At 43.4% G+C, this 142,182-nt stretch overlaps 3 protein-coding genes, 4 long non-coding RNA genes and 1 pseudogene across 22 annotated transcripts; 4 read left to right on the plus strand and 4 right to left on the minus strand.

The window, feature by feature from the left end:
- Positions 1–2,421: 2,421 nt before the first annotated feature.
- Positions 2,422–6,468, minus strand: LOC140700972 (uncharacterized). 2 transcript variants are annotated; one of them, XR_012079739.1, is made up of 2 exons: positions 6,379–6,468; positions 2,422–2,762 (listed from the first exon to the last, which is right to left on the minus strand). It is a non-coding gene; the product is annotated as an uncharacterized lncRNA (long non-coding RNA). The 2 variants fall into 2 exon arrangements; XR_012079738.1 differs by having other exon boundaries at positions 2,422–2,780.
- On the minus strand, positions 4,314–5,434 carry LOC140700844 (small ribosomal subunit protein eS1 pseudogene; annotated as a pseudogene).
- A 79-nt stretch (positions 6,469–6,547) lies between the features above and the next one.
- On the plus strand, positions 6,548–87,222 carry FBXO42 (F-box protein 42). Its single transcript, XM_006196689.4, has 10 exons — positions 6,548–6,750; positions 45,136–45,402; positions 47,593–47,709; positions 55,352–55,486; positions 81,206–81,359; positions 82,184–82,294; positions 83,631–83,727; positions 84,211–84,267; positions 84,867–84,983; positions 85,497–87,222. The coding sequence occupies exons 2-10, from the start codon at positions 45,153–45,155 to the stop codon at positions 86,610–86,612; spliced, it is 2,154 nt and encodes a 717-aa protein (XP_006196751.1). The 5' UTR covers positions 6,548–6,750; positions 45,136–45,152; the 3' UTR covers positions 86,613–87,222.
- Positions 87,223–99,310: 12,088 nt separating this feature from the next.
- CPLANE2 (ciliogenesis and planar polarity effector complex subunit 2) lies at positions 99,311–103,480 on the plus strand. 5 transcript variants are annotated; one of them, XM_072975307.1, is made up of 6 exons: positions 99,315–99,538; positions 99,867–99,980; positions 101,029–101,181; positions 101,783–101,907; positions 102,261–102,397; positions 102,682–103,480. In XM_072975307.1, the coding sequence occupies exons 2-6, from the start codon at positions 99,869–99,871 to the stop codon at positions 102,950–102,952; spliced, it is 798 nt and encodes a 265-aa protein (XP_072831408.1). In that variant the 5' UTR covers positions 99,315–99,538; positions 99,867–99,868; the 3' UTR covers positions 102,953–103,480. The 5 variants fall into 5 exon arrangements, with proteins under 5 accessions (XP_072831410.1, XP_072831408.1, XP_072831411.1 ...); XM_072975310.1 differs by having other exon boundaries at positions 99,320–99,497; positions 102,261–102,407; positions 102,645–103,480; XM_072975306.1 differs by having other exon boundaries at positions 99,320–99,497.
- Positions 101,889–107,122, minus strand: LOC140700794 (uncharacterized). 3 transcript variants are annotated; one of them, XR_012079482.1, is made up of 7 exons: positions 107,052–107,122; positions 106,749–106,822; positions 106,170–106,647; positions 105,810–105,885; positions 105,541–105,682; positions 102,511–102,542; positions 101,889–102,414 (listed from the first exon to the last, which is right to left on the minus strand). It is a non-coding gene; the product is annotated as an uncharacterized lncRNA (long non-coding RNA). The 3 variants fall into 3 exon arrangements; XR_012079483.1 differs by lacking the exon at positions 105,810–105,885; XR_012079481.1 differs by having other exon boundaries at positions 105,541–105,885.
- LOC140700796 (uncharacterized) lies at positions 107,075–108,955 on the plus strand. Its single transcript, XR_012079484.1, has 3 exons — positions 107,075–107,213; positions 108,306–108,402; positions 108,834–108,955. It is a non-coding gene; the product is annotated as an uncharacterized lncRNA (long non-coding RNA).
- Positions 107,508–110,246, minus strand: LOC140700797 (uncharacterized). The gene is made up of 3 exons (XR_012079485.1): positions 109,657–110,246; positions 108,852–108,949; positions 107,508–107,996 (listed from the first exon to the last, which is right to left on the minus strand). It is a non-coding gene; the product is annotated as an uncharacterized lncRNA (long non-coding RNA).
- A 150-nt stretch (positions 110,247–110,396) lies between these two features.
- ARHGEF19 (Rho guanine nucleotide exchange factor 19) lies at positions 110,397–126,809 on the plus strand. 9 transcript variants are annotated; one of them, XM_072975312.1, is made up of 20 exons: positions 110,397–110,638; positions 111,159–111,275; positions 111,559–113,434; positions 114,463–114,549; positions 115,774–115,846; positions 116,904–117,347; positions 117,774–118,055; positions 118,230–118,338; positions 118,415–118,491; positions 118,859–119,121; positions 119,892–120,052; positions 120,166–120,318; positions 120,582–120,711; positions 120,857–120,931; positions 121,113–121,202; positions 121,379–121,539; positions 123,539–123,697; positions 124,019–124,098; positions 125,711–125,815; positions 126,228–126,809. In XM_072975312.1, the coding sequence occupies exons 3-20, from the start codon at positions 113,333–113,335 to the stop codon at positions 126,383–126,385; spliced, it is 2,709 nt and encodes a 902-aa protein (XP_072831413.1). In that variant the 5' UTR covers positions 110,397–110,638; positions 111,159–111,275; positions 111,559–113,332; the 3' UTR covers positions 126,386–126,809. The 9 variants fall into 9 exon arrangements, with proteins under 9 accessions (XP_072831413.1, XP_072831412.1, XP_072831414.1 ...); XM_072975311.1 differs by having other exon boundaries at positions 111,159–113,434; XM_072975313.1 differs by lacking the exon at positions 111,159–111,275 and having other exon boundaries at positions 113,328–113,434.
- Positions 126,810–142,182: the final 15,373 nt, after the last annotated feature.

The raw sequence follows: 142,182 nt of genomic DNA on the forward strand, positions 1-142,182 counted from the left end.
GCCTCGACCAGCTACCTGGCTGATGACTCCCCACTTGTGTGTTTTCCTTTTTCCCTTCTGTCTCTGGGCAATAAGGCAGCTCTTTTTCTCACTTTGTCCCTCTGCCTCTGCTGAGAATTCTTTCTCAATCGGCAGGCAAGGACCTACATGTTTGAGGGGGACTTGCTCACCCATTTTGTGGATTTTCCAGTTTTGGGCCCCTCTATCTGCTAACATTAACTGACCTTAAATTACTTTTCAAATAGAAACAGGACATCTAAGACTCCACCTGTCCAGGAATAGAAGACAAGGACATCTCAAAAGATGACTTCCACCCAGAAGTCTGAAACAGGCCTATATAAATCCAAATTCAATCACTAAAAAAAGTTAAAAGTAACATATTTTCATGGATTCCCAAAGGAATAAGGTCTGTTTTTAGAGGACTGTTAAAATTAAGAATCTTAGTTCTCTGTATCTTAGGGTTAATCCTTTTACTCACCAATTTTTTTTTTTTTTTTTTTTTTACTTACTGTTTTATATATTTAAAAAGGCCTCCCCCACTCACATGATGATTGCCCAGGACTTTAGAGTTCGAGGTGGGACTTGGGAATCTTTACAATCAAGTGCAAATACAGTTTCATTCCTCTTGTAAAAATCCATGCCCCTAATCAACAGGAAGCAGCTAGAGTGGTTGTTGCCTATTTCCCTCAAAATTAAGGAATGTACAAAGAAAAAGGGGGGAATTGAAACAGCACATAAAACATTGACCTGCTTAAACTAGTTCTGTCTCCTTAACTGGGTCGTTAATTAATCAAACGTTGAGTTATTTTACAGAGACAGCACTGCACATGTGCAAGATAGGAACCCTTGTCTCCAGGATGACTCGGGAACCAAGAATCTTCAGTCTAGGGAATTCAAACCATTGGAGTGTTGCCACTGGAGCCCTTTACTAAGCAAGAAGTCCTTCAGTAAGGAAAATCCAGCTTCCAGCTGCCCGAGTAGCTTGATTCCAATCAACTTCTGACCTTCAAGACTAGCCAATCAGCTTCTGCCAAGTTTGAAATTCCCCCTAATCCCTTAAAATGTGCCCTGAACACTGGATGGGGAGACAGATTTGAGCCCTGCCTCCTGTTTCTGATGGTGTACCTCACAATAAAGCTCTTTTTTTTCCATCAAATGCTGGTGCCATAGTATTGGTTTTATGTGTCTCAGCAAGCCCTTGCTCAGTAACAAAAGGATGAAAAAGATCTGCTGTATAAAACATTTTATGATTTCTATCTGATAGCGTGAAAATGATACCTGTATTTCCTGCTCATAAAGTGGTATTCCAAGCATCTATCAACACTACTTTATATCATCTACTGTGAGGTGAAAACATTACTGTTAATTGATAAAATTGCACCACCAAATCTACTGAAGTTCTCCTGAGTCTTTAATGACAGATATATTAGCATTACCTTAGACTAACTATGTGTCTTTTCAAACAGTGCTCTGTTTTATTTTTCTACAATATAAAATTGAAGATCCTGGACTTTAAAGTTCAGCTTTGGACACTTCCAACTTGAACATGCTGTGTGATCTTATGGAAATTACTTAAGGTTTCTGTGCCTCGGTTTCCCCAAGTTAAAAAAAAAAGATAGTTATAATAGCTGCTTCAAAGGTAGATTGTAAGGATTAAATAAGTTAGTGTGCTGAAAAGCTTAGAAAAATGCTCGACCCATAGTAAGATTTCCAAAGGTTAGCTATTGTCATTACGGAGTGTCTTGCCAGCCTTAAGATTCATAAATCTCACTTCTTTAATCATACTGTCTTTCCCAAAACACAAAAGCAAACAGCATGTGTTTTTATTCTCACTGACATGTTCCTATAGGCCTCTATTAAAAATGTCATTCAGTAGTGCTGCATTTGGCTGCTGTAATCAAGCTATCTGACTTAGAATGTGTTCCTGCTCATGTTTTTAGCATGCCATTAATCTTTCTAAAGTGAGAACTTCTGTTGAGAAATTGTGCAATTTGTATTCCTAATAATTCTTGTAAATCACAGTCATGTATTAACTGTTACTAGTCTTTATTTAGAAGTTGAAGTAACATGCTTACTAATTCTCTGGTTTCATGATTTCCTGTCTGAAATGTCAGTTATTTCTGGATCTGTCCTCAGTCTAATGTTTTTAGGTGCTCGTGATGTAAGGCCACTCACTGTATGCTGAAGATTCCCAAAGCTGATCTCCAGCCCTGAATTGACCTGGTGTTTCCAATTCACATAGCTAGGCTTCTTACTGGCGTCTTCACAAGGGTATTCCACGAGCAGCTCAAACAGTCTACTCTGAAATGCAACTAATGTTGCCAAGAGATAGGCCCCCATCCCTCTATTCTAAAATACAACTAATGTTGCTGAAAGATCGGCCCCCATCCCTGACGAGCCGAATAACTCAGAGACAAGGTCTTGGAGTTTAGAGGCAGCTTTATTGTTGTCGGGCAAAGGAGACTCACAGCAGGCTAGTGCCTTAAAAACTATGAACCTGCCTTAGGGCTGGGGCTTAGTGATTATATAGTGAACAAATTGGGGTGTAAAAGGGAACGTTAATTAACAAAAGTCTCTGGTAAATCTTCCTCCGGAATCTTGGTGTGTCCGTCTGGTGTCATGGGGCTGTCCAGTGGTCTGGAGGGTCATCAGCCCATGACCTTCTCTATCTGGTCAGATTTATCAGGCGCCAGGAGGAACTTCGGAGGGTCTGGTCATTCTCCTGGGATTATCGTCCTGTGACTCCCTTCCTGGGAGAATGACTCAAAATCCAAACATGACTGTAAATTTCAATTATCAGAGTAATGGAATTTGACACAACATTGTAAAATTATTATAAATCAATAAAAACTGTTTTAAAAAATTCCCAGAGTAAGGTAAAACAAACAGGGAAACCAGTAGCTCTAACTCTAACAATGGGCCTGGGGCTGGGAGCAGTCCGATCAGTGAGATTTGCTGACCGCTCTAAAAGCAAACAGTAAGTATAAGGTCAAGAATAGTTAACCTAAGCATGGCCATTTTATTATTTCTCCTTCACTAATACTGTTAACTGTCTTAGTTACTGACCAGCTTCAAAGATAAAAGATTTTGTCTTGTTCACTCTCTGGAACTATGTTTACTTTGAATACATCCTCCTGTGAACCTATTCTTTTGAGTAAATTATACCAACTGAGACTTGGCAGCAGCAAGGTGGATGAGACAGACCATTGATTAGACATCACCTAAGTCTTACTTTTGAGGTGTAATTAGTTTTTCATAAATGCAACGGACTCCTAGTCATTTTAGGCTTTGTAATTACAGCATGTTACCAGCAGAAGGAGATAGTTTCTTACATATTTTGTTACATTCAGTAATGAGCCTTAAAGGAATTCATTGGGCATAGATAGTTTCTTACACATTTTGTTACATTCAGTAATGAGCCTTAAAGGAATTCATTGGGCATTCCCAAGGCTGAATCTCCTAGGAGACCAGAAAGATAGTGATCTTGGAGATCATTTGAGGATGCTGCAAAGGAAATAGCTTTTGTTTTAGCAAATGGGCAATCAGGAGGCCAGCCCTAGTAAAATTATAGGCCTCCTGTGATCTTGGGCAAGTACCTTCCTCATCTGTAAAATGAGGGGACAGAATCAAATGAGGTCTAAAATTGAGGAAGTGGTGGCAGTTTCTTCCTCCAGGGGGAAAGCCCCAAGATTTGAGGCCGTGGCATAAGCAGACACTGACAAGAGACTCTAAAGCATGAGTTTCTCTATCTTGTGAAATACATTCCTACCAACAATGTAGGAGGGTTTCTTTTTCTCCATACCTCTTCCATCATTTATTGTTTGTGGGCTTTTTAATGATGGCTATTCTGACCAGTGTGAGGTGATATCTCATTGTTTTGATTTGCATTTCTATGACAACTAGTGATATTGAGTATCTTTTCATGTGCCTATTGGCCATCTGTCTGTCTTCATTGGAGAAATGTCTGTTTAGATCTTCTGCCCATTTTTGGATTGGATTGCTTGTTTTTTTGTTATTGAGTTGTATGAGCTGTTTGTATATTCTGGAAATTAAGCCCCTGTCAGTCGCATTGTTTAAAGCTATTTTCTCCCATTCCGTAGGTTGTATTTTTGTTTTATTTTTGGTTTCCTTTGCTGTGCAAAAGCTTGTAAGTTTAATTAGGTCCCATTTGTTTATTTTTGCTTTTATTTCTATTGCCTCAGTAGACTGCCATAGGAGAACATTGCTAGGATTTATATCAGAGAATGTTTTGCCTATGTTCTCTTCTAGGAGGTTTATGGTGTCTTATGTTTAAGCCTTAAAGTCATTTTAAGTTAAACAGATTCTTGGACTGGTGGCTCATATTAATCGGCTCATTCAACTTTAGCACCTATCTCATCCCCAGTAGCTTTTCTGGAACTACTACCTTCACCATGAAACTCCATGAGTTTTCCCAATTCTAACTTGGACTTCTTCAGCATTTTAATTTTTCTAACAAAGAGATCGTGGAGTGGATAAATAGATTAGTAAGCCTTTTATGTCTTTTCCAATGCTCTCTGCAGTCAACTGATTGACTACTTCTATCTAGTCATTTGTTTGTACCTCTTGAGTCATGATTTCCATCAACTTCTTCCAGATTTGGCAGACCTGTTTGTGCTGAGCATAAGAGGTCTTTTGAATCTGACTGTTGGGTTTTTTTGTTTTTTTGTTTTTGTTTTTGTTTTTTTTTATGAAACCAACAGAGAATAGACAAGCAAATAACCTTAAGTAGTCTCGACATCAATATGAGCTTCAGTCACGGTCTGCCATTTTTGACTGTGGAGCACATTTTGTCACAGGTAAGATCCATGCCACGGCAATTAGTTATGCAATTTTTGCCCTGAACATCCTCAGTAATTAGCCTGAATTTTCTATATGCAACTTCATGATTCTGTAGATCAGCAAGGCTCACCTCCAAAACACAACCCTTGAGGCCTTCAGGTGTGCTTTTTAGTTCCTTGTGACTAGTGTTTTTCAATACTTCTCCCAGTTCTTTTTTTGGGGGGAGGGGGTAGTAATTAGGTTTATTCATTTATTCAAGTGGAGGTACTGGGGATTGAACCAGGACCTTGTGCATGTTAAGCACGCACTCTACCACTGAACTAAACCCTCCTCCTCTAATACTTCTTATATTGAACATAATTGGTGCTTTCCCATCATACCAATATTTCTTAGAAAACAGATCGACTACTCTCTCCTTGGCTCCCTTTTTGCCACCTTTCATAAGGTGCTTGTTCTTACCTCCATGGTGCTGCTCAGAGAGCCAAAAGGTAGAACCTGCATTTTTAAAAGGAAGCACTTCAAAAGCTGCTCCAGTATTTGTTTCTAACAGCTCTACAGGGTGTTTCAGCATGGGGGATGGGGTGTTGTTCACAAGTTCTATGACAATTTTTAAGCTTGGGATTTTTACTGACATGATTTTAATATTTATTTTACCAATTACAATTGCCAAATTTTTATTTTGCAGTGACATTTCCTAACTGAAAGACTTGATCAGTGTTTCTAATACTAGGATTCCATGAGTGTTTTCCCAGGGATCTTTGCATTATTCACGTTTGTAGGACACAGATCTAGTGCTTTCTAGAGTGAGGTTAAACCAAGTCTGTTCAATAGTGTTCTGCCTTCCCAGCTTCGGAGGAGACTTGGGCTTTGACCCACCCTATGTCCTAAGAGATATCCCAGAAGATCCATTTTATCCCAGGGTGGTAGGCTGGCAGCTCAAGGTTGCTACAATCTTAGGTGCAAGGGATGAAGACTGAGGCCTTGGCCTCTGTATCTCTGGCACTTCCTTAGACCACATGTAGTACAGATGGGTTCATGAAGGTTCTCACCTACAAACCAGGTTTCTTCCTTGGAAGGGGGAGTTTTCTGAAATCCACCACCTGGTGATAGTGATAGTGGAAAATACAAGAGCCTGGGAACCAGACTGAGTTCAAATCCTGCCTCCCCACCCCAACTCCCCGTATTTGTGGCTTTCGGAAAATGATACATCCTGTGCCTCAGTTTCCTCATCTAAAAATGGAGCTAGTAACAAGACATACAGTGGTTGTTACAGTTATGGGAAGCTCTGGTTGCATAACCAAGGCACTGAGTTTCTCTCCTTCAATTGACATCCAAGAGCACTTCCATCTGCCACAGCCTATCCCTGTGCTCATCAGTCCCCCAGGGGTACAAATGAATTAATTCCTGGCTTAATGTCTATCATAGTCTCAAGCCATTGGGGAAACTGCCCAGTTGGCCCAAGCAGTGCAAAGAAGGGTGAGTGCAGCTCTCAGGCCATTTGTTGGCACCTGAGGAAGGCAAGCGGGGAAGCGCGATGTTCACTTACTCCAGCTTCGCTCCCCTAGGCGCTGTTCCTACCTTGGAGAGCCTCGGAAGGTGGTGGGTGATGGGGAAACCAAAGACCTTCCCAACATGGCACCGCCCATAGGCCTCTTGCGCGGGCCCGCCGCGCTGACGTGTGTGGGGGCGCGCGCGCGTCCTCCGCGCCCGTCCCCGGCGCATGCGCGCTCCGCGCTGTCTTTTCCCGGCCAGAGCAGCAGCGGCGGCGGCGGCGTTTGAGTGGAGGAAGATGGCTGCTCCGACCGGCTCGGTATCCCGCCAGCTGTGAGGTGCCCCCTAGTGCGGCGGGCGCGGCCTGGGGCGGAGCACTTCTGCTCCAGTCTTATCCCCGGCTCCCTCACCGCCTTCGCCAGCGGAGCGTACCCGAGAGCGTGGCGCGGGCTGGGCCAGGTGAGGCCTCTCCCTCTCCCGGGGCCGCGGCGGGGAGCTGGCGCCTTCTGCCCTTTATGCCCAGGGTCCAGCGCAGGCCCTGCACCCCGCTCGGGGGTCCGTGCCGGCTGGCCTCAGGGCCTTGCCGTAGTCATCCTCGGCCTCCCTGCGTTAGACAGGGAGGAGGAGGAGGAGGTGAGCCCCTTTCCACCCAACCCTTGGGATGGGTGCGAACCCGGCCTCTCTCTAGCAGAGCGATTCTCATTCCCTCACCGGGGCCACGAAAGGGTGTGTGACCAGGGTAAGGGTCTCTGGGGTATCAGATTATCTTCCACCTCGACCTCAAATCATTAACGCCTTGCGAGAGAAGCTGGAGTTGGTGCCCTCCAGAATTAGGGCTGCGGCGAAGGGCAGCATCTCTGAAGCTGCAGCTGCAAAGGGAAGATTTTGTAATTGGCTTAAGACATAAAACACAAGCAGCCTTTCCTACTCCTTAGTTTTTTGAGCATTCCCCCAACGAAGTAGGAACTGCGGATCTCCTTGATTGAGACAGCAATCCATGTTGTGACTGGAATGCTTCTGGTGAGAATTATTTTTGCAGAGGGAACTGTGGAGGGTAGGAACCAATTTATAAACGAAGGAAGAACAATTGCAAGACCTTGATAGCCTCTGCAAAGTAACTTAGGTGCTAATGAAGTCCTCATTCCTTTAAAACCTTTGGATTGGTAGAATTCGGAATATCCAATTGTTTTTGTCTGTTAATCTCCGGAATTTTATTAGGAAAATAAAGGCTTCATTTCTTAATTGTCAGAGTCTTTGGACTTTTCTGTGGTGGGTTTCTGATTGCTCAGCATGAAGCTTCAGACACGTTACCAGTTCTCACTTGCTAGCAGGAACATTGTACTATACTTGTTACCCTTTTTGAGAACAACTTTTGTTATTGTTTGAATGCTAATTCAGAGACTTTGATTTGTTTCTCTCAGGTAGGGAAGCTGGATGAAGCTTTGTGGTCTCTTCCTTGAGGAATGATGGCTTCATTGGAATTGTACTGTGGGGAATTGTTGAGGCAATGGTTTTGACTTGGAAACACCAAATACCTTTTGTAACTTAAATTCGTTTTGCTTGTGCTTGATAATGATGACATCATGGGTTTAAAGGGACAAGGACAATTTGAGAGGAAATAGCATCATTTAGAATTGAACACTTAAGATTCAGTCTGTAGCTTTTACAGTGAATAGTGATGCTCTGTGTCTAATTCCTAATTTTGAGCATATTCATGTGTATAATCTGACTGAGGTTCCTTTCTATTGTATGTTGTCATTTTACACCTTGTAACTGTTTGCTTCTGACAAGCCCAGTACAAATATATTACTCAATCTACTTTGACCCATAAATGCTTTGTCTACTTCAAAAAGCTTTTGATTGTTAAAATGACAGCTGTTTAGTTTAATACTGTCTAAATCTTTGACCATTTTTTTTTCTTTTCTTAAAGCCTTTTACATTGATTTGTAGATTTTCTTAATGCCTTTGCTAAGGACATAAACCTAAACCAGCAACTTCTCCATTGTAGAAAATTGGAGAGCCACTCTGCACTTCAATTTGCTAATAAAGTCATGAAATTAATGCAGTAAAATATCCTGGTGGTTTGACATTATGTTTCTTGGCATAATGTGTTGCATTGTTGTGCTAAATCATCATCAGGTATTGATGCAACTTCGTGACATCCATGACATCATTCACTTTCCAGCATTTTGCCTTTTGCAATTTCTTAGCTTCTCACAGTCACAAAAAATTGGATCAGGAAAAATAGCTTGGATGCTACTTAAATGTCTGATTTCTAAGAGCACCTTCTCTAACACTGCTTTAAAACCTGTAGTTAAAATCCTTTTGTAAGATTCAGAGCTGTGTGATTCCTACCTATTGTGAGAATACTAGCAAAACCTCTGGGTTTTACAAGAATATTGAGGTCCCAAGGAGAAGTTATCTCAAAGATGAACAAATACATGATTATCTTCTTGATTTCAGGGTTGTTTTAGTCAGTCTCTTTATAAAACCAGAAACCATTGGTTAAATAATGCCCTTCCCCCTTCACAAGGTTGTTAAATGAAGCAAAAACGGGTAATGTTTGTGAAAGTGCTTTTGTAAAATAAAAGATAAATATAGGATTGATTATTCAGTAATCAATTTTATGAAAATACACTGAGGGCCCTCTATGCGCTGGACATTTTGGAAAGTAGGTACTAATGATTCTAAGATAAGACAGCTTTTGGTCTCAAGTTGCCTACAGTCTGGTTGGGGAGCCAGACTAGGAAACTAGTTAAATATATTGTAGTGTAAGAAATGCACTGAATCCAAGCAAGGAAGTCAAGGAAAGCTTCTCAGAGCCAGGATGGCTTTCCCCAACCTTTCCTGTTATTCTGCAGAGAAATCTACCTTTTATGAGTGAACCTGCTTTTTATAAACACTTAAAAAAATTCTGTCATAAATTCTTTTCCCCTTTTATTCATTCACCATCATGATACTTCCCACACAGTATGCCCCAGTTATGGTTTCTGCATTCTTAAAAATCCACCAGTCTTGGGAGAACCTTTCTGAGAGTGAGTCATATGCACAGGCAGTAAACACAAACACTGCAGCTGCAATTAAAATATTTCAGATTACTAAGTGGTGACAGCTTTAGAGTGATGATGCTTTTGTTTTTGTTTTGTAAACTGGCACAAGAAACACTATGATTTTAATTTGATCAGTACTGTCTCGTGCCTCCCAATAATAAGTAAAATGAGAAGGTCCTTTTCCTTTTGGGGTGATGTTGACAGTTTAAGCCAGAACTATATTAAACTATTTTATAGAATCTGTTTATGTGGATTGAGGCTACTTAGCATCTCTGATATTGAACTTCTATTCAATACAAGTTCCTCATCTTACTGCTCTGGTATTTTATAGTTAATTTAACATGTTATCACCTACACTGCAAAAATTTTATGAATTTTTGGATGGAATGGAATCTGTATGTGGTGCAGTATTGAACGCGTAACATCTGTATCTTAACTGAAAATGAGTGCTTTATGGTAGTGGTTGACAGAAGAGTGAAGGTAATGTGTTCATTCTTCTATATTGTGACAGTTTGTTCCATGTAGAAAGATATGGTAGACAGGTCATTTAAAAATAGCTCATAACACTACAGCTTATTTTTAAAATTGTTTCTTGTGACATTCTTCTAAATGTCTACAGTAGTTTTTCCTTACTTATACATGTATGGGGAAGCAAATTTGCTTTGAATTCTTATTCTTCCTGTATTAAATTTCTACTTCTCAATTTCTGAAGTTTTCTCCTAGATTTTTTATTCGATTTTTTTCCAGTGTTACTGTTCTGTTTTGCTTCAAAGATGGAAGTATTTTGTGATGTTTTGATACTTGTTTATATATGTGTGTGATAAATGTGCATATATTATATACAGCAATAGTTACTTGTCAAATTTTACTACTCTAGACAGTAACTTAGCTTCAACAGTAACTTACTTCTTCTCATCTCCTAGTAATAGATACATTTGAGGTATTTCATTTAATTTTTGTGAAGGCAGACAATTTTTAGTTTTAGCTACTAATTTTCCCTTAGAATATTTAATATTTAGGGTGCATTTATTTCACCTGTTTTAAAGAATTCACTAGTATGGCATACTCTTCCCAATTTGTGTTTCCTTTATTATTCTCATCTTGAGTGTTTGATTCCTGTTGCTATATGGAGAACAAGACTTATTTTTTCCAGAATGAAGTTCTTGGAGAAAGATTGATGTTAATTATGGATTGATCAGTACAGTTTTACTAATTGTTGCCTCTCCCATCTGCTGGTTTTTCAGATGGAAGTCAAGGGAAAATAGAATTTATCCTTCTATTTCAGTGTTTATTTTTAAAGCTTTTTTTCTAGTAATCTTGCTGTCTCTTGCCAAAAACACCAGTGCCTTGTCTTTTTTTGGTTGATACATCAGTATGATGTTTGCAGTCTGTTTTGCAGGACTGCTTTCTTAGCTTTTGCTTTGAAATACCAAATAACATCTTTCCAAATAGATCCTTTGGTCTAGTCAAAATCAAGCAAGCTGCTTTCTTATTACTGAATCTAAAGTTTTACTTTCCTGTGGACCCTTCAAATTTTGGTTTGTCCGTCTTCCTCATCTCTCCTCCTTTTTTTTTTTTTTCCTTCCAGTAAATGTAGCTCTCTCTTCCAAGTGTGTTTCATAAATCATAATGGAATTTTGGGGTATAATTTCCCATAGAGGTACATAATGATGTGTGGGTTAGAATTTCACATTTTATTTAACTTAAAAGGGACTTAATGGTAGTGAATCTTGATGACATTATGCTAGGTGAAATAAGCCACAAAAGAACAAGATACAAAAGAACAAATATTGTGTGATTACACTTATATGAGGTACCTAGAATAGTCTAATTCATAGAGACAGAAAATAAAATGGTAGTTGCCAGGGACTGAGGAGAGGAGGGAATGGGGAGTTACTGTTTAATGGGTATGGAGTTTTAGTTTGGGATGATGACAGAGTTCTGGAGTTGGATGGTGGTGATGGTTGCACAACAGTGTGAATGTACTTGATGCTACTGAACTGCATATTTTAAAATGCTTATTAAAATGGCAGTTTTTATTTTATGTATATATAATGCACACATACAGGAAGCTTAATGGTTTACAGTGCTCTGTGGACTGGCTTGATAATTATTTGTTTTAATATAGTAATTAAAATTAAGATCATAGGCTTTGGCCCCAGGTAGATCCAGGCTCATACCCTAGTTCTGCTACTTTCCTTGGATATGGACCTTAGGTTCTCTAAGCCTTAGTTTTTTCATCTACAAAATGAGGATAATGCCCACGTTATGGGACAATTAAATGTGGGAACGCATGTGAACTTCTTAGCACATTGCCTAGCACGTAGTAAACACTCAAATCTTAAAACATTATTATTACATTGTGTTATGGAACATTAAAACTGGGACAAGGGGAACTTATCTCCTTGCTTCCTCATAGTGTAGTTCTGGTGGCATACCTGTCCTGTCTGCAAACATACCTGTAGCAGAAATACATGATTTCTTTTTTCCTCTGTGCTTCTCTTTCTATCTTTGGAGAACTGGGCTTATTCATGTGTTCATTTGACACCACTGCCCTGATGTCTCTTAGATCCATCTATACATGTTCTTTCCCTTTTATACCTCTTGGTTTTCCAGGGGCTTTATAAAGCATATCCTCTAACTCAGCTGAGTCCATTATTTCATCTCTCTCCTCCCTTAAGATAACCTTCATTACCAAGTTCCCTTCACAATATCCCCATTTCTGTAGATAAAATAATTTTATTCTGGTCTGGTAAACCATAAAACTGGGAATCATTTGTTAATCCTCTTTTTTTTTTTTATTTAAATCTTTTGTATCCTGCTGTGTAGTTCTGTATTATCTTCAGTGTCCCTCAGGTTCTGCTGTTCCTTGTATTTGCTGACATGACTCTAGACCAGGCTTTCACGAGCTGAAGGTGGACTGACGTACTGCTATAGTTCTAAGCTGGTCTTTTTGCCAGGGCTTTGCTGTTTCCCAGTTGTATGATCTCAGTCTCCCTCATCTTCAGATGGGAGTTATACTTCCTCCCTCATGACATACCTGTAAATACTTAACTAAGTGTCAAACACATGGTAAACACTCCATAAAAAGCAGCTGCTGTTATTTGAGTTTTTCTTCTTGGTAATTTTTGTAAATGATTAAGATTGAAGTGACAGTATTATGACAGACCAATCTTAAAGGACTACGGTCTGAATATTTCTCCTCTGACCAGGAACGTATGATAACTCATTATTACCTAGCTTTCTTATCTTTGAAGCTCTCCGTATGGCCCTCTCTGTCCCTTTCCAGCCTTAGTTTCCATAATACCCATCATGCAGTCTGTTCAAGCCAGGCTAGTCTCACTGCCTCTCATATATATCATGTTCATTTTTATAACTGGAGCATTCATTTTCCTAGGTCAGAGGCATTTTTTCACTTAACTACTCTATCCAACTCTGTAGGGTATCTCCTGTGTGCTCCACCATTTAACCACTGTTGCCCTTGCACAACTAGGTTAGAGTTAATATCCAAAAAGAAAATTATTCTGCTAATTAATCCCAGCCAAATATCTTAAAAGAGATATATTATGCAGTATAATTCATGTGTAACATTTTTAGTATCTTATGGTCACATTTAGTACTTACATGTTAGGTACTCAAATGCTCATTCAGTGTATGCACTTGATTCTTAGAGGTGATGTTCCTTATGAGCTTCCTGAGCCATTGCATGATCCCAAGTGTCTGTTGAGTCTTTCTTGCCTTTTTCCTCATTGGTCCATTCATTCAGCAAACATTTATTGAATGCTACTGTATGCTAGGCATGATTCAAGATATTAGGGTCACAGTGGACAAAATAGGCCAGGTTTCTGATTTCCTGGATCTTACATATGAGAATGAAGAAAGCAATTGAGGAATGAATAAAATTTCAGGGCGTAATAAGTACTTCAAATAAATAAAAGAGGGTGATATGAGGTGGGGAGGATATAGCTCAGTGGTAAGAGTGCGTGCTTAGTATGCATTAGGTCCCGGGTTCAATCCCCACTACCTCTATTAAATAAATAAACCTAGTTACCTCCCCCACAACAAACAAACAAACAAATAAAACTTTAAAAAGTAAGAGGGTGATAGGATAATAACATGCGGCTGAAAAGGAAGACTAAAGGAGATTGATTGGTTTAGAGAAGGCCTCAGGGAAAAGGCAATGTTCAGGCTGTAAGACACAAAGCAGGACATTTAATGCTAAGTTTTGGGGACACAGGGAACAGCTAGTGCAAAGGTCTAAAGTAGGAAACAGAATCCAAATTGCGTTTGGCTGTTATTTAGTTCTTGCTTCATAATATAAAACAGCCTCCTCTCCTTTCCCCCATTTTTTTTCTTTCCGTCAGTGACATTGACTTTTGGAAGGGACCAGTCTGGTTCTCTGGCAGACTCTTCCACATTCATGAGTTGTCTTCCTATTTCCTTGTGTCAGTGATTTCCTTCCTTTATCCTCTTTTAAGACAAATCTAAAGGCTTGATTATATTCATATTTGCAGTCCTTTGTGATACTGTGTATTCATATGGTATCACACTTTATGTCAGCTTTTACCAGTCTAATAAAGATGCTAAATTTGATCACTTGGCTAATGTGGAAGTCCTCAATATTTCCGTTGTAAAGGTTTCCCTTTACATGGATCAAGTAGTCTTAGGGTAGCACTTTTAATGCAACGCAGTTACTCTATTCCATCTTTCACCTGTTGGTTTTAACGTCCATTAATGATCCTTGCGTGAATCAGTTGTTTCATTGGAGGTTGAATCGGTTTCATTGGAGGTTGTGAAAGGATGATTGTTGTTATTATTCCTTCCACATTTATTAACTGGCAAGACACCATCAACTGAGAATGAACTACTGTAAGTCTTCCCTGATAAGGCAAGGTGTTTTGGTTTATCTTTGCTCTTCACTGTAAATTCTCTTAGTAAAGAATTGGTCACCTCAGTGGTGGCAAATGAGTTTCTTTGCTATTTTCTGTACCACTGTAGGCAAGTGGGTTGGTTTTTATTTATTCATTGTTTTACACTTAGTTGTAGCCATTAGTCTCTTTGATGCTGAACTTTGGCCAGTATAAGCCTCTTCAAGCTGCTATCAGATCCTTTTGACATGTCCTGTTGGTCTTTGGGATGTTTTCTATCACAAAACAAAGATATCCCAGGTGCACCTTGTGTTCTCCCTGTTCTTGATCTGAAATCAGTCATTCTTCTAGGGAGACCTAGTTTCTTTTACAGAAAATGCCATTAGAAACCAAGATCTGAGGGCTAGGAATGCTCACTGCTATTGGGTCTTCATTATTTCTAGGTCCTTTCAATGGACAGAGATAGAAAATATGTTTTTAGAAATCAAAACTTTATAGTGATATTTCCAACTTAATTTGAACTGACTTTTTTCTTTAGCTTTAAATTTGTCTCTCTTTTCTTTAACTGAAAATCTTGGTTTTTAGTACTGTTCACATTTATTTGCTTTATTCTAAAGTACACATAAATTTTAAAAATATTCATAAAAAAGAAAAAAATAGAGTATTCATATTATTACTAACAAAATTACTGAGGTAAGTCTAAAATTTGTAATTCTTTTTACCCTTGGAATATTCTTTTAGGATCGAGTCAAGAAAATGGAAAACATATTAGATATTTCAAAGAGAGGAGACTTAGTATAGATTTCAAGACTGAGAGAGCCAAGAAGAGTAGGGTAGGGTAACTTAGAGATTAGTAACAGGGTAAAACTGTTATCTCAAGGGTTGGGGGAAGAAAAGGGATAGATGGTATTACCAAAATGTTTAAAGAATCTGGAGGAAGGTCACTCACCCCCTCAAGCACTGCTGCCATCTTCAGATCTGGGACCAAGAAGGGAAATTGCCAAGGTACACCACATGGCTGGTGCTCGGAACACCCTCCTCCTAATTTTTATTAGTTTCTGGTTTATCCTTTCAGTGTTTCTTTTTGAAAGAATAAGCAAATATCTCTATAAAAATATTCTTTTTCCTTTCTTACATAAAAGGTTGCCATATTATGTACACTTCAGCATTTCACTTAATATATCTTGGAGATCATGACTTATTGGAACAAAGGTAATCCCTAATCATTTTCCCAGCTTCGTTGTGTGGATGTGCCAGATTTGTTCAACTAGTCACTTTTTGGTGGTCATCACTAAGTAATGCTTTATTGCTGCTCTTTTAAAAATGGATTTTGGTGCGTGTGTTAGAAAGAGCATTGGGCTGATACAGGTTCTGTTTTGCCACTAATTACATGACCTTAAGGAAGTCACCTAAGTTTTCTTACTTCAGTTTCCTCATTTGTAAAAATGAGGGTTTAGTTGCTCCATAACTCTAAGATCTCCTACTATAATAGTTTCTATTTTTCTCTCCAGGTTTTATTAGCCATATTTTAAACCTATTGCTTGGTAAAGTATATAAGGCATAGGAAAACTGTCAATGAGAACATGAGATTAAGTTTTAGAAGTATGACTGAAGGTTTTCTGAACTTGAATCTGCTCTGGTGCTTGTTAAAAAAATTAAGATTCCTGGACCCATCCCTGTTTTCTGAAACAATCTCCAGGAAATGTACCTACTAGGTGATATATATATATTTTTTTAATGGCCAAGCAAGCTTGTGAAACAAAGATTTACTTCATTTGTATATGCCATTGTCTTTTAGGTTTCCTGAGGGTGGGGAGTGGTCAAGACATTATTTACCCTTCATGAATTCCTTTGCTCTGACCACCACCAGAAAAAAATATAAGTGGAAATGAAAATTTCCATTCTCTTACAGCATCTTGTCAAAATGCATTATGTTCTTTGCAGAATATTTTTGTGTTAGTGAGGTAGCTGGCTCTGTATGCAAACTGAGAGATTTGATAGGAGTGCTGTGCTATTGTAGAGTCCTTTGAATTCTGCTTCCTGAAGCACTATTTTCACCATGCTTCTCATTTGCTCACATTTAGTGAATTCTTTTCTTGGCACTTTGGAACATTTTGGGTTCATATTTTGGCTCCTTTTCTTTTTACAGAGCTGGCTAATCGTGGGCAAGTTAATTTATCTAGGCCTCACTATCCTCATCTGTAAAACATAACTGATAACTATGCCCCTTATAGAGTCGAGGTAGAGTTAAATGAGGTAAGGTGCTTGGCACATAGTCTCAGCACCTGTTGAATCCTTTTCCTTTTATCAGCTAGTCTTGATACCAGCTGCATTTTAATGGATTCTTAAGAAATTGGTACTCAGAGGCTATGGACTGGCAGCATTGGCTTCACTAGGGTTAGAATGCAGAATGTCAGGTCCCACTGCAGGCCTACTGAATCTGAATCTGTAGTTTGAGATCTGCATTAAAATGTGAGAAGCATTGGAACCTTAAGAATTTCCAGTGAGATCTCTTTGTTCTTTTTGTCTGAGTTCCTGATGATTTGGTTGTTCTTTTTACGTTTGGCAGGTTGTGCTGTGCCCTATTAGCTGAAACTTTTAGATGAAATATGTGAGCCATGTTCAGAATAAAAGTTCACCTGCAGAAATCTTTACATATTATTATTAAATAGTATTAAAAATTAGGTTTAGCTGGAGTTTTTATACTGTGAGAAGAATGCATAAAATGTGTGCTACTTAAGGGATAATAATAATAAGCAAACACCTGTGTAAACACCATCCAGGTCAAGGAATAGAATATTGCTAGTGCCCCAGAGGTGCTTCCAGTGTACCCCTCTTTGATTACAGCCATTTTCCTCTTAGAAGTAGTTACTTTTTTGTCTTTTGTAATAATTTCCTTGCTTTTCCTGATCGTTTTATCACCTATGTATATATCTCTAAACAGTAGTTTAGTTTTGCTTGTTTGTCAGCTTCACATAAATGGAGTCATACTTTGTGTATTCTTTTGTTGTTTTCTTTTGCTCAGTATTAGAGATGTGTCCATTTGTTGTATAGGTTTTCTTTTTACAGTAGTAAAGCTCAAAAAGTCTGGCAAGTTTTGAATAGTTTTAGCTATAGTATTAAATCTTGATGTTTTTGAAGAAAATGAAAACTCTAATTCAAAAAGTTATGTACTTCAGTGTTCATAGCAGCATTATTTACGAGAGCCAAGATATGGAAGCAACCTAAGTGTCTGTCAGCAGATGAATGGATAAAGAAGATGTGGGATATATGTGTGTATATACACACACACAATGGAATACTGTTCAGCTATTACAAAAGAATGAAATTTCGCCATTTGCACCATGGATGGACTTGAAGTGTATTATGCTTACTGAAATAAGTTAGACAGAGAAAGACAAATACTGTATGATGTCATTTATATGTGGAAAATAAAAAGTAGAGCAAACTAGTGAATGTAACGAAAAACAGACTCACAGATGTAGAGAACAAATTAGGGATTATACTAATGGGGAGAGGGAAGGGTGGAGGGACAAGATAGAGGTAGGGGATTAAGAACTACAAACTGCTATGTATTAAACAAATAAGCTACAAGGATATATTGAACAGCACAGGAAATATAGCCAGTATTTTATAATAACTATAGATGGAGTATAGTCTTTAAAGAATTGTGAATCACTATGTTGTGAACCTGAAGTTGTATATCAACTATACCTTAATTTAAAAAAAGAAGGAAAAAAACCTTTGATGTTTAATTCTCTTTGGAGAACACCCATTTATACAGTTTGTTTTTTCCCCTCTACTTAAAGATACGTAGTTGTAATATCTAAACCACTCAGCACTTTGTTTCTAAATATTACAGAATTGCTAGTTTTGTTACGTCTGTTTTTGGCAGGAATATTATGAACTCTACAGGGTGTCTTTTGTTAGACTATAGAATAATCTACTTTCAAGTATGTATCTTTACATTTTAAAATCAGAACCAAGTTGGATTTCCTGAATATTTGAGACATTTTAAAAAATTACAGAATAGGTGTTTGTTGTAATCAATTTACGTAAGTGAATCCTTTTTACAAACTACTATAGATAAGTACTTTTAACAGTCTGAAATGAAATTTTCTCTCTGGATACAAAAAAATTCACCTTCACAATTTTAAGCAGAAATGGCTTTTATGTGTATGTTTTTATTTATTTATTTATTTATTTGGAGGTAATGGGGATTGAACCCAGGACCTCATGCATGCTAAGCATTCACTCTGCCACTGAGCTCTTCCCTTCTCTCCCAGAAATGGCTTTTTAAGTTTCATAGTATGTTGTAGTGTATTCTTAGTACATATAAATCCATTTGCTTTTAATAGCTGCTTAAGATTATGATTGTATCATAATTTGTTTATCTACTCCCCTGTGAATGGATATTTAGTTTGTTTCTATTTATTTTTTAAATTTGCTGTTAAAACAGTGCTGCACAAATCCTTTCTGCAACTGTGTCAAGGTTCAGTTCAGACATATTCCTGGAAGTAGAATGTCTGGGTCATCTGGCATGTGCATTTAAAAAGTTGACAGCACTTTAAAAAAGATTTGAGCAGGTATGATTTAGTTTTCCTTGACAGCCCTCAGCTTGATTGGAAATTTTGAATTACTTTTATCTTAAAATTTATCTTTATTCCTTTATTGTTGATCCATTTTAATTCATTTAACCATTGTCAGGGAATGTTCTCAGCTTGAGCTGGCCTCGAAGTGTAGGTATATTTGCACATAGGAAATAGTATTCCAGGGAGCAGCAAGTTTAAAGGATTATAGAGGTAGGAAGGAAGAGGCTCTGTTGAGATTCAGTTTGACTGAATGGTAGAGGACTAGACTGCAGTGAGGAGAGGTGCACAGAAAGTGAGGTTAGACACAGATTGTGATGACTTTAAAATGATATGTCAGCTGGTAATTCTTCAAAAAACTAAACAAAGTTACCATGTGATCCAGCAATTCCACTTCTAGGTATATATCCAAAAGGGTTGAGAGCAGGAACTCAGACATATTTGTACATCAGTGTTTATAGTAGCATGTTCACAGTAGCCAAAAGGTAAAAGCCTAGATGTTCATCAATTGATGAATGAATTAAATAAAATATGGTGTATACATACAATGGAATATTATTCAGCCTCAAAAAGGAACGAAATTCTGACACATACTACAACATGGATGAAGTTTAAAGATGTTATGTTAGTAGTAAAATAAGCCAGAAATAGGGCACATATTTTATGATTCCACTTACGTGAGATCCCTAGAGAGTAGTCCAATTCTTAGAGACAGAAAGTAGAATAGTGGTTATCAGGGGCTCGCAGTAATGGGGAGTTAGTATTTAATGGGTATGGAGTTTGCATTTGGGATGATGAAAAAATTCTGGACATAAATAGTAGTCATTGTAGTATAATGTGAATGCACCTAATGCCATTGAAATATATACTAAAATGACTTAAATGTTATATATATTTTTACTACAATAAAAAATAAAAAAATAAACACAGAAACGCAATGCTAAAGACCTTGGGTGTTGCAGAATAGGCATTGGGGAATCAGTGAGGGGTTTTGATCTGTATTTGTGCCATGAAAATTCATTCTGAAGCAAAATAAAGAATAGATTGGAGAAGGAAGGAGCAAGCAGTAGGAAAACCAGCCAGTTCTCTTCATCTCAGTTTAGTTAAATGATTTTGGCCTTTAAGGCAGCAGTGGAGGTAATTGGAAAGAAGGGAGAATATGAGAGAAATTTGTCGATTAATTAAATGTGAGAGGAAAGAGAAAAAGAAAAATAAAAGATGACTCCTAAGCTTTGAGTCAGGTAGATGGAAAGAAGGAAGATAAGCGGGTAGCTGGGAGAATGTTCAGCATGAATTTGGTATCGCCTGTCCAGATGGCAATTGAAAATACGAAAAAGAGGAGATATAGTTCAGGAGAATCAGGCCGAGAATAAGTGTTGGAGTGATTCATTTGTCCATCCACCCATTTTTTTGAACAAATGTTTCATTGAATCTGCCTTTTGCCAGGCATATGAGATGAACACATCAGCCTGTAACCTCAAGGATCTCACGTCTAATGAGTCACTCTCTTACTGATGATATTTGAAATCACATGATGCCCTAAGGAGAAAATGTAGCAAGGACAAAGAAGGCAAAAATGGAATTTTTGGAGCTGCTTCCACATTTAGGGTATGAAAGCAGAAAGGAACTCAAAATGAGGGGTCAGAGAGGTAGTAGAAACCAAGGGGAACATACATAGTCATCAAGAATTAAACTGAAGTTGAGAAATCAAAAATGGTGCTAAGATTGCTAAGTTGGAAAATTTCAGAAATTTCTTTAAAATGAATTTAAGGTTTGCTATTTCACATTATTTTATACATACGAGTGATGACAATGTAACCTTAAATTTTCTTTTTCTTTTTGCCATTTTTCATATTTTGATTTATAACTAATGGATGTAGAATCACATTAGTGTGCCAGTCAGCTACACTTTTCAGCTTTGGATTTTTGCTGTTAATCAGCAGAAATTCCCACTTGGAACTTTTGTCCTTAGTTTTTATCTATAAATAAAATATTGTCTTCCTTCAATCTAAATTGGTCTGGCTCATAATATACTTCTGTTTTGTTATGGTAAAATATATATAACATTAACCACTTTAGCCATTTTAAGTATGCTTCAGCAGTATTAATATTCATATTTTTGTGTGTAATAATAATACCTTTCTTCATTTATATTGCTTTTTAAGTCAAACTTCTTTCCTAATAATTTTTCATCTTTCCCACATAGAAAATTGATTCTGTTTATTTAATTTCACTACAATAGTTAACTTATTTAATTTAAAGTACCTAGTAGATTGGATGGCCTTGGAGAGTATTATGCTTAGTGAAATAAGTCAGACAGAGAAAGACAAATATGGTATCACTTATATGTGGAATCTAAAAAATAGAGCAAACTAGTGAATATAACAAAGAAACAGACTCACAGATATAGAGAACAACCTAGTGGTTACCTCTGGGGAGAGGGAAGTGGGGAGGGGCAGTTAGGGGTAGGGGATTAAGAACTACAGGCTACCATGTATGAAATAAATAAGCTACAAGGATATATGGTACAGCACAGGAAGTATAGCTAGTATTTTATAATAACTGTAAATGAAGTATAGCCTTTAAAAATTGTGAATCACAATGTTGTACACCTGAAACATATAATATTGTACATCAACCATACCTCAATAAAAAAATTTTTTTAACAAGAATACTTCATATTCCTTGTTTCTTTAAAAAATAAAATGTTTTATATTTTATGCCACATTTTACAGAAAAATATTTTTAGGGGCAACAAAATTTTTTTAACCTTTCAGCTAGCATTATCAATTTTGTTCTTAGGCCATATTTGCTTCAGAATTTTTTTTTTTAAAGGAGAATATAAGGCACAAGTGGTAGTTGAAACCCTGTGTGTTTGCCATCCAATCCCACTGCCTTTGTCTCTCTCTAAAATAACCATAATGAAGTGGGTGTTTATCATTTCCATGCATGTTTGTATATTTTACTATATATTCATGTATAAATAACACTAGATAGTGGTTGTATCATGCAAGTATTAATATAAATGACAGTCAATTTTAATTTTTAAATGAGCAGTGTTGCACAAATTAGATTCTGTTTCATGAAGTAATTTTTGCAAATGTGAAAAATGAGTTGGAGCATCTTTACTAACATATGTAACTTTTTTTTTTAACTAACAACTTCCCTGACATTCTAGGTCTAAAGTTAATGCAACTTGGTTTAAACTGAAAGTGTGCATTCTATGAAATATATATTTAATGAAATACACATTGATTTATTTCATTAATTTAATGAAAGTGTGTTCATTATTACTTCAGCTAAATTTTGGATGACTGCTGCCGCCAAACCAACAGAGCGGTCTCAGCAATGTACAAAACTGCCAGTGTCAATTCTGACAGGAAAACTTTTAAAAATTTAGTTAAGAATAGAAGTAGGATAAATAGAAGAGTCTTTGTGAGTCCATGTCTGCATATAAATGACTGCATCGCAATTGTTACAAATTTGATACCAGTACCACTGCAAATGAATGTTCTTAATAATAAAATTCTAATATCTAAGTCTTTAACACTGTCCTCTCGCTCCCAAACCTCTGTGTGTGTGTAATTTTTAAAGTTTTATTTATTTATTTATTTATTTAATTTTATTTTTGGAGGGGGAGGTAGTTAGGTTTACTTATTTATTTACTTTGAGGCGGTACTGGGGATTGAACCCAGGACTTCGTGCATGCTTATGCACTCTACCACTTGAGCTACATCCTCCCCCACAGTGTGTGTAATTTTGCATTTCATTCTAAACTAGATTCTGGTTGGCAGTAAACATTTGCAGAATTTGGTGCAGTTATGTTTGAATTCTGAAAATTAATCTTTTCCTTCAATTCTTTTAAGTTTGCAGATAGCTTCTTTTTCTGGTCATAGCCCTATGTAAATAGGAAGTAATAATGAAGATAATTAATTATGCTAATCTGCTGTGTTAGTTAAGAAGGCTTTTCTTTATAAAATTAAAGTAATCCCTTAGAAGTATAGCCCTAGGCTTCCCTTAAGTACTGCTGTATTTTATAAAAATTGTTATAAACAGAACTTGTGGCTAAGCTGATTTTAAAGGAAAGTTTTCTTTAAAGGTATTGGGCCTCCGTAAATTGCAATACTTTAGTATAGAAGTCAACTATGGAGGGATATAAGAGAGAAGAATATTATTTCTTTTATAGTGTAATACAAGCAAATGACCATTAGTGTAAATTGCATAGGTTTAATTATTTTATCAGTAAATATAGTTTCTATACTAATTCTTTGTAGAAGATCATAATTAGAAAATTATTTGAAAGTGAAAGAAAATGTTTCTTTTTTATTTATATACAGAATGTTCTAGTCCACTCAGAAGGCAGAAATAGGAATATTTGTATAAAGTAACAGTAACAAACTCTTCTATCAAAATGAAACTAGAAATTATAAAATCATTTGGGAATCAAGAAATAGATACTGTTTACCTGATGAAAAATAGTTTCAGATTTTAAAGCCAGCAGTGTGAGATTTGTAATTGTGGGATGGTTACGTGACATTAAAAAGCTAAAAATACATATACTACATGCCATTATTTCTCTCTGTATGCCTTGTGTATACAGACATCTCCAGTGTTCCCTGACTAAAGGATTATGCTCATTAGAAGCTAAAATCAAGTAAAACTGACCTGAAGACTGTATTTTATTTCCCTTTGGACCTGTAGGCACTGTTTTCCAGTGGAAATTTCTTTGCTAAGCTTAGAGCTGTTGGTATTAGTGATTGTAAAATGCAAAATTATTTTGAATACATTTTGCCTCATTGTATTACAATATAGGGCACAGTGTTTTGCTAACCAGTTTGAAATAAGGCTGAATATGTTTAGATTTTTGTGCTTATTAAAGGCAATGATTCATCTAATTTATTATTTCAGAATATACTACTGCTTTTCTCAAAGGAAATTGTTTAGTAAACATCTCTTCTGGTGTAAAATTGGTATATATGGGTGAAACAAATTTATTTTCACTACTGGCTTGTTTAAATGTTCTACTTTAACTGTTAACTTCTGCAAATAGAGTGTAAAACAAAATGCAAATGTTCTTTAACATTTGAGTATTTACTATATGCCTTACACTTTTCCGAGAGTTTGCATGTATTAAAGCACTTAATCCCCACAAAGACTCTATGAGATAGGTATTATTATTATCCACATTTTACAGATAAAGAAACTAAGGCCTTTTAAAGAAACTCTAAAATAGAATTTTTAAATTTAAATGTAATTTCTTCAGGCAGTTGTGATTTCAGGATATATTGTATTTTCCAGTCTAATTTTATTCATAGTATTATACAAAAGTATTTCTGCACATTTTAACAACTAAAATGGTACCTTTGAGGATTCTTGTCGTAGAATCACAGTTTTGCCACTGTTTTCAGTAACCCCTCATCAGTAGTATCCTTTCAATTAGTGCACAGTAGTTCAATAAACTTTTCCTTTCTTCCTTCTTTTATTTTATGTAATGGAAAATTTCAAATACATGCATAAATACAGAGGATAGTATGGTGACTCTCTATACTCATCACTTAGCTTCAAAAATTACCAGCGTTTTAATTGTCTTATTTCATGTGTCTCCCCACTTTTGGGCAGAGGGATGGTCGATTATTTTAAAGCAAAGTCTAGATATCCTGTTACATCACTCATTAATACCTAGATACTCATCCATCTTTAACTGATTTTGGGGTCTTGGAGGTATTTTGTTTTGTTCATGTATTTTGCAGTTCTTATTGAGAGTGTACACATTTAGGATTGTCATTTCTTCTTGATGAATTGACCTCTTTATCATTGTGAAATATCCCTCTTTTTTCCCTGGTAATATTCCTTGTTTTGAAGTCTATAATGTCAAGTATTCATATAGACATTGTAGCTTTCTAATGATAAATATTTCCCTTATATCTTTCCTATACCTTGACTTCTTGCCTCTCTGCATCTTTATATTTAAAATTTCTTGTAGGCAGCATAGTTAGGCTTTCTTTTTTAACCAGTCTGATTGTCTCTATCTTTTGATTGGAGTGTTTAGACCATATGCTTAGTTTATTTCAATATATTTAGATTTTTATTTGCCGTCTTGCTATTTTTTTTCTTTTGTACCATCTGTGCTTTGTTCCTTTTTATCTTTTCCCCCCTTTTTTTGTATTGCGTAATTGAGTATTTTTTAGTATTCCATTTTATCTCTCCACTGTTGGCTTATTAGCTACACTTCTTTTGGGTGTGTGTGTGGTTCTAGGGTTTTCAGTATGCATTTTAAATTTATCATGGTCTACAATGTGTATTTTAAGTTTATCTACAGTCTGTTATACAGATAAAATGTTACACCTCTTCACATTGAAAACCCTATGCTTTCCTTGTTCCTTATCCTTTGTGCTGTTGTTGTCATGCATTTTATTTCTATGTATGTTGTAAACCACACAGTACATTAGCTTTGCTAGTTAGATACCTTCTAGGGAAGTTTTTAACGTGATAAAACAAAAAAGTCTTTCATGTTTACCCTATATCTATCATTTCCTGTGCTATCATTTCTAAGTGTATGTATATTCAAATTTCTAGCTGATATCATCCTTACACCTGAAAGATTTCCTTTAATATTTCTTGTCATGTAGATATACTAGTGTTATATTCTTTCTACTTGCCTGTCTGAAAATATTTTTATTTTATTTTTAAGGATATTATCATGCATATAGAATTCCAAAGTTGTTGTTTTTTCCTTTCATCACTTTGAAGATGTCATTTCATTGACTTCTGGCTTTCATAGTTTCTGACAGTCATTCTCTATCACTGGTTTTCAGCAATTATAATGTATTTTTGTGTGGTTTTGTCATTGTGTATTTTTTTTTCTGCTTGAGTTTAGATTTTTGGAACTCTGGGTTTATAGTTTTCATCAAATTTGGAAAAATTTTCACCATTATTTCTTAAAATATTTACCTGGCTCCCTTTCTCTTTTCTATCAAGACTCCAATTACATGTGTGTTAGACTGTCTGATATTGCCTCAGAGGTTACTAAGGCTGTGTTACATCTTTTTTGTCTTTTTTTCTCTTTGTTTCGTTTTGGATAGTTTCTGTTGCTATGTCTTAAGTTTCAGTTGATTCTTTTGTATGCTCTAATCTGCTGTTAATTACCTACAGTGACATTTTCTTGTCATATATTGTATTTACCATCTCTAGAAGTTTTTTTTTTCCTTTTAAGTATTTTCTGTCTTTCCCTCTGTTATAGTCATGTTTCTCTTTAATTCCTTGAGGATAATAATGGGGTGCTTCTTATAGCTGTTTTAATGTCCTTATCTTCTAGTTACATCTGTCAATTCTGGATTTTTCCTATTGACTGAACTTTCTCTTAATATGGGTCTTTTTTGGGGAGAGGGTCTCTTGGCACATCGAGTAATTTTTGCTTGGGTGTTGGATGAGTGTCTGGCTTTTGTTGTCTTTCTTTAAACAGTGTTTTGGCAGACAGTTAAGTTGCTTGCTGACCTGTTTCATCTTTTTGAGGTCTATTTTTAAGTCTTGCTAAGGTGGAATTAGAGTAGACTGCAATTCAGGGACAGTTTAAAGGTGAATCCGCTGTGTCTCCACTGAGTATCCCAGGTGATCAACAGGGTTCTCCACTCTGACTTGCTGGAACTAGAATGTTTTCCTGCTTGTGAGCTGTGGGAATAAATTGGCTTACAACTCCCTGTAGTTCTTTGCCTGATTTTGTGGAGTTTCATTATGCAGGTGTTGCCCAATACTAAGCATTCAAGAGGACAGTGCAGATTACTGGAGTTCTTCTCCTGTATGGCTTCCTTCTTTCTGGAATTCTGCCTCACAAGTTCCAGCCTCTTCAGCCTCCCTGAACTCTGTTATCTGTCTTCCCAACTCAGAGAGGTTACCATGGGCTCATTTGATTCCCTCTGATTTTATTGAGGTCCAAAACTTGCCTTCAGGCAGAAGACCTGGGCAGTCGATCTTTTTAGCTTGGTCTAGAGGCATGATGAAATAAAAAATCTAGAGCAAGAATCCTTCACAAGCAGTTGGGCATACTTCCCGTTGTATCACACATGAAGTATAATTTCTGGCGGTCTTACAGATGGACCTCTAGGTTCAGATGATATCAGCCTGATCTCTCATATTTTCCATCAGTCTTTCACATAATATTACCATCCTTTGTTGATTATAAATTATTAGAGTTTGCAAAATGGTGATTTTTTAAATTCTGTCTTCATCTAAATAGAATTCCTCACAAAGTTCTTTCCCATAGTAACTATTTTTTATAGTTACTGCTCTTTTAATTTTTTTCTTAAAATAAATTTTTTTTAAATTGAAGTACCATATTAACTTGGTTACTCTGGTTAGTATAGGAAAGGTAGAAAAGGACTTGATTCTTTCCCTTTATTTATTAAGTTTTAGTAATCACGATGTCCCTTAGCAGCCTCTTCTGGTGACCAGTGAATTTTCTTTGATATCATTTTGAACTTACAAATTTTTATGTATTTGATACGTTTGAATCCATAATCATTTTTTCAGGGTTTTGTGTTTTTTATGCTCAAATTGTTTCCTCCAGGCCCATGGGAGTGCCTTCAACTTGGGCCCCATGGCCTTTTATGACTACATTAGTCTTTAGCAGTCTCTTTGCTTTCAGACACAAAAAGATATTCCAGGCTCATCTTGTACATTTCCTTCCCTAGTGGTAGAAACAGCCATTTCTCAAAGGAAACCTACTGCTTTTTAGTGGAAAATAGAATATAAAGACCCCAATCTAGGTGCTAGGGGTACTCACAGCTACTGAGATGTTTCTGCTGTGAATCTTTTTCATTGGACAAGTCTAGGAAATACTTTCATTTAAGAGGAAAAAAAATGAGTTTCTACTGATAATTCTTATTTTTGTTTCTAATTACAGGGGTTTTATTTAATCTCTCTCATTTTATACTTGTATCTTTTTTCTTTTATGCTGTTTGCTGTTTTTTTGTGGGTTTGTTTTTTTTTTTTTTACTGGAGTTAACGTGTTTACTTACTAGCTTTACACTATACTTCTAGTAGTTTCAAAAAAATGATGACCAGGTTGTTACTACAAATAAGACTACTGAATACAGCTTTATTTATTTTTTAATGGATTTTTTCATACTTAAAATATAACTCACAAAAGATATGTAGTAAGATATATTACTTTTTAAAGCTACTTGAACTGATTCCTATCTCTGTGGTGTTATGCCACCAACTTGTTATATAATTAGGTAATTTTATTTTTTCAAATATTTTCTTTTCTTTGTGATAACAGCTCAGCATCACTGTTTACATTTCTGAAACCCCCTTTAATGAGTGTTTACTTTCATGCAGAGTATTTCATTGTACAAGAAAAGAAGAAGTTGAATGTTTCTGCGTACCTGTTTGCTGTTTGGTTCATCTTCGTGTACTCTCCACTTAACATTTCCCCCGTTTGAAGTTTTGATTGTGGTTTGCCACTTAAAAGAAGTAACAGAAGTACATAATTCCTAATAATCTTAGGTATTATCTTTCTTTTGTATGGTAATGCTATTGTGTGGGTGGGAATTCTATAAATGTATGTCAGTTTGATTTTAGAATTTGTAAACTGATAACGAAATAGTAAATATGAAACAATGAAATTAGGGGCATTTAATTTTATGTTCTAACCTATGTGTTTCTTTTAAAGAATATTGAAAAGTCAGCTGTTTAGGCCATACAACTGACCTTTGACCCTAAGTATAAAATTTTGCCATCACATATTTCTTTCTGTCTGGAACTTAATATTATAAGCTTTCTTTGAATGCATTTGTATTTTGCACAACCTTCACTTATTTTTATAAAACTGGTACAAAACACTGCATTTTGACATTTCCAGCTTTTTTTTCCAAACAGGACAATTGATACAGTATGCAGAATCAATTTCCCTGAGATTATAGTAAATTTAAAGAAGATCACAGATGGAAATTTGTTTCCCCAACACCATCCTTTTAAATGTGGATTCTCTAATTTGAATTAGGGTATTAAAGATTTTCAGCCATCACACTATCCATCTGAAGTACAGTGTGATACAGCACATATAAAAGGGCAGTTGGCATTGGCAATTTCCACATGTTCCTGGACACCTTGCCTTAAGGCATATTGTCTGCCTTAAAGCCCAACTCTGGCTGTGCATGTTGCATGTTGATTGTCTTTTCTGCTCTTGCCTTTGTCTGGACTTTATTAGAAACCTCAGCGATAAGAAGTAAAATATGGGTTTTAATTAGGCAAGTTATTAATGAACAGAATTGTAACTTGTGAAGTGGTGAAAAGTAGAAACTATCTGTATTACCTAATGTTGACCGAGGTCTTGTAGGCTGCCTAACTCAATAGATATTTATATAACACTGAAATAATGAAGATACTGTACAAAATGAATAGAAAGCGAGAGGCATGCATAATTGACTGGAGGGAATGGGTGAATCTCACAAAAGAAATAGCTCAAATAATGAGTAGGACTTTGCCATACTGGCAAGTAGGAGAAGGGTGTTTTAGGTAGAGGGGGTGTCCAGCAAGCACAGAGACCAGAGATGGGGAAAGAGTTTAGGTATTTCAGAAACAAATAGCCCAAAATGACTAAATTGAAATCTGTTAGAGTTGTTAATCATCTCATTCTTAAATCCTTGGCATGTTTTGGTAGCTATTGCCTAGTAATTTTACTCATTTTATTAAAATGTTCATTTTTTGATAGGAAGAATTGAACCAAATAAGATACATTTTCCAGGGTTCAGGAGGGTAACTTTATATACTTTTTGTCTAGGTGAAATTATATCAAAGCTTCTTCCATTAAATCTTTTCATCTATTCCATAAATGTTCTTTTTTTGGAGAGAAATATATTTGATCTTCCTTCATTCAATAATAGTAATAGTAACAATCTACCTTCCTGTTATGTAGGAGAAATTTTAAAGTGTTAACCTATAATTGCAATACCATTTTTAAGTATAAGCAAAGCTCTCAGTATGTGTGGTTAAATTTACTGAAGGTGGCAAAGGGACAGTGACATTTTTATTTAATTTGCCCCCCCATATCTGTTTGTTATCCCAGAATCAATCAATTTATCAGTAAATTTGGGGGCAGGGGAAGCAAAGGAGCACATATGAAACAGCATTCCTAAATCATTGGAGCTTTTCTAGGTAAAAAATATGCTAGATCAGAAGTGACCAAATATTAAAGATGAAGAAATATGACCAGTAACTGATACTCTTATGTCCTTTAAAATGTTAGTTTATTTATCATGCTATCAATGTGGTGTAACTTATTTCCTACATACTTATGTCGATGTTTTCTTTATGGGATGTTTTAGAAGGAGGGTGTCTTGGCTTGCACTGCCATAACAAAATGCCATAGGCTAGGTGGCTTAAACAACAGAAATTTATTTTTCACAGCTCTGGAGACTAGGAAGTCCGAGATAAGGTGCTAACAAAGTAGTTTCCTTTTGCGATTTCTTCTCTTGCTTTGCAGGTAGCTGCCATCTTCTTGTGTGCTCACATGACCACTTTGGGAAGAGAGAGTGGGAGTAAACTCTCTGGTATCTCTTCCTAATCCCATTATAACAGCCCCATCCTCATGACTTCATTTAACCCTAATTATCTCCCAAATGCTCCATTTCCAAATAACCATCTCATTGGAGGTTAGGACTTCAACATAAAAATTGGAAGGGGGCACAAACATTCAGCCTGTAACAGAGGGTAGTAAGAGTTCCTCATGTGTGTTTTATATTTTTACCATTTCATGAAAATTCCCAAAGGAAAAGAAGGTCTTAAGAGTTTTCTTAATAATGTGATCAAAACTAGGCTTCAGAAGATCCTCTCATGGGAGTCAGTTGAGGCCTTGCTTCTTTAATATTGATGTGCTTTTGTCATGTAGCTCTTTTGAGTTTTTATTTGCACAAAAGCTGAATATAAATAAATGTTGATAGCTCACTTCAGCTAAAGGGAAGAATAGATTGTAAGCAGGGGCTTTGTGATTTACTTAAAATGTCAGCTACTTAAACTAGCAGTCTGGTTCTGGGTGTGCAAATGTAAAGGAATGCTTTCAAGGGTAAACACAAGTGGGCAATCATATGATTGTGACAGTTGTAAGTGAGGTCTTGGGTGCTTTGGTGATGCTTTCTGATTGAAAGTAGTGGTTGGTTTTCAGTTCTTTATTTTTAACCTTCATTTCTCCATTGTGAATTTCCTGGCATAGGAAAACAAAAGTTTTGTTTGCCCAAGGTATGAAGGATGAAGTATTCCAGCTTCACCCTTCCAACCAGTATTCTGATTGAAATTATTTTCTAGCTCTCTTGGCCTTAGTGCCATCTTCTTAGAAACTTCAGCACCATGAGAGCCAAGTGAAGGAAGAAGCAAATGGGTCGACCAAAGCATAAAAGAAAAATGAGGCAGAGGTCCAGGTAAATCACTAGCCTGTGCACCATGGAAGCCGTGTGAGCAGAAACAAGAAAAACCAGAGGCCAGGGACGCTAGTACAAATTGTTAGATTGTGTGCCTACTGTCTAGAGCTCATCTCAATGAATGTAGACCATCCATAGCCATCTGATTGCCTCAGCCACATTTGAGAAACCTTTCTTGCTCATACCAAGTAAGTCCCTTTTGGTCCTTTGTCCCGGGCTTGTAACATTCTGGACTAGTTCTTTTCTCAGTGTGAATAAGTGTAACAGGTGTATGATAAATCATCTCTTTTGCTGTCTTAGCTGAAGGAAAAAAAGAAAAATTGTCTTCTGTCCATTGTAAAACTAGTTTAGTGTCTAGCTACATTATATGCTAATAGGAATTTTGCCTAGTTGGAGACAGATTGGGAAGAGAGAGAATCTATATGAATTATTTGGAAATTTGCAAGGGAGATTTGTTTCTCATCTTTTTTTTTTTCTTTTATTCAATCATTTATATTAGTATGAACTCATGGATATTTATTTTGTGCTCAAATTGCTTCAGCTTTGGCCATCAGGAGTTTTTTCATTTGTCTCCTATGCACTTTTGATATAATCCCATAAATGTTTTCTTTTTGGATCACATCCTCACTTTCTGGCACTACAGAATTATCCAGGCTCATCTTGTATAGTTCCTGTCCCAGTCCTAGTTTTGCCATTTCATCAAGGAGCCCTAGTTCCTTTTATTGGAAACTAATATTAGAAATCAAGATCTGAATACTAAGTATGCTTATTGCTACCAGGGTGTTGCTTCTAGACCCTCTCAGCTGAGAGTGCAAGGAGATATGTGTGTATCCTAACCCATTTAGATACATAAATTTTAAGTATTTCTGTATGTAACCATCTATATCTATATTGTATCTCCTCTCTCTTATCACATGATCATTTTACATTCCTCCCTTTGCTTATTTGTAAATTCGCACTCCAACCATGAGAAGCTTGGCTCCTGCCGTCCACCATTCATTTACTTAATTTTCAGTTCCAGTATGCACATATAACTATATTAGAGTTATTAACTATGCTTCTGTGGGAAATGAGTTCATCTAGTGTTTATGTGTGTTTCCTTTTGCATTTAATCTTACAGATGCCACTCATATGGTCAGCACCTTTTCATCCACCCATTACTGTTTTATATATTTGTAACACAGTTCGGTTTTTTTGTCATAGTCTCATTCCTTCCTAATACATTTTTTTTTAAATTTTCATACATTTCATACATTAAGACTCACTTTTTGTGCTGTGAAGTTTTGTGGGTTTTGGCAAATGTGGATTGGGATAGTAAGTTTTACTTGAATTTTAAAATGCTTTAAAAAATGATTTGGCCAGAATGACTCTTTTAACTCTAATGTTTATCTTTCCCATTTTGGCCACCCTTAATGTTTTTCTCCTGGACTTACACTGTTAAAAGTCGGTAGTTTGAGGCTGGCAGGGGAGATTGCTTATTTATTTGTTTTTTGTTTTATCAGCTAGGTTCCTGGCAACATGCAGATTTCCATAAAGGATTACTTATGTCTTCAGAGATTCCAGGTGCCTTAGAATCTGTTACTGAATGATGACAGTTACTCATAATCTGGCATGGAGTAGTATCCTGGCACTTTTCCCCCCGTGATCATTTTTGAGTTTTGCAGTTTTATACTTAGTTGACTTATCTGGTTAGCAAGGAGTTCAGGTGCAGCAAGTAGCTCAAGATTTATTTTTATTTCAGTAACTTCATCAGTGAAGGAAAACCTGTTTTATAGTGTACTCCCAGCGAAGGCAAACTGTCTACAGATGTGCTTTTGGTTACAAGGAGGGCCATGTGAAAGAATGGCCTGATACGAGTTCTTCAACACTAAATACTTCAAGAGTACACTTGGCAGCCCAGAAGTGAGTCAGTAACATTAACCTCTTCAGGAAGGGACCTTGTAATCTTTATTCATTAAAAAAGTACTTATATTGCTAAGGTAACTACTAATGTGCCAGATGTACAAAGATGAATATGACTTAGTCCCTGCTCTCAAGTAGTGTACAGTGTAGTGGGGAAGAAGCAGGTCATAGAGATGAGGGCTGTATAACTGAACAGACTGGTGACATCTGTTGGAGTTTAGAAGAGGTTAGCTGGCTCATCATAAATTGAAAGTTTCCAGAGAAGATAAAACTTGTTTAAGGACATTTACCCATTACTTACATGACATCTGTGTGGTTCATCTCTATGTTTATTCAGTAGTCTAAGTTTAAATTGTATGGGTAATGAAAGCTGTAGTTATTTCTGGCTAGTAAGACTAACTCAAGTCGTCCTGTTACAAAATAAATGGAATCAATGGATGGAAAAATTTCACAAAGAAAACTCCAGGCCTATATAGATTTGCAAAGCAGTTTCTGCCAGACACTTAAGAAACAGATAATTACAGTTTTATATAAATTCTTTTAGAGAATAGGGGAGTGGAGAAGAACAGTCCTCAAATCAATTTATGGAAACTAGCATGATTTTGATTCCAAAACCAGAAATGGACAAGAAAGAAATTATAGATTGTGTCTCTCATGAACAAAAATCCTAAACTAGACAGTAGCAAACTAAATCTAGCATTGTAAAACATGGCCTAGTTCATTTTATCTGAAGAATGCAACCTTGTTGTAACATTAGAAAATAATTAATATAATTTATTTCATCAACAAACAGGAAACATTTTAATAATTGCATCGAAAACACCTGATAAACTTTTAAAGCCCATTTATGATTTTAAAATCATATCAGATTAAAATCGCTGGCTACACTGTAGGTGGGAGCATAAATTGGAACAATCTCTTTGGAAGACAGTTTGACATTATCTTGTAAAGATGTACATATGCCTGTAACCTACACGCAGCAATTTCACTCCTAAACTGTTTTTCAACCTGTGGCCAGTAGAATGAAGACAATTTAATGGCATTTGATTAACAGTTCTCTTAAGTGGTAAATACAATAGAAAACATGAGTGCACTTAACTGTAAGGGTATTATTTTGTGAAACTCATTCCCAGTTATGTATCTGTGTATGTTTAAGTGGACTGCTTAGTGAGGGAAAATGTATTTTCTTATTGTAGTTGCTGTCAGGAAAATTTGAAAGACACTATGCTAGAGAAGCTAAAAAATGGTCATTATTTCATAAAAACAAAACATTGGGAACAACTGATTTCTTTCAACAGTAGAATGGATAAATTGTGACTGATTGATACAACGAGATCTTACACTGCAGTGAAAATGACCAAAAGCTACAGTCAGCAACAAAGCAGTATTTTGCTTAGGAGTATATATGTGATATCCTTATGTGGTGAAACGATAAAGAAAAGTAAGGGACTGATAAATAAGGTAGCATAGTGATTACTTCTGGTTGGATCAGAGGTAGGTGGTAATAAGAGAGACATACAGAAGCCTTCTAAACGTCCTGTGATATTCTGTTTCCTAATTTGGATGTGGATGCACAGTGGTGTATTTTATTATTTTAAAAATTGTACATCTGTGTTCTATGCAGTTTTTTTTAATTGTGATAAATTTACATAACGTAAAATTTACCATTTTAATCATTTTAAACTGTGCAGTAAAGTGGCATTGAGTACATTCACATTGTTGTATAACCAGTACCACTCTTCATCCTAGAATGTTCTCATCTTCCCTGGCTGAAACTATACCCATTAAACAACAATTCCCTTTTCTCCCCTCCCTTTAGCCCCCCTGGCAACTACCATTCTACTTTGCTGTATAAATTGACTACTCTAGGTACCTCATATAAGTGGAATCATATAGTATGTATCATTTTATGTCTGGCTTGTTTCACTTAGCATAATGTCTTCTGGCTTCTTCCTTGTAGCTTGTGTCGGAATTTCCTGCCTATTTAAGGCTAAATAATGTTCCGTTATGTATATATACTAAATTTTTTTTATCCACTTTCCACTGAGGGACATTTGAGTTGTTTCCATCTTTTTGCTATTGTGAACAGTGCTGCTGTGAACGTGGGTATACAGATACCTGTTTGAGTCCCTGCTTTCAGTTCTTTTGGGTATATACCCAGAAGTGGAATTGCTGGATCATATGGTAATTCTGACTAACTCGTTGAGGAACTGCCATACTGTTTCCCACTGTGGCTGCACCTCTATATTGTGTGTCTGTTATGTTTGGCTGTTAAAAAATTAATTTTAGAAAGGCAAAGCCTCCTTGTTTCCCTCCTCATAGGTGATGCTCTTAACTTTGATGTATGTCTTTCTAGATCATTTTTCTATGTATTTATATATATAGATACCTATATGGATATATAATTTTGATTTATCCCTTTGTTGTTGAACTGGCTATGAAAGAGTTGTTTGGGTGTTTCATTAAAAGTAATCCCCCAGAGAGTTTGATCTGGTTGGTTTGAGTGGACTTAGGAATCTGAATTTTAATAGTTCTAATAGTTTTAATAGTTTGATAGTTTAATGATTCTGATGGGCAGCCACTGATTTATTCTTTAATATAAATGGTATTAACCATATTTTCCCCATTTTTGGAGATCTCTTCATGCCAATATATTCTGACATACTCACATTTTAAATAACTAGTGCTTTAAATTCTATAGTTTAGAGATAGCAGAATTTATCTAGTCATTCTTCTATGTATAGACTTTTAGGTTGTTTCAACTTTTTGTCACTACAGAGAAGATGCAACAAACCTCCATTTGTGCACATGTATGGATGTTTGTGTTGGAAGGATATCTGAAAAGTAATTTGCCGAGTCAAACGGTTTGCATATATTAAATTGTTAAATATTGCAAAATCCAATACAGTATTGAAGTTTTCCTTCTTCTGTATAAACTTCTTCTTCTTCTAAAGAAGGAAATACTTACATAGTTGACCCTTGAACAACAGGATTGAACTGCATGGGTCCCCTTATACAGGGATTTTTTTCAGTAGTAAATACTACACTACTACATCATTTGGGTTGGATACAGAGGAACTGCATCTAGGGAGGGCTATAAGTTATATACAGATTTCAACTGAGTGGAGGGGGGTTGCCCCTAATTCCCACCTTGTTCAAGAGTACAAGTGCAATAGCAGAAATACTTGTATGAGATATGTTTATATTTAGAAGAAACTGAAAATCAATTGCCTTTAATTTTTTTTAATTATGAGGAAAATACTTACTTAATGATACAGAACTGGTTTTGCAAAGTAAAATGAATTTGATTTTTAAAAAAAAAAAACTTTCCATTGAAATAGTTCTGCAGTGGATGAATGAACTAGGAAGATGTTAGCCCTTCTTAGAGCTGAAGCCATGAAGTATTGATTACTTTTGTCTTTCTTAACCCAGAGGAGAGGCTTTTGTTTTCCTTTTTACATGAACTTTCCTTATCACAGATTTTCCTCTGGATCTTGAAGAGTTTTCTAACTTAAATCATTTTAGAATGAGGTTTGGACATGTTCCTTTTTTCTTTTCTTTTCTCTGTCTCTCTTTTTTTTTTTTTTTTTAATGTAGCATAAAATAGCATCTTATGTGAGAACCTGATGTTTTAAACTTCAGCTTCTGTGGAAAGTTTTGAAACTCTGTGGTTTGACTATTATACTCCTGTAACAGTAATAAAATTTGACTGATATAATCCATTGCAGTTTAAATGAAAAAAAAAGTGCTACAGTTAAGTCTTGTTGAAAATATAGACCTTAAGAATTTAGTAGGGGAAACACATGGGTGAAAAAGCATTAAAAATCTACCAGTCAATGAAACAAAAGAGCAGCAGCTAATCTATTTCTAAAAGAAATCAGGTTACATTCGTCTTTGGTGCATTCTTGCCAGTAGCCATCATTGTCTCTGCTTTTCTAGCACTAGGAAATGGTTTCCCAGCGTACTGGGAACAGCTAGTTTAAATTAGCCTTTAAAAAAATTCAGACTGTATAACTTGTTTTAATTGTCTGTGGGATTTTCTTTTCACAAAGCAAATAAGGAGTAAAATGAAATATCATGACACAGTAGTGAAATAGTAGTCCCCAAAATACCGGTTCAAGTTCATATTGTCTTGAAGATTTGTGCATATGTGTGTTTATAAGATTTCCTTTCTTGGGAAGGACAGCCTTCATTCAGAGATTATGGTATCCCAACTCATTTAGGTTTATAATTGTCCTTTTATGAAACTATGACAGTATTAAATTTGTGTGTGTGTATGTCTAGTTTTTTGGAGATTTTTCTTTTTCCCCTTGCCTTATCTAGGAATATAAAAAGTTGTTGACCCGATGTCAGTCCCCTTCTATGTCAGTCCAAGAAAACTTGCTGATCTGTGAAATTCAGAGGTCTGGGAACCACTGTGATAGAACCTTTCCCCAGAAGGCTAGAGAATCCCTGCATGCAATGGTTTTTGCACACTCCTCCTTTGCTTTCAGAGTGAGGGTACATCATGACAGAAAAATCTAAACATCTTAAAAGTAGTAATGATTTGCTTAGATACTGTACATTTTAAATTTAAGAATAAAAACTCCTGCTGCTTTATGCCCCATTTTTAACCCTCTAGTTTTGTCTTTAGGTAGTCTGAAATCTGTGATTTTATTATTTTTATTTAAATTTTTGATACGAAGTTTCTGTTGTTTTCATCAGAATATCTAGAAATTAACATTTAGGTTTTGTTATTGACCCCAAAATGAAATCATAAAGCTGTGTTTGCTTATTCATTCAGCGGTCTCTTGCTGAGTGCTTTTTGGATGCAAGAAATAGGATTGTTTTCTGTTGTGCCCTAAGGGGAGAGGAGGATGCAGACAGACAACAGCAGTGTAGTAATTACTAGTATGAGGGCAGGCAGGTACTTAGTATTGTGGAAGCATAGAGGGAGAGGTAGTTGTGCTTTGAGCGTTTCTGCAGCCTGGAACAGTCAACTTTCAGTTAATACACTTTACTGCTGTTACAGTATGGATATTTGCCTCTTTTTGCATTTTCTTATTTTCTTAAATAATTATTTTCTAGAGGGAAATAATTTCCAAGCCTAGGAAATTGCACCTTTTAATGCACCTTTTCTCTAACTCTCCTCTGATTCATACTATACTTAAAATGAAAGCCTTTTGTTTAAAATCATTCTTACAGTTAAATTATTATATTCAGAATTATTATATACTTTATATATTATTACTATCTTCTCTTAAAGTCTAAAAATTCAGTCTCTCACAAAATATAAATTTGAGTATTAAAGCTCTGTTATACTTTGTTCATTTTATGCCAAATGGAACATTTTACTGAACCTAGAATATATGTTCTCTGTGTGGAATTTTCAGAACTTAGAATATCTTTATTTTATTTATTTTTTTTTAGTTTTTTTTTAACATTTTTTATTGATTCATAATCATTTTACAGTGTTGTGTCAAATTCCAGTGTTCAGCACAATTTTTCAGTCATTCATGGACATATACACACTCATTGTCACATTTTTTTTCTCTGTGATTTATCATAACATTTTGTGTATATTTCCCTGTGCTATACAGTGTAATCTTGTTTATCTATTCTACAATTTTGAAACCCCAGTCTATCCCTTCCCACCCTCTACCTAGAATATCTTTATTGATGATTGAAAAACCAGTACATTTTTCTCAACCATTTATACTTAGTAAAATCCTTTGGGTGCTACATAAGAATATGGAGAATGGCCCTGAGAACTGGTCCATTTCTGCTGCTATTCTGTAACAGCCATTGCAGAGAATGATAAGAAAATACACTGATGGGTAGTTTGAGGAAATACTTTTTTTTCTGTTTCATTAAAGGGAATCTTAACTTGGATAACCCACTAATGTGTTAACCATTAAAAAAAACCCTCACTATAGCTGATATCTGTTATTTGGAATGCTTTCTAGAAACAGTTCTCTGAATTTACATGTCAAAATAGCTGACAGTTTGCTTAATAGCAACAGTAGTTATGCCAAATTATTCTATTTCTAGACTTTTTTTTGGTCAAAAAATCGACTGTCAGGAACTAAGGAGTCTCCAGATTATGGGCTTCTGTTAACATAGTATGTAAAATATTAAGTAGTATGTACATGTGGTAAAATACCCATTGAGTGAAAAATAGTTTTTGCCCTTTTGTCCTAAAGGTAATTCTGTAAGTGACAAAAAAGTATCAGTACAAGAGATGGTAACTTGAAAATCTTCTCTCCTCCGTCCCCAATTTCATTCTCTGAGATGCTACCTATTCTTCAAAGCCCAAGTGCTTGCTTCTGTATTACTTCCTTCTCATACTAGTTGAAGCCATCTCTTCCTTCCTGGAACTGCTAGAGCTTCTTGTGTGGTACCACAGTTTGTTCTATGTTAGTGTTCTTTATGTGTCTTTGGCTCTTAGCAGGTTAACCTTTTTGAGAGGAAATAGTGGCATAGCGTTTTTTTGTAACTCCCATGGGATCTAAGCACAGTATTTTCACATATAGCAAATCTTCCACTGATATTTATTGAGTGCATAAAGTAAGGTAGAAATTTATATTTTACTATTTTTTCACTTGTTACAACTTTTTCATTGACTTAGTATAATGATAATAATAATGGTGGTATATTAATAAGAAGGCTTATTATCATATTGGATTGGATCATATTGTGGTCTGTAAATATTCATTTGACAGCATTTTATATTTTCAATATAAAGAGTAGCATTTAATACTTGTCAGCTCACATTAGTGCTGCTGAGGTGAGTAACTTCATGAGTTCATAATGACATCTGTGCAGGATTGCTGCTTTGCTCCAGAAGCCTGAGAGGCCCTCATGCTGACCAATGACTGGGTGCTTTTCATTCAATCCAGCTACACATTCTTTAGTTAAGTCTCAGTGCTTTATTTAACTATCATCATTAAGAAGTTTCCTTAATTGCACTTTTTAAATTGAGTTATAGTCAGTTTACAATGTTGTGTCAACTTCTGGTGTACAGCACAGTTTTTCAGTCATACATGAATATACATATATTCGTTTTCATGTTCGTTTTCACCATGAGCTACTACAAGATCTTGAATATATTTCCCTGTGCTATACAGTATAAACTTGTTTATCTGTTCTATATATACCTGTCAGTATCTATAAATCTTAAACTCCCAGTCTGTCCCTTCCCACCCTCCTCCCCACTGGCAACCACAAGTTTGTATTCTATGTCTGTGAGTCTGTTTCTGTTTTATATTTAAGTTCATTTGTTTTCTTCTTCTTTTTTTTTTTAGATTCCACATATGAGTGATATCATATGGTATTTATTTTTCTCTTTCTGGATAACTTCACTTAGAATGACATTCTCCAGGGACATCCATGTTGCTGCAATTGGCACTATATTGTCATTTCTAATGGCTGAATAGTATTCCATTGTATAAATATACCACAGCTTCTTTATCCAGTCATCTGTCGATGGACATTTAGGTTGTTTCTATGTCTTGGCTATTGTAAATAGTACTGCTATGAACATTGGGGTGCAGGTGTCCTTTTGAATTAGGGTTCCTTCTGGATATATGCCCAGGAGTGGGATTGCTGGGTCATATGATAAGTCTATTCCTAGTCTTTTGAGGAATCTCCATACTGTTTTCCACAGTGGCTGCACCAAACTGCATTCCCACCAACAGTGTAGAAGGGTTCCCTTTTCTCCACACCCTCTCCAGCGTTTATCATCTGTGGACTTTTGAATGATGGCCATTCTGACTGGTATGAGGTGATACCTCATTGTAATTTTGATTTACATTTCTCTGATAATTAGTGATACTGAGCATTTTTTCATGTGCTTGTTGATCATTTGTATGTCTTCATTGGAGAATTGCTTGTTTAGATCTTCTGCCCATTTTTGGATTGGGTTGTTTGTTTTTTTCCTACTTAATTGCATTTTTTAATCTTTTAAAATTGTGGCTAAACTTGATTGCATTTTAAATGTTTGGTTTCCTTTTAGGTAAGTGATATACATTCTGATTTTCTTAAAGATGTGTTTACTCCAAGAGGATTGTCAGATGTCTAGTTGTGTAGAAATCAAAGGCACAATTAGTCAAATATTGTACTAGGATCTGGCACTGATTGTTATGTGCATAGCAGGGTAGTTTCATTCCCGTCTTGAATTTCTTTGAATTGATTTTAATTCTTCACAAATTAATTGATTTCTTCCAATGAGTTGAGAGTAGTTTGCTAATATCTGCTATCTTTCCAGAATAGGTGGGGAACTTTCATTACTTAGAGATAGAGAGGTTTTCCTGTCTTACTCTGTGTGGCTTACCCTGGGTCACACAGCCTTATAGCTAGACAGTAGCAAATCTAAAGTCTTAGCCTTAATTTATACTCCAGAAGGGCAAGGTATTTGGATTTTAAAAACTGGTTTGTATTTAGTTGGATATGGTATAATAGTTTTTCAAAGGAAAAGATTCTTCTGGGACAAATAAATAGTTTTGTCAGTACCAACCCTCTTGACCCAGCAAGGGGTTATTGGGGATGGCTCAGGAGTCTGGCAGCAGACTCTCAGACCAGTGTACACTTTAGTTTAGAAGGTCAAAATTCAAGGAATCAGAGAGGTATATTCATTCTGAGCAATAAGATACCTTGATAACATCCAGTGACGTATGAGGGTAGGGTCTGCTATTTCCTGGATGTACTGTAAAATAATGTAAAGGGTGTTATGAGTAGAAATGTCAGTAAACCTTGGCCTCATTTGGATGTCTAGTGCTCAGAAGACAAGATGCCTAGGCTAGTGGTCTCTGCTCTCAGAGAGCTCAGATTCTAGTAAGCTGAGTTCAGTTTGTGGTTTCTTCCAAAGACTTGATCACTTTGGGGAAACTGAGAAGGCCTAACACAAATATGAAGGGTGAGGAAGACTTTTTAAAAAGATTTTCAGGAAAACCACACTCATTGAGTTACTACACTTAGATGTGAAATGTTCTGTAGGGCTTCTTTTGGCATGAAAAAACAAAAAACTGTTTCAATATGCCTCTGCATCCCCTGGGAGTATGAGTGATGATTTCATTACCTAATCATGGACGTGAAGATGAAGAGCTGTGCAAATTGGTGCTGGACATGTAATTACAGAGGAATTGCATTTGAGCCCATCCCTATGTGTTCTCATTGGCATCTGTGCTCAGGGCCAAGTTAGCAAACATGCCCTCAGGGACATGGGGTTTGATGCTTTTGTAGACAGTGAAATGATTGATGAGAATTACTTAAAACTGGGTATTACAAAAGTATAAGTCCCTTTATTTAGGCTTGCTAACTGTACTCCCGAGAAGATTTGGGAAAAGAGTAAGAGGTTGTTTTATTGAGCCAAACAGATTTATTTTGCTTGGGAAAAAAATAGTGTTATGAATAACCTTTTGCAGCCTTCATCAATACAGTTTGTTCAGAAGCAGACCCTAGGCTCACAATCTGTCAAAATGTGTGAGGGAACAATTGTAATTGTGATGCTATATTTAATTCAAAAGTGAAAGATGCAGCCAAACTCAAGGAATTTGTTTTTCTGGACTCTTTTCCTTGGTGAATTTCAGAGTTGAGTGAAGGTTAAAAAAATATGAGGAAGTCAATAAATTCGAGAATATAGCCAATGGAGGATGAACAATGATAACTTGCAGGGGAAAGAGTAAGAGGGATTATGGGGAGTGATTTTTTTTTTTTGCAGTAGAAAAAGGTACTTTTGGAGGAGATGGGCCAGAAAAAAATTCTAATCATTGTTTTCTATTTTATGTAATTGTACTCTTTAGGGTAGGAGTTAGGGCTGGAAATGGAAGGGCCTTCCTCTGGCAGATTTAAGCATACGGACGAACAGTTCACCCAAAGTGGGCAGAGGTAACTAGGATCTTTTATCTAATACAGTTTATGGTAAACCTATCACAGTACTTCTCTGCTTTTGAGGAATGGAGGGAATTGGTGCTGCCCTTCCTCTGCCGGCACCCACCTCCCCCACCCAGGAGGATTTAGGCTACTCTTCTCCTTCTAATTAGCCACCAATTCTTCATCACCAAGATCCTAGCAGCCACTTTGCTAGGACACATTGCAGCATCATGGGCTAATTTGGTAAATAAATTATGTTGGAAGCAATTTCATGAGTTTTGACTCATGTTTTCCTTTTTTAATGTGATTATTCTTCCAGTTGTTAAGATGTTGTGCATAATTAGTATGTAAATTACAGGAGTGGTAGAGATGACGGGAGGATTCTGTTCTTGCTCTCTGTGCACCACCCTGACCCCTCACCTTTTGGAACATTTCAGATCTTTCTCAAGGCCTCAAGGTATATTTCAGGATCACTCTTCTCTTCCTATTATTTCTTATTCTTTTCATCAGTGCCAGAGGGAATGCTGAAAATTTGCAAGGTGGATGGCATAGAGAATGGTCAGGATAGGTGCATATGGTTAAGAGAATGGATGTATTAAAAGATTATAAAATGAACTCAGATGCTACTTCAAAAAATGACTTGCTGCCCATCTGTAAAGAGTATAGCTAAAGAAAGCTATTAGTCCTTTCAGGGTCTGTATCAGCATTGGAACCAAGGTCGTGCTCTTCTCCAAGCAGCCTCCAGCCAGTGGTGGCGAGCAGAGTAGTGATCTGAAAGCCTTCCCTTCTTGCCCAGCACTGGAGTCCTCTAACTGGCTGTCCTCGCTCCTGAGCTCTCTGTTGGACAGGCTTTTTGAGATCTGCATCATGGTCTGATGGCTCCTCCTGATCAGTCCTTCCCTTCTTCTCACAAAAGTTTTCCCCATTAAACCTTTTTCATTTCTTATCTTATTTTAACATCTGCTTCCTCTAGAATCTAATCTGTGACACATTTCTTACATAAATCACCTTGTTTCTTCTCTTTACTGTTTTTACCTCAGGCTTTGCATAGAACATCAGTGGCATGGTATAAATAAATTGCCTGCCTCTGTGTTTGTGTGTTTTAATTTGTACTCTTCCTAGAAAATTTAAGGAATACAGATAGCACAAAGATGTTTAAAAATTACCTATGATTTTTGAAAAATTAATTACCTCCACTAGAGGTAACTTAACAATGACTTACTTTGGTAAGCTTTAGAGAAATGCATTAAGTTACCAGCTTGGTAAATTTATCATAAACTGAACACACCATGTAACCATTACCCAATCAGAAAGCTACCAGTACCGCAGGAGTCACCCAGTGGTTACCTTGGTAACCACTACTCTCACTTGCAACAGCATAAATTAATTTTGCCTAGTTTTGAATTTGATATAAGCATGGTCATGTAGTGTGTATTATTCTGTCTTTTTTTCTTAGCATTTTGTTTGAGAGATTTATCCATGCATGTATCTATGGTTCCTTGCTGTATAGTATTCCATTGTGTGAATGTACCACTCTGTTCTGTTGGTAATGGATGTTTGTATTGTTTCCAGTTTTTTACTCCTTGGATCTGTTATGTTTTCTAGTATAAATATTGCCTTTCATTTGGTATTACAGCTAGTTAAGCCTATTACTGGGAAGTTTGTTATCCTCTTAAGTCACTTATGTAAAAGTGAAAAAAACCTGTCATTTCTTATTCCCACATCCTCAGAATGTTCTTATTGCTCTTTTTGGACCCACAGTTAGTTTTTCCTTGTAAGTTTGAGGTCTTGAATTTTGTTGTTAGCCAAGGGAAGCTAGTTGTTGTTTCCTTTGCTGTCTGCCAGTCAGATCCTTTAGTTACAGGGGTTGTTGTTAGAGACAAGTTTTTTGGTTTTACGGTTGTACCAGAACTTGGCTGTCATTCTGGTTTTCATTGGGCAGAAAAAATACCATCAGAAGCCTTTAGGGATTTGTTAGATACTTTGGGATGGGCTTGGTATTTGGGCTGTACCTGACAAATTAAGGTGGTTCATAACTAGTGTGGGAAAGTGCTAAACAACAGTTTCCATATTGAGGATCTAAAAGAAATCATAAACAGCTTGGATGTATGTGCCTGAGTTATTTCAGAACTCCTGACAGTGTATACTGGTGTTTGTTTGTTTCCCACTATAGGTGTCAAGTGGAATGTCATGGCCAGCTCCTCAGACAGTGAAGATGACAGTTTCATGGCTGTGGACCAAGAAGAAACTGTGCTGGAAGGGACAATGGAGCAAGATGAGGAGCCCCACCCAGTACTGGAGGTTGAGGAGACTAGACATAATAGGTCCATGTCTGAACTGCCAGAAGAGGTTTTGGAGTATATCCTGTCATTTCTTTCCCCATACCAAGAACACAAAACTGCAGCCCTTGTCTGCAAACAGTGGTATCGACTTATTAAAGGTACTGTGGAAAGTGAAAAGGTTTATTTATTTATTTAAAATTTGTTTGATTTATTTTTAGACTCTCAAGTTCATCTTCTTTTCTCCCTTAAATTTCTGTGGTTCTAAATTTAATGTTAGACAATTAACACTGTACATTTTCCTTTCCTCTTTATCCTGCCTAGTTTTATGAACAGCTTGAATACTGTAATCCAATCTGCAGTTTTAAAATGAGGACTCTGTGTGTGTGGGGGGGGGTAAGTTTTATTCATGGTCTTACCAAGGACTTTAGCTTGGGAGACAGCCTTTCAGCAGCTCTGAGAAACTGTTCCAAAGAGGTAAGGAGGAACTAGTATGTAAATAAACTTTTTGGCTAGCATGTAGTCAAGCATATATCTTGGTAAAAGATTACTGCTAATCACAAAGAAGTAATTAGAGTAGAGACAAACTATAATATACACTTTGAGAAAGATAAAATAGATCATCTGTGAAACAAGAATAGTAAGCAATTTTTAAAAAGAAAGATTCAGAGGCAGAGATAGAGCTCTTAGTTATTAAAAAAAAAAAAGTTAATAGAAGTAAGGATTTCAAAAGAAATATTTGAATTGAGATCATTTCCCAGAAAGTGAAAAACAAAACAATAAAGAGATTATTTTTATGGAGAGAAAAGATTTTTAAAATTTTAATGATTAGTCAGAGGGCCATTCTCTGATTGTTAGGAGTTCCAGAAAGAGAAAACAGTTTCTAAAAAGTGAAGAGGATGAAATTACCAAAAATAATACAATTTATCAGACATATGAGATAGGACTAAAGCACATGACTTTCCAGATTAAAAGTAATCACCAAGGTTTCCAGTGCAATTAAAAAAAAAACTACATCAAGGAAGAGTATCATGAAATTTCAGAATCACAGATGAGGGTGGTGATCTAATCAAGTATATGAATTTATTCTTAGGTTTTATTTGGCATTCTTACCATTTTGATCTTTTTTTTTTTTTTTTTTTTAAGAGAGAGGAGCCTTAACCTAGTACTCACAGTCTTAAATCTTCGGGGAAATCTCTGCCAATACAGTTTTTTTTCCCTGAGTCATTATGTATCTGTCTTTTATTCATTACTGCCTCACCTCATTTCAGCATTTGCAAATGTGTGTTGCTTCACCAGTGCATAGTCGCATTGTGGTCACACATTAAAAATGGCCATGTCTTTTTAATATTCCAGTTCCTAACTGTGAGTTCAAGCAAGGGGTAATGATCATCATTGGAATACATGTTCTGTGACCCTGCTTAAGGATCCACTAATGTAGTATTAATTCAAGAATGATATGTTCTTTCAAAATGTAAATAATTGGTTATACTTTTCATTCAAAATGTTTCTCTTTGAAAAATAAGATAGTAATTTCATGTGTTGGAAAAATAGATTGTTTCAGAAATATGAAGCTTTCACTTTTTTTTTAATAGATTTTTTTTTTTAGAGTAGTTTTAGGTTCACAGCAAAATTGAGCAGGTTCATAGATTTCCTGAATACCCACTGTCCCCTTACATATGCACAGCCTCCCCTGCTTTCAACATCCCCCACCAGAGAGGTGCATTTGTTACAATGATGAACGTACATTGATGCATCATCATCACCCAAAGTTTGTAGTTTACATTAGAGTTCACACTTGCTGTACATTCTGTGGGTTTGGACAAGTGTATAATGACATGCATCCACCATTACATTAAAAGCTCTCACTTTTTTAAAAACAGCCTTCCCTAGTTGTAAATTGATCTTTTCATAATGCACTGTCAGCTTATTATCTCCTTGTTTAAGATGGACAATACCTGGTTGCCACAGTCTAAATACTTACTGAGCAGCTGTTGTATTCCAGAGACTGTTTTACCAGCCCCTTTGCTCTGGAGTAAGTAGCACCAGTTATTTTGGTATGTTGCCTCCTGGTATGACATAAAGGGGAGCAGAGTTAAAGTGTGAGCTGATTTTGTAATCCTGAGGGAGTCACTTAACCATTCTGAACCTTGGTAAAGTGAAGGGATTTGATCTTCCAGTTTTGAAATTCTGTGATTCTATTTGTATCTTTGGATGAGAAGTCAAAGAAATTTGGAGTTCCTCAAAGAAACTTATGTCTAGTAAAAGTGATAAGACAATAAATGCAGTGTTAATAATTTGATTTACAAGTGAAGAGTCTAGGCTGAGGTATTTGTTATTTTTGTCTTTAGGTGTAGCCCACCAGTGTTATCATGGTTTCATAAAGGCTGTCCAGGAAGGAAACATTCAGTGGGAGAGTCGGACTTACCCTTATCCTGGAACCCCAATCACTCAACGGTTCTCACACAGTAAGTATTTACTGTGAAAATAGGTCCCATCCTGCCAGTAGTCATGTTTCCAAACACTTCTTTGGAGGCTTGGATTTTGTTTGACTTTTTAATGAAGAAAATGTAAAAGGAGGGTTTATATTAATTTTACAGTCAGAATTAGGGAAGAGCATAGCCTAAGTATATTGTAGGTACTGTTGTATAAGTTTATATTCTGCTTTTTCATTGGATTTTTCTAGTATCTCCTGCTCCAAAGAGGTCAAGGTGTTACGCTTAGACTTTTAACCGTTTGACATCATGTAGGAGGAAAACAAAAGGAAGGCATGTCTGCGGCTTTCTGAGATCCTGCTTAGGGAGTATCCAGAGTTTAGTACTGTGTCTTATATTAAACTCAACTTTAAAATAGTGCATGTTCAGCAAACACTAAGTTTGACTGAGGACACAAAGAAATTTTAAACATGAAGGGTGTTGATTATAAAACACAAATTTAAGTAGTAAAATTATAAATGTTCTGGCAAATAGACATAATTTAGGGTTTTTTACTTACTCTAAATTCTCCATCTTAGCTGATTTTTGTAGATACCGTTTTATTCTGTTAGTGATTTCTATGCCTCCATCAAAGTGAGATTGAGATGTGATATAACTTAAGCCAGTAAAGGTGTATTTATTAATAGTTTTGCATAAAGAAGTTTCATTGAGAGGAAAGGAAGCCTCTTAGAAAGTTCTCAGAGTTACTATTTTAGCTAATATTACTTCTCAAGAAACCTTCAATGTCTATTCAATGCTACAAGATAAAAGCTAAACTTAGTCTTATATGTAAGACCCTCTTTAAGTTGACTTTTGTCTAAATCTACCATTTCATCTCCCAACTTTTCCCAAGAGCTCTCCTCTTTCAAGTTGTCACTTGGCTATACTCGTTTCTTCCTCCCTGGAGTATTCCTGTCCACTTAGCTGAAGCCTGCTTCTCCTTGAAAACTCAGTTGAAGTTCTAGCTCCTTCAGGAAACCTTTTCTCCACTCTGCTAACCCACAGAAAAAATTTTCCTTCTCTGAGCTTACATTGTTGTCTAGAATACTAATTTGGTGTATAACTCACATTGTATTTCGTTGTTAGCTTATATGAACTTGTCTTTTTTTTTTTTTTTTTTTTAAGCCATGTTTTGAACTCCTGAGGGGAAGGAGAGTTACTGGCTATCCATGTTGCCTGGGAAGTCTGCTTCCAAGCTCACTCAGTAACCTTTGGCAGGAGACTCCATTCCTTACTACATGGATCTCTCCACAGAGCTGCTTATGACTTGGCAGCTGGCTTCCCACAAAATGAATGATCAGAGAGAGACAGAGACAGACACCAGGACAGCAGCCATGGAGTAATCTCTGGAGTGAATACCTTCTTTTCTGCTCTATTCTATTGGTTACACAGGGATTGACCAAGGGTGTGAGGATCATTGGAGGCCTCCTGGAGGTTGACTACCCCAGACCATATGCTATACTCTCATATCCAGAGGAGAACTCAGTAAATAATAATAACTCTTTGAACAGGATCTAAATAGAGCAAAGGAGCAGGCCAAAGTATTTGTTGTGTTTTTGGTTCTCTCAAAGAGCTGTTTTTACTCACAGGGGAGCTGTTGTGACTCCCCTGGAGTGTCGGATCTCAAAGTGAGATTCCTGCACTTTGAGGGAAGAAGGGCTTCTGTGAGACTCTTTGGGGTATCTGTGAAGTCAGAACTGGCTTCGTTTTAAGCTGTGGGTGTGTAGGAGTGACGAACACAGTGATCCCTAGAGTAGCTTAGCACCCTTACCTTGATTTTCCCAGCTTTCTTTATTAGTACAGATGTCAACACAGTGAAATAAACAATTAGTTACTACTATACTTTTTCTTCTCATTATTATTATTATAAAAATAGTTTTGAAAGAATCTCATGTTTTCAGGAGTCCACAGACCACACTTTGATAACTGCTGTGATAGACTAAATAATCTTTGCGGAAAATATTTAATGAAATTACAGGAGGATCCATATTAGGTCCAGTATTTATTGTTGAGGAAGGGGCAACTTCAGGTATCTACAGATAATTGGAATAGGAAGAAGAGACAAGGTTTCTAAGGACTAAAGACTTTTTTTTAGGATGGTGTTTGGAAACAAGTAGTTTTAGAACTAAAAGAGAGGGAAACCACATGAATTTGGGTAAAACAGAAACCAGACTAGGAAATGGGGTGAATAATTATCCGAGCAACAGTTCAGCTTTCTGATGAGAGAGGGAAAAAATATTTTTCAGTTAACTAGCTTTTGAAAAGAGTATTACCACAAAACAGTCAGTATTTTTTGAAAGGGAAATAGAAAGGGATGGTACTATGAGTAAGCTCACAGAATTCAGAGGTTGGTGGGTTTTGATACTTGTTTTTGCTTTAAAATTTTTTTCATGTCCTTACTTGAAATCCAATAAAGGGTGTCATAGTTTGTTTTTTTTTTTTTAATGATGTTTGTGTGTTTCATTGCCTTTCGTTGTCTCTTTCGGCCTGTCTCATTGTTTCCTCCTATCTGTCTGTACATGCTATCTAACTGGCAGGCTGAAGAGGATTGTTACAGGAATGGGTGGATTTCAAAATAGGTTGAAAACAAGGAATTCCTTTAATTTTTTCCTTAGCTCCTTCCTCTTCTAAGTCTGTATTTCTCCCTTGAGCTCTATTTTATTCCATGTACTCATGTTGAGTTTGAGATCCACATTTCCGATTCTTTGCTCATAGTGCCAAGAGATCCACAGATGTTTCTTATTTAGTCAGCTAAAAGTAAAATTCAGTAGTTCCCTCCCCCCTACCCCCGCCAAATTTTCTCCTCTCCCTAATTTAGTTAATGCCATTATCATTCTCTCAATTATACAAGCTTGAAATCTTGGATCCATCCTCAATTCCTCTTCCTTCCTCAGCAACAAAAGTCAAAACTTGTTGATTCTGTTCTGTCTCTGCGGTCTCTCTCATACCTTTCCCTTCCCCCACTTTTACGCACATTTCTGATTTAATCATTCCATCTTTCCTAAATCATTTCTAAATGGTCTTCTTGCCTTTCCTCTCTCTTCATGTGAACCTGGACTAGACACTGTTGGCAGCCATCTGTAAAACCGGGGACAGTGCCACCACCTAGGGCATTTGGAAATGTGTAAAGTCATTGTTTATTGTCTAGGCTGGAAAAGTACTATAAGCAGTTGGTAGGCAACGACCAGAGGTGCTAAGTGTCCTGCTGTGAATGGGATGATCCTACACACAGAGAATTGACCTGCCCGAAGTGACAGGAGCCCCTGTCAGAAAACACTGCAAGTCTGAAATATAAAACCAGCCTCTGCCAAAAAAGCCTTAGCCTTTCAGCACTGCGTGTAAAAGTTTCTACTCTACTGGTGTTCAAGGCCCCAGCTTATCTTTTCAGCCTGACTCACTGCTGCATCCTTACACAGCCAGGTTCCACCCACACAAGAATCCTTGTAGTCTTAAACTTCCCTACTTCATAGTTTTGCTTGTATTCCCTGATTTCATTCTCCCTTTCCCTCCCATTCCCTTTTCACCCTTAGACTCTTTCACTCCTTGTTAATTGACTGAAAATGTTCTGTTCTCTAAAACCCATTTAAGAGACAAAGCTGAAAGCCACCTTCTTTTACACCACTCTCAAATTCCCGACCTTGGAGATTAAGCTCTTTTCTTCCTCTGCTTAGACCCCCATTTTTTACTGTAAATATCTGTGTAAGAGAGGCTACATGCAAAGGAAGAACTTTAGATTGGGAAGAGAGTTCCTCTGCTCCTCTAACCCATAGTTTTTTCATCTGTAAAATGTGTGTGACAAATTCTGTGTATGCCACAGGGTTGCTAGGAAATTTAATTGAGGAAACACTTGTAAAAATATGTTTTAACCTGCAAAATGGTAGGATGATAATGATGTCTCCTCCACAATATTGTTATCTACTTGACGACAGTCAGGTTCCATGTCTCAGACATCCGTGCACCTTTAACAACACCTGGTTCATAGCTGATATTTATTAAATTCTGTGGAATTGTGTAACAAAGATAATGAGCAGTAGAGCTTTCCTATGTGAAAGTCTGGGACAAAAAATGTAGGGAAGAAAAACGAAGCCAGCTCTCCTAGTTTTTTGGTGAATATGTGTGTGGCCAATCATGCAACCCTTGATTAATGTAGGATGTCCCTTTCAGACTGACACAGGAGTCTTTTGAGTCCCCAGAATCACATTTTGAAAAATATTTTAGTGTTTAAGCTGAAAATACGGTCAGGTCATTCCATACAAGTGCTGATTGTGCTCCTGCAGTAGGCAGCAGGCCCAGACTGGATAACCAGCCTTTCTTATTCCATAGTTACGTAATTACAAGCCTTATCAAGTATGTCCTGGCTTGTATGTGTAAGACACATGACAGCATAGTTTCTTTAAGCATGGGATAAATGCCTTAGGACCTTTCCCTGGAGACACACGGAGAAACAAAAGAGAATTTAATGTCTGAAAGTGTAAAAATTACAGTTCAGTAAACATTAATTTAGTGACCACCAGGCACCATGGAAAATATGAAACAACTGGAAGACCTTGTACTTCAGAGAATTATAATATAGTAGGAAAGTATTCAGAACACTGAAGACCCATTTGCTGGTTGTGTGTGTAATTGTGAATATTTGACTTGTCTTTGAATAGGGATTATTAGATTTTAACCCGAGATATGTGACTTGCAGTAGGTGTTCATGGAGCAGTCAAGCACATTTCAGAAAATTTGAAGAGATTTAGCAATTGGGATAATCACATTCTTTATGTTAATTTCTTAGCAGAGTAGTCATACTGTACTGTGAACTGTAACTTTTGTATAGCACATTCCAATGGTCTAGATGTTCTGAAAAGAAAATATTCTTTTTGGGTGGAGAACTTTGGTAAAAGGAAATAACTACTTGAGCAGTGGTATTTGCTGAAATACTAAATTTTTTTCTAAAAGGCCCATTGAACTTGTTGGGTCTCCCCAACCCCCACCCAAAACAACATGTAGGCGTCTTAAATAAAAATAGACAAACATAGTTCTTAGGATGCTTAAAATATTTGAGTGCGTTATTGATGGCTATTTTCTCATTCCCATTATATCTGAGTTCTAAACATAGCTGCCTGAATTGACTCCCTTCCTCTCCAAGCTTTGTTGATAATGACTGCTGGATATTGAAAATACAGTGTGTGAAACATGTCATTTCAGTCCCTTAGCTTTGCGTAGAGTTTGGGCTGTGCCTTCCTCTTCCAGAAACCTTTGTTTGCTCAAAAAGAAGCAGGAAAATGCCGACTGCCTTATTTTAGTTTAGGATTAAAAAACATGTGGTAAGGACCTCGTGGGGCCCAGCTACTGGCTAGGTTTTCAATCCAAAGAGAGAAGAAGAATGTTTGCTACCTCTTTGAAAAGTAAAGGCACTGTGCTCTTTTGCTATGTGAAGGAAGCCATTGCTAAGGGTTGATCTTTGAGGAGCAGTGAGGCATAAATGAGCCCCTGACTCTTTTAGTTATGAAATCATGTATTTGTCTTGACATCAGTTAAGGTTTCAGAAGCCAGAGGACATTGCTAATTTCTGTTCTGGGGGTATATATTATCAAGACTAAGAGAATGTTCTTTTATACTGAGCATCAGTTGATTGGTTCAAAATTGTCCCATTTGTTGGAGTAGCTAGTTCAAAAAAGATATTGGTGGGAGGGTATAGGTCAGTGGTAGAGTGCATGCTTGGCATGCATGAGGTCCAGGGTTCAATCCCCAGTACCTCTGTAAAAGATGTGAGAAGACCAAGATATCTAAAGCTCAGCTCCTTTAGTGGAGATTAAAACGTGGCTTCAGGAATTACAGTTATTGTTTGTCTAATGTCATCTAACTTGATCCTTTGTTATTTGCAGTTCTTAGACCTGAAACATGAACAATGGAATTATGTAGGATTTTACTTCTTAATAGACCTTCTTGTTGGAATGTGGATTTAAAAACTGATTTAGATATGGACTAGAAGTTATTTTCAAAGGCAAAGAAAATCAGTGGAAAGTATAAGATCATTTAAACCTTCATATACCATTGTAGTGTGTCTGAGCTCTGGGAATAATTATTTTGCAGATGTGAGCCTATTGATGATTAACTGGTATTTCATTTCTTCACATCTCTAGTTTCTTTAATTTCTTTGTTAATTTGACAAGTCTGCAGCTCCATTATTGCACAATGTCTTATCAGATGTTTTGGATTTACTCCTTCTTCTGGCTAAGATTATTTGGGTGTAAGTGACTAAACACACTGCTTTTATTATCTCTTAACTTACCCAGTTTTCTGACTTGTCCTTCCTAGTGTAGAAGTCCTCAAAGCCCTGTCGGGTGGACTGAGTTAAGAAAAAAATAAAAAAGGAAAGTTATTCCCAGAGCTAGTATTTATCACAGGGGTAATTATAGTAGTGACGTTTCCTTTTTTCTTAACTTGAATAAGTGGTGCCAGAGTTCAGAAGAGATCTTAAAAACCGTGGTGTGCTAAACTGAACTAGACGTGTAGATAAACTGGATGTTCACTAAAACCATGCACTAGTGAATTGAATCTCTGAATTTCTTTTCCCTTTCCCATTTCTTTTATGTGACACGTAACTATTCTAGCCTAATTTCGCATGATCCTTGTGAGGTCTTTTTTCACCACTGGTATGCATGAAATGAGTGAAAAGTTTTGTTTGGCCCTTTTCCTGAAATCCAAGATGATAAATGCAGGACCGTAAGGAGCATGGTCATCTTTTCCAAAGAATAGAGACTAAATGAGCTTTCCAATGAGAAGCAAGGTGGCAGAGCTTAGCTTTTATGTCTTTTGTCTGGACTCTGGCTTTGGTCTTTCTGGTTTTAGGGGAATAGACCCTTTCATGGTCATTGCATCTTTTCTTCAGAATAGTCCCCATTTGTGAGGTGTATATAATCATCTAATTAAAAAGACTCTTCTTAAAGACCTGGTGCTTTTTTAATGTTACTTGCTGCATTGATTTTCTGTTCAGCACCAATCAGTCAGTTTTGGTGGCTTTTGGATACACTTAGGGGCTTAATGACTTTTATGTTTTTTTCTCTCAGTTGTTTTAGGACCATTCTACTTCTGAGATCCCCAAACTACATTGGTTCTTTATGTGTGGTTGCTTTTGACAGTTGTTTTCTGTCATTCTCTTTTGTATAAAGCCTTGTTTACTGGTTTGTGCTTGAAAGCAAAAACAATAAGAGGAGGACTGGTAGAGAGAAATGGGAGGACAGAATACATCTGTTAGCGCTGACTGTTTTTGCCTAGCCCTACAGGATAATGATGCAGATTTAGATTAATTATGCAGCTGTGCTGAAATTTCACTCATTGAGCACCCGTAATCTGGATTCTTGTGTGCTCATGCTAGAATTATACTGTCTTATTTAATGACATCATTGTCACTTTACTTAGTGTGCTCAGAAATAACATTTCCATAGCTTTTCTCTGGACCTTATTTTAAAGTTTATTGTGATATTGACCAATCTGAAGACAAGAGGCTGGTTATAGGAAAGTTGGTACCTATAACAGAATTTCAGTGTGTGAAATAATTGATCTTTGAAAATTATGGGCTATCATTAAGATGTTAGAGGGGCTTCAGAATTAGATATCAGTTGTTCATTTATTATTTTCTTTCTAGGTGCATGCTATTATGATGCTAATCAGTCTATGTATGTGTTTGGAGGCTGTACCCAGAGCAGCTGCAATGCTGCCTTCAATGACCTCTGGAGACTTGACCTAAATAGCAAAGAGTGGATCCGACCTTTGGCTTCAGGTAAGAGATAAAATGCTGATCTTTGCCTTCTTACCAGGTAGCTTCCTTTGCATGGAAACTCTACCTAATCCTTTTTGGTGTTGGCTTCAAAGACAGATTATTGGCCCGCGATCCTTTGTCAAATCTGCTAGTAAATGCTAAGAGTAATATGCTTGTGTAAGGTCTTTGAATTTTTTTTAAATTATGCTTTATCATTAGTATTGGTACCCTGCCAAAACTGCCGTACTGCTGTGTGAATTCATTTGCGTGGTTTTCTCAAGTGCTGGTACAGGTGTGATACACTGTTTGGTATGAAGTTGAAGTAAGAGTAGAAGCACGATCGTGAGAACTGTTGTTGAGTGACAGAGGCTGTTGTCCCAGGGCTAAGACCTCTGAATATCTTTTGTTGTTGCCAGCTCAGGTATTTGGGGAGTGTATGGAACATGCCTGTGCTGGTCACTCTTAACAACTCAGGAGTGTGGGAAGATTCCACAGTAGGTGCATTCCTGTACAGTCCCACTGTGCCAGAATTCTGACAGAAAGAAAGTAGACTATTTTCTCTCTTGACCTAACCTTTCTTGGGGGAAGAGACACACACAATTGTTTTCACGCTTATGAGGTGGGACAGTTTAAAGGGCACAGTTGAAAGATTGGAGGGGCTGGTGTGATGGAAAAATAGAGTCCGCTGAGTATCAAGTATTCTGCTAGATATGTTGACAAGCTTTTCTCAAACTTTCTTTATTTGGCTTTTCAAGGTTGGAATTCACTCCAGGACTAAGGAGACGTGGGTACGCCTTGGGCAGAGTCCCTACTTATTTAGGCCTTGATTTACTTTGATTGCTAAATGGAAGGCAACATGGTATATTAGAAAGGGCACTAGACTAAGAGTGAAGAGACATGAGGTTCATTTCCTGGCAAAATCGCCATTCTCCGTATAACTAAGAACGAGTTACTGTCTCTCTCTGAGAGAAATACAGAGGATGACCAGAAGATTCTGTTTTTAAGTGGGTTGGAGAGGCTGGTTTATGTTTCCCTTTATTGTGTAATGATTGCTATGAATGTCTAGGCCAGAGGCTTAAAACCTTTTTATGAAAGGAAACTATATTCTGCTTCCCCAAAGCTGTAAGCTCCTGTTCCTTCCCTCTGCAATAGGCAAATATAGGAGGGAGCAGCATATGGACAGTGGATACTCACAGGTGGGGCTGGGTTTTGTGCAGATGAAGTTGTTGGAAATTACTGGAAAGATGAGGAAGTGTTAATCTTTAAAATTTTTTGAAGATTAATACTATCTTAGAGCCCTCAAAGCTGTGTGTTTCCACCACCGTGTCCCTTACGGCACTTAGTGCAGTGTCGATTAGTGTTTGGAATCACATTCTAAAATGTAGAGATCTTTTCAGCTTGAGCATCCTGTTGCCCCTGTGCTTACTGTCCAGGCCCCATTTCAGAGCACATTTGATGTTCCACTCTCAATAATACTGCCCTCCTCTGCTTTGTAAACAAGCGTTTATGCCTTTGATAATTTGGATCGATGTTGCTCTTTCTTGTAGACGTGGAGCTCTGGACCTTCATAGCCTGTTGGCGACTACTTTTCCTGTTTTTCCTTATTTCTCCCTGTAAGATAGACATGGGTTTTTTTTTTTTTTAACTACTAAGTTTAAAGACTATGTTTTGAAATCCTCGAAGCAGGAGTACCAGAAAAATAACTGAGTTTATAATTCATATTCTACAAAGAATCTGAATTTTTAAAAATATGATGTTAGACTGTTCCCTTTTACAAAACATATAAGCTTCTGAATGTTTAAAAGTAAGTTTCTAACAAAGATTCTAGTTTCTGCTTTAATTTACAATTAGAGCCTTTTTGGAGGAGGGGAAACTGAGCTTTTTGAAATATCTGCTTGAAAAAAAACAAACAGTAGTTTAATAGAGTTCTGTGAGATTCTCATTTAGGCAGAAATCCCATGGGAAGATTGCCTGAGGAAATGTTTCTATATGCTGTCATGAATCCCAACCAAAATTACTTCCTAACTGAAACATCAATGAGTCTTTCTTTTTTTTTTAATGGAAGTATAGTCAATTTACAGTGTTGTGTTAATTTCTGGTGTACAGCGTAGTGATTCATTTATACACACATATATTCCTTTTCATATTCTTTTTCATTATAGGTCATTACAAGGTATTGGATATAGTTTCCTATGCTATACAGTAGGACTTTGTTGTTTATCTATTTTATATACAGTTGTTAGTATCTGCAAATCCTGAACTCCCACTTTATCCCTCCCTACTCTCCTTCTCCCTGGTATCCGTAAGTTTGTTTTCTGTGTCTGTGAGTCTCTGTATTGTAAATAAGTTCATTTGTGTCTTTTTTTTTTTTTAAGATTCCACATATACGTGATATCATATGATATTTTTCTTCCTCTTTCTGGCTTACTTCACTTAGTATGACAATCTTCAGGTCCATCCATGTTGCTGCAGATGGCATTATTTTATTCTTTTTTATGGCTGAGTAGTATTCTGTGATAGATAGATAGATAGACACACACACACACACATACACACACATATATACATACATACGTACACACCACAACTTCTTTATCTAGTCACTTGTCAATGGACATACAGGTTGCTTCCATATTTTGGCTATATTTTGTTAATGTTGTATCCTGCTACCTTGCTGAATTCGTTCATCAGCTCTAGGAGTGTTTGTGTGGAGTCTTTCTGAATAAAACACAGTTGTTGGTATGTCTTGGTGTGCCTGACACACCCCTTTTAGTGCATAGAGCTGGGTAAGTTGGATGGTGGCTGAGGGGAGGATGCTATCCACCTCCCTTTGGTACCAGAGGTGAAGTCTTCTTGTAGCATTTGAGTATTTGCAAGTTATGAGTGTCTTTATCACTGAAGAATGATAGCTTTAACAGGGCTCAGTCTTCAAAAGTGTAGCTCTTTGGAGAACATCAAACAGTGGAGCAGTTTGGGTTTACGAGCAGAGTTTTGAAAGAGAATGCCACTGTATCAGGTACCTTTTTACATATGTATTTGGTTATATTGCAGATGAGACTGGAGCATCTCACTTTGGTTGGTCTCTTAGCTCAGGCTGCCATAACAAAATACTGTAGTCCGGGCAGTTTTATCAACAGAAATTTATTTCTCACAAATCTAGAGGTGAGGAGTCCAAGATCAGGGTGCTGCAGAGAGCTCTCTTCCTGGCTTTCAGAGAGCTGCCTTCTTGCTCTGTGGCAGAGAGTGAGTACCTAAACCTAATTATCTCCCAAAGAGCCCATCTCCATATGCCATCACATTGAGGGTAGTGCTTCAACATAAGAATTTTGGCAGGCCACAGTTCAGTGCATAGCAATTGGAATTAATGTGATTTGCCAGCAAAAACTTGTCTTGCATTCCTTTTGAAATGATAGAAGGAGGGAGCATCTGGAGGGAGTATGGTGGCGATGAGCACTGGACTGACAGCTCTTACAGTTGAGAGAGACCTACCGTACTTCTCAGACATTTCCAGTGAGGTACCTTCTCCTCCCTTTTGTACCTACTGTTGTGATCCCTACCCTCACGGAGCTTATATTGTAATGGAGAAGAAACAAAGCACAATTATGAAGGAAACAAGGAATGAGGTATAGAATAAGAGGGGGAGAGCTACTTTAGACAGGAGGCCATCTTTCTTGCTGAGATATGAAAAGTGAAGCGTGGAGGAAATGAGAATGGCATGTACGAAGAATAGAACTTACTGGAGGGCCTGAAGGAAGACCTTTGTGGAAGTAGCTTAATGAGCAAGGGGTAGACTGGCGCATGGCACAGACGGAGTTGACATGTAGACAGAAGCCACATCATTCACAGAACAAGATCTGTGAGATTTTGAGATTTTAAGCAAAGGAGTATTATGATCCTATTTACATTTTAAAGAACACTTTTGCTGCTTTTAAGGAAATGGATTAAAGAAAGCAAGACAATAAAGCAGAGAGAACAGATAGGAGGCTATCAAAATAGTACATGTGAGAGATTGTGATGGGTTGGACTAGAGTCCTACCAGTGGAGATAAAGAGAAGTGAGTGGATTTGAGCTGAATTTTTATGGTAGAATTGATGGGACTTCTTGATGAATTAGATATGGGAGGGTGAGAGGGTCAGTCAAGGCTGACCTATGTTTCTGGTTTATATACTTAGGTAGATAGTGGGGCCATTTGCTGAATGAGGAATAAGTATTTGGAAAGTTATTTTTTTTATCTCCTTAAACATTTAAGTGGTGGTATCAAGTAATTAGTTATTATGGGGAGTTTGGCATTTAAAATAGAGGGCTTGACTTCCCTTAAGTGACAGTGTAGTCCTTCATTTTGTTCAGTTAATTCTTCTCTCATCCTTTGTTTATGCAGCAAATACTGATGGACTGCCTACTCTGTGCCTGGTATTGTTTTAGATTCTGGGGACACGTGAGTGAATAAAACAGACAAAAATCCTACTCCTAATGGAGATTAAAACGAGAAGACATACTTAAAATGACAAGTACATAATGGAGATGATTAGTGCTATTGAAGCAAAACTATAGCATTACTAGTCGGATCAGGAATAGGGGGATTTTAACGAGAGGGATCAGGGTAGACCTCATGGAGGTGTCATCAGAACAGACTTGATGGATACAAGAAATGAACTATGTGGATGTCTAAAGAAAGAACATTCCAAACAGAGAGAATAACCAGTGCAAAGGTTCATAGGTGGGAGTGTGCTTGAGACAGTCAAGGGATAATGAGGAATCCAGGTGACTGGAACAGAGTGAACAAAGAAGAGTGTACTAGGAGAGGCTGGACAAATAATGGAGGAGAGTATGTCATACATATAAAGCTTTCTGGCTATTGCAAGGACTTTGTCATATCCTTTGAGTGAAAATGGCATTTAGGTTGCCGAGAAGACTGTAAGAGGGCAAGTGTAACAATGAGATTGGTTAAGAAATGGTAGCAATAATCTAGGCAAGAGATGATGGGGATTTGGACTAGGGTGTTAGCAGAGAGACAGAAATTGTCTGGATCAGATAGAGCCCACAGTTTGGATGTGGAGTGTGAAAGAGAGGAGTCGAGGATGGCTGTAAAGATTTTTAGCTTGGGCATTTGAAGGAATAGAGTTGCCATTCACTGGGATTAGTAAAACTGTGGGTAGCCAGGGTTGGCAGAGTGCAGGAGAGATGAAATATTCAGTTTGAAATGCACATTAGGACATCCAGGTTGAACAAGGTATGTCTGGTATTCAGGGGAGACATACAGGCTAGAGATTTAATGTCTAGATAGCCAAATGGCAGTCATATAGATGGATTTAAAACTATGAGACTGGATGAGATTACCAAGGGGGTAAGTGAAGATAGAGGAGGCTGTCTGGAAGGCTCCAACATTTGGAGATCAGGGAGGAGAGTGGGGAATAGCAAAACACTAGAAAAAGAGCAAGGCGTAAGATATGAGAAAACCAGCAGAATGTGGCATCTTGGAAGCTACCATACTTCTAAGTGTTTCCAGGAAAGGAGGAAAGAACAATGTCATATGCAACTAAGTGGTCAAGTCATACAAGGACTGGGAATTGACCTTGAATTTAGTGAAGAGAGTATTTTTAAATGAGTGGTAAGACCGAAAGCCTATTTGGAATGGCTTTAAGAGAATGGGAAGAGAAGAGTTGAAGACAGTAAGTATGAACAGTACATTAATTTTTTTTGAAGAGTATTTCTGTAAAGGAGAGCAGAAAAGTGAGGTGCTAAGTGGAGATGAATGTAGAACTGAGAGTTGCTGTTTTTTTAAGATGGCAGATATAGCATGTTTATATATTGGTGGGAATGCTTTTCTAGAGGGAGGAATTGATTTGGGTAAAGAGGAAGAATTAATTGTCAGGACAGCATCTTCGAATAGTGACAAAGGCAGAATTTACTATACAAGTGGAGAAGTTGGCTGTGGGTAAGAGCACTGACCCTTTATCCAAAGGAGCAAAAAGGAGTATATGATTATAAATGTTGGTGAATGGGTAGATGTGGAAACTGGTGGAAGTTCTCTACCGATTTATCACTCAGATAAAATAATTAAGGGTGGAACAGAATAGAAGCCGTTGGAAATCCTGGCCAGTGATTATGAATGTACAATTGTATACATTGTAGTCTTTGCCAGGTAGTTCTAGGAAGTTGAATGTTTTACCTTCTGGTATTGTCCTAAGGTAACACCTTAATTCTTTTTTTTTTAATATATGTTTTTATTGAAATATAGTCGGTTTACAATGCTGTGTCAATTTCTGGTGTACAGCATAATGCTTCAGTCTTACATGAACATACATACATTTGTTTTCATATTCTTAATCAGTTTCGTTTGACTCAGCCTGTGTTCAGTTCCCAAAGCAAATGAGCAGTTCTTGGACTTAATGTTTAAACCATCGTTTCTAAAATACCCTCTATTCAAACTGAGGCTAATTTTGGCATCTGTTTAATATGTCATATCATAAGTCATAGCCTATTTTGGTTACTTTAAGTCAGGATAGAAATTTTCAAGTAGGAATTTTTACAATTAATATCGGAGTGTTCTGATTTTCAAAACTTATTAAACATTAGTCCACACCCATTTACAAAAGGGAAACAAATTTCAGTTTTAAAACTACATGGTTATGAGAGTCTGTAAATATTGGGAGAGTCTATAGATGTGTTAGGTAAAGATTTAAAGCTCAGCCTGTTAACTCTAGTCCTGGAACACAGTTGATTTTCCCACCACATTCTCCCTGTAGAATCTTCTTTCCCAAGGATTTTTTTCCCCTTTCCAGTTTCTTCCCTTTCAGTCACACATGTAGTTCCAAGTGATGGCTTATGGTTCGGGCCCTTTGTTTTAAAAAAGCATACTCAAGGTCAGAGATATACAAACTAGATGCCTGTTCTAATCTTGGCCTTGCTTCTTGTGAGCTACTTGCTTTTGAATGTAATCATTTCTGCATTCTCTGGGTTTCCCTTTCCTTCCCTGTGTAAGGAGGAAAAGATAAGACCACAGTTCCTAAAACCACATGGCAGATCATCTTTAACCAAATCACCTGGGAAACTTACCAAAAATATACATTCCTCAGCCTCATAACACTCACCTAATCTCAAAGGATTAGGGATAGAGTGGTGGGATCTGCATTTTTTAAAAAGGGAAAATGTCCTAGTTGATTCTAAACCTGGCTAAATTTGGAAATCCTGGATCTCTACGAAATCTTACTGTGCAAATTGTGGCCTCACTTTGTTGTCACAGTCTATCGGGTGTGTGTGTGTAATGTACCAAAGTGGACTCCCTAACTGTCGTTAAGGAAGAAGAAGAAAAATGACTGCTCTGTGCTCATTTAGCTGCTGCTTTATAGAAATAGCTAGTTACCCTAATTAGCCGAGTAGCCTACTTTCTTTCTTTTTTTTTTTTTTTTAATTGAAGTATAGCCAGTTACAGTGTGTCAATTTCTGGTGTACAGCATAATGTCCCAGTCAAGCATATATATGTGTATTTGTTTTCATATTCTTTTTCTTAAAGGTTATTACAAGATATTGAATATAGTTCCCTGTGCTGCTATACAGAAGAAATTTGTTTTTTATCTATTTTTATATATAGTGCTTAACCTTTGCAAATCTCAAACTCCCAAATTTATCCCTTCCCACACACCCTTTTCCCTGTAACCATAAAATTGTTTACTGTGTCTTTTTAAAATCTTTTTTATTGAGTCATAGTCTTGTTTACTGTGTCTGAGTCTGTTTCTGTTTTGTAGATGAGTTCATTTGTGTTCTTTTTTTCTTTTTTTTGGGTTCCACATATGAGTGATATCATATAGTAATTTTCTTTCTCTTTCTGGCTTACTTCACTTAGAATGACGATCTCCAGGTCCTTTCATGGTGCTGCAGATGGCATTATTTTATTCTTTTTTTATCACTGAGTAGTATTCCATTGTATAAATACACCACAACTTTTTTATCCAGTCATCTGTCGATGGACATTTAGGTTGCTTCCATGTCTTGGCTATTGAGGTGCATGTATCTTTTTAAATTAGAGTTCCCTTCAGATATATGCCCAGGGGTGGAATTGCTGTATCATATGGTAAGTCTATTTTTAGTTTTCTGAAGAAGGAGTAGCCTACTTTCCGAGGAAAATGTTTATGAAGAAGGGTTTGAGGTAGGGTTCTGGTTGCCCCAGATTCTTCATATATACTATCTGACTTTCAGATCAACTCAACTAGATTGACAGTACTGTTACCCGCATTTTACAGATGAGGAACTGAAGCTCAGAGAATCACCTGATAATTTACCTAAGATCACATAGCCAATAAGTGATGGAGCAGTGATTGAAATGCAAGATTTTGTTTCTGAATTTTGTGTATTTTTCTACTATACCATACTGAGTAGGTTTTTTTTTTTCTATCGTTTACTGGTTTTACATTGTCAATTTTTTTAACTTTTTAAATGGACTTTTAAATTTTAGAATAGAACAGAGTTCCCACACCTAATTTTCCCTATTGTTAATATCTATTTGTAATAGTACATTAAAACAATGAATGAACCAATATTGATACATTATCATTAACTAAAGTGCATACTTCATTCAGATTTCCTTATTTTTTTATTCTAATGTCCTTTTTCTTTTCCAAGATCTCATTTAGGATACATTACATTTAGTCTTCGTGTCTCCTTAGGTTCGTCTTGGCTGTGACAGTTTCCTAGGTTTTCTTTTTGATGATCTTGACAGTTTTGAGGACTACTGTCAGATGCTTTGTGGACTGTCGTTCAGTTTCAGTTTGATGTCTTTCTTATGGTTAGGCTAGAGTTATGGATTTGGGGGAGGAAGACCATGGTGGTATAGTGCCCTTTGCATCACATCCCATCAAGGGTACTTACTGTCAGCATGATTTATCACTGTTGATGTTAACCTTATTCACCTGCATGAGATAGTGTTTATTGGATTTCTCTGCTATAATAATTATTCTTTTCTCCCTCTTTTAAAAATTATTTTTTATAGTTTATTTTCCTGTGATTCTCTTTTCTTTATTCATAGTTGCCTTTGTCCTTGACATACCATGCAGTTTTGGTGAAATAACTAAGCTATCTGACCATTATGTCTGTCATCAGAGTCAGGAAAGGATAATAGCAGAGGGTATGTCATTTGAAGAAATCTTTTCACAGCTTAGAGACTTTTAAAATATCAACAAGATTTGTCTTTTTAAATTTTTTGGTGGGGAGCAGGAGGATACTGAAGACAGAAGTCTCTTTTATTATGCCCTAACACAATCAAGATCTTTCTAGCTATCCAGAGTCAGAAGCTCTACTGGAAATCATTTTGTTCCTTTGGGACCATTCCCTAAAAGAAAAAGTATGTTTTAAAAATTACTGAATAATCCTGCAGAAAAGCTTGTTTACTTTTGAAGTCAAGTGCAGGAAAAAGAAAGAGTACTAGCCATATCAGATGTCTATAGGAAGGCCAGAATATCCTTAGAAGCTGGAAAGTGCTGGAACTGCCCAGAAATAACTGCCCCGAGTGTCATTGTTTCTCTTGCTGTGTAAATGATACCTTAAAAATGATACGCATAGGGCCCTTGGATTCATCGGTGAAGCTTTCTGTTCTGTGTCTAGTAGAATAGCTTAGTCTCAGGTTTTCTACTGTCGTTTCCTGAGCCTGTGGTAATGTCGCCAGGAAATGTCAAAACAAAATAAAGGAGTCTGGGACTGATACCTGGCACCAGGTGTAAACAGAGCAGCTGACAGAAGACTGTGTTCTGGAGTAGATCACCCAGTCCTTCCCTTGGCGTAGATCCCAGGTGTCAGTGCTGACATTGAGATGGCTAGATGTTGAATTTTTTAGAGTAAAGTGTATTAGTGACTCATAGTCATGAGATTCTCCTTTTTAGCATCGTTTTGCATCTAAACACTTGATGCATTTTTTAAAAATCACCATTATATGCAGATGTCTTCTGAGAATATGGAGATGGGGGAGAAGTGGATGCTTATCAACTGGTAAATATCAGACCATGTAGCGAGAGGACACTGTTCATGCCTTTCAAATATACTCCAAGCTTCTGTTCTCTGTCTTAAAAACAAATCATTGATCTCATTGTTTTTGTTTGTTTGTTTGTTTTGAAGTACAGTTGATTTACAGTATTGTGTTAATTTCAGGTGTACAGCAAAGTGATTCATTTATACATAAATATATGTGTGTGTATGTATATATATATATTCTTTTTCAGATTCTTTTCCATTATAATTTTACAAAATATTGAATAAAGTTCCCTATGCTATACAGTAGGTTCTTGATCTCCCTGTTTGAAATATTTTCTTTGTGAATGAGAAGCCCTAATTAATTCTACCTTTTCTTCATTACCAAAACGTATTAAAATCTGTCCTTAGTTTTTCTCTTTATTTTGCAGATTCTACATCCTTTAACTTTATTCATTTGGTACAACTCATGAGCCTTTTCTATCTTTTCTTAAAACCCTCTAAATGTTTTCTTATTTTAGATAGAAGTCCGGAGTGTCATTGAGAATAAGCAATGACTTTCCTTAGAATTCTGAGCTTCCATATCTACACATTGTGATCCTCTCTGCTTACCATATTGACAGGCGATTTTTGGTTGCTCTTGGTTCCTTGTGTAGTAAGACTCTCAGACCATCTCATGTTTCTGTTTATTCTCAGGTATCCACATAATTCCTCCCCCTCAACAGCAACTCATGTTTTATGACCACAATAAACCTCATCTTGTATGATTTATTAGCTTTATGCCCTGAATCAAATTGTAGAAGGCTAATCCTGTATGGGGGAACACAGAAGGTATTATCCTTGAGTCTTTTTTAACTTCTCCTTCCCTGTGAATGACCCAGTTGGTTTCCAGGACACTCAGCAATACAGTGTACCAACTTATGCCCAGTGCACATTGTTTGGCTGTTTATTCTCTATACAATCCAAGATCAGGCCAGTTTCTGAAATTTTCCAACAATTTAACCTTGAGGAGATTTTGTGAAGTGTCTACAGGGTACTCTTATAGATGGGTGAAGGTTGTGTTTGGTCATTCATTAACTTAAAAATATTGGGTTGAATTCTGGGAGACTATCCTTTCAAAGCTCAGAAGCTACCTCTCATCTCTTCTTTGGGAGATGAACTCTTTTTTTGGGAGGGGGTGATAATTAGGTTTATTTTAGTTATTTTGATGAAGGTACTGGGGTTGGAGCCCAGGAACTCATGCATGCTAAGCATGTACTGTAACTACTGAGCTGTACCCTCCCCACCTTGGGAGATGAACTCTTGAACTGTGCTTTAATTGATTCTACTTTTCAAACAAGTAGTTCCTCTGATAATTTTCTCTTTTCCATAGTTCTCTCTGGAAGTGATTATGGGCTATGGATTTTATATTTAATTTGTTGGCTTTTTACACGATGTTCCTTTTTTGCTTTTCCTTCCCTTTTTAGTAAGCTTTCTGAAATCCCTTTTCCCAGTCTTAAAATGTTTCTTGCTATTACAGGTGGCAACATATTATGTGAGAAATGTGTTCTTGAAGACCTCACATAATGAATCTTAATCCTGACAGTGGATTGCTAGTGTTTTTGTTTACTGGTGAAAGTAATGGGTGATGCCATGTGACAGCAGTGCAACATGCTTTGACATGAGCCATTCTTTCTCAACAGTACTTTATCAAGACATAATTTACAATAGGAAAAGTGAACAAATCTTAGGTGCCCAACTCAAAGACTTTTTTATATATGTATACAGCCATGTGATCATCACCTAGATCAAGGTATAAAGTACTTCTGTCACTTCAGAAAGTTCCCTGGTGCCCCTTTCTTGTCAGTACCATTCCTCACAGAGGTGATCACTATTCTGACTTCTAACAGATTTGGGGGGATTCATCTTGATTTTTTTTTTAGATTCATCCATGTAGTTGCATCTGTCAGTGGTTTATTCCTTTTCTCTGCTGTGACTATTCCATAATGTGAATATACCGCTTTCTTTAAAACCCATTCTGCTGTTGATGGATTCTTGGGTTATTTCCACTTTGAATATAGCTACAGTCAACGTTCTTATGTAAGTTTATTTGTGGACATATGCACTCATTTTTTACTTAGGATCTACTTGTCAACTTTAAGGAATATTCTAGACACAGAAAGTACCCAGAGAGTTCTCTGTTCACTTAGTCTCACATTAGGTAGGAAGATACAGTGATGTAACTAAATATTATAGAGGTTTGGGGGGGAAAGACCACTCAGCTAGTAATTAAAGGTATACTCATTATTAGGGCCTCATGACCTAAAGTGATGGGAGGAATGTGTTGTGGGAGGGAAGGAGGTAGCTGGTAGTATCATTAAGAGCATTGTTTTTGTGCCACGCAAACACAGGTTTGCATCTGATCTCTTCAGACTAAGTTGCTTAGTAACTGGGTGACCTTAGACAGATTAACATCTCATTTGCCTCACCTTTAGGGTAGATAGGGTGATATCTACCTTTCCTAGTTTTTGTTCAGATTATATATAGAACACTCAGATGGAGAGGGTATGTGGAAACTCATTGAGGTGATACCTCTATATATACTGAAGTACTAGGCTAAGGAGTAGAGAGTGGGCATAAGTTTTCCTCTAGTTCCCAAAGCTTGAAGAGTGACTGTGTTCATTCCTTTATTCATTTTCATGCCTTTATTTATCGTTTATGCCCAATGCTATTCTTGGTGCTGCAGATACAGATGTAAGCAACCAGGCCTCCAAGACAAAAAAACAAATCAATACAAAGACCATATAAAGAACTAAGAAGAAAATAACGTGATGCTAAAGAGTAGATGGAGATGTTTAAATAAGTTACAAAATGTATATAGAGCCAGAACTTGTGTGGATGGATAGGTTTTTAAAGGAAATCCGATTTATGAGACGTAAAGTAGTAAACTAATGAAACAGGATTCTGTTTCTTCACAATTTGTTACAGTTTATTTTTGATGCCAGTTGTTTTTTATTAGGATTATGTGCTTTTGCTTAAAATGACTCTGAAGTATTTGAATCTACATCTACATTTTTTTGTTTTCGTAGAAGAAAGGTAATGAGGGTCCGGACACCACTTAGATGTGCTAATCTCTGTGAAGAAGGCGTGGGATGTCACCTAAGTGACTACTACTGCTTTAAATTCTTTGTTGTATTAGCTCCTTCCCAATTCGTGGACCCATTCCTGGTTAATCTTTATGAGTTGGTGATTTCTCCTTGTCTCCTCTAGCCCTATGCAATCCTGGAACAACTTGGATTTTGGTGGTCTCGGGAGATGTGAATGAGAGCAGAGCCAGTGGGTTCCCCTAGGAAAGGAAGGAATCCTTTGTGTTTATTTATAAAGTTCAGATCCTGGGACTTTCCAGAATACATGCTTTTCTAAGGTGGGTACACATTCTCTCCTGCTGGAGAGAAGAGTGGGGCAATTTGCATAGCACATATCTGGGTAAACTTTGGTCCTGCAGGGGAGAGAATAAATAGGATTATACCATATTTCAGTTTGGCTCTTTCCCACCTAACTATGACTTTCCTGTTTTGACACCAGGCCAGAAACTTTATGACTAGCAGCATTGTTTTGGCTTCTGAACAGAGCCGCTTAAAAGGGCATCCCCACTCCCCCTGCACTGTTAGAACTGCAGTTAACAAATTACCAGATTAAGCTGATACTCTGGACCTCATCTCCTTCCCCAGAAATTGAATCAAAAGGCAACTTGAAATGATCACAAGGGACTGTTACTGGTTTTCGTGTTGTTAATTTTTAACTGATAAGTGCTGCCCTGTTCATCAGTGGTCTTTCATGTGGGTTTGTTTAGAAGTGAAAACAATGCCAACAGGGAATTTTTGTTGTTGTTCATGCCTGTGGCCTGTATAGTTATACAGGATCTAAAAGTTTCTCATGCCCATTACAAAAATTCCACTTGTTTTAGATGTTCTGTAAATGACCCAAGGAATGATGTTTTTAAAGACATGGGTATAATTGTAATAATAAAAATGTATGCCCTGAAGCCTAAGATCCAGACAAGCTTTGTCTAACATTAGTGAGTTGTTTTGACATCTATCAGTAACTTTCTGGTCATGTTGCAACTGAGGAATAAAATAGGGCAAGACAAAAAATAAAATAAAATTGGAGTGTGAGGGGGACACACCCAAAGAAGTGTTTGACCTTTCCCCTGCTGAAAGGCCTACTGATGCCTCCCGGGTAGATTGTGGTTAACTGGAGCCAGCTCTCACCCCAACCCATGAGGGATCCGTGGATGGGTTCAGTTTTGGAAACAGTTTTATAAGAAATAGTTCTGTCTTCTAGGATAATATAATAATATAATCTTATTGGGAGGCTATTTTATTGGCATCTTGTTGCTCACAGTAGTCTCTTACTATCCTTTGTATTTCTGTGGTGGTGTCTGTAACTTCTCCTTTTTCATTTCTGATTTTATTGATTTGAGCCCTCTCCCTTTTTTTCTTGATGAGTCTGGTTAAGGTTTATCAATTTCGTTTATCTTCAAAGAACCAGCTTTTAGTTTCATTGAATTTTTTTCTATTGGTTTTTTAGTCTCCATTTATTTCTGCTCTGATCTTTATGATTTCTTCCCTTCTACTATCTTCAGGTTTTGTTTGTTTTCCTTTCTTTACTTGGTTTAGGTGTAAAGTTAGGTTGTTTATTTGAGATTTTTCTTGTTTCATGAGATAAGCTTGTATCACTATAAACTTACCTCTTAGAACTGCTTTTGCTGCATCCCTTGGGTTTTGGATCATTGTGTTTTCATTTGCCTCTAGGTGTTTTTTTATTTCCTCTGATTTCTTCAGTGATCCATTGGTTGCTTAGTAGCATATTGTTTTGTCTTCCTCTGTTAATGTTTTTTGCAGTTTTTTCTTGTAGTTGATTTCTAGCCTCATTGGATTGTGGCTGGAAAAGATGTTTGATATGATTTCAGTTTTCTTAAATTTACTGAGGCTTGCTTTGTGGCCCAGCTTGTGATCTGTCCTGGAGAATGTTCCACATGCACTTGAAAAGAATGTGTGTTCTGCTGCTTTCAGATGGAATGCTCTATAAATATCAGTTAAGTCCATCTGGTCTAATATGTCATTTAAGGCCTGATTTTCTGTCTGGACAATCTGTCCATTGATCTAAGTGGGGTGTTAAAGTCCCCCGCTGTTACTGTGTCATGTAAATTTCTTCTTTCATGTCTGTTAACATTTGCCTTAGATATTGAGGTCCTCCTATGTTGAGTGCATACGTATTTACAATTGTTATATCTTCTTGGATTGAGAGAGACCCCTAATGGATAATTTAAACACTGTAGTAAATGCTCAGATAGATACAGGATGTCCCCTCTCCATTCAGCCCTCCTTCCCCTTGGAGGGTCTTTAGCCCAACATGGGAAGGGATGTGCTGGCAGAGGTCCTGCAGAAAGCCATGTCTAGGAGAATTTAGTTCTTTTGCATCCAGTACCATGTCCTTGGTAACTAACTTAAATTCCTATTTTAGACCGAGTTAAACAGCACAGTTGACTAGAACCAAGTCATGGAAAGCAGTTTAGGGGTTCTGTAGTGACTTTGCCAAGGAGTAACTTTATTATTTACCTCCTACCTTTGTTCTTTAAAATAAGGAATTACAGTTTTGTATCTTCCATGAGCATCTATATAAGTGCAAAGACATCATAATTATTATTGGCCACAATGATATTAAATTGGAAATGTTTTCATCAGCAGAAGAGAAATTAGTATCTGTTCCAGATAGAACCTCTGGATACTTTGGAGTCCTGGTTGCATACTTTGGAGATCATTCTGAATAGTTATTACTCCTCAAGGTGTTTACAGACCAAGGCAGACTTTATACTCATGAGTTGTGAAGTGTTGTTCTCGATTTTTCTTTTGTCTCCCACTTTATGAAACCATAATATCATGAAATATGCTTTTCTTGTACCTGTTACAAAGTATTACCTATAAAATCAAAACAGTTTAACCAGTTATTGGGGTGCTACCAGTTATAGGGTTACCAGAGGCACCTGGGCATGAAGGGGTCTCGTGTTACCATACAGAGAAACCCTAACTAATAAAGGAAATGCCCTCCCCCGACAAAAAATAGTTTAGAGATGTAAGCAGTTAAATTATTATAATGCCAGTAGTTTTTCTTTAAAGGGTCTCTTGCTTCCTAAGTTATAAGTTCCAGCCTCTCCCTCGTGCCCTGTAGGTTTTCTGATTCAGATGCTAATGTGGTGTTCTGGGAAATGCCTCTCCAATTTATTCTCCTCTTGACCTCTGACTCTTGTTATCAAGGTCAGTCACTTCACACACTACCATAATGACAGCTCTATCAAGCCAAAGGCTTGGTCTGCTTCCAAAGGCCCAGCTTGGGTCCTGTCAGCAAAATTCATCTCTCCCGCCCCTTATATAAACACCAAATCAAGGCTCCTCACTGCCACAGAAGAGTCCCCACACTAAAGAAACTGTGAGGTAGGTAAGGCTGTTGGTTAATTCTATCTAGTCTATCTGGTCTTATTTTGCCCTCAAGACCAGTTTTGTGTAGAAAGCACTAGGATACCTCATATCAAGCTGCAAGTGCATGCCTCTCGTTGGCCCTACCCTGGGAAAGTGTGTGTGTGAAGAGTTGTTAACGTGAAATGGAAAGTATGACTTGAATCCTCAGTACCATTATTCATTCTTTAATGTCCCCTTTGGCATCATTACTATAAAATAAAATTATTTGAAAGCATCCAGGGAAGTTTTTGATTGACAGTTAAGAAGCAGTTTAGACCATGCCCCTTTTAAAAAGCAGATCACATACCAAAACATTCTGTAATTCCATGAGCAAATTGGAGATTTTTTTTTTTTGTCCAGTTCTTTTCTTCTGGATTCACTGACATACTGTTGAGTCTCCTATGGTTAAATTTTTCATGTTCATAGTTTTCTTGTTTTCAAACTTTACCTCTTATAAGTACGTAATTCCTAATATTAGATCTTTCTTTTTTCAGAATCATGGAAAACTATTAGCAAGTCTCTTATGTTGCTGTAAATAAATCTTAAAGTGATTTGCCTGAAAGCCAGTAGAGGGAACAGTTTTGTTTGTTTATTAATTTTGCAGAGTGTAGTTCAGTAACATGTGGTTGAGGATGACCAAGGAAATGTTTATATATTGAAAATATTAAAGTAGTTCCTTTCAGCACCCCTTTAGTCAAAGCATTTGGCAGGCAAAACCCACTTTGGACCCTTGTTAATGTAGTCATACTCAGAGTGTACATGCAGAAAAAAGTCTGGATAGGTTCAGTGTTAAGGAAAATCATCTAAACTGGGAAGAAAGGCAAAAGGGTGACCACATGCCCTTGTAACGTCATACTGGAGCATTGTCTGACAGATTCACCCAAGGATTATTTAACTCTCTGCCACATAGTTCTCAAAGTCTAGTCCCCAAACATCAGCATCACCTGGGAACATGTTAGAAATGCAACTTCACGGATCCCACCCCAGACGTACTAAATAGGAATCTCAGCCTGTGTTACAAGTCCTTCAGCTCCTTCTGATACAACTGAAGTTTGAGAACTACAGCTCTAGGGGCATAGTAACTAGAAGACCTTAATAATGAACTAATAATAGCAATAAATAATGATCACAGTGTGGAGATACAAGAGTAACTTTTTAGTTATGCATAAAATACAGGAACCCCCAGTTAAACCAGGCGCTTGTTCTATCTTGTATCAAACAGGTGAGCTTCTCTTTTGTGCTGGGTTCTATGTGAGTAGCAACTACAGTTGTGGGAAAGTGGCGAAACAGAATTTGGAGTTGCTTCACTGTTTTCCAATCTTCTTTGCAAAAGTAAACAAGAATGCCTTGTAGTTCTACCACTGTCTTTTCATGTGTGAAATTTTCTTCTGATTTCATAGGAACCTTGGGAGACATCTGAACCAATTAGCAGTTTCAGGGAAGGTTAGTTCTGTGGATAGAGAGCCTATCTGATTATCCAGTTTCCCACAGCTGCCTTTTTGACTTGTGCCTTGTTTTGAAATTTCTGCCGTGGGATTTGAGGCCTTTGGTGTTTGGGGAGAGAAGCCTATGAGGATAACCATCAGCTCTGGGAGGAAGAGGCTTAAGTACCGTGTCTGTCCAAGTTTGATGTGGACATATTTGGTCCTGTGGTGCTTGATGAAAATCTGCGTGGGAGTGATACCCTTTCTTTTTCCACTTTTGTAATACAATGATATTTAGACTGTCTAGAGGCCGAGTGACTTCATACTTTGAAGGCAGGCCAGGAAATGTCCTAATGAGTACAAAACCTTCATTTGTAAGTTTTCTTGAGGGGAGGGTATTTATTTCATCATATGTCACCATGATGATGATGGACCTTTTAACCATGGAGGATCTTCTTTTGTCACCTACCCTATATTGTACAAGATTTCCAGTGACTCATTCAGTCTCTAATGTCATCGGCAGGTGTGTTTTCATAAAAATATATTAAACAACTGTGTGGTATCATTTTAGCTACTGTATGGAGTGGATTGCTTGCACATAGGTGCAATTCTTCAAAGTTTAGGACCTGGTATTTTATCTAGGGCTAGTCCATATAAAAGTTAGTTACTTTCCTTGCCTAATAATGCATGGTCATGTGTTTGTTTTTTAAAATAAAATTCATAAATACTACTCTTTAAATAGTGTGCTTTTCTTGGAACTTTAAAACAATGAATTGAAAGTATGTAATTTGAAAATGAGTTTTCTTGTTTTTCTCAAAAATCTGGTAAAGACCTTGTTTGCTTTCCAGAACTCAGATAAAGAGATGGTCTATTCTTTAAGATACAGAAATTGCCAAAATTCATTGATCTCTGCAGTCTCTGACCTCAGCATAAATTCATTTCATTTCATTTGTAGACCTTGTATCAAGATAATTGGGAGGGGAATTGAAGACCCTCTGCTTTAAACAAATTCAAAATAGGAGATAGGCAAATTTTAGGAATGATTTAGTTAAGGACTCTTGGTAAAGACTTTACAATATTGATTCTTCAAGTAACAAGAACTTAGAAGTATCCAATTTGTGAAAAATACTATAAACATTACATGCATAATTGGGTCACAGAAAATTTGACAGACCAATATCTTTGACCTCTCGTTGCTGAACTAACTTTTTAGAGATGGTATGTTGAATTCTTTGCCCTCCCTCCCCCTACTTCATTTGTTTCTGTGGGGTAATTTTTCCCCCACTTTCCTTATAAATTGAGGTGGAGGAGCACAAGTTAACTTTCAGTATGACTCTATGTAGCTGTCAAGATTAAGTAAAATGCTAAAATTAAAGCTTCTATTTGTGACCTAAAACAGACCTTAGAACTGCTGGATGGTGGGGTTCTCCCACTCCTTTGAATAAGAAGTAGAAGGAAGTTTTGGGGCTTTCTTGAAATGAAAGTCCAGATATTTGAGAAGTCACTTTGGAAATCTCTTACCAAAGGTAATCCTTAAGGACTGATTTATCATTGTCATTGGTCCCAGTTTACCTTTCCTTGGAGAATCTGGAGAACAAATAAAGGGAGGTAGATTGTGACCCAGAGCCTTATGGAGAAAAAGAGGTCTTAAGAATAGCCTTCTGTTCAATTTGCTTATCTTTATGCCTAATTAGTGGCTTACCTAATAAGTTAAGATTTAGGTTTTGTAAATCAACTATATTTCAATAAAAAATAAAATACAAAGGAACTTCTAAAAAAAAAGATTTAGGAAAGAGCTTTTGCAGCTTTGAAACACTGAGACATTTTGAAGTACCTGACTTGTTTGTGGTAACTACTCAGGAATGTATCTGTGTGCATGGATAACAATCTAGAGAATGAGTTTTACATCCAAACTAAATGGATTGGAATCCTGGTTCCCTCACTTATTAGTTCTGTGACCTTGTGCAAGTTTATTTAAATGAGCATTGTCTCAATATTCTCATCTGTAAAATGGAAATAAAACTAGGAGTTTTGGAAGAAGTAAATTAGTTAATACATGCAGAGCACTTAGAAAGATGCTTAGCATATAATAAATGCTTGATAAATATTGATCACTATCATTTGTAATTATAAGTAGCAGAAATTATAATTTCTCTTAAAAGTCAGTCAAGTCACCCAACCATCCCTCCCACCTTCCCGATATGATGTGAACATAGGCACATGGTTTATAAAGTCAAATTCTTTATCTAAAGAAGTACTGTCCAATAGAACTTTCTCTAATGATGGAAATGTTCTGTATCTGTACTTTCCAATTCAGTAGTCACTGGCACGTGTGGCTAAATGGTGACTGTGTTGGGCAGTGCAGGTCTAAAGTGTAGTCTTTACTTGGGTTTGATTTTATATGTTACTATGTTTTACAAACATTCTTTTTAATTCTATGGCTAGTTTTTCCCCTTAAGAAGTATGTATTCTGTATAGCACAGGGAACTATATTCAATATCTTGCAGTAACTTATGGTTAAAAAGAATATGAAAATGAATATATGTATTTCCTATATGACTGAAGTATTGTGTTGTACACCAGAAATTGATACAACATTGTAAACTGACTATAATTCAGTAAAAATATATTTTTAAAGAGGCTGAGCATTAAAAAAAATATATGTATTCTTATACTGCGTTTGTAATATCTCTGCATCCAGCAGTTGGTAAACATTGGTTTGCCTTGCCTCTTAAAGTATTGGTAATATTTCAAAAGATGTTACAGGAGACGCATAGTACACATGAAGGAGCAAACCCAAACTAGTCTTCCCGTGTTAACCACTGTTTTTTGTTTCCAAATCATAATTCAGTACATTTGATTGACCTTCCTGGGACTTGGGATGATCTCCCTTTTACATCATCTAGAATCAGTTACAGTTTTATTCTATTGTACTTTCTTGAGCTAAATAGTACTCTGCCAGGAATATTCTAACCATATAGTAGCAGTTAAATATGCCCACCAGTTCAGTTCTGTTCTCATAAACTTGTGCCATGTAGAAAGCAATACTGTCAGAAGTCTGTGGCTAATTGACCTGGTATTAACTTCAAATTAATTTGCTTTAGCAATAATAATAACAATACCAGGCACTGCCCTAAATGTATTATATGATTTAACTCATTTAATTTTCCTTTTTTTCATTTTTCAGTTTTATTAGGTGAAATTGTTACAATTTGACTGCACATATACAATATATTGCATGTAAATACATATACACAATATAATGCACATATTTCTTTAATTTACATGTATGTACTATACATTGTTTCTAAGAATGTTTAGAGCTTTAGCTTTTTAAACTTACATAGTTATCAAGGAATAAAGCCAACTACAAAATAAGAATTAATTTAAAAAGATACATACACCCTGCTATTAACAGCCACATTCTTTATAATTGCCAAGATATGGAAGCATCCTAAGTGCACATCAATAGATGAATGGATAAAGAAGATGCAGCATATATATGTAATGGAATACAACTCACCCATAAGAAAGAAGGATATTTTGCCATTTGTGGCCCTTCGTTCACTTTACTTTTTTTTTCTTTTCACTTCAAAACCCAGAATTTTATAACTGGCATAAACATTTCCATTGCATCAAAAACAACAAAATACCTAGAAGTAAACTTAATCAAAGAGGTTACCTATACTCTGAAAACTGTAAAACATTGATGAAGGAAATTGAAGGTGATACAAAGGAATGGAAAGATATCTTGTGCTCTTGGATTGGAAGAATCAACATTATCAAAATGATCATACCTACCCAAAGCAATCTACAGATCCAGTGCAACCCCTGTCAAAATACTCACAACATTTTTCACAGAACTAGAACAAACAATTCCAAAATTTATATGGGGCCCTAAAAGACCCCGAACTGCCAGAGCAATCTTTTGCAGGTCTTTTTTTTCTCTCTTTCTCTCTTCTTTTTGTTCTCTTTTCTTACGGTTTGATGATAACTAGAGAAGTTCCTTTAACATTTGTTGTAAAGCTGGTTTGGTGTTGCTGAAATCTTTTTGCTTTGTTTATCTGTGAACCTTTTGATTTCTCTATCAAATCTGAACGAGAGCCTTGCTGGATAGAGCATTCTTGGTTGTAAGTTTTTCCCTTTCATCACTTTAAATATATTATGCCACCCACTTCTGGCCTGTAGAGTTTCTGCTGAAAAATCAGTTGATAACCTTATGGGATTTCCCTTGTTGTATGTTATTTATTGTTTTTCTCTTGCTAATTTTAATATTTTCTTCTTACCCTTAATTTTTGTCAATTTGATTTCTATGTGCCTCAGTGTGTTCCTCTTTGGGTTGATCCTGTGTGGAACTTTCTGCGCCTCCTGGACTTGGGTGACTGTTTCCTTTCCCAAGCTGGGGAAGTTTCCAATTATTATCTCTCCAAAAATTTGCTCAGGTTCCTTCTCTCTCTCTTCTCTTTCTGGTACCCCTATAATGTGAGTATCAGTGTGCTTCATGTCCCAGAGTTCTCTTAAACTATCCTCATTTCTTTTCATTCTTTTATCTTTTTTCTGTTCTGCAGTAGTGATTTCCACTAATCTGTCTTCTAGCTCATTGATCCGTTCTACCTCATTTAGTCTATTCTTGGTTCCTTCTAGTGTGTTTTTCATTTCAGTGATTTTATTCTTCAACTCTGTTTTGGTTTTCTTTATATTTTCCAACTCTTTGCTAAACACTTCACTCTGTGCATCTATACTCCTCTTGAGTTCTCTGAATATCTTCGCCATCATTACTTTAAACTCTTCCTCAGATAAATTGCCTATCTCCTCATCACTTATTTCTTCAGGGATTTTATCTTGTGTCTTGGCCTGAGAGATATTCCTCTGCCGCCTCATATTGTCTGTCTTTCTATTTGTATTTTTAGGTAGGTTAGTTACATTTCTCGAACTTGGAGAGGTAGCCTTCTGAGGGAGACGTCCTACGGGTCCCAGTAGTACACTCCTCTCTTGTCACCCAAGGGCCAGAGTCCAGCAGGTCCTAATGTAGAGTCTGGTCTGTGTTTGTGAATTCCTTCCATGGGCTTTGGGATTGTTGTTTTCTTTCTTTTTTTCTTTTTCTTTTTTTTTTTTTTTGCCAGAAACAACATATTTTATTTTATCTTTTTAAACTTTTTTTTAATTGAGTTATAGTCATTTTACAATGTTGTGTGAAATTCTAGTGTAGAGCGCAATTTTTCAGTTATACATGAACATACATACATTCATTGTCACATTTTTTTTCTCTCTGTGAGCTACCGCAAGATCTTGTATGTATTTCCCTGTGCTATACGGTATAATCTTGTTTGGGTTTGTTGTTTTCTTACTTCTGGTGTCTGCCCCCTAGTGGATGAGGCTGGACTAGAGGCTTATGTAGGTTTCCTGGCAGGAGTCGCTGGTGCGTGTCCACTGCTGGGTGAAGCTTGATCCTGGACCTCTGGTGGGCAAGGCTGTGTCTAGAGACGTTTGTGGCTTGGGGAGTCTGCTGATGGGTGGGGCTAGGTCTTGGTGCTAATGATCCAGTCAAGATGTCAGCCTCCAGGAAAGCTCATGTAGATGAACACTCCCAGAATGTCCACCATCAGCTTTTATGTCCCCTGGGTGAGCCGCAGCCATCCCCTATGTCCCCAGGAGACCTCCCAAAACCAGCAGGCAGGCCTGGTCCAGGTTCCTATGAAATCACTGCCTCTGCCCTTGGACCTGGCACACTCAAGATGTATGCTGTATATGCTTCCCAAGAGAATGAAGTTTCTGTTTCCCCCAGTCCCTTGGGGCTTCTGGAGCTAAGCCCCACTGGCTTTCAAAACCAGATGTCCTGGGGTCTCCTCCTCCTCCCAATGCTGGAACCTTGGCTGGGGAGCCTGACGTGGGGCTTAGATCTCTCACTCCTGTGGGAGACCCTCTGCGACTTAATTAGCCTTCAGCTTGTGGGCCGCCGCACCCCTGGAGGGATATGGGGCCCGATTATATCATAAGCACACCTCCCTCCCCTGTTCCATTGTGGTTCCCTCTTTATGTTTCCAGTTGAAGAAGATCTTTTTTTCGATGATTATTTAGCAGTAGTTGTGGTTTCATTGCAGTCGTGGAGAGGAGCTCGTGGTCCTCCTACTCCACCACCTTGACTGGAAAATCCTTAACTCATTTAATTTTCACAGTCACTCTTTTACATGGGTATTCCTCGATCTGTTTCAACACTGGAGATGAGCATCCTTGTATATTCTCTTTTTTCACTTGGCCCGCTATCTCATTAGACAATAGATTAATCCCTGGAAATGAAATTGCTGATTCAAAGCATACGCATTTAAACTTTTTAGATACAAGTTGCTCAATTTACATTAAAAATTCTGTTTTTGTTTGTTTCCATGTTTTGCTATTTGTGGGACCCTTGATCTGCTGCTTCACTTTGTACGCTTGATTTAAAAGCCAGAATTTCCAGTATCTCAAATTCAAATCCAAATTTCAGTCTGGAAAGACAAGTTTTTAAGTTACTACCCTGCCAAAGTCTGTTACATATTTTATTAGCTTTTTCCAACCTTTTCACAGTACTTATGGGTTCCAAGGTAGGAGCAAGAACTTGAAGCTTTGGTTGATATTTCACATGTTCTATTAGGAGTTTATGCTAAATATCTGATGCCACTAAGTGTTCTTAGATGCTTACTGCATATTCTGAGGCCTGGTACTTTCTGGTAAATCATGTCGTTACTCTTAAGTTGGATCCCAAGGAGGACAGACCTCTGCTCTACGTTCTCAACCTCAAGACTGTGTAATCAACACCATTAAAGCAGTCTGAGCAGGGGTTTTCAAACCGTGTTCCCATAACTCCTTGCTGAAGGGGGAGGCCAACTTGCCCACTTAAATTGGAGCACCTAAACTGCTATCAGGTTGATATACTGCTGGGATTCCTTCTTAAGATTTCCTTTGAAAAATAGGTCCTATAGCTTTAACAACAACAACAATTCTTTTTAATATTCCAGTATTTACTGACACCTGGATGAGATGGGTTACTTTGGTCTTGAGCAAACTAAGGTGACGTAGAGTAAGGGATTGAGAGAAATGTCAATTGTTTCAGAGATAAAAAAATGAAAAATTATGCTCCTGTGGAACATTTGTTATTCTTAGTTTTCCAGCATAAGCCACATTTCTGTTGTTTTGACATTTGGTCAACATAGCCCAGAGGTCCAGCCTGGAGGGCCTTAGTAACCGCTCTTGGCATAAGGCCTGCAGTTGCATTGGAATGCTTTCATGTCCAGCCTTGAATGTCTACTTACATTTGTGCTAGTGAGGCCCATAGCTAAGGGCCTAGAGTTCCCTATGTTAACATTTGACTTACAGGACAAACGAGAACTGCATTTTTTTTACCTGTTTTTAAGTTGCATCTGGGTATCTAGCAACTCTGTGTATCCTCCTCCCTGGGTCCCTTACATGCTTTCCATTGTGACCTCTGTTAAGCTCATTGAAGGGATGGACAGGAGAATCAACATTTACTGAGTACCTGCTATGTGCCTGGCACTGTGCTAGGTGCTTTGAGTATACTGTTTAAAACTCAGAACAACTTTATGAGATAGGTACTCTCATCCTTAATTTCAGATGAACAAACTGAGCCTGAGAGAGGCTAAGTAACTTTCTTCTAACTCAGGTTTCTCTGTTTCAATTATAAAAGACGTATAAATTGGTGATTTTCTGTCAGACCTGCAAATCCAGTTTTGTCTCCTCCTCTCCCTTATGCTTTGTAGTATTGGTTCCTGTTTTGTCACTCTTCCAGAAAGGTGATCTATAGACAGCCTACTGTGGCTTGTTGTGAGGCCCCAAATCCTAACCTTGCTATTATTGACTTCTCCCAGGGTCCTATCCTTCCCCCAAAGCTGGAGCGACTCTGGTTGTATACAAGGACCTGCTGGTGCTGTTTGGTGGCTGGACGCGGCCAAGCCCTTATCCCCTACACCAACCAGAGAGATTCTTTGATGAAATACATACTTACTCACCCTCTAAAAACTGGTAAGCCACAAGGAAAAGATCTTTTCAGTCTGGAGTAGAAGATTTCAAATGACTGGATTTCTCATCTTATTTATGTGTATCCAGGAACCGCTTTGAGAATTTGATGAAAACTTTGGACTCTTTTCCCAGAAAAATAATTTTACATATGCACAGATTTTGCCTACAGTTTCAGAGGGTGTACAGGACCCCCTTAAAACTTGAAGTTAAAGTCCCTTATTCCAAAGAGAAAAGATAGAATAAAAAAAGATTTATTTCTCTTGCAAGAATAATGAATGAGCCAGTTAAGGAATAGGGAGCTCTTCAACTTTGGCTACTGACTCCCCAGGAGTGCTGTGGATCCAGATGATTCTTTATTCCCTGTTGTGTGCCCAAGACTGACTCTCAATTGTTTTTCAAACTTGTCTTTTTTTAATGACAGTAACCCCTGTTCCTTTTAATAGACTGCTTATTACAGGGCTCGTGGCAACTGCTACTGATCAGATCAGGACTGCAGAAAGAAGTAGCAGGTGGTACTTCTTCAGTCAACGAGGCTGAAGCAGGCAAGGAACCAGAATGGAGTTCCTTGTCATTGTTTTCTCATCTCTCCACTCTACCTCCAAGCCATACAACCTTGAGAAGTTGAAAGTGAATATAACTGTAGCAGATTTGTAGAAAAGGCATAAATGCCTTACGCCATCCTCATTTATTACCCTAACAGTATCTCTTCTGAAGGTGATAGGTTTGTTATTTTAAATGGATGCCTCCTTACCATTTTGCACCTTAAACACATAAGACCAGAAGTGGAGGAGCTGACTTCTTGGCTTCCTCCTGTCTTTTTATATTAGGTGGAACTGCATTGTGACGACCCATGGCCCACCTCCCATGGCCGGCCATTCCTCCTGTGTGATAGAAGATAAAATGATTGTCTTTGGTGGCTCCTTAGGATCCCGGCAAATGTAAGTATATTTGGTTTGTGCCCTATCAATCTGAAGGTAAATTCTCCTGGAATAAATAACAGGTCAGAAGAGTAAACTAGGCAGGGTCAGTATCCCTGAACATGGTTCTAATTAATCTAATTAGTTATCTCACCCTAGTATTCCATTGTTTGATTCCAATTATAGACCAATAAGTTGAAAAATAAATAAAATCCATAAAATCAGGGCTGTGTTATGTAGGATCTTTTTTGTTTGGTATGTAGTTCAGTTGAGTGAGATCAAATTCTTATGGGGCCTCCACCTTGTTTCTACCTACTTGTGCCTACAGAAGGCCCCCTTCCAAGAAGCAGAGCACTTCTATTTGCTCTCCTTTGTGGCGCAGCCATTCTCAAGAAGAGAGGTGGATTGACAGGACAAGTGGCAATGGTTCACTCTCCAAATGGGTTGGGTTGAGGGAGAGGGTAGGAGCAAGAAAACTGTGTCAGGCCTGACACACCTCTGTGAGGTGGTTCTCCCTATCCACTGTCCTCCCTCTCTGGTCATGGCTGGCCAGCTCGGGTCAGGGCTAAAGCCAGAGCAGCCTGTTGGAACCACTGCTTGTCTGCTGGGCATAGCAGCAGCAGCAGTCGTTTCCCCTGTGCTGTGAGGTGGAAGTTGTTGAGCTGTCAGCAGTAAAACCATTCCAGACCCCACCCTGTTCTCTCTCAGGATACTCTCCATCTTCTTATTTTAAAACAGTTGTGCAGGAGACTGTGTAAGCTCTGCCCTCCAAACGAGAGGATTTAGGGCTTAAGGTATTGGTGCTCTTACTCCTGTGTTCCTTTATGTGAATAAATGACCTTAGAGAGAGGACCGTAGACTAGAGACTGCCATTTAGGAGTCTGTCCTTCCCACACTGGCCCCTCGAGGGTTGGAGATGTCACTTTGTCCTTGATAAAACTGCAACTTTCATTAGCCATGGTAAAATTACTTTTTGTAGGCAAAATCTATAGATATCTCCTGGACGATGATAGAACTGCCTTTTGAATAGTTTTTTTCTCTTCCTTGTGGGTTTTGCCTTTGAAAGAGTGTATTTTGACTAGTAGTTATTTCCTGCTACCACCAGTTAATTAACTCTTACTTGAGGTATTCATGTTTGGCTACATACATGACTCAAATGTGGCCTTATAGGTCAGTGGAAAAGCAGAGGTTTGAATGTCTCCTTTCAGGAAAAAGAGGGGGAGAAAAATATAATCTGAATGCTAACTATGAACATGACACTTTTAAGGGCATCCTTATAAATGTAACCTCATTTATATCAGTTCTTGTGATCCCTGAGAGCTCCCAACTCCTTCATTCTTATGTCCTTATCTTATAGGAGCAACGATGTCTGGGTCCTTGACCTCGAGCAGTGGGCGTGGTCCAAGCCAAACATCTCCGGCCCTAGTCCTCATCCTCGAGGTGGCCAATCTCAGGTGCTCAGGAATTAAAAATAACTATTCAGCAAACACTGTAGCATCTTTCAGTTAGGACAGGAGAGGGAGGAGGGAGTCAGGTAAGATGCCAACATACGTAAGCCCAAGAGAATTTATCATCCCTTTTTGCTGGTATTTATTTTTCAACTTCTAATGCGTTGTAATTATTTTTGGTGGCTTTATATTATGCCTCTCTCGAAAGCACTTACTTTACTTTTTTATTTTTCAAGAGAAACCTGCATTTAATGTGGTTGGCACTCTCATGTTAATAATATTTGATCAACAAAGAGTCCATTCAGGTGAATCATCAGTAATTTGTTTACAGGGATCAGAACTGACTTGGTTTGGGGGAATGGAGAACCTATGGTAAATAGAATACTCTCAGTTGGGAGCTAAGTAGACTATTTTTATATACCGCTGAAGTATAAGAAGTAAGATGCCTGTGTCTTTGTAGGTTTATTTTAAATTTCTTCCTCTCCCCAGATTGTCATAGATGATGCAACTATCTTAATCCTCGGAGGGTGTGGCGGTCCCAATGCTGTGAGTACTGCTGGTGTGGCTTTCTCATGCACATGCTGCTATGTTCAAAACTTGCTTCCCCTGTCTCATCTTGTAAGAGTGTAAAAGATGGCCATTTCTGTGGTATTTTCTGGCCTTTCTCTCCACTCTTTTTTGTAGGGAGGAGGAGGGAAGCTTTTCATCAGAAACATTCATCTCTTGAACATGCATGTCTATAGTCTTTCTACTCCAGTTAGTCTTTAGGCTATGAAGTTTACTGCTGTCATTCTTTCAAGGAGGGGTAGGACAACAAAGCAGGTTGATAACAGCCAGAGTTCACATGGAATTTATTTCAGAACACAGATTCAGACATTTGTGTATGTATTATCTACCCTGTCCATCAACACACACACACAAAACCGCAGGCAAATTCACTTAAAACTCTTTCATGGGGTCACAAGTACAATTTTATGTGCTAGGCCAGTGGTAATAAGTGAATGAATGGCCAAAGATTTTGCTGTTCTTTCTGAAGAGCCCACACATTCTGTTTACCAGATAGTGCAAATTTGAGATTCCAGCTTTGTGTGTGTGTGTACTTTGTAACATGTACCTGACTCCTGTTGTTGGTCCTTCTCTTACAGCTGTTCAAGGATGCTTGGTTGTTGCACATACACTCAGGTCCCTGGGCCTGGCAGCCACTCAAGGTAGAAAATGAAGATCATGGGGCTCCGGAACTGTGGTGCCATCCAGCTTGCCGGGTAAGCAGAGAGCTGGCAGGCCAGCAGAAGGAGAGGCCCATAACTGGGAAGCCAGAGTAACTCGTCAGATTCCCAAGCAGCTTTGTATGGAAATTGAAAACACCCTTGATGTCCCAAAAGAGGTAGACATTAACCATAGCTACGTGGGCATTTCTGACATACATCAGCCGTTAGATGGAAAAACTTATGTGGGTCCTGCTCATCCTTTAGGCCCCAGCTTTAAGCATCTCTTTGTCTGTAAAACTTGCCGTAGGGTCCCCCAAACAAAAACCTGTTCCTCCCTCCACTCTACCCTATTCTGTAGACATAATTCGAATGATAGCACATGTCACACTATAGCAACAAATTGTTCCCATGTCTACACCTACTTCTAGCCTAAAGGGCAGGCTACATTATTTTCATCTCTATATCTCAGGTACCTACAGAATGCCTGGCACATTGCAGATGCTCATCATAAAATGTTTGATGGTTAAATGAATGATCAGAACTGAGCACAAATCTTCTGTCTTCCAGGTGGGGCAGTGTGTGGTGGTCTTCAGTCAGGCTCCTAGTGGGAGAGCCCCACTCAGCCCCAGTTTGAACTCTCGCCCTTCACCTATCAGTGCCACTCCCCCAGCCCTGGTTCCCGAAACCCGAGAATATCGCTCTCAGTCTCCAGTAAGAAGTATGGATGAAGCTCCTTGTGTTAATGGCCGCTGGGGAACACTGAGGCCCAGAGCTCAAAGGCAGACTCCCTCAAGTTCTCGAGAAGGAAGCCTTTCCCCAGCCAGAGGAGATGGCTCTCCCATCCTCAATGGTGGGAGTTTATCTCCAGGATCAGCAGCTGTAGGTGGCTCTTCCTTGGACAGCCCTGTACAGGCTATCTCTCCTAGCACACCATCTACCACTGAAGGATATGACCTAAAAATGGGACTTTCTTTGGCCCCCCGAAGAGGGTCACTACCAGATCAGAAAGATCTAAGATTAGGATCAATAGATCTGAATTGGGATCTGAAACCTACTTCCAGTAGCAATCATATGGATGGCGTGGACAGCAGGACAGTTGGGGGAAGTATGAGACACTCTTCTGAACAGACGAATGGTGTGCATACACCACCGCATGTGGCCAGTGCCCTTGCAGGAGCCGTTTCCCCAGGTGCCCTGCGTCGGAGCCTAGAAGCCATCAAAGCAATGTCATCCAAAGGCCCCCCGGCCTCTGCAGCACTGAGTCCTCCTCTGGGGTCTTCTCCAGGCTCCCCTGGGGGCCAGAACCTGAGTAGCGGAGAAACAGTGCCCGTTCCCCGTCCAGGGCCTGCCCAAGGAGATGGACATTCCTTACCTCCCATTGCCCGCCGCCTGGGCCACCACCCTCCACAGTCCCTAAATGTTGGCAAACCTTTGTACCAGAGTATGAACTGCAAACCCATGCAGATGTACGTGCTGGACATTAAAGACACCAAGGAGAAGGGGCGGGTCAAATGGAAAGTATTTAATAGCAGTTCTGTGGTTGGACCTCCAGAAACCAGCCTGCATACAGTAGTACAGGGCAGGGGTGAACTCATCATATTTGGAGGACTCATGGACAAGAAACAGAATGTGAAGTACTATCCAAAAACAAACGCCTTGTACTTTGTGCGAGCAAAGAGATAATGTGTTCTAAATCCCTTTCCCTTCCTGTGGCTTTTAATTTGGAATTTTCCAGCGTGCAAGCATTTGGACTGAGAATTGAGAAAACAGAGGAAAAATTACTCTCATAAACCAAAACGCCAATTCCCAGCCTCACTCACTCCAGGCTGGGATCAAATCTCCATTAAGAAAAAAAATTATATAAATATATAAATATATATTATAGAGCCAACTCTGTTTACAAAGAGGGGGAGATCTCCGTCCTGGTTCAGATAAAATTGTTGCTGTGTTTTAGCAGAGGCTGTGCTGCCTTTTTCTACTTTGCTGGTAACTAGACCAAGAATTTAGGGAACAGACTAATACCAGAACTCTCCTAAAGACACTGAAGAGCCACCTGTAAATCTTATTTGGCCTTCTCGGAGTTAGAAAAAGAAAGGGTATGTGTAAGATGCACAGTGGAGGTTTCAGGTTCACATGCTTCAGATGCTGGCAGGGTACAGTAGCCTATAGAAAACTCCGCTCCCCCCGCCCCCCAGCGAGGACCTGTGGAAAGCTCTCTCTGCTGGGATGCCCAGTGCCAGGCCCCATCCTGCCCTTTGTGACTGAGGAGAGTTACCCACCAAGGGCTTTTTTTTCCACATTTGTGTGCCAGGGTCATCATGAAACAATGTTTATGGAGCAGCAGCTGTCCATCTAGTGTCCATTGGTCTTTGAGTGCTCCCTCCATGTCTCAGAAAACATTCTGGTGTCTGTGGAATTTTCTGACAATTGTATTTGGTTGCAGTTGCCAAAACCCACATTTGTTCTCTTTCCTTCCCTTAAATCCTGATCCTCAGAGGCTGCCTTTTCCATTTATAGGCTGCTTTCCTTCCTGCCTGCCTTCCATCCTTCCTTCTGTCCCTCTGCCCCTCCACTCTCCTCCCCTCCCTCCCATCTTTTATGTGGGTTTTTTTAAGCCCTAAAAGCTTTTTCACTTTCTTGCCTTTTACAAAGCTTGGGTACCCAGAGAAACCTCTTAGAAATATTTCTGGAACCCTGTTTCTGGTGTCACTAGGGGACCAGTAAGGGATTCTGAGATGCCAGTATCATGAGAGATCCTTAAAGCATCAAAAGATACTGTTTTACCTTATGGACTTCTTTTTATTTGCAAAGCACATTGGACACACCCATCCATGTTTATAGAACGTGGAAATTGATCTTGGAAGAGAATCCCAGGAAACAATTCCTTCTAGAAGTGATTTTTGCCCTTGTTTGTGACATGCATTTTTCTGTCTGGCTGTTGACTGGTGATTGGATTGGGTATCACATGTTTGGCCTCTTTGATGCACGACTGACCTTGGGAGCAGCTCCTTTTTTTGTGATTGTGGTGTTCACCTGTCACCCAGACAAGGCCTGGGTTTTTACTTTCATGTTATTTCTGAGATAAGGTGTAATCAGCTAGAACATTCCTTTGGTTGATACAGGAAATTACAAGAAACCAGTCTCTAAACCATGGCCTGGACATAGGAGATATTGGCACCACTTAAATGTGGACTTTTGAGTTATTTCCTATCAATGGAAAGAGGATTTTTATTTTGCCTTTAGGATTTAAATTTCAAAACACTGCATTTCTCATCCCCACACTCCCCTTTTTCATGTTAGCATTTCCCAAGCACAAGCCTGCTACAGCTGGCCCTGAGTCCTGGCTTTCAGCCAGCTCTCAGCAGTCCGTCTGATAAGTATGTTTTCTCCTGTTACATCATGTTGAATCCTTTCCCCTAGCTATTCCCTTTTACAATGCGGTCTTGGTGGGAAAGCCCCCCTGGTGCCAAGCCCAAGAAAGGGCCAGCTCACAGCGAGTGTGGTATGTGTTCCAGAAACTGCTCTGTGTGTTCCCTAAGATGAGGAAACAACCATGTGCCTACTTACTATGGTGTCCAACTGCTTGTAGCTCAGCACTTAGCCTTCCAGACTCTCTGCTCTGGGCCTGTTGCCAGTCCTTCTTTGGCAAAGACTGTTAGATCAGGCAGGGGTCCTTATTCACAAGAGAAAACTAGCCTAGAAGATTAGCAGTTTTGGCATTATTGCTGTGGCTGAACCTTGTTTATGACATTGCATTTGTGCATGGACGGTGCCTCCAAGCTCAGTTCCTGTTTAAATATAAAGTTTTTGGAAGCCTGAAAGTTAAGAATCTCAACTTTGTAATCTTCCCCTTTGTCCTGTGGCCTTCCTAAGCTAGCTGTTAACTTGTTGATTCCTTCTACTTTCCCCAAGTAGGCAGGCAACAGAGATGATGATTCTCTTAGAAAGTAACCTGGCTCCTTGGAACTCTGTGGCATCCCAGTATTACCTGTACCATTTGGAACTAGACCGTCTGTTTACAGCGCTTTAAGAACAGTTTGCCTCTTCTGCAGGTGGTGGTGTTGGTCTTGGTGGCTCCTGGGCATTGTGGGCACACACCTTGGAGAGCGACTCAGCACAATCAAGGTGATTGTCTCCTTAGGCCCTTGTGAAGCCACACGTGCTGTGGAGCTTCAGGCATCTCAGCTGAAGTGACTGTTTCCACAGCACCTTGGATGCTTCAGTCAGATCAGATATAACCACAACTCGGGTTTGACGTGATGCCAATTTTGTCTTAAAATTCACTGAGGAAATTGAGACAAAATATTTTTTTAAACCCTCAGGAGCACCTAAAGTAAATATTTATCAGTATTTAAGTATTTAAAATACATTTTGTTTCTACTTGAAGCTTTAACCCCTTCCATTCCTGCAAGTGTGCCTTTGAGAGCCCCCATGTGAGATTGACTTCACCGGCCACCTCACTGACCTCCTGAGAATTTTAATCTCTTCCTACCCTCTTGAACAGAGCTTCCTGTTTCCTCACTTTGCAGGCTGTACAACAGAGAGGGTTCTGTATTTTTGCTCATATTTCTACCCTGCTTCTACACTTGGGTGGGGGCCTCTGGAACCCCCGACCCCCACCCCACATTTGGGAGCACAAATTTGGTGTCAAAACAAGCTTAAATTTAGTTGTAAGGGCTTACTCTCCTCCCAGCCCTCTGCGGATTGATTTGATTTTAATGTTTGAGGTTGGTATCAAGAGCTGAAACCATGAACTATCCTAGGAACTGTGTTGAAACTCTTTAAAGTAAAAGAAGATGAGGAAGAAAGAAAACCAACTTAAGAAATCTTGACTTTGGAGGACAGAAAGCCACCAGCTGATGGAGAACAAAGGGATGCTTCCCTTTCACTTTAATCTCCTGGGTTTCCTTCTGCTTTTGCTGCTTTCCTTCCCCTTAAAAGTGATATTCCTGGTTGGTTTGTTCGTCTGTCCTTGTCCTTTCGGTGACCCTGGCACGGTGATGTGCTCTGCTTTGCATTATCTGTGGTTTTTGCCAGCGCACAAGTCGGTGGGGAGGATCTGAACACATACAGGGGCAAGGAAGCTGAAGTTCAAGGCCTGCTCCGCCTGCAGCCTCCCCATGAACTGCAGAAGGCATGATCTGCATGGTCGCCAGTAAGTGGCTCCCTCTCACCACGTTCCTTGTCAAATGCGAGCAACCCTTAGGCATTGGCTCCACTGTACTCTTTCCTCGCTCTGCTCCCCTCCCACCAACCAGGGTTCATGTCAGTGCACACCAGTCGTGCCCTGGCGAAGCCGGTGCTGTGAGTGATGTTTCCCATACAACTCAGGGGTCCTGGGTGGCTTACCCTGAGATGATCATTTTAGGCACATAACAGTGTAGGAATGAAAAGTGGATTTGATTTCATTGGTATTTAAATCTCTGTCGATTTTATTTTTTGTTAATGTTTTCCCCCGATGACTTTTTAGCAGTTTAACAAATAAAAAGAAATGGACAGAATTGTCTTAACTGTTTCATTAGCATAAAAGAAAGAAAACAAGCTGCGATGGAAAGCAATTGGAGATTAATGTTGGAAGCAAAGTCGTTGGAAAGATACTCTTTCCTCCTCTAGGAGGGTTGCCTGTCCCTGAGGACAACGGCATTTAATAATAAAGCAGCTCTGTCCATCATACTTGAAGGACTCTGTTTCAGAGCCTCAGTTACCATCCTGCAGTGGAGATCCAAGAGAGGTGATGAGCTTGGACCAGAGGCCTGGGGGCCAGGATGACATCTACGCCTTTACTGGCCTCCTAAGCAAAGATGAGGACACAGAGCGTCAGGGTCTTGAAACAGCATAGCAAGTGGGGGTTAGGAACACAGGCCTGAAGCCCAGAGGCCTGTGGCTAATCCTGCCCTCCCCTGTTTACTCCTTAGCCTTGGATACGAGTCTCGTCATCTGTGAATGTAGTTGTTTCTACTTTATAGGATCATGAGGATTAACTGAAGTTGTACATGAGAAGCATTAGCACAGTGCCCGGCACACAGTAAGTGCTTAATAAATGGTGGCTATTATTTATAGTTAGCCCTTGGAGAAAATACATGATCTTGAAGGAAAGTGCTGGGGTCAGTGTGCAAATTGTTAGGTGCGTGCCCATACTTAAGGATTACGCGCGTCCACAGTTGTCTGGGTCATCTTTGAGATGTCACCACACAAACCTTTGAGGCTTTTGCCTCGAGAGCGGTACATCACAGCTGCTGCCGTAAGTCAGGCCAGAACGGTCTAGTTGTTTCATCTCCCTTTGGACTTTATTCTTGATTTGCCAGTTGAATTTGGCCTCTAGCACAAAGAATATTCTGCCTGGATTGAAGGCACACTTAGTTGGCTCCCAGTCTGGAAGTGTGGTTTGGGGGCTGATGATATGAGTCTGCCCACCCACGTGGGGACCTGGGAGGAACCCGGCACCATGAGGGTAGGGGCTACAGCCCCTGGATCTTTTCACCAAGCACCAATACGGTTTTTTTTTTTTTCATTTAATGTGTGCTGATCGTTGACATTGTCCCAGGCTCAAGTGCTATGAGCCTGCAGCTCTCATCCTGTCTGCACATTTGTGTTTCCCAAGCTGCAAGATGAAACTTTTCCATTTCTAACAACATGTGGTCTGATGCTATCTGTTCTGTTTACTGAGGCATGTAGCAGACTAGACCGTGATATGAGGAAGGATCTCAGTACAGGGGGCCCAGCACTGTGTGCTAGCAGCTACTGCTTTGATTTGGTGGTGGTAGGGGTAGAGTGATCCTTTTGAATGCTTCCACAGTTGTCCCTGTAGAAAGGTTGGGCTAGCAAGTCCTTGTGACTCTGTTGGGCTAAGCAAGCTTTTAGTCGGTAGAAGCTGTAGGGAAGAGATTTCAGGGTCACTGGGGAGAACTCTGTATGGTCAGAGCTCTGTGTAATGAGTGGAACCAGTGTGGCATCACTGGAGGACCTCAAGCGTTGCCTGGATAGTCAGCCTGTGGGATGTTGTAGAGGAGGTGATGTTCAGTGGGTTACGGTGCCAGTGGTGATTGGTGGCCCTAGGGAAGACCCCACATGCCCAGCCTTCAGGCCAGGCCAGTCTCACAAGGCTCCTTGACAGCTTCCTAACTCCGTCTGTCCATGCCAGGAGCTGTGCTCCTGACTACTGATGAGCAGGCTCCCGCTCTGGAGGGGATCAGAATGTGAAGACAGTGATGTGATTGGCCCCAGGTCAGAGGATGTGTGGGGGCAGAGACGAGGGGACTTGCCAATTTGGGGAGAAAGCTTAATGTCAAGAACACAGCTCAGAATGGAGCTGTGACTCATCCCAGGCCTTGCAGTAGCTGGCAGCCTCTGCCTTCCCCTGCAGTCCTAGCACAGCGCTCCCTGGCCACTCCCCTGGGGACTGAAGGGCCTCAATGACCAATCCCAGCCAACAAAAGGGCAACGCCACACTGTCCTTTCTGCTTCCCTGGTTTCTACAGCTCTTCTCCAGTAGGCCCTGTGGGGAAGCACTGCAGGATTCACTCAAGCGAGGAGATCAAGGCCTTGCACGTGTTACTACTATCTTGAGCTAGCTCCTCAGCCCACAACTTTGCCTCCCATCACCCTAATCCGGGGAACCTGGCAAAGACCAGACCGTGAGCACCCTTGGGTCCAGGTAGGACAGGAGACATCACTTTGGAATCCTGCAGGCTGATTTGTTTGTAGTGTTGCCACAAGGACTGGGGTTTACCCTTCTCAGCACCTCCAGGCAGAGGGGAGCATCCCCAGCTAAAGTCAGCCTTCTGGTCTCAGTGGTCATAACTATCACCTCCTCCCTGCAATATACCATTGAAGAAAGCAATCCAGCATCCTTGTGGATTTTTTGGTGAGGTAATGAGTTCACTGTTGCTGGAAGTATTCACAGAGAGACTGATAGCTTGCATGGCAGGGGATGGCAGAGCTGATTTATAATGCATCAGATCAGTAATGGGACCAAAGGACCTCTGTGTGCCCTGTCAATTCTTAGAGATGTTCTGTGGACTGAGAAAGGACTTCCCAGAGAGGCTGTGGGACAGGGACATAGGCACAGACTTTGAACTGGGAAAGACCTTGTTTCAAAAGCTGGTCCTGTCACATTAAGCTGGGGCGAGTCATCTCACCTCTCTGAACCTCAGCTAAAATGGCAATGATGCTGCCAGTCTCACCGGTTAGCGGCTTAGCTGGAGCCAGCAATAACTTGCTAGTCTGTGGCATGGCTGTGATTCCTTAAAAGACCATCTGGGGGCACCCTATGAAAGGCTTTGAGTCCTAGGCACTATCAGAGGCAGTCTTGAGAAGGAAATTGAATGGGCTACCTCTGTTGGTAAAGCCTGATGAGGACCCCTTCTCTGGCCTCGCACTTCTGAGCACCATCCCCAGGCTGGCCCTCTCTGCTCCAGCCCCCAGCTGTGGGAAAGCCAGTGTTTTCCCCATGGGGCTAGGCTCTGGACCCAGACCCCGTCCACATGCACAAAGCTGAGCTGATGTTTTAAGTAAATGCCAAAGAGGCCTGGCAACGTGTGCCATGCCCCCACCAGGGAGCCTGTCTGCCCACCCGCTGCAGGGAAGAGGGCTGCAGGGCCAGGACTTACCAGGCAGACGCCTGGGAGGAAGAAGGAAGCTTCCGCCCGGTGGGGAGGCCAGGGGACTTGGGCTGCCGCCTACTCACTGCGGGGGTGGGAGGATCGCTCATTCTCAGCACACGATCCCTGAACATGGACTGACCCCAGATGCACCAGACAGATGAATCAGAAGAGCTCACAACCTCATCACAAACCAGGGAGGTGTCACTTTGGGCTGAACAAAGATGACAAATCCTGAGCTTCTGAAGCCAAAAAACAGTCTAGGTATGTCATACTAAAAAAATAAGGTGGAGTCAGTAGAACAGCCCACACACCCAGCGGGGGCAGGACATCTGAGAAGAAGCCAGACAACTAGGAAGCTCTTGTCCTGGCCTCACCCTGCTAGACTGAGGCAGGGGCCCGTGAAGATAGAGCCTTCCTAGGGTCCCTGGTAGGTGGGGTCCAGGCCTGGCCTCAGACTGGAAAGACAGACTCCCTCTGCTCCAGGACGGATGCAAAAGGGCTGGGGGGTGGGTGCTACCATATCCAGAGCAGCCGTATTCAGGGCTGAGGACAATGCAGAGTGACCAGAGGTCATCCTCTCAGGTGTTGCAGGGACGGAAGCTCATAACCAGAATCCATGATGGGAGGAGAGAACACCTCTGAACAGAGGCCAGCACAGATGAGGCCATGGCAAAGGTGTAGAGCGGAAGGCCCACCCCCGACCTCTACTCCACCATGGTTCCCTGGCATTTGGGTAAGCGCCTCCCACCAACCCCACTGAACATGAGCCCCAGGGCCAGAGCAGGGGGAGATTAAACAACACTGAAGTCTGAGTGTTTAAGCTGTAGAGAATGAGGAAATCACTGAATTTAAGTTTACCAGGAAATCGCTGGATTAAAATGTGCATGGCAGAGACAGATTAAATTGAATCAGAGGAAACAAAGCTCTATTTCTTAAATACCTGAGTCAGTGAAGGTAAAAACTTGTACTTGCTCCAGTTAGAAGGAGAGGAGTCAGGTGAAGTGCTTGGGAGTCACAAGAAAAAGATGAGAGGGGTTATGGCAAGTGCTGGACAAAGGAAAGAAAAGGGTCTTCCAGTAGAGGAAACAGCCTGTGCAAAGGCACAGAGCTCTGGGTGTGACTGGAGTGGACAGGGCAGAACTGGAGAATGAGTTGGAGATGGGGGACAAGAGGCAGAGCCCAGGAATGAGTGTCCTAACCCAGTAGTGGCAATGAAGAGAAGATATAGAAACATAGGGAGAAAAATCAGCCTCTGGTGGCCGGCTAGTTCTGGAGGTGGAGGAGGAGGCGTCTAGCCAGCACAGATTCCTGCATTAAGCAAACAGATGGTACCCACTGTCAGGGTTACTGCCAAGGCACTGTCTGCCCTGTGGAGTTTGCATTTCAGTGGAGCATGGGGAGAAGGGATGACATATAGGTGAACAACTAAGCAAGATTATTCCAGGTGAATACCATGAAGAAAATAAAAATGCGATGTGACAAAGTGTAATGGGGTTGGATCATCAGAGCAGCCTTTTGGAGGAGGCAGCTGGGACCTGAATGTAAGAAACAGTAGCCGTGGAAAGATGGCAAGGAAGAGCATTCCCTGCAGAGAGAACAGCAGGAACAAAGGCCCTGAGGTCAGTGTGAGCTCGACAAGTTCAAGGAGGAGAGAAAAGCAGGGCGCACAGGTGGGCCTTGCAGGCCATGGTGAGGGAGGGGTGTGGACACTGGTGCAGTGGGAAGCTGTTAGAGGGTTTTAACAGGGGAGTGACACATGAAGCTGTCTGGGTCAAGGACATTAGACTTGCCAGCAACCCCAGACTCGAAAGAACTTCCTGGGGATGATTTGGCAGCTCCAGCCCCAAATCCTGTATGTATGTATGTATGTATGTATGAGGGGGCAGTAATTAGGTTTATTTATTTTAATGGAGGTACTAGGGATTGAACCCAGGACCTCATGCATGCTAAGCGCACACTCTACCACTGAGCTATACCTTTCCCGGCAAATCCTATATTTAAAGAGAATCTGGACACATTATATCTGCCAACTAGAGTCCTCTCTACCCTACTGCCCTGCTTATTAATCTCCACCAGAGTGTGGAATACACAGGGCGAGGTTTGTATCTCTTATTGTTGTCTTCCCAGTGCCTGGCTTGGCACCAAGATAGCTCATAAATATTTGACAAATACATGTCCTCATCCCCTCGTGCCTGGAATGTTCGCCTTGCTTCCTAACTGGTCCTTCTTCCAGGCTCACCCTCTTCGGGCCATGCTCCATGCTGTAGCTGTAGCCAGTCAATCAGTCAACACATTTTTATTAGGTTTTTACTACATGTCAGACATATTTTAGGTATTGGGATTATTATGGGCTGAATTATGTCTCCCCACCCTGAAAAAAAATGCATATGTTGAAGACCTAACCCCCCAGTAACTCAGAATGTGGTATTTGGAGAGAAGATCTTTACTAGGATGAGTAAAGTAAAATGAGGTCATTAGGGTGGGCCCTAAACCAATATGACTGGTGTCATTATTAAGGAGAGGAAACTGGACAAGGACTCACACAGAGGGAAGGTGATGTGAAGACACAGGGAGAAGACAGTCACCTACAAGTCAAAGAGAGGGACCTAGAGCAGATCTTTCCTTCTCAGCCCTCAAAGGCATTAACCCTACAACACTTTGATCTCAGGTTTCTAACCTCCGGAGCTGAGAAAATACATTTCTGTTGTTTAAGCCACCCAGTCTGTGGTACTCTGTGGTACTGCAGCCCTAGGGAACTAACACAGGGATGGATATAACAGAACAAGAAGACAGGGCCCCTATCCTAGCTTATGTCCTAGATGAGGGGGACAGGCTGCATTTGAAAATTCCCAGGATGATGGGAAAGAGTGAGCCTAGGGCGTGGGGACACATCCTTGAGTGGTAGAGGAAGAAGGCTTCTCTGCAGGAGACATTCACTCAGAGACCTGAGGGGAAGCAGCCATCCAGGTGAGGCACTGGGGATAATGCAGAGAGCCCCAGGTGGTGGGGAATGCAACTCAGAGGCCCTAAGTGGGAACAGAAAAAGGCCAGGGTCACTGGAGTGCTGCAGGCCAGGGGAAGAGGGTGACAGTTGAAAGCAAGAGGTGATCAGGGGGTCACAGAAGGCCTTGGAGGCATGGAATTTGGATTTTATTCTGAGCTCAGTGAAAACTACTGAAAGAGTGTCATCATGAGTGCCCTGGATTTATGTTGCAAAAAGATCATTCTATAAAGCTATTTAAAAAAAAAAAATCAGTCTGGTCCCTGTGTGGCATCCCAGAGGGAAAGCAGAGAAACCCTGAAGCAGCTGCAGCATCCTGGCGAGAGATGGAACCTCGAATTTGATAGTGTCCCTTCTCCACTTAGGCTCCCTAGGCGTCCCACCTGCCCCTGCCTCTGCCCTCCAGGTCCTCGGGTCTCTGTATGTGTCTGCCCACCTGGGCCATGTACTTCTCAAGGCTGGGGACTGTTTCTCTGCCTTGACAAATCTTCCTCTTGAGGCCTTCAACCAGGAGGTGCTCAAACTGAGGGGAAGACCAAACAATGAAGAAGTAAGTACATTAATCAGAAGGTTCTACACTAGAAAGGTCTTTAGGTAGATGATCCGCCTGTTTCACCTGAGACCCAAAGAGGAGACCCTTATAGGGATACACAATTTAGTGGTCAAAGGGGCACATGAGAGAGGAACTCACTAGACCATGTTCACAGCATCATTCTGAAACGCAATTCCAACCACCCTACTCCCTGGTTTCAACTGTTGACTGGCTTCCTGTCCCCAGCAGTGGTGATTATGTAAGTGAGGTCTTCGGGCATCATTCAGGACTGAATTGTTTCGCCCTCACCCCCACGCTCCAAATCAGTGTGTTACAGCCCTAACTCCCAGTGTAACTTATTTGGAGATAGGGTCTTTAAGGAGATAATTAAGGTTAAATGAGGTCATGAGGGTGGGGCCTTAATCCAGTATTACTAGTGTCTTTATAAAAAGAGGAAGACACACCAGGGTGTGTGTGTACAGAGAAAAGGCAGTGTGAGGACTCAGAAGGCAGCTGCCTACAAACCAGGAGGGAAGTCTTCACCAGAAACCAACCCTGTTCCATCTTGATTTTGGACTTCTAGCTGCCAGAACTGTGAGAAAAATTTTTTTGCTATTTAAGCCACCCAGTCTGTAATGTTCTGATGGCAGCCCAAGCAGCCTGACACAGAGCCCAGGTTCAGAATTGCCCTGTGCTCTTGTTAAACGGACAGGCTCGCAGACCCAACCAACCCCCCGAAGTAGAATCTCTGGGGGTTGGGGCCCAAGAATCCATGTTTTGAACAGGTTCCTAATGCTCACTGAAGTGTCCTCTCCGCAGGCTCCAGAAGGCAGTGAATACTGATTCCCCTAATCCTCTGGCCACTAGCTCCTCTGATCACCAGTCTCCCTCTCTGTGCCCAGGAGGACTTCACATCTTATCCGGCCGCCAGGTTAACTAGCACACTCATTCTGCCGAGTTGCTCCATTTGCTCACACTCTCCCTGAGCCCTCCACAAGCCAAGCCAGGGCAAGGCTGGCTGTGAAGTCTGGAAACCTAGGGATAAATCAGATCTGAGCCCTGCCGCTGAGGCACTCCTGGGCCACGGCAAGAGCTCCACACAGCTGTGGATAACCTGACTGTGGTGAGATGCAGCAGCAACTGCAGGGAGGGGAGCAGAATGACCTGGGAGTATGGGCAATGGTATCAAGCTGCAGAATCCTGCTGAAACGGTTATTAATTGGTTGTATTCCTGCCTAGCGGGGAAGCAAGTTGCAGGCAAGCGCCCTGTCACATCCTCGTCCCTTCTACTCCCTAGGGGCCTCATAATGGGCCTCAATGATTTGTGGGTTCATGGCCCTCTGGCTGCCTTCTATTTTACTAGAATGGCCCTCCTAGTGGCTGGGGACAACGTTTTGAAAACACAAGACCCAGTGTGGCAGAAAAGAGACGTACTTCAGAGTCCAGGAGCCCTGGGTTCTGAGTCTAGTTTTCCTACTGATCACCGGTATGACTTCAGACAATCACATTATCTCTGAGTTTCCTCATCTACAAAACAGGGATAATACTTTCTACACAGGTTTGTTTGTAGAATTAAATGAGCTAAGCTCTGAAAGCCCCACTCTCTGGGACTTAGTTGACTTTCAGTAAAGGTTAACTCTTAGATTATTCCTTACAAAACAGTGATTTGCCCTTTTTGAAGGCATGGCAAGAAGACACTAGTAAAAATGACGAATAGTGGACAACCTCTCAGTAATGATCCACCTGCATCTTGTCCAACTATGGGGCGTTTACTGAGCAGGCATCTTCTGGGTAACGGGCCTGGTGCCCAGTGTTGGAACAGTGGAGAGGGGCTCATGGCTCAGTACTGGAACATCAGCTCCAGGAAGGCAGGGACTTATTGTTGCCAGTGCATTCCCAGCAGCTGGAACGGGCCGGGCACATCGTAGGCGCTTAGTAATTATTTGTTGAATGAGTGGCATAAATCAATCAATTAATAAATGACTGACTGGAAGGCCTCTGACTCATAAGAACTTGAGCAAATCTCTTGACTTCTCTCATCTGCGAAGCCAGAGGCGTTTAATTATTCATCTCGAGTTAATTAATCTTGAGCTGCCGAGCAGGATTAATAATAATAAATTATTAATTATTAATTATCTGCGCGGTGGTAGCTGCTGAGGTGGGAGAGACCGATCCTGCCAGGAACAAGGCAGTTCCGCCCCGCCCCCAACATCTCCATGACAACAGCCTCCGCACATGCGCCTCAAGCACCGGCGCCTGAGCAGGCGGCGTGAGCCGAAGCCGGACGCAGGCAGGGCGGAAGCAGGCCGGGACGGCTGGGTGGCGGGAGCGCCGGGCGGGCTTTTAAAGGGACAGTCTCCACCCGGGCCTTTTCTCCCGCGGGGACTGCTGATGGTGACGGCTGGGTGGCCCTGGAGGTCGGGATCGAGGAGGTAAAGAAGAAGCAGGGATGTATGACCGCCCCGTCCCGGAGGTGACAAGGGAGTGAGGGGCTGTGTAAATGCCCTCTGGGGCATTTATCGGATGGCTGTCCCCCAGGGAGCAATACAGAGGAGAAAGGACTATGGAATTCCGCCTTCTGGGTAGTAAGAGGGAGACAGAGCTTTGTAACTCCTCAGGATATTGAAAGGGAGCTTGGATTACAAATTTGTTAATGGGGATAATAAAAAGGGTGGGCCCCATAACTACTTCAACCCCCAAGGAGGGGCTGGGGCTCCAAGGGAGAGTTCGAGGGCTGGTTAAAAGGGATCACAGGTACAGCTTGGGACAGTTAACCTCTCCCCTCCGTGTCGCTTGCCCAGCCATGGCCAGACCAGCCGCTCCGGGCTCAGTGATAGTCCCAGACTGGCACGAGAACGCCGAGGGCAAGGAGTACCTGGCCTGCATCCTGCGCAAGAACCGCCGGAGGGTGTTTGGTGAGTGCCCCCCTCCCCCAGCCTGTCAGTTGCCACTCCCTGGGGAGAAAAGTGTCACCTGTCCCTCCCTGTTGGGAGGGTGGGGAGCAGAGAAGCGGGGCAGTGAGACCCTGCTCCACTGCACTCTTCAGCCTTGGGAACCCCAGAAACCCTATCCCGGGGGGCCCACCCCCAAATCTCCTTAGAGTTAATTCCATCATCAGAGCCAGGAACATGGAAACAGCCGAAATACTGCCAGGAACCACTATCACCAGAGAGGCTGTTGATTGAGCCATCACCCGGTGCCAGGCCCTCTGCTGGGCACTTTATACAATGGACCCCAGTTTAACCTCAACAGCACACTGCAGACGTGTCCAAGATCCCCTAGTGAGTAGAGACCAGCCGCTTCCAGATCCTGCTGTCTCCAGGATAAGACACTCATGTTCCCCAGGATGAAGCTAACTCATCCAGGCAGGGCCAGCTGACAGGCCGGCAGAGGGGCCTGGCATCGGTTGCAAGAGTCCAGCTCTAGCCAAGAGAGACAAAGCACCAGAAGGCTTAAGACCAGAGAGTGAGAGGGCAACCCACAATTTAGGACTTCCAGGCATTACACCTGTAGGTGTATGGCTTAGACTTTTTGGGGGCAAATTTTAAATTAAAAACATTGATAAAGATCTTGATATATTGATTCTAAGGAGTTTATTTATAACTAAGAATACTTTTGCTGATATTTCTCCACTGAGGAAATAATTCTGAAAAGCCTTGCTTTTACATGTGGGAAGTCTAGGATATGTGATAAAGTTATCAATAAAAGCCATCTTGTGCATCAAACTTAAAAAAAAAACAGTGTTATTTGGAGTAGGTGCTGGCCCACTTCACAGAGCACAGGTGTTTCCAGCAGAACTTCTCCTCCCGGGATGTTGTTTGTATCCCAGGCCTCTGTCACAAGTGTAGAGAATGGTTTGCTGGCACTGAAAAAACCCTGAGAGATGAGGTTGTACAAGCCAGGGTCTGATGGGGCAAGCGCAAGTTGACCCCCTGACCCCACCTGGCTCCCGCCTTGCCCCAGGGCTGCTCGAGCGACCAGTTCTGCCCCCACCTGTGGCCATCGACACTGCCAGCTACAAGATCTTTGTGTCTGGGAAGAGTGGTGTGGGCAAGACAGCGCTGGTGGCCAAGCTGGCTGGCCTGGAGGTGCCCGTGGTGCACCATGAGACCACTGGTGAGTCCCTCCTCGGAGACCTTCCCTGGGACGGAGAAAAGACTCACCTGGAGCACATAAGCTGGGATTTGTAACCAGCCCCACCATTTACTCTGCAACCTTGGAAAGTCACTGCACCTCTCTGAGCTTACATTGGCTCCTCTGTCCAGCAGGGATAATAGTACCAACTGCTTGGTGTTGTTGTGGGGTTAGGACTAGAGATAGTGGTGGTAACATGCCTAGCAATGAGCTGGCACTCAGTAGGTGCTCAGAAAACACTAATCTTCCTTTCTTGTTTCCTTCCACTGGTTGCTAATTGACCATCATGTTGCAGCATATGACAGTATTCTGGGACCTTTGGATCTCCATGTTCACAAGAGTTAAACTAGTTTGTCGTGGCTTGGGCTAGGGCTGCATCTCCCTGGTAGACTGGAGGCTCCTCCCAGGCAGGGCAGTTCCCCCATCAACTAAGAATTCACCCACATCAGGAACTAGGCCTTCCCCATCAAACTGAGGACCCACCAAGGCAGGGACATATCTCCTCCCCCTATTCCCTCCTGGCCCCCTACTCCTCTCCACCTCTGCCTCTCCCATGCTGAGTGGCTGACCCCGACCTCCCCAGGCATCCAGACCACCGTGGTATTTTGGCCAGCCAAGCTGCAGGCCAGCGACCGTGTCGTCATGTTCCGCTTTGAGTTCTGGGACTGTGGGGAATCTGCGCTCAAAAAGTTCGACCACATGTTGCCGGTGAGCAGGCAGGTGGGCCTGGGTGGGTCCAGGAAGGGCTGGTTATCTGAGGTGGGCTTCTGAATACAGGTGGCTAAGCCTGGCCTGCCTGGTCTGCGGGAGCCAGAATTGGGCATGACTGGACTGAGGATGCTGCCATCCTGGCCTGGGAGTGCTCGGAGCTGGCACTGGGGACTGGGTCCCAGCCCGAGCTCTGCCCTGGGACCAGCCACTCCCTGCTCTGGGCCTCAGTTTCCCAGGCTGCAAAAGGAAGGATGGCGCTGAGACTTCTCAGGGCCTGAAGCTGATAGGTGCATTCTGGTCCTGAGGTTGTGAGCCTTGCATCAGCCTCTCATCAGCCTCTCCATCCCCAGGCTTGCAAGGATAAAACGGATGCTTTCCTCTTCCTCTTCTCCTTCACTGACCGTGCCTCCTTTGAAGACCTCCCTGGACAGCTGGCCCGAGTAGCAGGCGAGGCCCCTGGTGTGGTCAGGATGGTCATTGGCTCCAAGTATCCTTTGGTGGCCCCTACGATTGTCAGAGGCTACATTTGGAAAGGCCAGAGCAAGGGGGTCAGTGACCCTGCCTCTGCCCAGCCATGGGGTCCAGCCCCATGTACTTTACCTTAAAGGCTGCAGCTGAGCATCCCATAGACCCTGGATGTGGATGGTGAGGGAGGAAAGAAAAAGCTGGGTTTGATGAGGTGGTAAGCAGAGGTCCCCGGACAGGCTCCTTGACCCTCCTCCATATTTGACCAGTACATGCACACAGATGTGCCTGAGCGTGACCTCACAGCCTTCCGGCAAGCCTGGGAGCTGCCCCTCCTGCGGGTGAAGAGTGTGCCAGGGCGGCGGCTGGCAGATGGACACACGCTGGATGGACGAGCTGGGCTGGCCGACATGGCCCACGTGCTCAACAGCCTGGCAGAGCAGCTGTGGCACCAGGACCAGGTGGCAGCTGGCCTGCTCCCCACCTCCCCAGAAGACATCCCCAGCTGAGAGGTGATGGCATTGTGAGTGGGCACTCCAAACCCTCAGGTGACCTAAGGCTGGGGCAGGAATGTTGATCTCACCCCGAGGACTGGCCAGAAGAGCCTGGTCAGGGAGGATGGGGTCCTGAAGGCTCCTGCCCCAGCAGCACTTACCTTGCGGAATTCAAGCAGGGGGCACAAGGCATCTGACCTAGATGTCCTCTGGCTTTCTCCCTCTGCCCTACAAATCTGGGCTCTTGGAAAATGAGGAACTGAATGGGCAGGGCCTGAGGGCTCAAATGTCTCCCCCAACCTCCCGCTGCCCTCCCGCTTTTGCAGCATCTGTGGAGGAAGAGGTGATGCCTCAGCTGGGCCCTAGACATTAAGTGACTTCAATCAACAGTTTGTGTATTGGAGGGAGGGTATAGCTCAGTGGTGGAGTGCATGCCTAGCATGCACGAAGTCCTGGGTTCAATTCCCGGTACCTCCTTTCAAAAAAATAAGCAAATAAATAAACCTCATTCCCTTAAGGAAAAAAAAAAAAAGAAAAAAGAAACAAAAAAACAGCCTGTATTAGTTGAGGAACACCATCTGCTGCTCCAGATAAATCCTAAACTCTCAATAGCTTAACCTTGTAGTCTTTTCTTCCTTATGTCTCACCTCAGGTGGAGGTTAAGGTGGGTATGGGGGCTCTGCGCCAACCACTCATTCAGAGACCCAGGCTCTGAGATCTTCAACACATGGATTCACCCTGGGGCATCAATATCCAGTCAGCAAACTGGGAATGAGTACAGGTCACTCTGCAGGATTCTGTGGACCTGGTGTAGGGTGCTTTGCCTCATTGCTGCCCACATTCCATTGGCCAGCACCTAGTCACATGATCACACAGCTGCAGGCGATGCTGGGAAATGTAGTCTATTTGTGTCCAGTGGGTGAACCCCTCAGTCTGTAGTGCCTTTCTTGACTATGAAGCTGTCAGACTAGGCTTAAGACAGGGGCCCTGCTAGCCTGGGGGTATCAGAAAGCATCACTGGGCAGGGCCAGGGACTGGGCCAGGTTGGGGTCAGGGCGTGAGTTGGCCTGACAGGCAGCTCTGCCCTGCAGGAGGCCAGCAAGAACAGGAGCAGGCGGGTGAGTCAACTTGTGTCCCTGTCCCATTAGCCAGACACTGGTGAAGGCAGGCTAATGGGGGTGGGGGGAGACACGGGGTATAAAGAGGGCATTTATACTTTCACTCCCCAATGACACAGTATCCAGTTCCATAGATGGATCCCTGGGTAGAGGGCTGGCCTGAGTCTGGCCCACCTGGAAGGGCCCTGGATGCCAAGGTCAGCCATCCGATCCTCAGAACCCCCTCTTGAGAAAGCAGCTCCCGTAGCTCTGCACACTCCACACTCACAAGCATGATCATGTGTCCACACACACCAGCACTTATCCTAAAATGCTGCCCCACTCCTCCGTCCTGGCACGCATGGGAGGTTCCCCGTGCCATCCCTGGCTCACGCTCCTGAGTGTGCTGATGGCCTACATGGCACTTCATGCCAGTCTGTCCACGCTGGGCACTTCTCGCAGGCTTATGAACCCTTCTAGGGCCTAAAGGATTGATTAAAACCTTCTTACCTCCAGCTCAGGTTCAGAGCTGAGGCCTGAGCTTACCCCATACCCCAGAGAAGGAATATCGCTAGGCAAGACCCCAAGCCTCACAGCTTGCACAGCCCATAGGCTGGCTCCCACTCTCAGGGCACAGAGTGTCCCACTGCTGCCTTCAGCTCTGCTTTGGCCCATTTTCCTCTGTTCTTAGCTCTAGTAATCCTTCCCCACCAGGCAGAGCAAGGTGGGACCCAGCGAAGGTATCCTCTGGGCCTGAATGTGACCTTTCAGCTATCAACACCTGTGTTGTGGGCACCAGCTGGGGCACTAGTTACCCCACATCCTAGTCAGTTATCTCTGGCCTTAAAGCTTCAGCATCCTTCTTGGGCACTGGCTTAGCCAAGAGCCAGAGGTTGCTCTGGGGAGATAACCCAGATCCTCCCCAAGGCAGAGCAGGGCAGTTTTCTCCCAGTTAGCACTGCTCCAGTCCAAGAACCAACCCCTTACCCACCTTCACTCCAGACCAAGAGGGGAACGATTCCCTTCTCCCCGAGTAAGAACAAAGTGGGGACCACACTGACGATGGGCCTTGGAGCCAGCCACCTGCCACCCCAGCACTGCTTTCTCAGCCCCTCCACGCCCAGGCCCAGTGCCACTTTCTTTTTCTTTCTTTTTTTTTTTTAATTGAAGTATAGTTGATTTACAATGTTGTGTTTTTTTCAGGTGTACAGTCCAGAACTGGACTGTGCTGGTGCCCTAATCTTGGACTTCCCAGCCTCCAGAGCTGTGTGAAAGAAATTTCTGTTGTTTATAAATCTACCCAGGTTGTGGTATTTTGTTATAGCAGTCCTATGGACTAAGGTAGGGAGACTGAAGCCCAGAGAAGGTCAAGAATTTCTCCATGGAGCAACTCTGATGCTCTTAGCCCTCTGCACCACTTTCCCCTGGGCTGTTCTTCCTCCTCATCCCCTAATGCTGTCTTCTGCGTCTAGCCCCTCACAGGTTCCCACTTGGTCCTGCTTTTCCAACCAGAAGCCTGGGGCTGCCTGTAGGAGGGGAAATACATATCATGCTGGTGCCTCCCCCCACCTTACCGTCTTCCTGGCAGTCACTGCAGTCCCAGTGGTAGGCCAAGGTGATGCTCTTGTGCTTTCAGTGCTCCCGGAAGGCCATGGCCCAGAAGGACATAAAGATGTTGAGGAACACAGTTCCCAGATGGTCAAAGAGCTAGCCCAGCTGCGAGGGAGGGAGAGAGGGCACACTGCAGGGCCTGGCCCAGCACTGCCTTCCCAGTAGCCAGGCCCAGGTACTGGGTCCCAAACACCTATCCACTCCCTTGCGCTCTCTCTCTTCCCTGGCTCACCTTGGCCATGGGGCAGATCTTGGAAATATGCCATGTGGCACAAGTATTGCAGAGTGGGCACATGAGGAAGGCACACCTGCTGGCACAGATCTCCTATGAGCAAAGGGTACCCATCCTGGCAGGGTCTATCCTCAACCAGACAGCTGACTCTGCCCACCCAGCTCCCCTTTCCCGCTCCCAATCACTCAGGCCGGTATGTCGGTGCCCGTGGTGACTAGGCCAGAAATAAAGACCAGGGTGCCCACAAGAGAAGCAGGCAGCAGGCTATGTAGAAACCTGCAGGGGTGACAGCACGCTCGTGAGCCCCCATCTCTGTGCTCAACCCCAGCTCTCAGCCCTCACCCCCAGCACCAGACTCACCTAACCAGGCAGAGTAGATAGCCACCTTCTCCTCAGAGTACTCTCATATGTGGTCCAGGGGCTGGTACTTATACCAGCATCCCCAGTGCACCCACTATGAATACAGTTAATTGTTAAGGGTTGAGGTCTGCACCAGGCACGTGGTACCCCAGCAGTTCAAAGGAGCCCTAAAGGGCTGCAACGAAGCCCCAGAATTCTCTCCTTATGCCTCCACAGTGGGAGATGGCTAGGCTTGCCTCATCTCTCCCTCATGCAGTGGGGAAGGCTGCAGCATAGACTCCCTCGGCCAGCAGATGAGCAATGCCCATCTCTGCACGTTTCTGTTTCCTGTATCTCTGCCACCTGCCAGAAAGTATTCTGGCATCAATTCTGCCCCCTTAAGGTTCCAGCTGGACCTTCCTCCACAGGCAGTCTTCTCACCACTTGGTGCCTCTGTGTGTTAGAGAAGTCGGAGTCGTGGGAATCGCTGCCCAGGAATCTGTGGGCAGAGCAGGGGTCAGAAGCTGAACTCTCTGTCAAATCCGGGGCCCAGTACAACGGGAGTGCAGTCTCTAGGCTGAAGACAGGGATAAAACTTACCAGTTGCTAAAACCAGAGAGTCCTTCTACCTACAAACTCAGCCTAAGCTGGGTGCGTTCCAGCCAGCTGAGCACCTGAGGGGGATTGAACGAGTGGGAATCAGGGACGGGGAGCTGCTAGGGCATGGCCTGGACCCCAGGCTGCGGAAAGGGCAGGCCTGAGACCTAAAGTGAGTTAAGCAGGAGTTGCCTCCCTGGCAAACCAAGGGGGAGCAAAGGAGCCTTGATTTGACTAAGACTGCGGCTGGCGTCCCTCCCCTCTATCGGAGGCCCCGCCCACCCGGGGGCCACCCGTCAGCCTCACTTGTCTAGCTTGGCGCCGCGGAAGGTGCACGTGTAGAAGTCCAGCGGCTTATTGGACAAGCGTTGCTGCAGAGCTTTGCACAGGCGCAGGCGCCGCAGCAGCTCTGCCGACCCGTCCGAGTCCGGGTTAGGTCGCGCCTGGAAGACAAGTGCAGAGTCACAGGTAATTGGGAAGACCCCGCCCCCCGGGCTGACCCCGCCCTGGCCCTCTGCTCCCACCTGCAGCTGCGCGCGCAGGCTGAGTGCCTCCGAGTAGAACAAAAGCAGCTCCCAGGGCGCGCTCAGTTGGGCGAAGTGCCCCGTGCCGGCGCGGCTTTCGGCGGTGGAACTGCGCTTCTTGGGAGGCCAGGGTCTCTGAGTGTGCCAGAGCCCGGGGCCTCTTCCCTCGCGATCCGCCCAGGCGTGACAGATACGGTTCTGCGCGCGCGGGCGCTTGCCGCCTTCAGAAGAGCTTTGAACTAGCGCACCCTCATTTTACAAACGTGGAGATAGACCCTGAGTAGGCCGGCGTCATACAGTAGTGGCTGCTGTTTCCCATTTATCGGGCACCGCCAGTGTGCAGGCCCTGGGCCGAGCGCTTTACATTTAATCAATACAGCTCCTTTATGGGGCTGACACTACACTACAGTAAAGCCCATTTTACAGATGAAGTGCTGAAGTCGCTTGCACAAGTCAAAGATTCATCTGCCCAGAGATGCACAGAACCCAGACCCTCCAGGAAGATACCTTCACTTTCAAAGTCTTCATCTTTCAGTTTGCCAATTTCTACTCTTCTCCCTTCTATGTGGCATTCTTCAAAGACAAATGAGGACCTCCCCCTCCCCACAAGGCTATTGCGTCCCAGTGAAATGATCCAGCAGAATGGCAGCATCCTTGATCCTCTACCAAGGCCTTACTGTTGACCTTGAAGTTGGTCCTTGATTGCCCTGGGCCTCAATTTTCTTAACTGTAATATACCAACACAACACTGGGTAAATGTGAAACTCTTAACACCTGAATTCATTCATTCACTCAACCCTCATTGATGGCCCAGGCCTGACACCCACCTCCCACTGCTGACATTTGGGTTCATTGCCATCTTTATGGTGGCCTTTCCATAGCACCCTGGACTGGATGCTAGGGACACAGGAATGAACCAGATCTGGGCCTTCCCTTCAGGAGCTTCCAGTTTTTAATAAGGATGGGTCAAGGATCCTCATGAGCTAGGCTCCCAGGAGGTTGTGTTAACTGTTTAATTGTCATTGTCATTTGGCAGGAATCAGAGGGAGAAGCACCAAAAGAACCCATCCCCTAGCAGCATGACTCCCTGTTCCTGGGCCGGAAATAACTATTGGCTTCTCATGGGTTGAGCGGTAGGTATAAGCCATGGTCCCAACAGGCCTTCGGAACATAGCTTATCTGGGGGTGGTGAAACAAGGCCTCCCAGCATCTAGGTCACCAGGGTTATCTCTCAGTGGGTGGGAGGCCAGAGGATCAGGAGTACAGTGGAGAGAGGGGTCAGCCTCAGCATGGAGTTTAGCTGTGGCCTGGCTCCAGAGGGAGAGAGCACGTTGCAACAGAAGCAGTGGGCCTACAGTTTTGTGGGATATCCTGTTCAGTATGGCACACTGTTTGGCCCACAAAACAAGGATATGAGTACCCCTAGAAGGTCCAGCTTTTGAGGGAGGTTTTGGGCATCCCTCCCTCAGGTCTGGCAAGGGTAGGATCTGCCTCTGGGGCCTCCAAGGAGGAAGGGGCAAGACCCTAAACCCTGAGTAAGGTGCCTTGTGTCTGCCAACCACAGTGTGGCCCTGAAACCTGCCTTCTCAAGCTCGCTTAGCAGCTCTTCATCATCATGGTGGGCAAACAGCTGATCAGCAACGTGGAGAAGTTTGTCGTGCAGTGAGCACAAGGACTGACCTGGGGGCACAGAGGTGGGTCTAATCAGGTGGGAGTTGGGGGAGGCCTTTTTATGAGAACAAAACAGAAACCCTCCCTGACCAGAGATCAGGACACAGACAAAAGTCCTAGTTCTGTCTCCTGTAAGCTCTGGCATTGCTTCTCTCTAAGCTTCAGTTTCCTCACCTGTACAAAGAGGGTGATACTACCTCTCCAAGAGAGTTGAGTCGATTAAGTGATATGCTGAACAGGAAAGAGGAGGGCTTTCTGTTAGTATTTTAGAGGGGGCAGGGGATTCCAGAGACAGAGAATGGCCATGTAGGAAGCACAGAGTTGAGAGCCCTGGACTCCAAGACTGGATTTGAGCCCTGGACCCACCATTTACAACTTGGGGAGCCGTGGGCAAAGTCTCTGACTCTCCATTTCCTCATCTGTAAAGTGGGAGTGATCATGGTACCTATCTCAAAGGGATATGGGAAGGATAGAATGGCATTAGCTGGTCTCCCTGCACCCTGCACCAGGAAGCTTAAGGCCTGATGGCAGAAGAGTCAGGGAGGGGGGAGACCCAGATCGGGCAGGAGGACTATAAGCTCATTGAGTGTGAAGGCCTATTTGACGAATACCAGGAGACGGGTGAACAGTGGCCCCGCAGTACCAAGCCCAGCAAGGTCTCTGGGGGCCTAGCCCAGCAGAGGAGGTGACCCCAGGCCTGACACTCCCCAACTCACAGAGCTGCAGTTTGGGTTCATCACCATCTTCGTGGCGCCCTTCCCACTGGCACCCCTGTTTGCTCTGCTCAACAACTGGATGGAGATCCAACTGGATGCCCACACGTTCGTGAGCATAGGCAGCCGGTGGCTGAGTGGGCACAGGGCATTGGGATCTGGCTGCTCCTGCTTGAAGCCAAGGCCCACTTTTCCATTATTGTGAATGTGAGCCCAGGACAAAGAAGGGGAATACAGGGTCGGGGGAAATGAAGATCAGAGACTAGGAAGAGGGAAACGGGGGCTGAGGCTGGAAATCAGGGTCAGAGATTGGGAAATAGAGGCAGAGAGCTAGAATCCTGGGGTGCAGGCTCATTCTGTCTGTGGGAGTGGGTTTGGACTCAGGTTGGGATGAGTTAGGAGTTTAGGCCCTGGAGCCCCTCTGCAGGTTTTCCTCATTCCTTTCACCTCGGACTTCCCGCCTCGTCCCCTGTACCAGTACGAACACCACAGCCAGCTGCGTGGCCACATCAGCTTCGCACTGGCGCCGGCACCTCCCGCTTACCTCGCCCAGGGCAACCACACACCCTGCAGGCGGGAGCACCAGCGGGCGCGGGGCGGAGCGCGGATGGGCGGGGCCTGCCTGGGAGGGGCGGGGCCCTGAGCCTTTGGACCCGCTGGCCTGGCTGGGGGCGGGGTGCTGAATCTAGAGGAGGGGCGGGACCCTGTGGGAGGGGTGGGGCGGGGCCTAAGTGGGAGGGCAGGAAGCTGAGTCTGAGGGGCTGACTAGAGGGTAGAGCTAGTTCAGGATATGTGCTAACCGGGCAGGGCCAGGCTCTAGGGCGAGGAGGCGCGAGAGTGCCAGACGCGGAGTCGAGAGCCTCGCGGCACCCCACGCCCTTTGCTCCCAGGCACAAGGCCTTTCGCGACACGCAAGGGAATCTCACCCTCTTCTACTGGAAGGAAGCTGCTGGCTGTGCGTCTGGGCTTCATCATCGCCTTCGAGGTAGGCTCAGCCAACTGTGCGTTGAACAGACCAGGGTCCAAGTTCAGGCTGTGCCGCCGAATGGCTGTAAATGGGGTATATTACAGAATAGGATCTACTTCATTGGGTCGCTAGGAAGATTCAGTGGCAAGCATCTGCACAGCATAGTAGGTGCTCAGTGAATTAATGTCATGACTATACTAATGTTATCTCTTGGCAGCAGTCCTGGAGGAAGGAGAGGAAGCATGCCCCTTCCAGCTTTGCTTAAGGTTCTCTTTCTCTAGCCCTGACTCTAACAGGGTCCCTAGGGTTAAGGGGTTCGAACTATACCTCTGTGTCTTTCGGCAAATGACAACCTCTTTATGCTTCAGTTTCTTTACAGGTAGAACAGGAGAAGTAATCTACTCACCTCCTAGAGTTATTGTGAGGATTAAGTGAATGAATACCCGAAAATCCTCAGAATAGTGTCTTGCATTTAGTAAACGCTCCATAATTTAAGATTGTTAAGGCAATCGTTCTCTTTGGCCTCCCTTCTCCCCAGCACGTGGTGTTCTTCCTGAGCCTCGTCGTCTGGCTCGTGCCCGACGTGCCAGCCATCCTGGCTACCAAGATCAAGCGCGGGCGCTACCTGGCCAAGCTGGCACTGGCAGACAACCGGGTGGCACTGCTTTCTGTCAGCGCTGCCCGCGGACCCTGGCCCCACCCCCTATGACCACGCCCCTCTACCCGCCCCCAGGGCTAAGCTCAGCTTTCTTGCTCCGCCCTTCGTTTGGCCTCGCCCAGAGAGAGGATTGGCCAGATGCCCTCTAATTTCCACTTGGCCCCGCCCTTCACCCATCCTTGTCACGCCCCTTCTCTTAAATTATTTCCACCAGAGTAGTTTCTGCTCTGGAGGGTCCTCCTGCTCTGCTTAACCTAGCCATGCTTTCTGTTTGCTGCAGCAGGGGCGCTGTCCCTGGAGCCCAGGACGTAGAGGCGAGTGAGGAGAGACTGCCCTTCCACGACGCTAGTTCCCCCAAGATGCTTCCTTCATTGGGGTCCTCTGCTTCCAGCCAGGGGTCTGGGCAGTACCTTGGCCAGCCGCCTCAAGGTTGCCTGGGAGCTGGGATGAGAGGGTTAGGGTTCTCTGAAGACCCCTAGTCCTGCCTTGCCTCTCCATGTTCCCAGTCTCCTGCTCTATGTGCAGTACTGACAATAAACCTCTCTTTGTGCCCCATTGTGACATCTCTCCATGGACACCTGGTCCCTACTCACTCTGTGCAGTGTCTTCTCATTACATGATGATGCTCTGAGGGGCCAAAGTAGACATGAAGGAGTGAAGGGACCTAACCACTCTGAACCGAGTGGTCACCATTTGGTAGGGGAGAGTTCATTAGTGTCTGGGTGTGGACCTCTTATCCCATGCGCTAATCAAAGCCTATAATGTGTAAATAACAATAAAAGAGCTTAGCTAGATCAGCTGAAATACTTCCCAATGGATTTTCACACACTTTTCACCAGATCCTTCCTAAAGCCCAGTGAAGCAGTACTGGGCAGTGGTTAAGGACACACATTGGTGGTGGAGTCAGACAGACCTGGGTTTGAATATTAGTTTTGACTTTTATTTGCTGTGTGACCTTGGACAAGTTCAGTCATTATCTGTGAGATAGGGATTTCATAGAGCCGATGGGAGATTTAAATGGGATAATGTGCTTAACCTGTGCAAGCCTCCTTTCCTCATTTGATTAAGTGGGAGAAATAACAGTATCTATCTTCTAAGGTTGCGGTGGAGATTAAATGAATAAATAGATGTGAAGTGCTCAGAAGGGTGGCCGGCACACAGTCAGTGTACAATTAGAATTATTAGCAACATGAGTATTAGTATTTGTATACATAATTGTATTAAGTGCCTGGCAATTACCAAGTGCTCAGATAAATGGCAGGTAGTATTAGGGAGAAAACAACTTCCCAACTTTCTCAGGTTTGTGAAGATTGCATGCCAGGTACAGAGTAGGCCCTCCTTACTAAAGGCTGGTTCTACTTGGGCTATTTGAATTGGTTTTTTGAGGGTTCATTCAGTGTGGGCTAGAGCTTGGGAAGTCTGGTGGAGGAGGCTGCTGGAGGTGGTGAGGTGGGTCATTATAGGCAGCAAGGGAGGATGGATGGTTCATGAGGAACTGGGATGCTGCAAGGCCAGGATGGTGCCAGATGGTGCCAGGATGGTGCCAGATGGTCACATCACAGACTTTTCACAATTTTCGTCTCCCAACCATAGAGACGAGTGTTCCCATTTTATAGATGCTGTAGCCCGCTCTGAGAGAGTCAGTACACTGCAGAGTCCTCAGGGTCCCTGAGAAGTCTAAGGCGTGGGAGTTTCTCTGCAAAGGTCCCAGGATGCTCCCCAGCCCCAAGAAGCCCCCTGCAGACGTTTCACATTTGGGAAGCTCCAGAAGATGGGTGACCTGTCCCCTGGGAGGAAAAGCAGTGCCTCTTCCATCTTTAAGATGTTAGTCTGGGGTCCTTCAGAGCCTCTCCTGGGCATAGGACTCCCATTGTTCCAGCCCCCCTCTTGTACCTCAGACTGGCCAAACCGGTTCTGGGGAAGGGGGGCGGGGAGCAGGCACGTTGAGACAGCCGCCTGCCCGCCTGCCCGCCTGCGAGGTTCCCTCCGCCCTTGCCTCCCCCCTCCCTGCCCCACACAATACCTGGGATCTTGCATTGCCTGGCTCAGGGGCCATGCTGACATCGCCCCCTGAGGACCTGGCTGCAACCCCAGAGCCCCCAGGGTGGCCTGGAGCCCTGGACGTGCTGGAGGCTGGACGGAGCTCCCTGGCTGAGGTAGGGCCCACCTGGCTGCCAGCAACCCCATCCTCCTCCCGCCAGTTTTCCCAAATGAGTCCTTTGTGCTGCCTGCCCGGCCTCTTATCCTGGTCCCCACACACTTACGGCCTCTTGGGGCTCCACAACCTTCTTGGCCTGGATCCCCTTTCCAGCCAATCTCCCACTTGGCCTTGTTGGTTATGGAGAAGAGGGGCCCTGCCCGGGCCCTACTCCTCTGAGCAGCAGGACAAGGGGTACCAGGGAGGGGGCAGGGAAAAGCTGGGTATAGGAGGCCAGAGCCTCTTTCCCCAGACTGTGGTAGTGGCCAGGACTCTCTCTGCCATCCTTGCCAAATGGGCCCATTGTCCATGTGATTAACAGTGCCCACTGGATGGGACCCTCCTTGGCCCTGCCCATCCTTCTCAGCCTGCAGAGGCACTTGTGATGACACAGGTTTCCTAGATGGGGTGGCTGGGGTCCTACAGATGGGGACACTCAGGCCCAGGCATAGGCTATGATTTGCCTAAGACCACACAGCTGATCAGTGTCAACACAGGGCCTTGAATGTTGGCAGGGGTTTTCCCCTGGGGGCTCCAGAATGACCCTTGCCTAGTGGGCACTATAGTATCTCGTGTTCATATCTTGGGCAGGTAATGTCCCTGTTACCTGGGGCTAGTCTCTTCTGGAAATTCTTTTTCTTCTTATTTTTCGCCTAGCAGAGATAAGCTATAAACACTATGAACATAGTTCTGCCCTCTCCTTGGTCCCCAGCATTGAGGTTGAGTGGATCACATCCATGGAAGGCCACAGAGCTGGCATCCCAGCTAGATGGGTCATTCCCATTGCCCCTTGGCCAGGACAGAGGTGGAGGCTGACTCCCTCCTGACTTCCTCCCTAGGGACTAGCCTCCAGCCTGTCTCTCCCCACCCCCCACCCCCACCAGAAGCCTTACACCCCCCCATTTACATAGCCTTCTCCTCTGAGACTTTAACAGTGGGTGCTCCTGCCCCAAGGGTCCCATGTTTTTTGCTCATTTCTCCCTGCAGTTGACAAGGGTGAGGGGTTCTTCCTCGCCCTCCAGGGGCTTCCAGAACCCAAGTGGAGAGAATCTCCCAGAATACAAAGGAGCAGAGGTATGTGTATATTCTGCCACATGTGGACCCACAGATGCAAGGGGGACTTCTGTGTTAAGGACTTGATTCTGGCAGAGAAAGAGACCTGTCTGCTGGGCAGTGGTCCCCTGTGTCTCCTGCCACATGCTTCTGCAAAATAGGGTGTGTCTCACCATCACTGCCTCAGTTTCCCTATCCATGTGATGGCCCAAGCCATCCCTCGACAACAGAAAGACTAATAATCCTCAAAAGAATGATTATCAACTACAAAGCTCCCACTATGTGCTAGGTGCTTTATATGCGTTATTGTTAATTTTCATATTAGTGTTGGCATAAGTATCCTATTTACCAGATGAGGAAACTGAGAGACTTGCTTCCTGTGGGGAGGGCCTGGAGGAGGAACTGTTCCTTAGGAACAGCCACCCCACCCTCACTCCAGGCAGGGGATGAAGAGGACTGGGGGAAAGCAGGTTGAGGGGCTGTGCACAGTGGGGCCCAGTCACAGATCCAGTTGTCCCCTACTGGGTCCTCCCCTCCTTCCCACTCTCCCAGGGTCATTGACACTGTTACTATTTCTCTCATGCCAAAGTTTTCTCTCTCTCTCTGTGCACTGAGTCCCTGGGTTTTCAGCCAGAACAGTTAGCTATTACTTCCTCCACGAAGCTTTCCTGGAATGCCTGGATCAAGATGAGCCCAGAACCCTACTCTGAAGTTTCCTCTGGGTTGGCTCTTGCCAACCTGAATTGTAACTGTTTTCATTTTTGGCTTCCACACGAGACTGGAAACCCCCCAGGGCATGAAACATTTGCCCATCTGTCTCCCCGAGTTTTTCTGGGCTTCACATCTGTCTCTGAGTATCTAGTCTGTCTGAAATTTTCATTGTCTCTGTCTCTCTGTCTCCATCTCTGGATCCCTGAATGTCTCAGCATCTGTGGTTTTCTGGTTTTGAGTGTTTTAGGGTCTCCGTTTCTGGGTTGCTGTCTAAAAGGTCTGAGTTCTCCAAGTCCCAATCCCTCAGTCTCTCAGTCTCTGTCTCCTGGGTATCCTGGCCCTGCCAGGCTGGGCATTACCCCTTTGGCCTGAGGGGGCCTCTGGGGGGGTCCTTGCTGCCCAGCCTGCCCACAGCGAGGCCAGGCTAGGGTAGGCCCCCGCCCAGCCCGCTCCCTGTTCCCTCCCTCCCTCCCTGCTTGCCTCACCACAGGGTTTGATGAATCAAACTCTTTGTCTGGGTGGGATCTCCCCCAGCCAGCTGGGCAGAGAGAGGGCTTCCCCTGCCGGAGCAGCCGAACAACATCAGCAGCAGGCCTTGGCTGGAGAGGTGAGGGGCTGCGGGAGGGCAGCCTGCGAAGGGCCACGGGGCAAGGGCTGGAGGGCTCAGACCACTGATCATTAGGTCTGTCCTGAGGCTCCAGCAGCCTCCCTGGGGATGACTTACTGCCCAGAGAAGGCCCGTTCAGCCTGGCCCAATCCTGGGGCTGGGAGCTGGGGTAGGGAAGAACCCCTCTCTCACCCCAAGCTGGGGGGCTGGGGCACTTTCCTGCCCTTCTCCTGGGATGACCCAGTCTGATCTGGGTGGTGGCCCGCCCGCTAGTCTGTGACTCTCCCAGCCAACTTGGCATGGGTGTGGGCACCACTCAGGGCTGAAGGCTGCAACTCCGGGCCTGGGAGGGGAAGTTGGATAACACCAAAGCAAGGACTTCTGGGTCTGTGTGTTTGTATCTGCAGCAGGGTGTGTGAGTGTGAATGGAACAGCAGTGTGAGAAAGCTTGAGTGGGTAGGTGACTATCTGGTGGGTCAGCATGTGTGTGTGAAATCCGAGTGAATATATGGACTTCTGTAAAAAAGTGTGTGTAAATGTATGAGCCTATGAATTTGAAATGTCTGAGTGTATCAGTGAAAGTGTGTGTGTCAATGTGTGTGCTCGGGAGAAAATGTGTGTGCATGAGTGTGGACAGACGGGAGTTTGTGTGACAGTTTGTGTCTGATCCCATGCCCCAGTGAGAGTTAGGAAATGTGCAAGGTGCCTAAAAGCACCGATTCAGAAGCTAGACTGCCTGGGTTTGAATCCTGGCTCCACCATTTACCAAATAACAATTGCTGTGCCTCATTTTCCTCACCATAAAATGAGGCTAGTAATAGTATCAGCTCAGGGTTATTGTGAGGATTAAATGAAATAATATATGGAAAGTACTTGGCCTGTCATTCAGTAAATGCCAAGTAAGCCTTAGCTTTTACTATATAGTTAGGTGTGAGAGTGCTTATACAGATGTGTGTACACATGTGTACACAAGGGTTTGTCCAGGCCTCCAGGACATGGTGGCTTGCTGGCCCGCCCTGTTACCCTGTGTCTTGCTCTGATGCCTTCTCCTCTGCAGGCCCAGGTGGGTGGCAGAGCAACAGAGGAATGGACTGTGGGCCACCTGCCACCCTCCAGTCCCATCTGGCTGGGCCACCTGGCACTGCCCACCACCCAGTAGCTGTGTGCCAGCAGGAAAGTCTGTCCTTTGTACAGTTGCCCACCCTGCAGCCCCCAAGCCCTGTGTGTCTGGATCTCTTCCTCGTCGCTCCAGAGGAGCTGCAGGCGCCTGGCAGCCGCTGGTCCCTGGGGACCCCTGCTCCTCTCCAAGGGCTGCTATGGCCATCATCCCCAGGAGGCCCAGACACTGAGATCTCTGCCAGTGCGGGAATGCGGCCCAGCAGGGCTGGCAGCTGGCCACACTGTCCTAGTGCCCAGGCTCCAGCTCCAGAGGGACCCTGGAGTTCCCAGCACCCACAGCCACAGCGCCGGGCCAGCCATGGCTCAGAGAAGAAGTCAGCCTGTGAGTTACTCTGGGTGGGGGAGTGGTAGCCTAGTGGGGCAGATAGGAGAGAGCCTGGGTGGCTCTTTTAGGACTTTTAAGCCCCAGAGTTCCCCAAATAGGCAGGACAAGTGATAGATTTTAGCAATAAGGGAGCTGGGGCTCAGGGAAGGCAAGTGATTTGTCTGAGGTTACAAAGTGAGTGGCTATCCTGGGCTCCTTGGCCCTTTGCCCACCCTTTGCCCACTGCAGTCAGGCAGTCAGGCACAGTGCTTTCTCTCTACCCCTCTTGTTGATCCCATTACACTGGAGAAAGATCCTGGCAAAAACATTGGCCATTCTCTTGGGCATGTCCCCCAGATGCTCAGGGCCACAGAGCAGCTGCAGGGAGAAGGTGGGGAGAGACCCAGTGGATGCCAGCCTCTGCTCTCACCCCGCCGCTTGCAGGGCGCAAGATGCGGGTGTACCAGCGTGAAGAGGCCCTTGGGAGCCCCGAGGCCCATCCTGTCTTCCTGGAGCCTAGCCGGGTGACAGAGCAGGCACTGAGCACAGAGGAGCCTGGGCCGCTGGAAATGCCTGGGTCCACCCGAGTGGGCCTCGAGGGGCCTGAGCGGAGGCGCTTCTCAGCCTCTGAGCTGATGACTCGGCTGCACTCTTCCCTGCGCCTGGGGCGGAATTCTGCAGCCAAGGCACTGACTCCAGGGTCAGGCACTGGAGTTGCCCAGGAAGGTACCAGCTCCTCCTCCCCTGGGCCCTAAGAGCAGCCCAAGAGCCAGATGTGGGGTGGGGCACAGCTCACATTCACTGGATACCTGAGATTGGGGGCTGGTTAACTGGAGTGTGGTGCCCCAGTGCCCAGCACCACTCCTGGGGCCACCCTCTCTCAGCTCTTGCCCTCTCCAGGGAAAGCGTCTGCAATGGAGTCGCGCAGTATAGAGATGAGGGTGGACGCTATGGCGATGTCAGCCCCTGTTGACCTGAGCAGGGGCCATGGCAGCTGGCCCGAGCCCAGGTACTACTTCCCACTCCGGGCTCGGGTCCAAGGCGGGGGTACCGGCGAAGAAGGGCTCCGACACTTCCTTTCCTAGGCTGGATGCGCAAGAAGAGCCGGCTCTGGGTTCCAGGAGCGCCAGCGAGCGGCGCCAGTCACGGTTCCTCCTTAACTGTACGTGGGATGTGATCACGGAGGAAGGGGTTGGGGGCTTGGGGGTCCTGGGAAGCTGGGATTTGGAGAGTTGAGAGGTAGGGATTTTGTGAGAGGGAGAGAACTGAACTCTCAGTATCCAGCACAGGGGCTAGCATACAGTTGGTACTCAAGCAGTGTTTGTAGAATGAGTGAGTGAATGAATGAATTCACTGTGTCCCGCTATCCGAACCGTTGAAATGGCTAGTTAAGTGAGGCGGGCCCTTGGGGGAGACGGGGTGGGAGGGGTAAGCCAGGGGGGAGGCGGGGTGGGAGGGGGCAGCCAGGGAGGAGCCGGGCCAGGCCGGCAGGAGCCCCACGGTCCTCCTTCGCCCCTCTCCCCACCCAGCCGTCCTCTACCAGGAATACAGCGACGTGGCCAGCGCCCGCGAACTGCGGCGGCAGCAGCGCGAGGAGGAGGGCCCGGGGGACGAGGCGGAGGGCGCGGAGGAGGGGCCCGGGCCGCCGCGTGTCAACCTCTCCCCGAGCAGCTCCTTCCGGGCGCAGCGTTCGGCGCGAGGCTCCACCTTCTCGCTGTGGCAGGACATCCCCGACGTGCGCGGCAGCGGCGTCCTGGCTACGCTGAGTCTGCGCGACTGCAAACTGCAGGAGGTGGGCGCGGGACCCCGCGGGGTGGGGCCGGCGGGGCTGCTCGCGGTGCGAGGTGGTCCTGGGGCCCACAGTGGGAGGTGCATAGAAGCGGCGGGGTCAGCAGTAGGTGGCTGGCAAAGTCCAGCAGTAGATGGACTTTGAGGAACGCGGGCCACGGGGGTACCCAGCCAGCTGGCTTGCAAACTGCAGGTGGGCATGAAACCCAGCGGGGAAAGCGGGGCCATAAAAGAGGAACTGTCAATGAGGAAGGTGAGTCTAGGACCTGACAAGGTGGGGCTGGCCTCGTGCTAGGACGCAGGAGCCGTGGAGCCAAAGGCGAGAGGGGAAGCTCGGTTGAGGGGCGGTGTCAGGGGCGGGGCCAACGGCCGAGGCCTACCATAGGGCAGGGACCGAGAGGGGAGCCACCCAGAGCGCAAAACGTAAGGTGTGCCCGGGACTAGGTGGGGCCAAGGGCAGAGGCGGAGTCGGCAGGGGTCGGGACTAATGGAAGGACACGCCACTGAAGGGGCAGGGTCTTCAGAAGACTAGGGCTCGACCAGATAGGCGGAGCTGGGGGCGCAAACTGGGTTTGACAATTACAAGCAGCAGGAGGCGGGTCCCAGATCCCTGCCTGGCACCAGATTAGGGGAGGGGCTAGAGAAGGGGAGGAGACACGGGAATGCAGCTGTGTCAAAGGAGGTGGTGTCCAGGGCGTGGGATGCGCGTGGTGAGCGAGGCAAGGGGGTTCAGGCTGGTGTGGGCTTTTCAACCCTGCGTCCGCCCTCGCTCAGGCCAAGTTTGAGCTGATCACGTCGGAGGCCTCATACATTCACAGCCTGTCGGTGGCCGTGGGCCACTTCTTAGGCTCAGCTGAGCTGAATGAGTGTCTGGGGGCCCAGGACAAGCAGTGGCTGTTCTCCAAACTGCCCGAGGTCAAGAGCACCAGTGAGAGGTGAGAGAGTGGTCTGTCCTCGCCGGGGTCAGGGACCGAGCCTGCAATTGACTGGGCCCCCAGGTCTGAGGTCTCATCCGGGTCCTGGCCCTGACCCCCTGCTGACCTTTCAGGTTCCTACAGGACCTGGAGCAGCGGCTGGAGGCAGATGTCCTGCGCTTCAGTGTGTGCGATGTTGTGTTGTACCACTGCCCGGACTTCCGTCGCGTCTACCTGCCCTATGTCACCAACCAGGCCTATCAGGAGCGCACCTACCAGCGCCTGCTGTAGGGCTGGGGGCTCTGAAAGGGGAGGTGGGGGAGGATAGAGAGTCTCAGGCAGCAATAGGTACAGAGGATTGGGTGAGGAGGGGTGACCCAGGAGGGGAGGGGTACTGGAAAAGGGCTCTGTGACCAGGATGAGGCTAGACTCAACCCCAAAGGACAGGAAGGGTGTGCTGAGAAGGCATCTGAAGAACCAATGGGTGGCTGGAGTCATGGATCCCAGGGGTCAGGTTTACCTGTGATCGCAGACCCTCCCCATTCTCCAGCCTGGAGAACCCCAAGTTCCCCGGCATCCTGGCTCGCCTGGAGGAATCCCCCGTGTGCCAACGCCTGCCCCTTACCTCCTTCCTCATCCTGCCATTTCAGAGGATCACCCGCCTCAAGATGCTGGTGGAGGTACCCGGAGGGCACCAGGCTGTGATGAGGGCTGGGTGGGGGAAATGCTGATGTGCCCCCCACAGCCCTTTCTGGGCACCCAGGGCTGGGCAGTGTCACTGGGGGAGGTCACAGACTGCCTCATTGCACTGACCCCACCCTCCAGAACATCCTGAAGCGGACAACACAGGGCTCTGAAGATGAACACATGGCCACCAAGGCTTTCAATGCACTCAAGGAGGTGAGCTCGGTGGGGCAGGGGGTGTCTGGCTCCCAAGGGCCTCCCCAAACCCCTGAGTGTCTCTAGAGGAGCTCCAGCCTTCGGCGTCTCTGGTCCCTAGGTGGGAGCCTGAGGCTGGGCCAGGGGAGCCAGGGTTGGGGGCTACGGGGGCGCTGCAGGTGTCCACCTATGGCCTCCCCAGCTGGTGCAGGAGTGCAACGCTAGTGTGCAGTCCATGAAGAGGACAGAGGAGCTCATCCACCTTAGCAAGAAGATCCACTTTGAGGGCAAGGTGCATACCCTGAGCTGGGAGATGGGGTGCACGAAGGGGCATCTCTTGTCACCTCCTTCCCTGGGGGCTGCAGGCCAGTTCATCAGTGTCCACACCCTCCCATCCCTTGCCCTGTGCTCCCTTCCCTGCTGCCCTGGCCTGATGTGTACTCCCCCTTGCCTCCTCCATCCTCCCAGATCTTCCCGCTGATCTCTCAGGCCCGCTGGCTGGTTCGGCACGGGGAGCTGGTGGAGCTGGCACCGCTGCCTGCAGCACCCCCTGCCAAGCTGAAGCTGTCCAGCAAGGCGGTCTACCTGCACCTCTTCAACGACTGCCTGCTGCTCTCTCGGAGGAAGGAGTGAGTTGGGGTGTGGGGCGGGAGGTAGATTGAGGTGGGGGTTCCCTTCTTCCCCACCACTGGGCTCACAACCAGTCTATCACTGGGCCCAGGAGCCCTCGCCTGTGTCAGGCTGTGCTGCCAGGGTGCCCTGAGCCTTGGAGGCTCCCCCAAGAAAGGCAAAGATCAGGCAAGTTCATCTTCTGAACCTGAATCCAGGGTTGGACTATGTGAAGAGGACTTGAAGCTGCTGTGAGCTGAAGCCAGTTGGAGCAGAGATTAGGAGCATAGCCCTAGAGTTCCAGCTCTTCCCTGAGTCATAATGATAATCACCAACATTTACTGAGAACCTGTTCTGTGCCAGGAATGCTATGTGGGTTGTTCCCTTTAGTCCTCTAAACATCTTCCTGGGAAGTAGGCTCCCTTGTTATTCTCAACATCATGGAGCTAGTAAGTGCAGGAGCTGGGAGGAGGCCAGGTCTGTCAGATGCCACATCCCAGGCTCTTAACTACTGTACTATCCTGTCTTCCATCTAGGAAATAGAGACTACCATGTAGGGAGATTCAATGTGATAATAACACATGAAGAGTTTAGCACAGTGCCTGGCACATACTGATACTCACTCAGTATTAGCTGTGCTTATTATAAGTTTAGAATGAGGGAGAAGTCTTCTTAAATGAAGTAAGACTTAAGGCTGGATGGGATGAAGGATGGACATCTTATGCTATGGAAGGAGCTCATTTCTGATTTATTTGTTCATTCAAAAAAGCATCACTGAGTCTTTGTTCTATCCTGGGCTGTCCAAAGGGTGCTGGTGACATAGATGAATGAGACTTGTCCTCTGTTCACAGGAGCTCTCAGATCAATGAAAATACATCCTAGTAACCATCTGTTCAAAGTTTTGATGGAAGGGTATACTGTACTGTAATATCCCCTGATATGGGATGAGAATCAGTAAAGCTTCACAGAGGAAGGGACATTTGATTTGGGTTTTGAAGAATAAGTAGGAGTTTTCCAGGTAGAGGAGTTTGAAGGGATATAGCTAAGTCACAGAAGAATATAAGAGCAGGATGTGTTTGAGAGATGATGAAGCCTGATATGGCTGGATTTGTAGAGGGGAAGGGCAGGAGAGGGAAGCTGGGATATTGAAAGTCATGGCAGAGAGGTTGCACTTTGTGAGGGCAGTAGGGAGCATGGAGAGTAAAGCAGAGGAGTGACACTTTACTCCTGGCCGATTTGGAGAATGGTCTGGAAGGGGGACAGGAAGAGACAGGAAGCCCTGGTAATTGCTCAGATGAGAGTAGATGCTCCAGAAGTGGTAGGGGGCTTGGGAACAAGTGAATCCTGGGGACAATAAGGAGACAGACAGATAGGATCTAGCTGCTGGATGGGTGTGAGGGAGAGGGAGGATAGAGCTGAGAACGAGGACTGAGTTTCCTCTTGGGCAACTTGCTGGCATCCTTCACTGAATTGGAGACAATGAAGGGACTTGGTTTGAAGTGGGAGATAATGGTTTTATTTAGATGGGTTGAGATGAAGGAACCTATGGAACATCCTCTCCCCACCCACCCATCCTTCCCATAAGGACTTACCAGACCCAAACAGCGGGCCTGGCCATGTTGGGCACTGGGATACAGTGGCAAATAAGAGACAAAATTCAGCTTCTATACCAGTCAGAGTCAGACATGAAACAGCCCATACAACTCATTAAAGGAACAGCCCAATTGGCTCTTTGAAACAGGGGCTCTGGGGAGAAATTCAGAGAGAAGTAGAAAGCGTGCCTGGGGGTCAGGGACTGGTCTCCAATACCTTCCACCTCTGTCAGTGAGCCAGTGAGAATGGAGCTCTGGATTCCCTTTAGGGGCTTTGCTGGCTGCTGGGGGGCAATGCCCTGTGCAGCCAAGTTCCCTTAAGGGGGTCCTAGAGGGACCAATGACCCCTTCTCCTCCCTGCCAGTGGGTGGGGTAGCTGAGAGCCTGGGCATGGGCCAGGCTGACCTGGCCTCCTCTGGTCCTGCAGACTGGGCAAATTTGCCGTTTTTGTCCACGCCAAGATGGCCGAGCTGCAGGTGAAGGACCTGAGCCTGAAGCTCCAGGGCATCCCTGGCCACGTGTTCCTCCTTCAACTCCTCCCCGGGCAACATGCAAAGCACCAGTTCCTGCTGAGGGCCCGGACGGAGTGAGTGGGCCTGGGTATGGGGAGAGGGGACCCCTCAGGTGGGCACAAGGCCCTTTATCTCTGGCTTCAGGATGGTGGCATAAGGCTGGACATGGGCAGAGCTGGCACCCAGGGTGTTCTGGACCAGTTCTGTTCTTATGCTCAGAGCTGGATGGGGCACCAGCCTGGGAACAGGGCTGTGGGGGACTCTGGGGTAGAGAGGACATGGCCTGGGTTCCAGATCTGGACATCATACCCAGTTCTCCCAGCCCTGGTTTCACCACCCTGGCTCTGGGAGACTGCAGTTTGCATGTTGTGACAACTCAGCCTCCCTCTCCGCAGAAGTGAGAAGCAGCGATGGATCTCAGCCATGTGTCCCTCCAGCCCCCAGGAGGACAAGGAGGTCATGAGTGAGGGGGAAGGTAACAGATGCTACCTTCCCCTCCTAGGGCCACATTCTCCGGGCTGGGTACCTCATTGCTCTCCAATTTCTTTCAGTCCTGGGTGCCATGTGGCCAGCGGGGGGTGGGGGGGGTGGGGAGGGAGATCAGCTGGCTGGGAGCAGTCAGGGGCAGCTCTGCGAAACCTTGAAGGATGGGCAGGATTGACATAGGACAGACCAACCTCCACGCACAGGCAGCACCCTGGAGATAACATTGCCTTTTACATCCTCCCATTTCGTCCTCTCAGAAGCCCATTTTACAAGTTAGAAAACAGAGAGTCAGAGAGGTAAAGTGACATGTCCGAGTTCAGCTAGTAAGTGGCTGACCTGGGACTGGAACCCAGGTCTGTCTCTAGCTTTGCATCAGTGGCAGAGAGGACAGGCACCAGAGCGGTGGGGGTGTGCGGGTGGTGGCGGCAGGGCAAGGGATCTGCTCTGTTAATACAGAGGCTTCTCTAGGTGTGAAATGAGGCTGGTAAGCCAGGGTGCAGCCCAATCAGAGAGCAGCTTCATACAGTGGGGACCAAGTGGCTCTGGAAGGTTTTTGAGCAGGGTGTTAGGGCTGAGCTAATGAAGGAAGGAAGGGAACTTATTTCCATGTGCCAGGGTGCTGGGGGCTTTGTATACGCATTTATTTTATTTAATCCTCGTGACAGCCCCATTAAGTAGAACCATTTTTCATATCTGAGAAAACTGAGGTCCAGTAATGTTAGGTAACGTGCCCAAGGTCACACAGTCAAAAAGCTGGGATTCCAGCCTGGTCTGGCCCCAAGGCCTGTGGTTTTCCTGATATTCTCAGCCCACCTAGTGTGGTTGAAGGAGCTGAGGGCTTGGATTGGAGCAGATTCTCCGGTTTGAGCTAAAGGTCTTGTTTGGGCTGGAGGGTTAATTTCCCACTCTAAAGAGGTGGTCAGGGAAGGTCCTTGAAGGATGGGAGTGGTGGGAGCCATGAAAAGATCCAGAGAAGATCATTCCTGGAAGGGGGAACAGCCAGTGCAAAGGCCCTGGGGCAAGAGGGAGCTTAGAGTGTTTCAGGAATAGCAGGGCAACAAGTGTGGCTGGGCTTCATGAGCGAGGGGGAGGGGGGAAGATGAGGGCAGGTGAGGGGGTTAGCAAGGGGGCAACCCCAAATCATGCAGGGCTCTGCACACTCTGGAAAGGACTTTGGATTTTATTCTAAGAGAACTGGGAAGCCCTGGAGGGTGATAAATGGGGGAGTGATGAGGCTTGAATCCCAGTTGAGAAGGATGGACTGGAGGGAACACCAAAGTAGCATAAGGGGGCCTATTAAAGGACCATGGCTGTTTGTGGGGCTGTCTGGGGGCAGTTGAATTGACCTGGAGATCACAAGCAAAACATTGAATTGAGCTGGGGAGATGAGAGCCCAGGGCACAGAAGCAGTAATCCAAGCCAAGAGGAACGGATTCACCTAGAGCTTGTGTTTAGGGTGAGAGAGGAGTGACCAGGGTGGGCAGAGGAAAAGAAGCAGCAGCGGCTACCCTCCCACCCCTTATTTCCTCCTACTGCCTCTCCCTGCCTCACCCTGCCCCATCCTCCCCTGGAGACTCCCTCACTCTCCCTTGGGCTTTCAGACTGCCCCCAGGTTCAGTGTGTCAGGACATACAAGGCACTGCAGCCAGATGAGCTGACCTTGGAGAAGACTGACATCCTGGCAGTGAGGACCCGGACCAGTGATGGTGAGACGGGCCTCCTGGGAAGGCCTCCCTGATGGGGCTTCAGTGGGCAGGAGCTAGATAGCTAAGACTTCACAGGAAAAGGTTATGCAAGTGTTGGTCATCCACAGCATGCAAGAATCAAGTTAGATAAGAGGAGGAACTTCCTGCTTGCAAAAATGTAGGATTGAGAGTAAGTGATGGGGGAGAGTGGGAAATCCCTCCTCAGAGGATATCAGGAAAAACAGGTCAGAAGTTCATCCACAAGTCTGCTAGAGGCATGCTCCTTCCTGAAGCTGGGAGATGCTGAGACGATGTCGCCTCGGCCACAGGGGTGCAGACGAGGCTTGAATCAGTGTCTAGGTGTTCCCTTGCAGACCTAGCCCCGGTGTTCCTTTGATGCCACTGATGCTGCTCCCGGCCTGTGTGCTCTTAGGCTGGCTGCAGGGGATCCGCCTGGCCGATGGTGAGAAGGGGTGGGTGCCCCAGGCCTACGTGGAAGAGATCAGCAGTCTCAGTGCCCGCCTCCGAAACCTTCGGGAGAATAAGCGGATCACAAGTGCCACCAGCAAACTGGGGGAGCCCCCCGTGTGATGGGTAGCCGTGGCCTGGGACACCAGCTCCACACTCGGCTCCCGGACAGGTCTGGAGGCGCCTGCGGTGCCTCCATGCCCCAAGCTGCTGCTGCTGGGGCTTCTGTTCTGAGGCCTGGCATCGAGGGTACAGGCTGGACACAGGAGGGGTTGTCCTCGTGCTCCTCTGCGTCCATGATTCAGAGCTGAAGGTAGTTTCTTCCTCAGGCTTGGGGGCCACGACATGTGACCTCTGATGTCTGGCAAGGACTGGGGCCCTCTCCTTTTCCTGCTCTCGACCCTGCCTGACTCTGGGCCAGCACTGGTGCTGCTGGGTGCTGGGCCTATATGTGTATGTATATCTGGAGTCTTCTGGCCTGAGCCCGTGTGGGCCCTGGTTGCTGTGACTTGTCTGTAAATAAACTCCCATAATGCCTTTGCTTGGAGTCTGTGAACCATTTGATGCTGCCTCCACTCCAGCCCCGTTTGTCCAACTAAAAATCAGGAGGGTCTCTGGCTACCTCCCAGTGGGGATTTGGCCTTCTGCAGAGTTCACCTCTAAACCAGAGGAGGGTGAGAGAGGGGCTGTATATCAGTTAGACCGCTTGTGGCTGCAATTAACAAAATATCTGATTCAAATAGGCTTAAATATTAAGGAGAATTTGTTAGTTCTTAGATTTATTTCTTATAGCTTCTTTAACAAATAACCGCAAACTAGGTGACTTAAAACAACAGAGGTTTATTCTATCACAGTTCTGGAGGCCACAAGTCTGAAGTCAGTATCACTGAGCCCAAACCCAGTGTCAGGAGGGCTGTGCTCCATCTTATAGCGGAGATGTGCTCTAGGGGAGAATTGTTCCAGCCTCTTCCAGCTTCTGGTGGCTGCCAGCCTTCCATGGCTTGCGGCTGCATCACTCCAATCTCTGTCTCCATGGTCACACTGCCATTTTTGTGTGTCTGCCTAATCTCCCTCTGCCTCTCTCTTATAAAGATACATGTGATTGTATTTGAGGCCCACCTACATAATCTCTCCAACCCATAACCCTTCATTTAAATCCTATCAGCAAAGAACCACCTCCCCTCTATCGTATAACATTCACAGGTTCCAGGGACTAAGATGTGGATATGTTTTGGGGGGCCATTTCTCAGCCAACTGAGAAGTGTAGCAGCAGGATGGGTTTCAGGCAAGGCTTAATCCAGTGGCTAAATGATGTCACTGACATCCCAGCTTTTTCTATTTCTCTGCTCTGTTGTTCTTGGTATTGGCTTCATCCTAAGGTTTCCAAGGGCTTTTTCATTCACATCCAGCATGGAAGAAGAGAATTGTCTTTGTCCTAGCAGTCCCTGTCAAAGTTCTGGGATGCTTTAGACCTGCTTGGGTCACATGGCTACCTCTGGGCTGATCACAGTGGGCAGGGAATGGTGTCTGCTAATAGACCTAGCCTAGGTCATATGCTTTATCTCTGGAACCAGGTTATCTTCTCTGGAACCCCATGGATCCCGAGGTGGAATCTAGTGGCTGCTGCAAAGGAGGGATAGATGCTAGGGAGGTCAATGTTCACTGAAACCTGTCACCTAAGAAAGTGAAAGGATCTGGGAATAATGGATGTGGAGATATGAGCACACTTGGGTGGGAGAAGGAGAGGAGCATCCTTCATCTCTCAAAAGATGTCAAAGAAATCAGATGAGTTGAGGTGGTCCTAGAGGCCCAGCATGGGCAGATGGGGAGAAGCTCAGACCCCTGAAGGAGGTTTGGGGAATGACTTTCTAACACGAGCTGGTGCAGGGAGGTTGGAGTGCATGGGCTCAGGAGCCCTACCTACTTGAATTTGACTTCTGGTCCATGCATTTATACCCCGTGTGATTTTTAAAAATTGAACTTTTACTTTGGAAGACTTTGAGATTCACAGAAAAGTAGCAGAATCGTTCAGAGAGTTCTGTTCACCCCTTTCCCAGTTTCCCTAATGGTAACATCTTAAATGACTATGGAACAGTTGTCAAAACTGAGAAACCAACACTGGTACATGACTATTAACTGAATACCAGATTTTATTCAGATTTCACCAATTTTCCCACAAATGTCCCTTTTTTGTTGTTGTTCCATGATCCAATCTAGGATCCCACATTGCATGTAGTCATTACGTCTCCTTAGCCTCCTCTGATCTGCCACAGTTTCTTAGTCTTTCCTTGTTTTTCATGACCCTGCCAGTTTTGAGGAGTTCCGGTCAGTATTTTGATAGACTGTCTCTCTGCTTGGGTTTGTATGATGTTTTGCTCATGACTGGGCAGGAGTTGTGGGTTTGGGGGGAAAAGACCACAGAGGTGACCTGCGCTTTTTGTCACATCATCTCAGGAGGCATGTGATGTCCACGTGACTTATTACTGGTTATGTTAACCTTGATTACATGGTTAAGCTGGTGTCTGCCAGTCTTTTCCACTGTCAACTTACCATTTTCTCCTTTTCCTACTCTGTTATTTGAAGCAAGTGGAGCCCACACTGAAGTCGGGGGGAAGGCAGGCTCCTCCTTCTGGAGGCCATATCTACAAATATTATTTTGAATTCTTCTGTAAGGCAGACTTTTCCTCCTCCCTCCCCAATTTATTTAATCAATCATTTATTTCTATCAGCATGGGCTAATGCCTTTATCTATCTTAAACCTTTGGGTTGTAATTCAATGCTAAATTATTTATTTTATGGTTCAAATTGTTCAGCTTTGGCCATTGGGAACTCTTCCAGATTAGCTCCTGTGTCTGTTACATCCCCCATCCTTTTGTTTGTTTGTTTTTTGAGAGTTTCCTTACTTTCTGGCACCACATGACGTTCTATGCTCATCTTATATTTTCCCTTTCTTAGCACCGAAATCAGCCATTTCTCTAAGGAGCATGGTTCCTCTTACTGGAGAGTGGTATTTAGAAACTAAGATCTGGGCACTGGATGTGCTCATTGCTTTTGGGGTGCCACTGTTTCTAGGCCCACCCACTGGATAGAGGTAGGAAAAAATATATATATATATATGATTTTAGACAAGATGCTTAATGGCTCTAAGCCTCAGTTTCACCTCTGCAAAATGGGGGTGGTGATAATAGTACCTATTTCGTGGAGCCATTGTGAAATAAAGTACATAAGGTTGACACCATAAGAAGGCTGTTCCATAAGAAGTTGCAAAAAATGGTAGCTTTTATTGAGTCGCAGCTGCAAAGCCAGGACAGGTGGGCCCTCGTGAGGTGGTGAGGCCTCTGTGTCTTGAGGATTTAAGGAACTCTGAAAGTCCAGGAACGATATTCCTGCACTGAGTAAAGCCCAAAGGGCCTCTCTGCTTCCTCCAGGGCTGAATCTGCGTGGCGAGAGCCAAAGTGGGCACCGCGCTGGCAAAGCAGAGGAGACAAGTTCTCCTCATTCAACCTGCCCTGGCACAGCTGGATTCTGGCCACCGCTTGAGTCTGGGCTAGGCTGCTGGGGGTGGGGGTTGGGGTATGGCTGTCTTTAGGGCCATGTTGCCAGAGAGGCCAGGCTGCACAAGATCCTATGGGGCCCACTTCCCCTCTTCCCCACCTGCCCAGGAGGTATATTCCGGGGAAGGCATCATGGGGTGGCCCCTCTCTCAGTGGTACCTGCCTCTGCCCAGGAGGCTCTGCCCTGGTACCTGGCCTTGGCCAAGGACCCAGGGCCCTGCCCCTGCTTACTGCAGGAGGAGGAGGCAGGCGGGGGTGGTGTTGGGCAGGACAGATGGGCGGGCATGTCTGGGGCAAGGATTTTGGCCTGAAGCTGTCTGCTCAACTGGTCTCCAAGCCAGGTAGCTTCAGGGGCTCATCTCAACGGCCTCCCACCCAGTGCCAAGCCCCTTATCAGCAGTGACTGCAGAGCCTCTGTCCTCCACCGCTGCCAGTAGTTCTCAGACTCTAACCTATGGCTTAGAAGACTTTATCCTGAAATGAACTGTCGAGAAACGTATTCAGCTGTTCCTTTTCAGGGCACAGTGAGGTTTCAGGGGGAACCAGGAGCCAAAGCTTTCGCCCCAGCAGGCACTTACCTCCGGGGCAGCCAGCGTGGAGCCCACAGCATGGAGATACTCACCTGTTTCTTTGTTCGTTCTCTCCCTCCCTCCCTCCTTTCTCTCTCTCTTTCTCTTTCTTTTTCTGTCCTTCTTCCCAATCCCCTTCATTCTCCTCTCTCGTTTGTGTCTTCTGTGGCGGGGGTGGTGCTTGGACAGCACCCTCTCACCCTAACAGGTGAGACAGACAAGTGGACAGAGGAAATGCGGTGGCCCCCACACCGCGCTGAGAGCTGGGAGGACGCAGGGCAGCAGGAACAAGCCTCCTCTGCTGGCGGAGTATAAATTGGCACAGCTACTTTGGAAAACAGTTTGGCTGCATCTGCTAAAGCCAAGCACATGCCTACCCTCTGACCCAGTAATTTAGCTTCTTTCTTTGCATTTACACCCAACAGAAATATGTACATATGTGCCCTGAAAGACACGAACTAGAATGTTTATAGCAATACTATTCATTAATTGGCAAAAATACTAGAAACTCCCTAAATGTTCATCAATGGTAAAATGGATAAATTATCAATTCACACATGGGAACACTATACTGAGAATAAACCATCTGCAACTGCGTGTAAGGACATAGTCTAGGAAGAGGACTCCTTAGATGATTGTATTTGCATGAAGTACAAAACCAGGCAAAGTGAATTGAGGGGGTAGAGATCAGGGTAGGGATGCCCTGGGGCAGGACTAGTAACTCTTGGGGAAGGAGTCTGATGATGCTGTTTACACAGGCTATTCATCTGGGGACAATCCATTGAGCTGCCCACAGATCTGTGTTCTTATGCATGTGAGTTAAACTTTAGCAGAACCTTTACTCTGGTATCCTGGTAGGAGAAACCCTGGGGCTGTGGGTGCACAAAGAAGGGAGCATCCAGCTCTCACAGGTCATCAAGGCAGACTTCCTGGAGGTGGTGTCACCCAAGCTACATCTTAAAAGCTGAAATGGAGGTGGCAGGACAAGCACATAGCAGAGCAGAGACCCAGGATTTGCCTTCCTCTGGGAACCAGCAGCTAGAGAAGATTTTTCTTTTTGGGAAAAAAGGAGTCGGCGGCTCAAGTCCCTGACCTGACATTGACTTTGGCCTGTTCCTGCTTTGCTTCCATTATGAGAGGGCCCAAGGATGCTTCTTGCTCCAGGATTTTTTCTGGATTTAGATGGAAACTCGCCTTCTGATTCCAACAGAGATTAGCTATGAGCCGGAGCCTCCCAGTCTTAAGGATCTATGTGGCTGGAAAATGATCCTTTCTTCAGATGAAGGAAGTTTGGCTAAGAAAGGCCTTTGGGATTTGAAAGTTCATCATGGAGGTGTGAGTGGCAGGCCTTGGACCTGACATTCTTTGAGCACCTGCTGTGGACCAGGGACTGCAAGAAGCTCTGCCATCCAGTGACTCCAAAGATTTCCACAGCCACCTAACTCTGCAGGGTAATGGAAGGATGGGAGGAAATGCTTTACAAACTATGAAGTGCAGTGCACTTGCACAAGACCTAAACCCTTCAGTACCTGACTGAATGGCTGGGCAGCCCATGTGTGTGGTGGGGGTGGTTTTGGACTGGGGCATGATGTTGAGATTAAACCCTGAAGGATGCCATGGATTACAGCAATGATAAAGTGTCAGGTACCATTTACTGGCCACTGACCAGCTTGTGGGATAAGGCCTGTATGTCCATCTTCATATTAAGCAGGTATTTTTGATCCCATTTTACAGATAAGAAGACTGACACTCAAAGAGAAAGGCACCTTGTGAATCCACACTTGAGAGCCCCATGCGGGCCCGTTGCCCTGGCCCTCTTTCTAACTGATCATCAGACTCCAAGCTCATTCCAACCTTGTTGCCCTGGCTGTCCCCACCTCCTGGCATGTTCTCCCTTCAGACATTCAGATCTGGCTCCTTCTTGTTATCCAGGCCTTGACTCAAATGCCACCTGCTCAAGAGAACTTCTGTGATCACCCTTGCCTGCGTGGCCTCCACACCTCCCCGCTCACCACTCTGGGATTCCTTGCTTTTTCCTTTATTGACTTGTTCACCATCACCTCCCCATTGGACTGTGAGCACCATGAGGGCAGGGACCTTGGTTGTGGCCTCAGGGCCAAATGTAGTGCTTGGCAAAGAGGAGAAGCTCAGTAAATGCTTGTTAAGGGGTCGAGGGATTTCAAACCCAGCTCTGCATGCCTCCTGAGCCGGAGCTCTTCACCCACTCAAACCCACTCTGCTCCTCAATTCCCATGCCAGCCCCCTTCTGGGAGCCACATGGTAGCAGCGGGGCAGGGGTGGGCCAGGTGCCCTCAGGCTGTGGGTAGGGCTACCCCACCTCAGCCTGTGTGATGCTGCCCTGGGCACCAGGAGACCAGCTCAGCCACTCTTGCCGCCCTGACCTGGATTTGAACCTGGGCTCAGCTCTCACTTCCTGTCCCTGAGTGACCCTTCCCCATTCCAAGGTCTCTTCGGGCCTCAGGTGTCCTCCCCAGGTTGTATTTCTGACATTCCTGGGAGAAAGAACAAAAGAAAATTGGCAGCAGGGGGACTCTCGTTAGACATAAAGTAGGACTTCCCAACTGTGGGAACTGTAACAAACAACCTGGGAGGGGGAAGGAAGTGGCATTGTGGAATCTCGTCCCCTGAGCAGCGTGAAGAACAGGATGAACAGTCATCTGCTTGGGTGGGGTGCAGGGGTATGGACAGGATAAACTTTGGAAACCACTCTCAAGTTCTTGGCTAATGAGCTGCCTAAGGCCTGGGGACCTGGTCAGGAAGGAGAGAAGGGGTCAGGCTCTGGGCCTGGCATTCTGAATGCTGGCGTGGGTGTGGGAGAAGGTGGAGAAAGCAGCTGAAGAGGGCAGAGGCTGTGCCTGTTTATTTAAATGAGGCAATAAGGACACGGAGAATTCTAAGGCACTTTAGAATTTCCCAAGCAGGGTGGGGTAAGTGAGCACTGGAGTTGGAGTCAGGCAGACCTGGCTTTGAGCCCGGTTTTACCACCTTTAAGCCATGATGCTCCAGGCAAGTTACTTCCCCTTTCTGAGCTTCAATTCCCTCATCTGTTAAATTGGAATGATAATGCAGTTTAAAGGAGGCGACAGTTTGAAAAAGGACTTTGCAAAAAGCTTTAAGACATGCACAGGATATAAGGCAGACTGGGCAAGTGTCATTATGCTAACAATTATGGTGTTTTGTTTTCAGTTCAAACTCTGCATCAGGCATAAGGTCATTTAATCCTTACAACAACACTATTTTTTTTACCCATTCAACAGATGAGGAGCCTGAGGCTCAGAGAGGCGACAGGACTTGTCCAAGGTCACAACCTGTTGGAATCTGACTCAGGACTTAAATCCCCATCTGATTTCAGTCCACATCCTGCACTGCCCCCACACCCCACAGCCTATGATTGACTGAGAAGGTGCTTTAGAAATTGTAAAGTTACAAATATCATTATCATCATTTTATTTTTTTATGGTAATTGCTGTTCATTAACTAAGGTTCCTCTAGAGGAAGCAGCAGCCTTCTCAGTTCTGCCACTAGAGGGCAGCAGAGTCCTGGGCTGGGACCCAGGGGTCCTGAGGGTGGTGCCCTGCCCACTCCTCACATCCCGGGGGCTTGAGCCCTCCTGATGCTTAGCTATGTGCGGGTGGTAGGGGCACGGGGCAGGGGTCCGGGCAGGAGCACATGCCTGGTCCTGACCTCAGCTCTGAAAGGAAAAATCCTGACGAGCAAGCCTCCTCCAGGAGGCTCCATGCTGACTCCAGGGCTGGGTCAGAGCCCTCTTCTTGCCCCCATAGCCCTGGAATCCAGGGCATCAGCATCACAGAACATGTCACCTTCTCCATGCTCCCACTGGACACTTTGAAGGCAGTGCGCTCTGACTCCTTCAGGGGTCCCAGCATGGGCCAAGCACCCAGGGGGGGCTTAAGGCTTATTGAACACATTTATGGGGTCCAGAACTGCTTCCTTCTGAAACTGCCCCAAAGATGTGGTGAAGGGGAAGGGGGAATTCCTAAGACTGAAAAGATGTTTATCCCAGAGGTTCTAGAGACCACCCCCTTGGCTCTGGGATGTCCAAATCTTTGTGCCAAGTTCTTGGATATACAACAGGACAATAAAAATCACCACCACCAGGTACTAAATGCCACTTCATCAGCATCGATTACCTCCTGAAGCGCTGTAACAACCCTCTGAACAGGTTCTATTTGTACCTTCCAAATTTTCCAAAGGAGGAAATCGAAGCTCAGAGAGGGGAAGAGACTTGCCTGAGGTCACACAGCAAATAAAAGGCAGAGCCTCCTTGAATCCAAGCCCGCCTGACCCAGAGCCTACCTCTCGAAGCCGTTTGCTCTAACAACTCCCTCCTTCCAGCTCTGCAGTGATTCCCAGCGCACAAAGCCCAGGCATGTCCACCAGCCACCACGATTCTCACAGCAGCTCTGCAAGGTGGGCTGACGGGGATGGGGAGCATGAGCCAGTGCTGCACTGGAGCCTACTCAGACTGGCTCTCAAGAGCAGCTCTTCCCAGCTCTGCATTCAGTGATGTCAAGCAGGTGCTGGGAACTGGCCATGCTAGGAGTATTTACAGAAACCAGCCGCCCCTCCAATCCCCGTCACCAGCCTGTATCCGAGCTGGTTGTTAATCTTTCGCCAGCACACCACCGTGTGACTAGGAGCCCACTGAGCCTTAGAGAAGGGAAGTGATGATACTGAGATGCCCACTGGCTCTCTCTGCTTTCCAGCCAGGCTTCAGCCCCTCTGCCTGCTCTCCCGATGCCTCTGCCCTCCCCCTCTTTACTCACACCCTGCCTGGGTGTGAGAACGAAGCCGTTTGCAGCTGCTGAGCCCCTGATCCTATTATCCCCTCTGGGGCGTGACCAGGGCTTGTGATTGGCCCCTGCTGGGCCCCCTGCCCCTCCCTCCTGCCCATGGAATTGGGGTGCTCCTGACCCAACCGCTCTTCTAGACTGCAGGTGAAGTCTCCTTCATAGCTGGGAAGTGGGATGCCTCAAACCCGACACTAATGCCCCTCAAGCTGTGACCCATGGCAGAGAGGCACTGACATCCTCCAAAGAAGAGTGACACCAAATGGTGTCACATCTACCTTGTCTCTACGCCTATCTGCCCCTGCCGCCTTCAGGGTGGGGTGAAACTAGGCTGTGTGGAAGGCAGGTGTGGACATGCCCTGGGAGGCTGTGCTGCTTGGCTGAGGTGGTGGCTGGCAGCACTGGTCACTCAGGGCCCCAGTGGCACCCTGGACTCAGCTCCACAGCCATTCTGGCTGCTGGATCCAGTGATTTTGGGGGCCGAGCGTGCAGCAGGAGGCTGGCCAAGCACCTGGAGGTGAGGCCATGTGGGCTGGCTGGGGGAGGAGCCGCCAGACAGGACAAGGTGCCCACACCCCCTTTTCCCATACAGGTGCCTCCCTCCCAGACATCCCCACAGCGTCTGCTGTTTTCCAGGAAAAGGCCGATGCAATCGCTGAGTCGACAGATCGAGGCTGGTATCACCCTGGCAGCTCGACAGGATGAGCCTGCTGCTTCGAGGGCCCAGCGGGGCCTGCCCAGGAGCCCTAGACCTGGCGGGGCTCCCGTTACCTGTCCTGCACAAGTTCCTACCTGGCAGCCGGCCCTGCCCCCTCTCACTCTCCTTCTCTCTCGCCCCTCCCTCTAGCCCAAACATCACCTCATGCCTAAACCCAGTCTCTCTCCAATTTCCCAGATGACAACCTTACTCGTCCCTGGAGTAGGAAGGAGGGGAGATCAGGAGACCTGGGTTTGAATTCCAGGGCCACACCTACTGGCTGTGTGGCCTTGGGCAAGTCCCTTTACCTCTCTGAGCCTCAGTTTCCTCACTGATGAGATGCAAGTTGTCATCCCACTGTGCCATGCCGTTCAAAGGCTAGAAAGGGCCCCGAGGGTGTCCGGCATGCAGGAGGTGTTCAGGAAATGGTTTTGACAGACTCTTCCCCAGTGTGACCTGTTCTCCCAAGACCTGTGGGGAAGAGGGAAGTTGTGAAATCTCCCGCTTGCCCATCTGACATTCATCAGCAAGTGGTCATTACGTTCAACACGGCGCTCCCATCATTCACTGGTGAAACGGTTCTAAGCCTCTGAGCTCTCACCTCGGCCAGCTCTGGGCTCCCGGCGGCAAGGCTGGCTTGTGTACTTGGTCTGGGGCTCCCGGCTTTAGCAGAGCCTGAGGTGTGAGTAGAGAGGGAGCACTGCCAGGGGCTACCGTCTGGGTGAGGTGGGGACTTGGAAGAATCCAGCCTGTCAAAAAAGGGAGCTGGCAAGTCTGCCCTGAGGGGGGCATCAGCCGGGCACCCCCAGGGTGGGAGGTCTGGTCCTCTCCGGGGCAGCTCTGGGGGATGGCCCCAGGCCAAGGAGGCTGGGTGGGTGCCCACACCCTGGTGCTGGTCTTAGCACATCACCCCTGCTCCAGACAGCTTCTTCTTGTTTGTCTAGGGTTTGGGAGGAATGAATGAAATTGTTATGTAATTAGCAGCGTGGTGGGCCCCATCCAGGACTGGGTGGGGGGGCTGGGAATGCAGAGGGAGAGAGCCTGGGAATGGGGGTTGCTCAACAAATGACCAGTGAAGAGGGAAGGGTGGGAAGTGAGTGGTGGATTGAATAAAGGAGTGAATCAGTGAATGAATAAGTGAGTGAGTGAATTAATGAGTAAGCTAATCCTAAATTATAGTAGCAAACACTTCTCGAGCTCTAGCTTTGCGCCCAACATTGTTCTAAGCGTTTTACTTGTCTGAGCTCAGTCTTCACAAAAACTTTATGAAGTAGGCTGTGCTATTACCTCCATTTCACAGAGGCACAGAGAAGTTAAGTAACTTACCCCAAATTACACAGCTGGTGAGTGACTGGGTTTGGACTTCAACCTGTCCAGGCTGGCTTGAGTCTCTGGGTACCAAGTGGGAGCAAAGCTCCAGGACCATGAGGAGAGTTCCTAGCTGAAGCGTGGGAAGATGGATTTTGCATTCTGGACCTTGAGACTTCAGACTTTACCTTATTCAGTGAGTCATTCATTCGTTCCTTCCTTCCACATATCTGCTGATCACTCACTCACTTGTCCACTCATTGAGTGCTGGCTCTGGGAGAGGGAAGGGTGAGATTAATGCCTCTGTTCTGCCCTAGCAAAATTTGTCCTTCAGGGCCAAGCTCAGGTGCCACCTCCTCCAGGAAGCCTTCTCTGACTTCCTCTGCAGAGGGCCCACAGGCTCCTGGGCTTCCCTCAGTATTACTCACCCACTAGGCAGTGCTTTCATCTCTGAACTCTTGGTATACCATGAGTGCTCAATAAATGCTTGATGAGGCACCCTGTTGCTGCTGGGCCTCCTCTTGGGTACTGCCAATTCTCCCTGCTCTCTGCTGCTTTCTCTTCTCCCTCCAGACAGGAGGCTCCGGTGTCTGGGCACACCCTCCAAAGACCCTCCCATCCTGCTGGTGAGTGGAAACTCCCGGGCACTGGTTCCAGCCAGGGACCACAGTCAGCACGGCTGGGATTCACCCCTGGCCCTGGGTGGGAGGGAACAGGGTCCACCCTAGCTCAGCAACCGACAGCAGCCTCTTCTTTCACTGGCTACATGTTTGTTTTCAAATTCCTGAAGCCTTTGTCACCCTGCACCCCTGTCCCCGCTGGCCTCCGGCCTGCCTTTGCTTCCTTCCTCCCGTTGCTTGATCAGGCTGGTCTGCTGGGTGGGGCACTGGGCCAAGCCTCTCTCTCCTGTTGCCCACCAGCAAGGGCCTGAGCCTTGAGCTGGCTGACCAGAGACTGAGACAAGGAATTCAGGAGCCCTCCCCAGCCCCTCTGCACTGAGTATAAAGACTGTCTCTTTTTGCTCTTCAGGGAACAGTGGTAAGGAATCACAGGCTGGTAGCCAGGACTAGTTACCTTCAAGGCTGGGTTAGCCAGGCTGGGCCAGCCTGATCCTGGTCCAGAAAGCCCAGCACAGGTCAGACTTAATTCAAATTCTTCCCACCTGGGAGTCTTGGACAAGTAGGGCAGTAGGTCTCAAGCATGAACTCCTGTGCATCAGAATTGCCCAGGGACCTTGACCAAAATCCAGACAACTGGGCCTCATCCTTGGAGTTTCTGTCTCAGCAGATCTGAGGAAGAACCTGGAGATCTGAATTCCTAGCATGCTTCCTTAGTGATGACACACAGTGCTGAAAAGCTTCAATAAGACAAAGCCAAGTTAGACAAACGTGGGTTCTAACCCCAGCTCAACCACTTACCAGTCATATGACTGACCTTTGAGAACTGCACTGTCCAGTTTGGGAGGCACAAGCCACGGGTGGCTATTTAAATTTAAATTTATTAAGATGAAATGAAATTAAAGCCAATTCCTCAGGAGCATTGGCCACATTTCAAGTGCTCCGTAGCCACATGTGGCTAGTGGTCACCATATGGCACAGAGCAGATACGGAACATTGCCATCCACCCATCATTCCATCCACAGAAAGTTCTCTTGGACAGCACTGTTCTAGAACGTCAGCTCCATCCACGAAAGCACAGATAATCATCTGCTTTAGTTACTGCTGTCTAAGGCATCCAGCACAGAGCCCGGAACGTAGTCGGGGATCCGTAAACACTTTTTCATTTTTTTTTATTGCGGTAAAATATACCACATATAATGTCAAATTGACCATTTTAGCCATTTTTAAAGTATTCAGCTCAGTGGCATTAAGCGCATTCACATTGTTGTGCAACCATCACCACTATTCACTTGCAGAACTTTGCCATCGACCCACACTGAAACTCTGTCCCCGTGAAACAATAACTCCCCATCAAGAAATAATTTTTTAAAAATTTTTATTGAAGTGTAGCTGATTTACAATGAATAAATAGTTTTTGAATAAATGAGTGATCTTGGTTACTTCCCCGCCATGGGCTTGATCTTTCTTATCTACAAAACCGGTATCTACAAGTTTCCACCTTGCTAGTTTGTAAAGGTAAATGAGCTCTAAAATGTGTGTTTAACACTGGCCCTAGTGCACAGTAAGTGCTCATCAGATGTCCACCGTTACTGTATTATTATCCCATCAGGAAGTCTTGCCTGAGTATCCCCCACCTCCGCTCTCCGAACTCTCCATTCAAATAAACAGAAACAGGGACCACTGCTGGTGTGAATTGTATGGGTGTTTTGTTTCTGGGGCCTGGGCCGCTGCTGCCTTTGTGTCCTCTGCCAGGCGAGTTACCCCGGTGACCATCACTTCCAGTTCCCGGAGTGCTTTCAACCAATGATCTGTCCTGGGACCCTGCCACACCCCCTGAGATAGGGGAGGAGTTGGAGGAGTCAGATGATGTCAAAGTACAGATGGGAAGGCTGAGGCCCAAGGTCAAGTGAGAAGCCAGTGGCAGAGCCACGACTCAGAGCAGGAATGCTGATCCCAGTCTTTCCAAGACGCTACCCTGGCTGGCACATGGGAGCCACTAACTGAATGGAAAGATGGATGAATGAATGCATGCTGTCAGGTGGATGAGCCCCGTTTTGTAGCTGAAGAAACAGGCTCAGGAAGGTTAAGTGAGGTGCTTGGTAAATGTTTGTGGAATTGATTGCACACTGTCAGAGAGCAGGCCATGCTGGCCAGGTGCTCTGAGTCCAGCAGAACCTTTAATTCCTGCCCCAGGGGACAGCCAGGACAGTCTCTTGCCCTGGACAGGAAGTTATCCTCGTGGAGTAGAAAGAGAAGCTAACTCTTGGCATCATGAGGGAAGGAAGGAATTTCTTTGGCTTTGGAGTCAGACAGGCTAAGATCTGTCGCAGATCTTGAGGCGCGGGAGCAGTCTTGCTAAGCTCTTAAACTTTCTAAGCTAGGGACCTTTCTGAGACATTATAAAAGCTGCGGCCTCCAGCCAGTGGTGAGCTGGTAAATGTTTAATAACAACTGGCTCTCTGAAATGGGGGAGAAAAAAGCCCTGGTTTGCATTATTTGCTGATTGCTGTGGTGTAAATACTTCCACTCACAGTTATTTCAAGGTACCAATGAACCCTGGCTCACGAAATTCATGAAAATTTAACAACCCGCTCTCCCTGAGCCAGAAAGAGCCAGCTCCAGCACAACACTAGGTCTGTGTAAACTCAGGCCAGCCTCTTCCCCTTTCTGTGCCTCATCTCCCTCATCTGTAAAGTGGGGCTGCTAATGGTGAGGATGAAATGAGCCATTTCCATGCTCCAACTCAGAGGCCAGGAGATCAGCAAGACTGATGGGGTGATGGCTGTGGAAGATCACACCTTCCAGCCCTGTCTGGGGCATGTTGGGGGACTCAGAGGGGAGGCAGGAGCATCACCTCATCCCTTTTCCACCCCTGGGATCCTGGGCAGCTTCTCCTTCCTTCCTGACCCCTGGCCTAAGGACCCCTGGGTTGCCCAGTGGAAGTGACCACAAAGCCCCCTGCCTTTCTGTTTGGGCCACTTCCTGAAACCGAGCTGTGGGTGGGGCAGTGGGGAGGGCAGAGCAGCCCAGGGGTGATGACAGAGTTTGCCCAAATCTGGAAAGACAGGCTCATCTGCTAGAGTCTGGTTAATCCCCCCTTATTTACCATGGCTTAACTCCTGCCCCATGGGAGCAGGGAGGAAGTCCCCTCTGTCACCCAGGCAGCCCCTCCTTTCTCTACCCCAGCACTGGCAAGACCCTGGGCACCCGAGGGGGCAGTCCTTTGACAATGGGGTACCAGGTCATGGTGACATCCCCCATGCTGCAACTCCCCTCTTGGTTTTGGCATCCAAGATGCCTGAATCCAGGGGACAATGAGCCTGGAAGTTAGGAGAGCTGGTCATGTTGAGAAGGGTCCTTCTCACTTTGGGAGGGAAGACTGCATTCCTGGCCAAGTGTTCCAGAAGTTTCTTTGTAAAGGTCATGAGAACACAACAAAATATGAGGGCAGAAAGGTGTATATGGCAAAGACAAGTCTTCTGCTACTAAGATGGGGAAACTGAGGCTGGGGAGGGGAAAGGTCATATTCATAGTCAGTCACACAAGGACTTGAGCTGAGCTGAGCTGGGACCTGGACCCAGGTCCTGGATGGCCAATCTCTCTTCTTTGCTACCTGGTAAGTGGCAGAAGGGGCTTGAAGTCTGTGGCCCAAGAACACAGCTGTCCTGGGTGGGGAGGAGTGACCAGCCAAGGCCTAAGATTTCCCAGGGGGCCCCTCATGCTGGTGACCACCCTTCTGGAAGACCCAGGCCCTGAGAAGTCGAGTGATTGTGAGTCTGGAGGTGGAACACTCCCCTTCCTGGGGTGTAGGTGATGCTGCCTGCAGGTGGGGACCTGGGTCTGCCTGGCTTTGCCCCTAATTCCCTGTGTGGCCTTGGGCAAGTCATGGTCTCCTTTCCCCTTGACACCAGTCTCTCTGGCAGCAAAATGGGCAGTGTGGACAAGATCAGTGGTTGAAAACTTGTTTTAAGATGCAGAATGATTATTTAGATGTCTGGGATAGAAAACAGACACCAGAAGGGCAGATCTGGGGGAGGCTGGGGTTTGGGGAAGAGGAAATGACAAGAGGGTGGGGGATTTGGGTCCTGGAGCCTTAGCTGCTCAGATACCCACCCTACACCACAGCCAGAGGGGACTCTTAACCCTTCTGGGGATAGAATGCCCTGGGGACTGTATCTGTGGGAAGAGGGGGGGATGCCACGGGCCTGGGCCATACCTCGAAGGAAGGAGTCTGGTATCACTCCTGACCCCTGAAAGACATGGAGAGAGACAGAAGTCAAGAGATAGATGGGGGTGTGTGGGGGTAATAGCTCAAGTGGTGGACTGCATGCTCAGTATTC

This window comes from Vicugna pacos, chromosome 13, assembly GCF_048564905.1.
Source record: "Vicugna pacos chromosome 13, VicPac4, whole genome shotgun sequence".
Taxonomy (NCBI): Eukaryota; Metazoa; Chordata; class Mammalia; order Artiodactyla; family Camelidae; genus Vicugna; species Vicugna pacos.

Excerpts from the sequence above, each read along its gene's own strand:
- FBXO42 (XM_006196689.4), top strand. The coding sequence starts at position 45,153 with ATGGCCAGCTCCTCAGACAGTGAAGATGACAGTTTCATGGCTGTGGAC. Across the intron at positions 47,710-55,351 it reads CACTCAACGGTTCTCACACA|GTGCATGCTATTATGATGCT; the intron begins GTAAGTATTTAC and ends TTTTCTTTCTAG. Across the intron at positions 82,295-83,630 it reads TCCTTAGGATCCCGGCAAAT|GAGCAACGATGTCTGGGTCC; the intron begins GTAAGTATATTT and ends CTTATCTTATAG.
- CPLANE2 (XM_072975307.1), top strand. The coding sequence starts at position 99,869 with ATGGCCAGACCAGCCGCTCCGGGCTCAGTGATAGTCCCAGACTGGCAC. Across the intron at positions 101,908-102,260 it reads AGTTCGACCACATGTTGCCG|GCTTGCAAGGATAAAACGGA; the intron begins GTGAGCAGGCAG and ends CTCCATCCCCAG. Across the intron at positions 102,398-102,681 it reads AGGATGGTCATTGGCTCCAA|CCTTCCGGCAAGCCTGGGAG; the intron begins GTATCCTTTGGT and ends GTGACCTCACAG.
- ARHGEF19 (XM_072975311.1), top strand. The coding sequence starts at position 113,333 with ATGCTGACATCGCCCCCTGAGGACCTGGCTGCAACCCCAGAGCCCCCA. Across the intron at positions 114,550-115,773 it reads CAGAATACAAAGGAGCAGAG|CCAGCTGGGCAGAGAGAGGG; the intron begins GTATGTGTATAT and ends GATCTCCCCCAG. Across the intron at positions 120,712-120,856 it reads GCCTCAAGATGCTGGTGGAG|AACATCCTGAAGCGGACAAC; the intron begins GTACCCGGAGGG and ends CCCACCCTCCAG.